At 46.7% G+C, this 144,179-nt stretch overlaps 1 protein-coding gene across 1 annotated transcript; it reads right to left on the bottom strand.

The window, feature by feature from the left end:
• Positions 1-54,615: 54,615 nt before the first annotated feature.
• LOC138489427 (zinc finger protein 436-like) lies at positions 54,616-115,491 on the bottom strand. Its single transcript, XM_069617144.1, has 2 exons — positions 115,355-115,491; positions 54,616-60,911 (listed from the first exon to the last, which is right to left on the bottom strand). The coding sequence occupies exon 2, from the start codon at positions 60,879-60,881 to the stop codon at positions 59,841-59,843; it is 1,041 nt and encodes a 346-aa protein (XP_069473245.1). The 5' UTR covers positions 60,882-60,911; positions 115,355-115,491; the 3' UTR covers positions 54,616-59,840.
• Positions 115,492-144,179: the final 28,688 nt, after the last annotated feature.

Genomic DNA, 144,179 nt, shown 5'->3' on the forward strand with positions numbered 1-144,179 from the left:
AAAGTAATATCCAAAAGGTAACCAAGGATTCCCAGCTTGATGCTGGGGAATATTCACAGCATGTGAATCTATGAAAGATCCAATACTGGAGAACCTGATTTACCTCCAGCCAAGAGAAGTGTCAGGAAAACAGGGCCCAACTCCTCTAAACTAACTATTCTCCCGAGGACAGCGGGTCGTTTCTCTACTTTCCAATGTCATCAGACCTCTCGCTAGACTATTGGGAGAGGTACTGTACAGAAGCTCTCCTGCTATACACCGAAACGCTTGTGGTCTCTGCGGGAGCTTTGGTTGTTGCCATGGAAGCAGTGGCGTCCGATGTTTCGTTCACGCTTCTTTTGCTTGCGACTGCGTTGCCTACGCTATGGCAGGTCAGCTGACTGGAATAAAGTCTCTCCTCATCTCGCGAGTGGCGCTTCTGAATCTAGTATTCAGCCACGTACTTTGTTTCTATGTGCCTTGAACACTTGCCTTTTGACCCTACCTTGTTCCATGACCCTGCTCCCTGTCCTTCCCTTTGAACCTTGATGCCGACCCGGATTGCTCAAATGGATTGATTTCTGCCTCTAGTTCTGTCTTTTGTAAGCCATCAGGAACAATTACCGACCTGGATTGCTCAAACGGATTGATTCTGCCTCACGTTCTGTCTTCGGTAGCCACCAGGAACAATTACCAACCCGGATTGCCCAACTGATTGTTTTGCCTTGCGTTCTCTCTTCAGTCGCCATCAGGAACAATTCCAACCTGGAACTCTCACGAAACTCTTGCCACCAAGTACTTTGTTTTTTTGGACCTTTTTGAATACCACTGCTTACGGACTTCACCCAGTGTGCCTTGGACTAGAGACTTCCTTTCAGCACACTAGGTGCCTAGACGTCCCTGTGCCGTCAGTGTTAGGTTTGCTTGGAACCTGACTCCATTGCAGGCGTCCTCGTGCCGGCGGGATAGGGGTTTACATTTCTACACAACGTATCACCTCTACACGGCCCCAGGACTCCTTTAATGGTAAGAGACTCTTCCTCTCTGTTTGTTTCCGTGCAAAAACCCTTGCTTACATTAAGATTCACAGTACTTTTATTTGCCCACAGGCTCACACCCCTATTGCTATAAGAACGGGATTTCCTTGTCTTGATATAACAAGTGAGCTTTGTTCAGTTTACTGTTTATTGGTAATGCCTTGCTTATTATTGCCTTTTTTGTCTCTTTATTAGCTCTTGACCTGCTATTTTCTTGCATACAGCCTCCTGTGACGATCCTGTTCCGTGGTGTGGATTCCATCTTCCGGCTAATAAAACTCTCATACCGTCCGTTAGTACGACTGAGAGTTATATCGGCAGTAAGATATCGTTTTCTACACGAGTCAACTGCCCTCTGTTGTCTAGGCAGGCAATGGCTGTATAACAAGAAGGAGGTAACTCATTCCCCCACTCCCACAAAACAGCTGGTATTTTTGCTACTGGTACTGCCGGTGCTGAAAATACAGGCAAATCCCCCCATGCAGTCCTATGGGACAACATGGAATGGGGATTTACCGGTGGTTGCACCGCCAGTAATATCCTGGTATTACCAGGATATCAGGTGACGGAAACAGTAAGTACGTTTGCTAATATCCTGGCAGATTTTCTGCCAGGATATCAGCAAAGTTGGATGAGGCCCAGTGTCCCCTTACATGGTTGGCGAAAAGATCAAGGCCCCACTCTTCTCACTACTCTCTCCGCCAATGACTTTGCCTCCTACTTCTCCCCTAAAATCACTAAAATAGGGGACATCTTGTACACTGTCAGAGATGCCTTCAAAAACCTGTTGACCCCAATATAGAGGTTAGGTGTTTTCTTTGTCAATTATAAATTGTGGCAGGCTGGACTATTGTGGAAGGCCAGACGAAAGGGAGCCCTTGGGCGCATCCAAGTGTTGCCAAGTGTGCTGTTTGGCGTTTGGAAGGGACTCTGTCTAGGCGCGGCTACTCTTCATCGGCTTGGACTTTCATCTGCTTCTTTCTTGAATAGGCTGTATGCACAAGAGGAAGCCCCATTTGCATTCCTGAGGCGAAACGCTGCTACTTGGACTCGCGCTCAAGGACTACCATTCCAAGAGTAAATATACTCACAAATGATTACCTCGTGCTGATACGTGTCTGTGGGCTGGGCTGATTACTAGTGTGCACGTAGCGAGGATGGGCTGGGCTGGTGACTCCTTCCTAGTTTTAAAATCGCACCCCCCCATTTCATTTGTGTCCCAGCACCTGCTCTCTGACACAACCTTTTCTTTATTTTTCTTAGATGCATTGCGTGTCATAAACACGCCCACCACCTCTACCTGCTCCCAGAAGCGCTATAAAACTTGCATGCACGCGCATCCAGCGCACGCATCCAAGTGTTGCCAAGTGTGCTGTTTGGCTGTTTGGCTGTTTGGCTGTTTGGCTGTTTGGCTGTTTGGCTGGGCGGGTGAGGCGTGGCGAGTGTGCTATCTATTCTTGACAAAGACAGGCATTGATGGTCTATTCTTGAATTGCCGTACACGCACAGTTATTTTCATTCTGTGTAGTACGTAACAATTTAAAGTGTCTGTTTCTTTTTTTTTCTTTTTTTCCAGACTTATTGATACTGGTTCTGATATTGTAGTGTGTTAGTTACACTAAGTGGGTGAGCGCCCATATATATTTAGTTCACTACTTTTAATTGCTACATGCAATTTTGATTGACGAAAGGCTAGAAGACAGTTTCATCTTTCTGCCTTGTCGTGTAAAATTGGTGTTTTGTTTAATCATGGTTAAAAACCTGAAAAGTGGCAAATGCCGTCAGAATGGTTTTCCGAGTAATCAAACTGAGGCCGCTATTGTTGATGAAGTGACGAATCAGATTCAATTTGGTGCAGAGGACCTAAAGGGGGTGGTGGATGTCACTGACAAGTGCTGTTAGCCGCCACCTGGGGTGAACATAGACAAGTTGAATCCTGTCTTGAATGGCCCGATTACTGACAATTCTTTATTGGGTTTGGTTGGTGACATATCAGGCAACCCTCCCACTGACACCTCGTTAATGGCCCCAGCTGTCTTAGTAGAACTTCATGGTCGGGCACGCTATCTAACGGGCCATCCACCCCTGCTGCAAGCTCCAATGAGGTTAGAGAACAGGTGCACTTTCATGCAGCGGTTGCAGCCAATCTCAAGCAATCCATGGCAAAAAGAGGAGAGGCTTTGATAGACCTATCTGGTCATAACCAAATAAAGGCTAGCTCTCCTGCCCTTGATGTGAGTCTCAACCCTGGGGAGTCTATCTGCCCATAGTCTCCAGTGCAACTGCATAATGTGCCTTTCGATCAAAAGCGGATGCCTAATTCTTCCTTTCCACTTAACCGACTCAAGACTCACTGATTGACCTAAATCAACACGAACTCCAAAGCTTTCCTGTCCTTTCCCGAATCTTAAATCTTTTAGAGAAAGGACATGAATACACTCATACAGCCATCAATACCATGAGTTTGGCAACATCTGAAATTTCCTCTAAATTGAGCAGATTAGAGGGGTATTTGTTGGCACAGGAAAAATGCCATACTTTCTGGGCAACGCAGAATGTTAGGGGTTTAAGTAACTAAGTAAAACCCATAACCCCTCCTCTTATCATGCATGAACAGTGCACCAAACTCCATTCCTAAATAACGCTCAGGACTTCCCATTGAAAACATTTGCCCAAATCACACAACAACAAACTCAGACTGTTGACATGCGAAATCTATTTACCACGGCCGACTACATGGAGGTGGCAAAACTCCAGCACAAGCGTATTCTGGTGCTAGAAAACATTCTGTCCAAGGCTAACTTGGTTCCAATGGATGTAATGGTGGGTGAAGGTACTTTACCAGTTGTACCTCATGTTATGGTTACTCCTGACAGTCCGTCAGCACTAACCAACTTTATTGATTTTAACGCTGGCACGAATGCAGCTTCAATCCCGTGTGTAGTAGAACAATCCCTTCAAAATGATGATCAACATAACACAACATTTATATCACGTAGAGCAAAAGAAATTTATGCAAGAGCGCACAAAAGGCGTAAGCATGCGGGTGTGTCAGTTACTAAACAAGCTCAACCAACTACAATGCAAACTAAACCAAAGAATCTTCCTAACACCAAAATCAAAGGTCATAACTCCACAATCAATGTCTGATGATCTGGTCATCGATTTGAACCAACTAAATGCGGAAAGTCAATCTCTCCTTGACATAAATAAGGGGTTACAAAAAGAAGAAACTAGTCCGTCACCGCTTGCTCGGGTGGAAGTTACCCCACAAGAATTGAAAGTGGATGTCTTAGCTGTGGTAAATGATTTGCCGGCAGGAGGGTTCCCCTACACTTAAGTCATCAGGCTCCTTATTAATTCAGACTCAATGACAAATATTTCTTTGAAAAGATTGATAAAACAATAACCACAAATCTTTGAAATTGCATCAAAAATCTGGTGCATCCAGGAGGTGCTTCAAGCCTGTCTGAACAAACTAAAAATGTTGACCCAAAGATCACTAAAATGGAGATTACGAACATGGGATCTAACTGTCCCTTGGAGGTACCTGCTCAATCTGATCTAACAGCATCAGCCTATCAAGCTCCTCTAGCTTCTAATCCATCGAAACGTAAAATTCCATGCAACGACACACTCCCTGATCGCATTTCTCTGCCAGCGGCAACGGTCATGACAGTGCGGGATATTCCACCAGAGATGAAACTGGTGATGGGGCGGGAGGGTAAATGCTTTGTTAACTGTTAAACCAAATTTGAATAGAGCAGTGCTAATGAACATTTTTCATTTAATTCCTGTGCTGCAAAATCTGCTCTCAGATGATGTTGATTGGATCAGATTGCCTCATACTCCCAATCACTGTATGTTCTGCAAGGTCCAAACGCCAATTATAGCTTCATTAATATGGAATTTTCAAAGGGATCTGGGGATGTTATGTTATAATATGTTTGCTTTTCAGTCAATGGAGCAGGCAACAAACTTCATTGACTTTCAGCCTCCAGTCATAAGTGTAGTCTCCAACTCAGGGGGCATGGACCACCAGCTAGCGGTCCTCAATGAGAAAATAAGTGTACAGGCTGACTCTGTGGCACAAATCCTAAACGGTCTTGCATGGCTAGAGCCATTGATAAAATATATAGTCAATGTAAACAGCCAGAATGAAAAATCATAAACCAATACTTTAATTTTAAACTCATGGAATTGTTGTGGATTTAACAACTTTTTTACGTGGTTTGCATCATTGCCCCTAGATGATTTTCTGAACATCATTCTTCTACAAGAAACGATGGCAGTGAGAGATATGCTAATAGATGGTTACACTGCATTCTTTAAGTGTGCAGAAAAGGGTACGTTAGGGCGACCTCGGGGGGGGGGCTGGCAATTTTCATAAAAAACATCCAAATGAAGGCAGATCGGATTTGTACATTACCCGAGATGTTGGCAATTGTAGTCTCTTTCAATTTTCCACTAAATTGCACCCATGTCATTGTATCTCTATATTGGAATCCTAATTCAGTGGATTTGAAGGTCATAATCCAAAACTTAAACGCCTTGTTTTTGGAGTCATTTATTAAGTTTCCAAAGGTGCAATTTATAATTGGTGGGGATTTCAACTCTAACCTACTTGTCGGTAATGCACCTACTGGTACTGGTATTCAGAACCACCATCATTCTACCATCCCAGGAGAGAGGTTTGCTTTGGGACAAATTCTTAAAAGCATGGGATATTCAAATAATCGCATTTATGCCTAACATCTCACCAATTACTTGGTATCGAGGTGAACATTCTTCCTGCATAGATTACATTGGAATGTCAAGGGGACTGGGTGCGAAAGCTAGTGCTTGTAGTATTATCACACCTAAGCTTAGTGATCATTGCATATTGAAATGTACCATAAATATTATGATTTACAACTATGAACACTCAATACCCCTGGTCTTACCAGAAATCGATAGACCTATGACTTCAATAAGGTGGTGTCCATCATTGTGTAGGCCATTACATTTTTTAGAAAGCCGTGAAGTTATATATATATATCGATGTTACTGCTATGTTGGAACCAGAATGCCGGGCTATTCAGCTGTGGAATGAACAGATGATTTGCAAGCATGTGGCTCAGTTGGCCTTACTTAAGAGATTCTGCTGTCACAACTAATTTTACAAATTACAATGTAGTAATTGCAAAGATCAAACACCAAAAGAATGCCATAATCCGTAAGTTGAAGAAACAGTTCTACAATAATGTGAAAAGAAAGCAATTGTAGCAAAATATAAAAAGGATGTGCAAATGATTAAATTCGAATGTCATCTATAAAGAAACCAAAACATGGTTAATCTATTATCCAAGAAAAAAACGCGTTAAATTTGGGGATTGTTGAGAGATCCCTCAGCGGCCGCCACGGCCGTGTCACAATCTGCAGTTAGTGGTCAGACTTGTGTGGAGTATTTTAAAAAGAAATATGCGCTGCCGCAGAGATTCACCTCTACTGAATTCTATTCTTTACCTGCACTTGTGCCATTGCATTGTCCATGAAGTGTTGAGGACATAATTGCAGTAATTAAGAAGTTGAAATTCTCTAAGGCAGCAGCATATCTTCAAGCATAAACTCTTCCCTACTACGTGGTCAACCGCTATCATCATTCCCCTACACATAAAGGGACCTATTGACAATCTGGAAAATCTCCGCCCTATAGCTTTGCTGGATGTGGCAGCGAAGGTTTACGCATCTCTAGTGCTCCTTGAACTGAACCAAGTTATCTCTTCTAAACACATTTTCTCGCTGTACCAGACAGGATTTAGGAAGGCAATGGGTACGCAGTTGAATGCCACAATATTAGCACATCTCTTAACATCTGCCCAGCAAACAATAAATGGCCCTATTTATATGGCCCTACTTGATCTATCTTGCGCCTTTGATAGTGTCATAAGGGGAATATTGTGGAAAAAAATGCAGGATTTTCAGATTCCTGCACATATCATTTCTTTAATTGCTTCGCTCCATAATGGCATGAATTACAGAGTAAAAATTGACAACTCAGGGCTACTAACTGAGCCCATATCTACACATATAGGTGTCAAACAAGGGTGTAATTTTGCAGCAATACTGTTTAACCTAGATCTTGCAGACATGGACTCCTTCTGGGTTAATGCTGACATGTTTGTGGTCAAACTAGGCGCATTACGTATTAGTTGGCTTGCCTTTGCCGATGATGTGATCCTGTTTGACCGCACACCGTTTGGGCTACAAAAAACATGGTACTATTTCTCGGAATTTTGTGTAAAACATAATCTTGCTCCAAATCCTGCCAAGTCAAATATCTTGGTCTTCACGAACAAGAGAAAGATTGTTTCATATAAATGGGGCTTAGACACCATCCCAATACAGTGTGCATTTGGTATGATATAGTTAGGTTACAGCCTGTCTAATACCAACTCGATTTCGAAATGGCAAAATGGTATCACCATCAAAATTCTCCCTTTGATTGCAAGTTAATCGCACAGAAATTATGGAGGTTTTCGCTTTTACCTCTGATTGACTTCTACAGGTTAAAGGTGGAAGCCACGATTCTTTATGGTCTCGATCTTTGTATTCTACCTATCGGGGCAGTCGTTAATGTGATTCAAGGCATGATTTGGAAGAAGGTATTGCATTTACCTGCTTGCCTCCCAAATGCAATCATTATTCACGAACTCGGCCTGTCATCACTAGCCTCTAGGCTAGTTTGGGGAAGGTTGATGAACCTAGCCAAAATGTTACAGCTCCCACGGAATTGCTTATATGAGGACTTGGCAGCAATGATGGCGAATGGGAATCCAACTTCTTTGACAGCCTTTTACAACCAGTTAAAATCGATTCTCAACGCATTTGCTATGCACCCTGGGGATTTGATAATATGGCCTCAGATTGTAAAAAAATGTGCGAAGTTTAGACAAAAGCAAAGACCTCAACTTTTCTATATCATTCAGGTCCCTTGTAACAAAGTGAGGCTATTGTTTATGCATTTTAGATTTAATCTTTTTGCAACTAAAGTGAGGATGAAAAACTGGAAAAACCAATTGGTGTACCAATAGACATTCTATGCAGATTTTGTAGATCAGAGATTGAATCGAAACTTTAAAGCATTTGACAATCCACTGTTCCTTTTTTGTACAACCTAGGCTCAAGTACTTGAGCCAGTATGACATAAAAGAATCGGGACAAACGTCTCACATGCTTTGGCGACAATGCATGGAAGGGTATAGTAAATCCTTGTTGATGGCCTTATTTCATTTTCGCAAAATTGTAGAGGCCCATCTTGGCTCATGTGAAAGCTGCCAAAATAGGGAAGCTGGTGATATAGACGAGGTAAATGTGACTTGACTACCAGTATCAAGGAAAGAAAACTAATAGTACCATACCATCAGACGAGGTTACCTATCTGCTTGGAGGTATACATATAGATGTCTTTCTCTGAAGATGTAAAAGAAAATTGAGTAGCATATTGTCTCATAAAATTGAGTGATGTATCGACATGGTTGAATCTAATTGTCAGCCCCTCTGAAAATAGGGTGATGAAATCACTGCAAAGCCACAAATGTTGACATGCAATTAATAAGCAGCACTTACTTTTTAATGAAATGCATGTTGATTCTTGGTTGTTTTGTTCTTAATGAAGTGATATAATTTTACTTAATTGATTTGTACGTTTTGTAAAGATGTTCTCATCAAAAACAACAACAACAAAAAAAAGGGGGGACCCTAGTCTCACCCTAGTCCTTCTAATTTGCTCCCTCCACCCTAGCCCAGGTGTCCCTACTCCCCAACAGGGTGTTGTATTGAAAAACCGAGACTAGAGACAGGTAACATCTTCTGTCTGGTTATAGCCTAGTATTGCGTGAGGGTCTTAGCGATTTTTATCTGACTCCCTCAGACTTTCTAGGATTTCCTTGTTCTGATGGCTCCCCAGTGTTGGTAACAAATATTTTCAAATGGTGTTTAAACAATCTCACACTCTCTCTCTTCACTCATTTACCCGATCCATCTCCTCTCCTCGCATACCCTATGTTTCTCCCCACAATCCCCTCTCTCGCCTCTCCTCCTCCTAGTGCTTTCTCCCACTTGCTCCACAACCACCCCTGTTACACCTACCTCCTCTCTCCTATTACCCTCCTCTCTCTCTCTCTCATGCTATTTTGCTTTCTCTCTTTCACTCCCTCTCCCTCCCACTCTATACTACATTGACCTTCTACTGCCTATCTTCCCTCTCACATTCTCCTCTAGCCCGCTCCCTCGTCTACACTGACACATTAACTAATTACTGCATTCTCATAACTGGTACAACTCTCCCTCTCACAAAACCTTACCTTACTCTCATCCAACACTTCCACAAACTTCCGGGGCACACTGCTCCACCACCCGTTCTCTGCCGCCTGGTCTCTCAGTCAACGGGTGGTGGAGCCTGGTCTGCTCCACCACCCGTTCTCTGCCGCCTGGTCTCTCAGTCAACCAACTCTCCATCCGACCTCACCCAAACAACTGTAAATAGAAACAGCAACCCAAAAATGTGTAATGTTTTATTAATATACTTGCAGCCAACAGGCTGTGTATATATGACACATAATACAAACAAATCACAAAACAAGTATAACATTTCCAATCCATGATACACATTGGTAGCAACTACACTAATACAGTAGTAAAATCACATCATTAAAACATCTATGGCTAGTTACATCAATGTTAGGCAGAATTATATGCAGTACCCTTTGGGAACACCACACACAATTAGGACTGCACGTGACAGTACAAATTCACCTTTGGTACATGCCTGTACTACACAGTAAAGTGGTGGCGATGGCTGAGCAGCCAGACTTATCTCAGGAGTAAGTGAGCAGTATCAATAGTTACACAAAGGACAGCAATTACTATGATGCAAACAAACACTGACTCAAGGTTTCTAAGTAAAAGAATATACATTTATTTACACATCAGTTGTAAAACATTTCACTAAAGTAAAGCAGTTGAAAAATCACACTCTTAATACACTATACCACACCCAATAGATTTGGGACAAGTTAGGCTAAAAAATGAAGTGTGAACAAAATGGCACTCCAGCAATTTAAAAGGGAGGGAAAGACAAAGTTAGACAAGAATTGAGCAGCACCAACAAGTAAGTAAGCAGGGCAATCTAGAAAAAGGAACTACAGTGAGGAAATCAAATTAAAGGGGCCTGGCCCAAAGTCAATGGACCAGCGTCTTTGCTCAAGATCACACAATTCAGGGTAGTTTGCGGTTAAGTCTTTGCCAAGGGTACAGGACGAAGTTGGTCGGCAGAAAAGTTCACTTGTCCAATGGAGAAGGACAAGCCCTCGGATTGTGAAAGGTTTCACACACTTTCACCGTGGTTGGACGAAACGAACAACCGGATTTGAACAGTACCTTAAATGGAGAAGAAGGCTGTAGCTGAGGCGGACGTTCCTGGCAGGTCCTGCAGGCTCACGGTTCCTGAAGCGACTGTCAGACTGACACGAAGTAGGAAGACTGGAGGGTCCTGCACTGCCCAGGGAAGAAACCAGCAGCAGAGCAAAGCAACAAATAAAAGGTGCGCTCCTTAAAACGCAAGCAGGGTCCGTTCATCCCGGCTATCCAATTAACTGTAGCTCTGTACAGCAAATTCGACCAGAGAAGGGAATCCTGGCGAGCAGTTTGGTAAACTGATTGTTCCCTCCAGCTCAAGGGGAGAAGATTTCTTGCAGGTCTTCTCTGTCATTGGAGTCTGAAGTTTCGGACCTGCAGCAGGGCTTCACCAGGAGGTTCAGTCGTGGTGGGGGTCCTCTTCTGTCCGCTCCTCTTTGGTTCTCTCATTCCAGTGGCTACTCTGCATTTCCAGCCCCAGAGACCTGCTTTTTATGCAGTTTTCCCCCAATCACACAGCCTGCCTGTCAATCACACAGCAGGGTGGCTGTCCCGCCGGGACAGTCACCACAACCAATCAGATCAGAGTGTGACATGGGTCTCCAAGGAGACCCTGTGCTGGAAGTCCTAAACCCCTCCCTCACATCCTGTCCCCCCACCCCAGACATACAGGCGCCTAAGGAGGGCTTCTGTGCAGAAGCCCGCGAAAGGACGGCGAACAAAGGAACCAAACCTGGTTTGGCGCCCAGAGTAAAACACGAGAAAGACTTTTACAAAAAGAAATGGCGACTAAACCCAGCCGGAACCGTATAAAAACGTATATGGTCTAGCGGGTTTAAGTTCGAGGCTACCAAGATAACCTAGAACAATACCAGGGCTATTTAAGATAACCGTGGTAGGAAAAATAGGGTAGTTACCACTGCCACCAGCCAAGTCTTAATGAAAAAGGAGCGAAACAATGCTCCAAGAGAAACAGACAAAAAGGGATAAGTATCAACCCTTTCCAGAACTCTATTTAATATAGTTTGTACTGGGTTTGTGAGTTTTAAAAGAGACTAATAAAGTCAATGGCAACTTTACACGTTCTGGGAGACAGTAGTCAGTCCCAGAAAATGGAGTCTGAGTTGGGAAGTCTAAAAGACAACCCTGTGTCACTGCACTGAAGGTGCTGTGTAACACACAGTAAAAAGATGATGCCTGTGGAGTAGGTGAGGCTCCACAGTCTATGAACACAAGAAAATGTTAAACACACACAGCAAAACACATGTAAGAGTGGGGAAAAAAGGCTCACACTCTTACCAGGTGAAAAAAATTAATCCCAGAAATCCAGCAAACCTGCTGAGGGACTCAGTAGGTAAGCGAAATTAGCCAGTCTGGGGAATTCTCCCTAACAATCAATTTTAGTTACATTTGAATGGAACCCAAAAACTGAACAGTAAAAATAATCCAAAGGCTAAATAAAACCCTGCACCTCTTTGCAAGGGACAACAAGGTTTATTACATGCAAAGAAGTCTCAGATGTTGCCATAGAACCAAATTAAAACATAGCTCATCACACCTCCAGAAATTACAGGTTATATAGCGGAAAACTGTAGAATTTAAATATGTAGGTTACAATGTTATCCCACCACCTTCATTGGCTACCACCTATAGAACATGCTCATACCCCCCATAGGGCCTCATTACAAGATTTGCGGAATCGGTTAACGGGCTCCGCTAATGGAGGCGGACCCATTCAACCCATTCCGCAAAATTACGAGATCCTCTCTCGGAACCCGGTAGGGGACCCGGGTGCTAACAACGGGCCGGTCGTAATCGGCCCATTGTTAGCTCCCTGCACCCATTCCCATTGAGCCCTATGGGGGCTCAAATGTAAATGGGGAAGGTCCGGGCCCGGGTTCCCTGTAGGGGGAATTACCGGGCCCTCCAAACTCGGACTGGCCCGGTAATTCCCCATTCAGGGAACCCGGACCCGGTTTTGGTGGCAGCCATGCCGCCAATAGCGGCATGGCTACCACCAAAGCCGTAATGAGGCCCATAGTCTCTTGACCAATTGGCCACATCTAATCTAAACCTAGACACTTGACCCGCTACAGCGTCACTAGCAAATCCAGGTACGGGATTGGTCCTTTACACTTGACGCACCAAAAAAATCGAAGCCATCACGTGATGTGATACCCCTCTGATCCAGATGCGTTCAAATTAAACTGGTGAGGCCTATTCTGCTTTGATAAGACAATAGGCCTTCTCATAATACCAGACGCTGTGCCGCACACAAGTTTTCTCCCCAACCGTGTACTAAATCTAGTGGCATCACCTCTGCGCCTCCTTTGCCAAATAATGGAACATTCCATACATGGCTCCCCCCTTAAATCCTTCAAACCCCAGGTGCCCGGTAATGACGTGACCAGGGCACCACTCTTGAGTATAAATTACAGCAATTTATTTGCTCTGGTATTGTGCCTGCGTGAGGTTCAAAGGAAATGACCGCTCTTGAGTGAGGGCAGTAACGCTCAAAATCTTTGCCTGGCCCATTTACATCACAAAACCTCATGCCCTATTCTCAGGAATTAGTCTATCAAATGGCACATCCCTTCCTGCTCATCTTTCAAGTAACATTCTGTTCCCACCTCATTCAGACCCCGCAGTTGGATACAATTAGTGCTTATCAGTGCACCACAGGTGCCTCTGACCTCGGCTTCTCTGCTGGGTAGCGGAAGAAGGGGATTTGTCTTTGAGCCTGAGCTAAACAGATCCGCAGCTCCACATCGAGGCCTGTGTTCTATTCTGTTCATTCACCTTAACTTCCAATATGGCGACACTCCTGCCATATGACACGCTGACCTCGCTCCTACCACAGTATCGTTCTGACTCATCTTCCACCTATTTCTGTTCTCGTCTGCCATCTGACTGAAAACATAACTTTGTGTGTTACTTTTAAACACAGGGCATATATTACACTGCCCGTTCTATAACCGCTGCACCGGCAACATTAATACATGTGTTACTCCGTCTGTGTTAGATATCTAATATGTGTCCAACCTAATCACAACCTAATCAGAATACATGCGCCTTCCGCCACACCAAACTCGCTCTGCTTGCACAAAGATGTATGCTGATAGGTTTTTCTCAGCCTAAACCTTTTAGGCTGGCTGGGATGCTGTACGTGCATTCCAAAACAACTCTCATTCATGGGTCTGAGTATGTTTTTTTTTTTTTTATAACCCTGCCATTCCTGTCTTTCACCTCCTTCCTCTTCCAATTCGCTCTTAGAGTCACTGCTCCTCTTTGACCAATATTCCCCTGGAGGTTGGGTTTCAGTAGAAAAAGTTTCAAAATCTCTTTAGGCCCTGCTCCCTTTTTGTTCACCAGTGTCTGCTTTGTTTGCTTGGTTGGTTCAGCATCAGTTTATTCCGCCGGGTTGGCCGTCTTTCCCAATAGCAGTGAAGCATGGATCTTCCGATGTTGTGGTCATTGACAGTGGAGTAGAACTCACAGTCCGTATTATGCATATTCCACTTGGCCCATTCTGGAGTTGGCATAGAGGTTACTAAGTGCTGTAGTCCAGTAGAGACTCAAAAAGAACTCGGGCCAGAAATGAAACTGGCAGGCATGGTGGGACAGACACTGGTAACAACATTCTATATGGTACAAGAACGATGGTCTGGGGGGTTGCCCAGAGCAATGCCAGAGTTTAAGATTCATTCTAAACCTTCCAGCCATCACCTCTTTTGTCTAACATACCTGGCAGACCACCTACCCGATGCTTTGAGGGGTCCCTGCTCCCTGCTGACAGGGTCAAGGCCCTGACCCTGTCACAACACTCTTCTATGATATGATAGGTTATTTATAACGTGCATAATATGATATGATATGGCATTTATAACGCGCCTATACACATGTGTTTCAAGGCGCAACAAGGCAAGGGAGGGGGAACAGAGAGAAGACAGACAGCAATCCTACTAGGCCAGGTGTCATTCAGATCGTGCAAGTGCATGGGAAGGTGGAAGGGGGAAAGTGCGAGGGAGAGGGGCGGGGGGTGCAGTACATGGGATCAAGAATAAAAACAATAAGTAAAGTACGGGCAGCTGGTGGCAAGTGCAAGGGTAGGTGCAGACATCCAGTGTCAAGTGCTGGTAGTGGGACTGTAGGGATACAGAGACAGTCACGAGTGTGGGGGGTTGCCAGGAAGGCAGTGCAGGTGTCCAACTGGTAGTGGAAGGGTCCTGGGCCTGAGAACAGAGGGTGGCCAGGTAACCAGGGGAGGTTCAGCCAGGGATTCAGCAAGGGAGAGGAGGAGAGAAAGCTGAAGCAAAGAGAAAGGTTTTGAGGTACTTCCGGAAACCGGAAATGGTTCTAATCAAGTTTCAGTGAGGCAGGGAGGCTGTTCCAGAGGGAGGCCCCAACCGAAGCAAGAGATCTACCACCAACTCGTTGCTTGGAGTAGCGAATGACCCAGAGGGAGTTGGTGGCGAATGAGCGAAGAGCTTGAGAAGGAAGAAATTTAGGAAGAGAGAGTTGAAGGTATTGAGGCCCCAGGCCCAGAAGGCCTTTTGGAGAAAGGAGAAGGTTTTGGACTTAATCCTCGCAGCCACTGGGAGCCAGTGCAAAGATTTCAGTCCTCGAGAGATACGATCCCTGGGCTTGAGGCCAAGGACAAGTCTTGCAGTCCTGTTCTGCATAAATTGCAGAGGGCGGAGAGTAGAGGCAGAAAGATTTAGAAAGAGGCTGTTGCAATAGTCCAGCCTAGAGAGAACCAGAGCTCTGGAGACTGTGAGCTTCTGGAGGAAAGAGAGGAAAGGAATAATACCTCTGAGGAGGTGCAGCTGGTAGTGTGACTTCTTAGAGATGTCAGAGATGTGAGGAGAGAAGGAGATTGTGGAGTTGAAGATGACCCGAGGTTTTTAGCCTCACAGGTGGGAGCAGGAAGAGGGCCAAGAGAGGCTGGCTAGAGAGTGACAGGAAAGGAGGGAGTGGGTCTGCTGATGAGGAGAATCTCAACCTTACTGGTATTAAGGCAGATATCATTGACAGCACACCACTCCTGGATGGCAGACAGACAGAGATAAGAGAGGGAGAAGAGGTGGCTGAGGGTAGCCTGAAAATGAGCTGAGTGTCATCCGCATAGCACTGGAAGTTGGGGCAGAGCGCAGCAATGCGGTGGGCAAGAAGTGTCAGGTATTGGAGATAGTTTAGACCCATGGGGAACACCACAGGTAGAGATAGAAGGACCACAGTTGAACCTGGGAGGGTCAGTCAGAGAGGAAAGAAGTCAGACATGCCAGGGCCTGTCCAGTGATCCCCAGGTTATCACGGAGACGGTTGAGCAGGATGGCATGTTTGACCGTATCAAAGGCAGAGGAGAGATCAAGTAAGATGGAGATCAAGAAAGATGAGGACACAGGGGGTGTTGGAGTCAAGGTTGGAGAGCAGGTCTTCACGGATGTTCAGTAGAGCAGTTTCCGTGCTTCTGGCAGCTCTGAAGCCAGACTGATGGTCATGGAGGCAACCAACAGATTCAGTGTGGAGATTAAGCTGGGGGATGGCCAGCTTTTCCAGGAGTTTGCCGAGGAAAGGAGTGATGGAGATTGGGCGATAGTTGGCCGGGCAAGACCGGTCGGCAGAGGGTTTCCTAAGAAGAGGGTGCACAAGGGAGTGCTTCAGGGGTGAAGTGAAGACTCCAGTGGTGAAGGAATGGTTGCAGAAGTCGACCAGGGCAGGAGCCAGGGAAGCAATGTGGTCCTTGATGGTTTTGGAGGAGCAGGTGTGAACCTGTTTTGACAAGACTTTTATAGATCGGACTTGTCTGGAAACCTCATCAGGGAGAACGGGGGAAAGGCAGAGAATGAGGGAGGAGAGGGGGCCAAAGAAGGGCCACAGGAAGAGCAGGGCGCGGAGGGAGGAAGGGGAGAAGAGGAGAGAGAAGACAGGATGTCCTGAGTTTTAGAGATGAAGTGAGAGGCCAAAGCCGTGCAGAGGGCTTGGCAAGGGAGAGAGGGGAGTTAGAGACTGTAGCAGGATTGGCCAGTTCCTTGCAGCTTTTAAAGAGTTCAGCCGAGTTGTTGGATGCTGCAGAGACATGGGCATGGATGTGAGCTCGCTTCTTGGTGTGGACAGAGAGCCGGTATTGCCTTTGGAGCAGGCGGCAGGCCAGTTTGTCAGAGGATGTACCAGGAGAATGCCATTTCCTCTCAGCCACCCTGCACTTACGTTTAAGGGTGATGAGGTCTGAGTCGTACCAAGAGTTGCACTTGGGTTTGGGCTTCAGGCGGATCCTCATGACAGTGGCAAGAACATCGAGAGTATCAGATATAGCAGAGTGGAGCATGGAAAGGGCTTGTTTTGGTGTGAGTCGCCAAAGGGGAGGGGGAGGTGAGAAAGTGGCAGCAAAAGCCTCAACTGACACGCACTTTATGGGTCGGATGACCGAGAAGGTGGGTGGCAGTGCTGGAGTTGGCTTGGCCTGGGGGGTAAAGAGGGTGAGATGGGAGGAGAGGAGAAAGTGATCACTCCAGGAGAGAGGAGTGGTGAGAGGGATGGAAAGGGGAAGGTCCGAGGAGATTAGAACATCCAGAGTGTGCCCTGCAGAGTGAATCGGGTCAGAAGAGGGGACAATAGAGAGTGAGAGGGAGTCGCAAAGGTCGCGAAAGAGTCCAGAGGAAGGACAGGAAGCATCGAGGTGGATGTTGAAGTCTCAAAGAAGGAGGAGTTGAGTGGTCGAGACCAGGAGGGAAGAGGAGAGGTCCGCCAACTAGGAGAGAGATAGAGTCTGCAGAACACACGCTGTGAAACAGAGATGCTTAACTAAGTAACAGGGCATTGGCACTAATTGTATGCTTACCTTTACAGCTTTCTACTCACATTGACAAGCAGTAAACAAAAGTCCGTAAGGTAAAAAACGTTCCCTCCATTTCATCACTGCGAACGTTGAACGCACCAAGAATTACAATGAACATAGACATATACACATGTTCTCTTTTCTTCTTTTCTTTTTTCCTTTTGGCCAAATAACAGTGACAAGGCTCAGAGATTATGCCCTGAGGTGCAGAATCACTCCGAAATGCATAGGCTCTCTAGCCATGTTTAGACTTGGGAACTGCTTTCCTAAAAAATATTAAACGACTTCAACAGATCACCCATGTTGAATAAAATTGGTTATTTTACGACTATGAAATCATATGAATGTTGGAACTTTGCCCACAATATGTAAATGCAGTGAGATATTGACATTCGGGGTGCAATGGAATGGAGCAGAATACATTTTTCAAATGACAGTGAAGTGTGTGGCCTCAGTGGGTATATTGCAAAGGATCGTGGCAGGATTTATTACTACTGAGAACGCAGCTTCTATAATATTATTCAAAGAGCGTAAGTCCTGCATCACCCTCCAACTTGACCCTTTTGCTTTTTTGACAGGATATATTGCTGTGTTGCATGAGGATTCTGAGGGTACCATAATGCCGTGCTGGCATAACCCCACAACTGTCTCATGTATTGCCTCATCTGCTTCTCTCGACGATGGAAACTGTCGCATTCTGGGTAACACTGCTCCCGACTTCAACTTGATATATCCTGCCCCTTTGCTCTTCAAGAGCCCTACTCATGGTGGTTGTCAGTTCATAAAGTGCTGAAGACACTTATCAAGTCCTCCTGTAGAAATGCGGCCATACATTTGGCAATTAGTGTAAGACAAGGTACATTCTTATGCTGGATCATTATTTGGCACAGGATACAAACCTCCAGGATCATCTCACTATCAATGCGAGCATCTTCAAACAGCTGCCCATCTGACACCCCGCTCAGTCAATGATACCCCACTCATCTCCCGCCTCATTAGTCCCTTTTAACACTACCTTTTAGTCACCTATCAGCACCCCCTCCAAGTCTAGCGTCATAATGGTACCTGCAGTATGGTCTTGGTGAACCGCTAGCCTAAACAAAACATCAGACAGCACTTTCCATAGTTGTTTCTGATGACCCGCACCCAACACAACACAGTCATTCCATTCATAAACATATCCAGGTGCAAACGTATTCCTCTAGTAGCGTTGCCACTGTACAAAGCTCGTGTTATTACCAGGACCCTAGCATAACATATTCCTGGTGTGGAACTCACTAGCACTTCTTCCGTGAATGAAATCGTCATATTTAACTTGCTTAAGAGGTGCCTGCCTCACAAGTTCACTGGTGTTGCAGATGAGAACAGTAGCAGAGCCAACACCTCTTCAGTAGGTACCTTGATGGGTAAGTCTTCTGTAAATGGAACCAATTTTATTTCCCCAGAGCACCCATGTATGTCCATTACCTTTCCTGATAACGGGAAGCACCCTTCCTTAATGCATGATTTTGTTGTACCTGTGTCATCCATAAAAACAAATGACTTAATGCCCGTCTCCACACCTACCAGGAGTGCCTCTTCTGGGTCGGAAGTGATTGACAGCGCTGGGCACATTAGAGCTCTCTTTGGGCTGTCCTAATCTAAATATGTGTTCGACCTTGGGAATAGGAAGGGGTAACCCCCCACCACACTCGCCCCTGTAAACTGTATCACTGCACTGTGCAGCAAAGCATTTTTGTCCCACAATTCTGGTGTTGGCTGTTGTCTGTCGCTGCCATACCCAATTCGTCACAAACTGGAAGCAAGTCTGGCAATTTTACTAACAAAGGAACACATAAACGTTGCTTTGACCGTTAGACCAAAGAGGGAATTTACGAGAGGGCTATGGATAGTGGCATGTGAGAACACTGACAAGGGGGCTGTGCCGGCGCATTGCTCTCTACTGAAATCAGTCGACTGGCAATGGCTTCATGGATATAGGGCCTCACAGAACTATGAGCGCTGGGAAAAATGTATTTAAATATGTAAAACCAATGATGCCTGTGCCTTTTGGCCATTGGGAAATGGTACAGAATAGAAGGTGAATTGGGTGGAAGGCGCCTATTAGGAAAAGGTCTCAGATTATCTCACCAATTGTTTCGGGCAGAGACAAATGGTCCTTGGGACACAGTACTAATGACATTGTAACCTTCATAAAGCAATAGTCAGAATTTGTGAGCACCGGACCCTGATGGCATATGCAATGTGCTATTAAAAAGCCTGTGATTTGGGGCAGGATATTGCATACCCTCTTTCTATGGGAGAACTACCTAAGACCTGGCTGGAAAGCATAGTTGTCCCAGTTTATAAAAGAGGTCCACAGCATGAACCTATAAGCAATCGCATTCTTCCTATGCTTGATGCACCAAACAAGATATCCACGAGGGTGCTGCTGGCAGATTTGAATGAGTGGGCTACACATAACAAAATCTTGCCTTTCAATCAATCAGGCTTCCGTAAAGCGCACTCCACTCTTGATAATATTATGGCCTTGCTGACGATAGTAGAAAGCACATAGAGAGCCACGATCAAGCCTCATGTGTGACTTATGCTGATTTTAGATTGGCCTTTATTACCATCAATAAGAATTTACTTTGCCAAAAACTAGCTGTGTGGGACATTCTAGTTGTCTCTTAAAGATGCTTGTTACCTGAGGGCGCTAGTGAGCCCAGCCAAGATGGCCGTGAGCCTGTGAGCTCCTGTGCACCTCAGTAGATCTGGCTAATATCTGGAGGTTCGCCCGAATGAGGTTAAGCTCAGAAGCTGTGCCGTGCTGAAAGACATCCGCACCTCCAACGTAGCAAATTTTAAAATTAATCAGAGCCGGGAAGTGGAGATTCAGATGAGACATGGAGGCCCGGGGGTATGTGTTACGCTCACCTGGTCTCTGCGGAGGCGTTGGGGCACGGTTGAAGCCCTCCCTGAACTTGAATCACCCCCTTCAGGCCTCTCCCTCAGTAGAAAAGCTGTGAGCAGTGGTACGTGGTGATACTGCCCCTGTGTGGAGATAACAGTGTGTGAGTGCACCAATCTGTGATTGTTGTACCTCTCGAACCCTTCACCCCAAAGTACGGTTTCTGTGAGCATACGCCGGCCCATAAAGCTCACCTGTGAATTATGGAAGATAAGCTCTTTGTCCTGCTACTTCTGGCAGGGGCGAGTCGAATGGGATCTAGTTCCTTCACTGATCCCTGATCAGGATTAGTCCAGTCCAGCTGCAACTATGCTTCTCCTTATGATTGGTAAGACTTTCTTTAGCTCTTGTGATGCTGTTCGTTCTGTTTAATGTCTTTATATGTTGCACCTATTTATGCCCGCAATAATGTCTCTTTTCTGTTTTATTAACTTAGATGGAAATGCAGCCTCAATGCAGCTGTGAGATGCGAGACGTGGCCGGATGGAAGATGGATGCTATCGCAATGTTCGACAGCAGGTAAGTGATGGTTTAAGGAAAAGCACGAAGTATGGCAAAGCGCAACCTTAAACTGACTGTTTTGTCGATGTCTAACTTTGTCTTCTGCTCTTCCTTGCAGGCGCTGCTGTCGACAATGGAGTGTGCTGTGCTGCGGTGCCAACATGAAGATTTCGGCATTCCGGAAAGTGTAAAGATGAATACTTGGTTCGCCGAAGAGATGTACAGGTAAGAACAGATTCCCCCAGTTGGTAAGTATGCTGGCAGGAAGCAGGATGTCCAGGAAGCAGGATCTTCAAAGGTAAGTCTGACCGCAGACGACGGTGAGCGTTACGCTGCTTGCAAGTGCAGAATAACGTGAAGCGTCTGTCTTGAGGATCGAGGCAGCTTATATAGCTGAGATCGTGGACACGCCCATTAGGGCCGGCTTACCAGCCACACCCTTCCACTCCTAGAGAGTGAGCACGTGCAAAGGCAATCCATTAGCAGCCACAACCAAGAATACACTTGGGGCTGCTTAATGGATGGAATGTTCAAGGTTAATGCATCCTGCTTAATGGATCGAATGTTCAAGGTTAATGCATCTGAAGTACTAAGTCCATAATAAAAGCTTTTTGGTGTTAAATGGATGTTCTTGTTTACTTTTGTTCATGAGCCTGGTGCCAAAGGCGCCAGGACAGTGTCCACCCAGGTCTCCTGTGCATGCGACCCCTGCATGCCTGTGCCCCTGACTTCATGACCATGACAGCACTCACCCTCAAGGCCCCTCTCAAGGGTGATTCTCCTCCCGGTCCTGGTTTGGTGGGATTATTGCAATGGAACTGTCTGATTAAACACATAGCATGGACGTGTTTACTGGGTTCCCAAGTTCGGTCTTGAGGTCCGTAACCTTTCCAGTCAATTAGGTAATACAATTTTGAACGAACCACCTTGGAGTCCAGGATGGATTTGACTTCATATTCTGGTTCTCCATCTATTACTTCGGGCTCTGGCGGGGAACTAAGTTGTGTATTGGACTTCATTGGTTTGAGGAGAGAGACATGAAATACGGGGTGAATTTTTATGTGAGATGGTAACTCCAATTTCATTGCGACAGGATTGATTATGGACTTTATAGTATGGGGGCCCAGGTATCTTGGGCGGAAAGCTCTTGGCCCCTTCAGGGGAATACATTTTGATGCAAACCACACCTTTTCTCCAATCTGGTAGGCGGGAGCTTCCTTCTGATGTCGATCAGCAAACAGTTTTTGTCTTTCCTTAGCCTTGGTCAGATGCTCTGTCACCTCCTTAAGAACCTGAGTGATGGTTTTAATCAAGTTTTTTATGGCTGGCATTTCCAGGGTATCGGGTGGATCAAATACTGATGTACTCGGATGTCTTCCGTGGATGCACGCCATCACGAAGAGCAGGGTCGTAACGTGGAGAATGGAGTTGCCCAGTGCTTGTGTGAACTGAGTTGTTGTATGCATACTCAGCTATCCAGAGTATATTTTTCCAAGAATCCTTGGACTGTTGCAACATACACCTGAGATATTGCTCTAAAGATTGGTTGGTCCGTTCAGTTTGCCCATCAGTTTGAGGGTGATGGCTTGTGGACAACCAGAGATCGATGTTGGCAATCATACAAGACTTTTTCCAACACGCAGAAACAAATTGCGGTCCGCCATCAGATTCTAATATTGATGGAAATCCCTGCAATCGAACAATTTGCTCTAGGAGCACAGAAGCGAGAGTTGACGCAGTTGGGAGTCCCTTAAGAGGGATTAAATGAGCCATTTTGGAGAATAAATCCACAATGACTAATATGGTGTTGTATCCATTGCAGGGTAGAAGATCTGTGATGAAGTCCATCGACAGGAATGCCAAGGTGCTGGTGGTACTGTTCGGGGATTTAGTAAGCCAGCAGGGTTTTGTTTCTGAGACTTGTGTTGTGCACAGACACCGCAGGTTTTCAATAAATTGGGCGATGTCTTTTCGCCAGTTTGGCCACCAGTAGTTTTGTTTTACATTAGCCTGAGTTTTGGCTATTCCTGGGTGTCCTTTCACTAATGAATCGTGGTAATTTGTGATGATTTGCTTTTGCAGTTCTTGGTCTTGGACATATAATCGTCCTTGGAAATATGGTAGATTGTCTTTGATGGTGTACTGGTCACCTTTTAACAGCCATTCCTGTTGTGTTGATTGATGCATCGGGGATTGCAAACTGGTTCTTTGGTCATCCACACACGTGGTGGCAGCTATTCTGGTTTGAATTGTTTCCTCAGGAATTATGGCCACGGGGTCGGATGCTGTAAAAGTCTCTTTGTGTTCACTCATGCATGATAGAGCGTCTGCTTTCCCATTGATTACTCCAGGTCTATAAGTGATAAAAAAATCGTATTCCATGAAAAAGAGAGCCCAACAAAGTTGACGCAAGGATTGTGCTTTCGCAGTTTTCATGTATTGCAAGTTACGGTGGTCTGTGATGACAGTGACCGTATGTCTCGCCCCGAGAAGGTAATGTCTCCAGGCCTGGAAAAAAATTTTTCCAACTTGGCATACAATTGGTGTTGTCAAAGCTTCTCTAAGACTGCCCGGACATGGCCTACATGTTCTTCCATGGAATTTGAGTAGATAAGAATGTTGTCAATGTAAACAAGAGCGCAAACGTCCAGTAGTTCACGGAGTACATCATTCATAAAGAATAGGAACGCTGCGGGGCATTGCATAGCCCGAAGGGCATGACCTTGTATTCAAAGAGGATGTACTTCGTGCAGAAGGCCGTTTTCCACTCGTCTCCCTCTTTTACTCTTACAAGATGGTATGCTCCTCTTAAATCCAGTTTGTGTAGATTTAAGCATGTTTCACTTGATCCAGGAGCTCCGGTATAAGTGGTAAAGGATATCGATTTTTTTTTACTGTGATCTGATTGATGGCTCTATAGTCGAGGCAAGTTCTTAAGTCTCCCTCCTTCTTAGGCATGAAGAATAAGGGCGAGGAGGCAGGTGACTTGGACGGGCGAATGAAACCGTTCGCCAGGTACTGATCCAGGTAAGTTCTTAGATGCTGATTTCCTGCTCTGTCAGAGTGTAAATTCGGCTGCAAGGGACCTGGGCTCTGAGTACAAGATCTATTTGACAATCGTAGGGTCTGTGTGGGGGCAGAACGTTGGCTTGCTATTTTTTGAAGACATCCTGGTAATCTCGGTATTCAAGGGGTAAGGAGCTGATGAGGCCAACACGATTCCTTTCCTCGGTTTCAGATTGGTGTCATCTTTTTTGTAACATGTGTTGGCACAATCATGAGGAAATGTCAGAACTCGTTTTCGCCAGTTGATCCTAGGATTGTGGGTCTCCAGCCAGGGCATTCCCAATATCATCTGGAGCAGAGGAGCACCGATGAGATCGAAAGTAATGTCCTCTTGATGTCCGCCCTGACACAGAAGCTTGACTTTCTCGGTGTATTGTGTCACCGGGCCGGATGATAGCTGAGAACCATACACAGCAATGACATTTTCTGATTTCTGCTTCTGTCGGAGAGTAAGGCCTATTCGGAGAGCCAAATCTTGGTCAATGTAGTTACCCACAGCTCCACAATCAATATATGCCTCCAAGGCATGTATTTTTGATGGTTGCTTGTGATTCACCAAAAGCACTGGTAGGACTAGATATGAGGTCTGTACCGATTCCTTTTTCATGCTCGACAAGTGGACCCCTACACTTGCCAGGCATTGGCGTTTCCCAAGTTCTGTTCTTCTTCTTCGTTAGTTTTGTCTGTTGCCCCAACTGTTTTCTTGGGTGGTTTTACCGGGCAGTCACAGAGGAAGTGACCCGCTTGTCCACAATATAAGCAAAGCTGTTGTTGTCGTCTGTTTTCCCTTCTGCTTTGGTAAGGGGACTTTGTAATCCACCAATTTGCATTGGCTCAGACTGTTCATGTGGTTTAGTCTGATTCTCACGAGGTCGTACGTAAACTGACCATCCCTCTGATCTAGCTCGATCCATTTTCCGATACTGCAACATATGATCGAGTTGCACCGTCAGGTCTATGTAGTCTGCACACCTCTCAGGGGGATTCACCACTTGCGCCAACACATCCTTAAGTTCTCCACGTAACCCTCGGTAAAAGAGTGTAGTCCTCTTCTCTTCTGGCCAGTTGGTCTGGGCTATGAGACGATTGAAGCTTGCAATATAGGTTAATAGATCTTGACTCCCTTGTCTGAGTGACAACAACTCGTTGTCCAGAGCTTGTCCTTGAGTATGACGGGCAAATAATTTCTCCATGTCATGTTGGAAATTCCCAAAGTTCCGGAGTAAAGGGTCATCTTGATTTACCAAAGGTATAGACCAGTCCGCAGCACTACCTCCTAAATACGAGAGTACAAACACCACTTTGGCTTGGTCATTAGGAAAGGCTCCTGGTCTGCACAAGAAATGAAGGCGACATTGATTCATAAATACAGTGAACTTGTTTGGATCGCTGATGAAGCGTTCGGTTGGGGCTAGAGACACTGGTCCTGGAAGAATCACCGAACCGGTGTTGATTGTTGTGGTGTGGAAGAATGAGAAGAATGGGTCACTCCAGGCAGTGGAACCTGCCCTGTTTCTGCTTGTAGCATTTGTCTTGCCAATTTGTCCGTTATTTCTCGAGTTACAATAAGATCCCTCCGTAATGCATTGGTTTCCTGTCTTGAAGCATGTACTCAGCCCGTAATTCCCCTAGTAAGAGGGCTAACTGATCTGTTTCTGAAGTTTCCATAATGCCCAGGCAGAGAGTATAAGAGGCTTCGCGTTCTATTATGCTCACCTGGTCTCTGCGGAGGCATTGGGGCACGGTTGCAGCCCTCCCTGAACTTGAATCACCCCCTTCAGGCCTCTCCCTCAGTAGAAAAGCTGTGAGCGGTGGTATGTGGTGATACTGCTCCTGCGTGGAGATAACAGTGTGTGAGTGCGCCAATCTGTGATTGTTGTACCTCTCAAACCCTTCACCCCAAAGTACGGTTTCTGTGAGCATACGCCGGCCCATAAAGCTCACCTGGAAGATAAGCTCTCCGTCCTGCTACTTCTGGCAGGGGCGCTTCGAATGGGATCTAGTTCCTTCACTGATTCCTGATAAGGATTAGTGCAGTCCAGCTGCGACTATGCTTCTCCTTATGATTGGTAAGACTTTCTTTAGCTCTTGTGATGCTGTTCGTTCTGTTTAATGTCTTTATGTGTTGCACCTATTTATGCCCGCAATAATGTCTCTCTTCTGTTTTATTCCCTTAGATGGAAATGCAGCCTCAATGCAGCTGTGAGATGCGAGACGCGGCCGGATGGAAGATAGATGCTACCGCAATGTTCAACAGCAGGTAAGTGATGGTTTAAGGAAAAGCACAAAGTATGGCGAAACGCAACCGTAAACTGTTTTTTCGATGTATAACCTTGTCTTCTATTTTTCCTTGCAGGCGCTGTTGTCGACGATGGAGCGTGTCGTGCTGCGGTGCCAAGATGAAGATTTCAGCATTCCGGAAAGTGTAAAGATGAATACTTGGTTCGCCAAAGAGATGTACAGATAAGAGAAGCTTCCTCCAGTTGGTAAGCATGCCGGCAGGAAGCAGGATATCCAGGAAGCAGGATCGTCAAAGGTAAGTCTGACCTCAGGCGACGGTGAGCGTTGCGCTGCTTGCAAGTGCAAAATAACGCAAAGCATCTGTCTTGAGGATTGGGGCAGCTTATATAGCTGAGATCATGGGCACGCCCACTAGGGCCGGCTTACCAGCCACACCCTGCCACTCCTAGAGAGTGAGCACGTGCAAAGGCACTCCATTAGCAGCCACACCCAAGAATACACTTGGGGCTGCTTAATGGATGGAATGTTCAAGGTTAATGCATCCTGCTTAATGGATGGAATTTTCAAGGTTAATGTATCTGAAGTGTTATGTCCATAATAAAAGATTTTTGGTGTTAAATGGATGTTCTTGTTTACTTTTGTTCATGAGCCTGGTGCCAAAGGCGCCAGGACAGTGTCCACCCAGGTCTCCTGTGCATGCGACCCCTGCATGCCTGTGCCCCTGACTTCATGACCATGACAGTACAATAACCCAGAGGAGAGGGAGGAGGAGCCGCCTTTGGGCACAGAGAATGGGTGAGCCCTCGGCTTGGAGAAGGGAGGTGCTGTTGCATGGAGCTGGGGACTTGAGCGCTACCTGGAGACAAGGAGCAATCCCATCCAGCACTGGCGAGTCCGTGTGAGGTGATCACCTGGCAGGACCCCGGGTGCTGACACGGGCCCGCCATGAGGCCTGGTGGAGTCTCGTTCGGTGGCGGGAGCCGCACACCGGGGAGACCGGACCGGCAACTTGAGACACTTGCTGTGCTGGGGTTCTGGCCTTGCGGCGCTACTGAAGTCACAGTATTACAGAGCACCGGCGCCCAGGCCCGTGGAGCAAAGGGACAGCGTGGCTTGTTCTCCGGCGTGGCGGCTGGAACAGGCCTCCCAGATGAGGAGACAACCTCGGAAAGTACATCCTGGGATCGTCTGACGTGTTAGGAGGCCAGGACGGTGCAGAGTGCCCCAGGTGTATAGCTAGAGAGGAGGTGAGAACTCGCCTATCCCCGGCCTCTGGCAGTGTGGTCTGTGGCGTCAGCTCGGAGCCAGATCACAGCAGCGACAGAGGGGCTCTACTACGGGAGGAGCAGGAGCCTTCCACCTTGGAGCCTTCCCCATGGGCAGACTGAAGCTCGCACATACTCGGGCAAGAGGAGTAATGAATGAAGGACTCACCTGCATATAAATTTGCCGATGTATTGCATCAGACTACACTGGAACAAGTAAGCTAGCAGGGGGAGGTAGGAGCACACGCCACAGTGCCACACCGCCAGCACCGGTCATAATACTGGGAATAGCACACAAAAGGGCACCAAGCAATGGAAGATACACGTGTCTGGGACCAACCAAGACCGCTGTAGTGTAACGGAAAGCAGACATAAGGGAACAATGAAACTACTTTGATTCAGGCCCTGCTTCCAAATTGCCCACAGGTGGACCTTGCATACCTCGCAACTCCTACATAAAAGATACCTTGCTGCCCCACCGAGGGAGAACCAGGCACTTACCCCCACCAGCAGAGCTGCGGCCCCGCATTACCAGGGATGAGGACAATACTATGCAGAGCGACTGGGACAGGGACCACAAACATAACCTGGCAGACAAGGATGAGACCTCGCAAACTGAAGGGGAAAAAGGGGAGCATAATCAGACCGCTCCTTGCAACCAAGACAGATAGTAGTGTCAGAATTTAGGATCACTCAATAGAAGGGACATCCGAATGAATGAAGGGAAGGACCAAATCCCAATTTGATCTGGGACAGGATAGGTGAGGAGAAGGTTGGGGTGAAATAAACTGCCAGAACAGGTGGGGATGGTAGGCACATTATTGGCCTGTTGTCAAGGAGCCCCTTCGCTCACAAGGAGCTTTGCCCTCATGACACGACATGAGACACTGCAGACTGAAGGGAAATGAGGAGAGCAGAACCTGAAGGCTCTTGGCGGCCATTATGGAGCATAGGATCGACGCTCAGGGACATACAATAATATCAGACATTTGAATAAACAAGAGGCAGCATCAGATCCTGACCTGCCCCAGGACGGGGTCTGCACAGAGGTCTAGGTGAAAACATACTGCCAGAGAGGTGGGAACAGAGCATATAACACCAATCTTGTAACGCAGAACTCTACTACCCATGGGACGTCTCCGCTTCCGTTATACAAATCCAGACAGTGAACCTCGGTCCTGCTCTGTGGGAGGCCGCAGGGGATGTAACAAGAGAACACTCAACGGCTACAATAAGGGGCATTCCCCAGGTCAGACAGTCAAAGGCAGCACAGTGGGCCCACAGAATATAGGCACTAGGAGTAGTGGAGATGTCCAAGTCAGGCAAAGGGGGTGTGAGGAAAAAGGGACTGTCTGGGTCGAAAGGCAGTGTAAGGAACGGTTCCTGTGTGAAAACAGGCCAAGGACTACAATCCCATAATCCTTTGGGCTGGCAGTTGGTCTAGAGAGAGGCAGGTGTTTCAGCTGAGCTATTTAAGATATCCTCCGGCCTGTGCTGCCTGTTGGTGATTGTTGGCATGCAGGCATGGGCTGGAGGGAGCAGGTGTGCAGACAATGTTTTGGAGTTACGCAGGACCCGGGTTAGACGGTGAGAAATACTAAGGACCCGGGCCAGGCGGTGAAATGCTGCGTTCCAGCAGCCCTCCTGTCCCTGCTGGGGATGGAATGAGAGCACAGCAGGAGTCCGTTCAATGTGGGAGAAATCTTGCCTTGGGAGGTGCCAGCGAGCCCCCCCAGGCCTCAGTTAAGTGGTCTTGAATGAATGTAATGCTACGGAGCATATTCTTATTCGTTGGGCGAGTTTTGCACCGTGTGTGAAATTACCGAACTATCCCTTGCAACAGCCAAGGGTTTTCTTACGTGCCATACAGACCGCAAGTGTGTGTTGTTTCCTCAACAAACCTCACCAATTTATATTAGGTATACCGCTATACGCGGAATATGAACGCTCGGAGTGATGGGGTGGAAAACCTGTTTAAAGGCGCTGGGAAATGCTATGTTTCTTGGTGGCTGCTTCCTATTGTACATTTCATGTTTGTATCAAGTCATGATGTACAGAACAGAATTATGATCTCGATCAGGATGACACAGAAAGAGGGTTTGTGTCACGCCTTTTGGAACTACTGTTTTTTGTGTTCCTTGTCCACATTTGTTTGTCGCTACAGTTATCCATGGCCATCAATAACGCTTCCTGTGCTTATGTTTGTTGCCTACTCTTGAAAGTATATGAATGCATGAGAAAGAGTCACTATCCTAATCAAGAATGGTACTGGCTACTTAGGAAATCTTCAGGGATGTGCTTTGGTTTGAACAAGTGTATGGTGACAGGTCAGGTTACGTTTTCCCCTATGTTCCCCAGTCCTATCCAATTTAAGATTCCTAAACCTCTTTCCGGTGACCCTTAACACCCTCTACCTATCCACAACCTCTCCTTAACCCTCTTCCGCCCATTGGCTGCCTCGAGGAGCCTGTGTATACTAAATCAGAGAGCCCGTGCCAACCAAGGTGGGAGGGGTCAACTGCATTTGGCTTCTGTGGCTAGGAAGGAGTTGTGTGATACTCCAGGGGTGTGACAGGGGGCAAGCAACAGTCTAAGCTACACTTTGACAGGCCTTCTCAAACGAGAAACAACAAAGCAATGGAAGGCTCCCCTGAAACACAGATCAAACCAACACTCCAAAGATCCGACGAGGACGTTTCAGGATATTAAGGAAATACTACAAACGAGCATACAGTCTCTAGATGGGAAAATGGATACTCTTACATGCAAGGTCGATCCCATGCAGGTCCATTTGGACAAACACAGGGATAGGCTCAATGAGGTAGAAGGAAGAGTGTCCAGTGTGGAAGATGAATAGATGAATCTGCATCAGTGGCCAGAGATATGCCACTCGTGAAGCATGCACTGAATGAGCTCACCGACAAACAAGATAACTTGGAATCAAGATCCAGAAGGAACAACCTAAGAATAGTCGGGATTCCAGAGTCAGTAGAGCAGAAGAATATGGAACCCCTAGTGGAGGAGATACTGCGGGAGGCACTTGGGCCAAAGGAGTTCTCAGCTGTGCATATAGTGGAAAGAGTGCACTGGACACCCAGTGGGAGGAGGCTGGTCCCTGGGGCACCACCTCGCCTGATCAATACCTGCATGTTAAACTACCGGGACAGAGGCACCGCCCTCTGTAAAGCTTGTGAACAAGGGATAGAGACTTAGAAAGAAGACACAATTAAACTCTTTCCGGACTTCACAGACAAAGTACAGGCTACCAGGAGGACATACACGGAAGACAAGAAACAACTAAGGGATAGGGGTATTCATTACGTCATGCTGTTCCTGGCCAACCTGCGAATTGAACATGAGGGGTAAGCGATCGTCTTTCATACTCCGGAGGAGGCTAATGCCTTCTTGGAAATGCAATCGAGAAACCCTCAGCAACGCGGGAACAATGGATGAAAGTACGCCCGATGACACATATCCTTTAATAATGCACGCCACATGAGACCTAAATGAGATTTGATCCGAACTAGTCTGGTCGTAACCGAGAGATTATGGAGGTGTGGTGGATGGCTGGGTTCCAAGCAATCCCTCATGCGAAAGTTCAAGTTTTGTGCACGGGTAGGGAAAGGGAGACAGCTAATGTGTTGGGGTGATCACAGCGGGGTGGTGGTCCAGGTAACTGACAAGTTGGGGTGGTCAGTGGGGGAGGGGGAGGGCTCACAGAATACTGGCAAACTGCGGTTGTCGGTTGGGGTGGGGGATGGGGAAAATTGGGTATGAGTACTACACTGCATGCAGAGGGTGCGGTATTCACACAGTATAACCAAGGGTGCATTGTAACAATAGACCACTTGAAGGTCCAATCCCCTGGAAAGAGAGGGGGTTAAACTGCCTGTCAAAGAGCCGGAAGGTCTTATAATATATGCCGTGCCATCAGGTGGGGATTACCTTTTTACAAGAGACCCATTTAACATCGGAAGTGGAGTCTAAATTTGGGAGGAGTTGTGGTTGCCATAAATACTTCTCGTCGAACTCATCATATGCAAGGGGGGTGTGCACTCTCATACACAGTTCCGTGGGGTTTCGTCAGACCACTGTCATTAAAGACCAAGAGGGGAGGGCCCTTGTGGTGCAGCATACTATTCAGGGGAGTCTAGACACCCTTATGAACTATTATGGTCCGAACCAGGACACAGTATAAAAGTTGGATTGGATTGAGTTGCAACTGGGGAAGTTACCATCAGGGGATATAATCTGGGCTGGTGACTTCAACGCAGTTAAGAACCCAGCACAAGACCGAACAGGGAATGACCATCACCCAGGGATTAAGGAAACAAGTAAGATATGGGGCATGGGCCTCACATGGGAGATTTAAGATGTGTGGAGTATCAGGAATCAGGGCATAAGGCAATACATGCACCACTCCGCACCCCATAGCTCTGCTTCAAGGCTAGACTTCTTTTTGACAGCTCAGTCACTGTTGGAACGGGTCACACAGGTGGTCATCCTCACCCACACATTGTCAGACCGTGCCCCTCTGCTACTGAGTGTTGAACGTGTGGGCCACGCAAGGGAGAAACTTCCCTGGAGATTTAAAAGTGAGAGTCTGACGGGCACAGTGTTTCGGGAGGGCTTAACAGAGGCCATAAACACATTTTTCGAAATCAATGTGGGCTCAGTGGGGTCTGCAGGGACACTGTGGGAAAGTTTCAAATGCGTGGTCAGAGGGGAGTGTATATCAGGGAATCTGGGATCCTAAAGCAAATCCGACGGGAATTGGCCACGAAGGAAAGTAAAATATGAGCAATGCAAACGGCCGCACCCACTTCATAATATCAAGAACAAGCGGAGATTCTGCAAAATGTGCAGGATTTTCAGGAGCTAGCACAAAGGGAAGCCAAATACATATGGGGGAGAGTAGCAATACGCCAGTATGGGGAGGGACAGACCCCTGGCAGGACATTGATGAGGGTACCTAAATTGGATAACCATAGGGGCAGAATCCCAGCGATAGCAGATGACCAAGGGGTGGATACATTTGAGGACAAAGAGATCGTCCAGAAATTCCTCAGGTTCTATGACTGATTATATTCTTTCCGGACCCAGGCTTCCCGCCGGAGATAGATACATACCTAGATCAGATAGCTCTGCATTGGTGCACAGAGGAACAGAGGGAATGGTTGGGCCGCAAACTGGCATTCGAGGAGGTGCTGAGTGCTATTAAATTCCTACTATCTGGGAACTCTGCGGGGCCTGATGGGTTCAAGTGGGAATTTTATAAACATTATGCTGATAGGCTCACCCCCTACCTGCTGCAGATGTATCAGCAAAGCCTGGGAGATGGACACCTGCCTGACTCCCTGAGGGAAGCAATGGTAGTGGTACAAGCCCTTCAACGACTGCTCCTCCTACCGCCCAATATCACTTCTTCATCTTGACAACAAAATATTAGTGAAAAAACCTGGCCTCCCGATTGTCACCCCTGATGCAAACAATCGTGAGAGCGGCCCTCGGGTTTTATACCAGGGCGCTCCACCTCATATGAGCTAAGGAGGATGTTTTTGTTGATCATGGCTGTGCAGCAGGAGGACTCGGGGGTGGCAGCACTACTGGACGCCACCAAAGCGTTCGATTCTGTGGAATGGCCATTCCTGTTCTCCATGCTGCGTCGTATGTGATAGGGGTAGCAGTTTATAGCACTGGTGTCATTATTATACACGAACCCGGTAGCCAAGATAAAGGTGAATGGTCAATTATCGCTGAGTATAGCGCTGGGGAGGGGGACGCAGTGTGCCCCCTCTCCCATTTGCTGTTTGCCCTGGCAATAGAACAGCTAGCCGAAAGGATAAGAGCAATGCATCTACATTGCAGAATCCAACTGTATACTCACAGAGTTGTGATATCATTGTACGCAGACAAAATGGTGCAGTTTATTAGGGATCCCAACACCAACCTAGACCCAGTCATGCGTGATGTTCAGCAATTTGGGGACCTCTCAGGGCTAAAAGTAAATGCTGCTAAGTCAGTCTTTTTCCATTGACAGATAAGGTGGTACAGTATCAAGACGGGTGGGGGTTTCAGTGGCACATGACCCTGAGCCGATATCTAGGGATTGATATAGCTGGGAACACTAAGGTTGTAAATAGCAGCAACTATCTGAGATTCCTGGAACAGGCAAAGGCGGCCATGTCTAGATGGGCGAACCTCCCTCTCAACTTGTACAGTCGAATATCTGTGATTATAATCACATTACTCCCAGATTCCTTTGTTTTTCTATATGCTCCAATAGTGGTACCCGGGGATTACTTTCGGAAGCTGAAGTCAGCAATACTGCAGTTCATATGGGCGGGTAAACAGGCCACAATTTACTGGGACGAATTAGCGGCGCCTATACATGAAGGGAGTCTGGCGATGCCAGATTTTGAAACATACTATAATGTGGCACAGGCCGAGTTTTTCCTTTGCTGGTATGGGGAGGGGGGAGACAGAAGACATGTAGTGGTTGAGGGGGCGATTGCGGCACCAACACTCCTGCAGTCCGTAATCTTCACAGCGCCGAGTAGGACACACCGCCTGCGCAATATGGTAGATATAACCTGCAGGGCTTGGACCCGCATAGAATGTAAGACCGGGGGGAGGTTCTCTATTCGCCAAGACTCCCTGTGATCCATATCCCTGACATCCCTATCGCTGGCGAGGCTGGAAACACTGCCCTGATGAAGAGATTGCGGATGACACACTTCTGGAAGATTTTCCCTGACGGGACGTTTATAACATTGGAAACACTGAAGGAGAAAGGCGAATTATCCGCGCTGGATATATTTGTATATTATAGATTGAGGGTGGCCATGCGTCAGCGGTTTCCAACCTTTCCAGGGCAGCCACAGATCGCTTGCACATTGGATAAACTGCTTCAGGGTGGGTTTGGTTATACGCCATGAGTCTCAGGCCTGGGGAAGAAACGAAAGCCTCCCCTCAGGGGAGATGGGAACAGACCCTGGGGCCGGAGATCCTGAAGCAGACCAGGGGCCAGATTAGCAAAGGGTTTCACGCACCGCAAAGAAGCACGCGCTGTAGGAGCTGTGCTGTGCCATCGCAATTGGTGTCATTTGTGTCGTATTATCGACAAATGTAGCATTTAGCCCGAGGCGCAAGGACACTGCCCTGCTACGGACACTAACACAGTGCGCATGCGGTAATACGCAGGAGAAGCTGACAATGAAGAGTAAATGGCCACTTTGTGCTTCAAGCTGTGAACGGAAGGAAACCGTGTTGCTCTGTAAACGGTGCTCAGCTGTTATCAATTAGTGCAGGAAAAGTATTTGGCAATGAATGGTAAAGCAAGTGTTGATTGAAAAACCCAACTGCAAGGAACGTGTGGGGAGCAACTGGCATGGTGAGGCACAGTGCTGGTGATGGGGAAAGTGCTGTAATGCTGTTTGTAGCATATGGGGAAAGTGTGCATGCGGGTGGTATGGCAAAAGAAGCACAGAAGACGGATATGTGTTTGTGTAACATAGAAGAGGCATTTTTCTTTTGCAGTATGGGTAGTTGTGGCATTAGTGGACGGGAACGTGTATATGTAGGATGTGGGATGGTGTCCAGTCAACTCGTTGAAAAAAAACTGGTCGACTGCAATTTGGTCAACGCAATTTGGTCGAAAACCAAATGGTCGATTTTTTTTTTATTTATATATTTATTTTTCGGGTTTTCGTTTAGTTAAAAAAGGGGTTTTTAGAGAAAAAAAGGGGGTTGGGGGGGGACCCCCCCAAAAAAAAAAAAAAGGGTTAAATTAAAAAAAAAAAAAAATTCGACCATTTGGTTTTCGACCAAATGGGTTCGACCATTTGTCTGGTCGACCAATTTTTTTCGACGAAATGTCTGGCAACCATGTGGGATGGTGGACTGCAAGCTCCATAATGCAATGCCGGAGGGAAGAAGGGTTATTAGAAAAGGCGAATAGTGTTTCTGTGTTTTACAGTGCGTTTTGAGGAGAGAGTACAGTGCTGTTTTTGGTGCGCAGAAATCACTGTCCGTCATGAACAATGATGTTAGAAGATATTTTGTATTGTAAGTGCTTCCACGCCGTCAGCTTGGGAGTTGGCCCGTGGGGGTTGAGCACGGGTGGCAAGGCAGGGCTATTAGCACATACGTGGCCACTAGGTCGCAGGTGGCTGAGCAGGCTTGGTAATTAGCAGCGAGGTACATGGCGCTGCGGGCCACAGCTTGCAAGTCCCAGGGAAGGTAAGGTGGGAGTCCCCTAAACAATGGAACACTAACACTGAGAGCAGGCTGCCACCCCTGCCACGTGATGACTGCAGCAAACTTCACTGTCCCTCCACTAAGCCCTGCATCCACATATCGAAACGGCTGCCCCTCACTTTCAAAAGCAGTACCCTCCAAAAAACCCATTGCTACACACCATTACAAAACACAACTTTTCCAACTGCTACAAGCAAAAACACTGGCCTCATCATGAGTTGGGCGGTAACGCTGGCGCTAATAGCACTGGCGCTATCTGCCCTACTGCCAAACCCGTGATCCGGCGCTATTAGCGCCGGATCACGGGTTTGGCGAATTTGGAAGTCCCCATTCCCCATTGAGCCCATTCTGGAATGCCCCATTCCACATTGGGCTCAATGGGGAAATTTCGCGCTCATACCGCTGGCGGATTTCCCGCCGGCGGTATGAGGGCGAATTTTCGGCGGATTTCCCCCCAGCTCAGAGCTGGGGAGAAATCCGCCAAAGCCCTGATTTGGTGGACCTTTAAATCCAGCGGTACCGCCGGATTTAAGGGTTACCGCCAAACTCGTGATGATTGTCTACTTCTTGCTGCCGTAAAGCACAACTGCCATTTTTTTGTGTGCGTGTCCATGGCAAACGGGGTCCCTAATTGCAAATGCCTCCAGCGCTCCATTTCCTGTATTAGCATGCGCGCATACATCCTCTGCACACGCTAATACTATTACTGCGCATGCGCCCCAATTAACCCTGGCCCTCCAGCACATCTCTAGTGCACAACACAGCGCAAATGGGTTGTGCGCCCCCGCTGCCTTTGCTAATCTGGCCCCTGGAGACACTGCTATGAAATGACAAGAAAGGGGGCCATCAATGTGAGATTTAAATTGGTACATTTCAAATATCTTCACCAATTCTACTATACATCGGCACAAATGAAAGGGTATTTCCCAGAAACCTCGGGTGGGTGCACCAGATGCGACAGCGCATTGGCTGACTTTCTCCATCTGGCCTGAGGCTGCCCTAAGATACGGCAATTCTGGGAGCAGGTATTCAAAACGATCAGTGGTGTCACAGGGTAGGTTGTAGAACCAAACCCACTGACAGCTCTGTTGGGCTACACAAAACTGATCCCCCAACACACACGAAAACTGGTTGGATTGCTCTTGATACTGGCCAAACGACGGGTGGCAACGCTGTGGGGAGGGCAACAGATCGCCGAGATAGCTCAATGGAGGGCCGATATATTGTACTGTAATGACATTGAGAGTGGCTGTGGCTCCCTGACCCGTGGCCAGTGCAGCGACAGGCGCTTGTGGGACCACTAGACACAATTCCTGAACAAACAAACCAACCAACGGGGGAGTGGTGGGAATCACTGCCCCATAGCTTAAACTGCAAAAACCTGAAGTGACAATAATGCTGTGTTATACAAAGAGAATTTTAAAGACACTTAATTAATCCGGAACGCAGAGAAAGTAAAATCAACGAGGTGCTATGTGATATAAGCACAGTCCTTGAAGTAGTAATATATTGTACCATGTAAAATGAGGGGTGGGGAACAGGGAAATGGGACTGTCGGCATATCGGTGCCAGTTCTTAGTTCTTTTTTGAAATGCCCAAAAAAATGTAAAACAAAAATAAAAGATGCTTGTTACCTTACACCATAACACCACGGTTAAAGTAAGGTTAGACTTGAAGGGAACGTTAACTGATACCCTCCCCACATATTGAGGCTTGAAACAAGGCTTCATTTTTGCCCAGTTATTATTTAAATCATATATGGCTGAGCTTACTGCACACCTTACCAATACAGGCTCCTTTCCTCCAAAACTAGGCCCTCCTAAAATCCCACGGCTTGGCTACACTGATGATTTGATATTATTAGATCTAACTGTGATATATCCAGTGGAGTCATCACTGATTCCACTGCAGTGACCTACTCCATGTGTCTGGAGGACGGCAGCCGCTGCCTGATCCTGACCCTGGGGGCAGCTGTGTGAGGGAGGATCACATGGGAGGAGACAACTGCCGGGGGAGGTGGTGACTCAATCAGTTGAGACGAGGTGTTCAACCCTTTTGCCTGAGGAGGACCCTACACTATCCAAGTTCTTGATGGCTTGTTGCCTCCCAACAGTACCCCATTATAATAAAGGTCAGAAAAACCCTTCCTCTATGTCACTGTAGTCAAGCCCCCATCTATGACTCCAACGCTCACAACTCATATGCAACATCTTCCGTTTGTGATGTATTTTTATGTGAGACTTTAGAGCAACTCCATTCAAGACATCCAATAACATCTATGAAATACGGACACCCACGACTCTGGACCCCTTATGGACACTATCCAACCCAGAGTGCACAACCACAACCCACCCCAGCAGTGCACAACAAACTAACTCCAGCACAAACACTAGCACACACCCGAGGCACTGAATCTTACCCATATGGTTACAATGCACAGCGCCTCCCGCGCAACTCCCACATGCAAAACACTACCCACAGACGCCAGTTCCTCCTGGAGCTGAACCTATCCTCTCATCCTATCCTCACTAACCTCCCCAGCCCGCTTTCTTGTAGAGACACACGAAGGCCTGGAGACTGCTGCTGGGTGGTAGCGGTGCGCGTAACAACTCAACATAACATAACATCTATGGACTTCCATAAACCCTCAAGTACTGAGACGAGGAAGTGGAGGCAAGAGTATATGGAAACCAAGAGAAGGCCAAAGCCTAACATGCCGTCTAGTTGTTTTGCTGGACCTGAAGTGCGCGGGACATTTAAACATGGCGTTTGCACCAAAGGAACTGTTGGCGGTGCGGGAGAGAACTGTGCAGGAAAAAGCTGTGCGAAAAAAGACATGCAAGTCCAGGCGGCAGCTCGCGAGACACTGAAAGCGGTTTGGTAAGAAATGAAGACAGGTGTAGTAGGCACATCCGAAGCACCATGGAAGCTTTGGGAGCCACAGAGGAGTTTCTGGGGGTACGGTCATGCAGAGAGGCAGCATTCTCTGGTCCAGGCCGTGCAGAAAAGCCTGCGAGTGGTCACAAGGACAGCTTTTAAGTTACTGACTACTTGACACAGACAGATCCTTAGTTCTAGTTTTCTAGGTAGGGAAAATCCTCTTTAGAAAAGGGCTTGAGAGGCATTTGTCCAACCCATTTTAATATAATGTCTGACTTTGAGAATACCATACCTGTGTGTCCATCTCTCCTTTCTGACCGCTCACACAACCCTGAGGGGTCTCCAAGCCTCATTAAATCAATTGAGTATGCCAAAGCATTGGATTTAGTTATTGATATCTCAAAAACCAATGTAACGTCCTTTCTGTCGAGCAGGAGAAAACAGCCACAGCCCTGTGGTTGGAGTTGTTGGAGCATTTGGCCATGCTTTATAACACCAAGAAAGTTATGGTGGGTTTAACAAGGTTTGAAAAAAAAACTTTCACCTGAAATGTGAACGTAGGAAAGTTCATGTGAGCCAAGTCACACATTCCACAGTGCCACCTAGCAGCCATCGCTGGAAGTTCACCTCCAATTCTGAGCCACAACAACAGGGCATTGTGGGTATGCAAATTAGCTCAAATATAAATATTTTCCTCCATGAAATTGTGTTTATCTAAGAGGTAACCCAAGACAGATATTTACAAGGCTGCCAGGACAACTACATACCTGGTTTCACCCGTATTAGGGATCATCAGTGCAGTATATTCCTGACAGCCTTGTGGCTGGAGCATTTTGGCCATGTTTTCACAATACCATGAAAGTTATGGTGGGTTTAGAATACCCAAAATAATGTTTGGAGTTGAAGCATGGTGTGGTACGAGAGACAATCCTCATTACAAGATCTGCGGTAACCCGCCGGTGCTACCGGCGGGTTGCCGCCGACCTCGTAACACTGTTCTGCTGCCTGTGATCCCGGTGGCACCAGGACATTTCAAGTCCCTGGTGGCCTGAGATGTCATGCAGTAGAAAGCGTAAGTACCCATTCCCATGGAGTTCCACAAAGGACTCCACAGGAATGGGGACACAGAAGCACCGGCACCGCTGCTAACGGTGCCGGTGCTTCAGTGAAAACCATGCCTGTAGGGGCCGATGCTTCCGGCAAGTCAGACCTGCGGGGAACCCCGGCCCCTACAGGCATTCTCGTAGTCTGGCAGTCCGGAAAAGGTGCTGGTACGTTGCTACTGTCAGCCTTATTTCCGGACCGGCAGACATGGAATGAGGCCACATGAGTTAAAACAAAAACTGGAGAGCTACTGCTTGAGAGCTAGCTTCAATCTTCTTTCCAGTCTCTCTGTGAAATGTATTTGCTCAGTAACATCAATTTCTTACTTATTATGGGAAATTGGTCAATGCTGACAGTTGTACCTGATCCACTTCTATCAGGGAAGAAGCTGAAAAAATGAAAAAACGCTTTAAAATAAATCTATATGCATAGATATGTTAGGACACGTACCTGGAAGGCTGCGGGTCGCCACTTCCCTTGGCAGCTCTATACCAGGTATCGGATTGTCGGGAGGGGGCTGCTGCCTGGTTCCGTCTACGGACGCACCCGTGTGCCGCGGACCAAGGCGACCGAATGGCTTGTGTTCCAAGCCTCGTTCTCACCCCGGCAGGACCGCGGCGCATGCGTGGAACCGTCTGCGCTCCAAGCCTCGGCTCCATGCCGCGGTTGTAAATAGCGGTTGGGTGTGGGAACGAATAGCATCTTAACGCGGTTCGTTCCTGACCCACCGTTGTTTCGCCACCCCTTTTTTTTGGCTCCAGTTGGTTCCTGTTCCCGCTCTCGCCTCCTAGTTGCTGCTGGGTCTGGGTTTCCTGTTTTCCCCCGCCTGATCCTAGTCATTAGTGGGGAGCTTTCCTGCCTGGTCTCCTTGCTTCCCTGCCTGGTCTCCTTGCTTCCCTGCCTGGCCTCCCTGCTTACCGTCCTGGATCCCCCTCCTCCTCCTGGGGTTCCTGTGGGTCCTTGGGTTCTCCTTCTGGAATCCCTGTCTAGCTGCCTTGCTGGGGTACCAGTCCGCTTGCTTGCCTCTACGGAGCCTCAGCTTCACTTGGGCTCGCCTTGGCCTGGATTCTCCCGTTTCCTTGGCAATCCTGCATACTTCAGCCAGCATTTTGACTGTCCTTTGGAATCCTTTTGAACTGTGTGTGTGTCAAGACTTTCACTGCGATACTCTGAGCACTCTTCCTGGGTACACAACCAGAGCTTCGCATCTCTTTGGACTTCTAGACCATTTTTGAGCCAGTCCAGCTTGTGTTTGCTTCTTCCGGACATCGATCAACCACAGGGAGAAGGTCTGTGGCATCGGGGGGTGGTCCCCGTCCATTCCTGTGCCCTCAGGACTGGATTGAGGCAACTTCCTTGTGTCATCATCTCTACTGGTCTCCCTGAACTGCAGTCTGGCTTTCCCAACACGGATGTCATCCGGAATCAGAGGTACGTCCAAGTTACGAGACGCACAATTTAACAGATTAATACGCCTTACTACCAGTTCTGATTCTGAGATGGATGAAACCGAAGACTTAAGAAACGAAATCAGGGCCTTACATTCCGAGATGTCAGCCTTACGACAAGAGAATCTTACCTTGCAACAAGCTGTGGCTCATGGGGCCAGCTCTGTTATCTCTGCTGAGACTGTTATGGCTCAAACCAGTCCGGTTAAGTTTGATGGTGATCCTCGCCGAGTGGCTGAATTTTGTAACCATTGCAGGATCCATTTCGTGTGTCGCCCAACGCATTTCAACCAAGACAAGGCCAAGATAGGATACATCTTGGGCAATTTAGTTGGAAATGCATTGGCCTGGGCTACGCCTCTGGTGGTAGCCAAAAGCCCTATTCTCGAGGACTTTGTTGCTTTTGGAAAAGCATTTTTGGAAGTATTTCAATCCCCTAAGCTTGCGGCCACAGCTCAAAATCAACTCATGGATTTAAAACAGGGGTCAACTGACATTATTTCCTACATCATTCATTTCCGGCAATTAGCCACTGATTCTCAATCGCCAGAGGTTACCCTGAAGACACTGTTTTGAAGGGGTTTAAGAGAGGAATACAAGGACAAGCTATTGCATATTCTTGAACCTGATACCTTACAGTCTCTGCAAGAACAGGTCCTATGAATTGACCACAGGTTGGCCGAGAGGCGGAGTGAGAGACGTCGTTCAGAGAAAACACTTCCACGATTCCTGAATTTTCCACCCAAGGCGTCGGGTCCCACTGAATCGGCGCCCGAACCGATGCAACTGGGAGCCGTCAGAGGCCCCTTAATGGATGCAGAGAAGAAGAGAAGAGATCTCAGGTTGTGCCTGTGTTGTGGGGCCTCAGGACATTACCTTAGTACCTGTCCACTACTACCACTCCGGAAATCAGAAAACTAAATGGCCTGTCGTATGTAGGGAAGGCAACCACAGGCCCCTCCACTTTTCCAGTCCTTCCGGATCAAAGACAGGAGAAACAGCCCATGCAGCCTGTGGTCCTCATGGCTCTGCCTATTAAAGTCTCCTGGCTTGGTAACAAACCTGTTGAGGTGTTGGGCTTGTTGGATTGCGCAGGCTCTGGCAATTATATTGATGTCGATTTTGTGGCCAGAAATGGAATCACCTTGCTTGAAAAGAAGATTGTGCTTCAGTGGTGGAGGTTATTGATGGGACTTCACTGTCTTCAGGCCCAGTTCACCAACATACAGGAACCCTGCAACTACAGATCGGAGGGCATCAAGAGCAGATCTCCCTGGACGTGATTAAAACACCCATGTACCCCATTATTTTGGGGTTACCTTGGTTGTTGCATCACAATCCAAACATCAATTGGGAGACTCGAACATTGGTATTCTGTTCAGATCGTTGCACCAAGGAATGTTGTGGTAGTGGTCCCTCACTAACAACTGTGTCTACTTCAGCACAGACCGATGGGGAGAACAGATCCTGCCTTTATTCAGTCATCACAATTCCACCTGAGTACACCGAATATCAAGAAGGTTTTTCTGAGCCAAAGGATATTCCATTACCTCCGCACAGATCTTTTGACTGCACCATAGACCTGTTACCAGATTCAGTGATACCACATGGTAAAGTGTATTCCTTGACGTCCCAAGAGAAGGAGGTACTACGAGAATATCTACAGGAATGTCTTCAGAAAGGTTATATCGCACCCTCAAATTCTCCAGCTGGGTTCCCATTATTTTTTGTCAAGAAGAAGGAGGGTACCCTACGGCCATGTGTCGACTACAGTCAACTGAACGACATCACCAGAAAGGACAGATACCCGCTTCCTTTGATTCAAACTATTATGGAATCCCTACACAAAGCCTGAGTGTTTACTAAGCTCGACCTACGAGGCGCTTACCATTTGGTGCACATAAAGCCTGGAGATGAATGGAAAACCGCATTTAAGACACCATTGGGACATTATGAATAACGGGTAATGTCTTTTGGCCTGTGCATTGCCCCTTCCGTCTTTCCGCGCCTAATGGATCATGTATTTGCTGATCTAATCGGAATCTCTGTCTGGGTGTACTTGGACGATATCCTGGTATTCTCCGAAGACCTGAAAGAACACACTACTCAGGTGAAGGAGGTCCTTAAGAGACTACAACAGAATCATCTATACGCTAAACCGGAGAAGTGCCTGTTTCATCAGGATCATATCGAATTCCTTGGATATGTGATCAGTGCCTCCAGAATACATATGGACCCTGCAAAGGTCCTTGCCATCATGGAATGGAATACCCCCCAACAATCGACGGTCTCTTCAACACTTCCTTGGTTTCGTCAATTTCTATCGCCGTTTTATACCGGATTTTTCCAAGGTGACTGCCCCTCTGTCCAGCTTGACCAGCATCAAGAAGACTTTTGAGTGGGGACCGGAAGCCGCGGCCTCTTTTCAACAGTTGAAGGAGGCTTTCAGCACCTCTCCGATACGTTGTCATCCTCGGGAGGATAGGCCATTCATAGTGGAGGCCGATGCTTCTGACTTTGTGATTGGGGCTGTTCTGTTACAATATCACCCCAAATTAGAGATGGAATTTCCACTGGCATATTATTCCAGGAAAATCACGGCCAGTGAATGAAATTATCTGGTTATAGAGAATTAACTTCTGGCCATTAAGACCGCATTTGAAGAGTGGCGTCACCATCTCCTGGGGGGCCGGTTTCCGGTGGAGGTACGCACAGACCATCGCAATCTACAGTTTTTACGATCTCTTCAATGTAGGACTTCTCGGCAGGCTCGGTGGGCATTCTTCTTTTCACATTTTGATTTCAACATCACCTATGTACCGAACCCCCGGAATGTGAAAGCAGATGCACTGTCTTGATCCCTTGAGGATGACATCAAACATGAAGGCAGAGATCAACCGTTGCTGGCCCCGAAACATTTCCTTCTGGCCTTGGTACCATACTTACAGAAAGTTGCCCAGGAGACATCAGTGGATCCTAGACGGTCTGCCTTACTGACACATCTGCAAGTGTGTGAAAAGGATGGCTTGCTGCTCTTTCAAAATAGGTTATACTTACCCACCGAAGCCCTACGTAAGGCCATACTGCAAGGTTTACATGATTCCAAGATTGGGGGACATTGAGGAATCCGATCTACACAGGAAGTGATAGCGCGCCAATTCTGGTGGCCTGGTTGGGCTACTCAGGTCAAGCATTATGTGCAATCCTGTCCTATTTGTGCCCAAGTCAAGATTCCTCACAGGAAACCTTTGGGTTTATTGCATCCTACTGAAAGACCACCTTATCCGTGGCATACACTTGCCACAGATTTTATTGTGGATCTACCAAGTTCCGAAGGCAACACCTGTATCATGGTGGTGGTAGACTGTTTCACCAAGATGGCTCACTTCATTCCCTTTGAGAAGATACCAACAGCAACTCAGATGGCTCAATCCTTTCTACAAAACATCTTTCGTCTGCATGGGTTACCAGAGAAAATAATATCAGATCGAGGCTCTCAGTTTATCTCCGCTTTTGGAGTCAACTGTGTCAACATCTGGGAATTCATCGAGCCCTTAGTTCTGGTTACCATCCTCAAACTAATGGGCAGACTGAGAAGACAAATCAGACTTTGGAACACTACTTACGATGTTTCACGAACGCATCTCAGTCTAATTGGATGTCACATCTTGCTTTGGCCGAAGTGGTCTATAACAATTCAGTTCATTCTGCAACCGGATTCAGTCCTTTCTACTGTTCGTCTGGGATTCATCCCAAACTGCTGCCTCTTTCTCCTGTTCAACCCAGCCCAGTCGCCTCTGCGGATCAGTTGGTTACCGAGATCCAGACCATTCACCTTCGGGCAGCTGGTACCCTGGCTCAGGTACAAGCATGTATGAAGAAGACTGCCGATAAACATCGGAGTCCTGATCCTTTGTTTCAAGTGGGAGATCGGGTGTGGCTCTCTTCTAAGAATTTGCCAGCCGATAATCTACTGCTGAAATTGGCTCCCAGATTTCTTGGTCCCTTCCGTATAACTAGACAGGTTTCCCCGGTGGCCTTTAGGTTAGCTCTACCTGCATCCTGGCGTGTTCATCCAGTGTTTCACGTTTCCTCATTGAAAGCCTATCGCCCCGACCCTTATGGTCGTTCCCCTTCTCGTCCAGCAGCCAATGTGATTGAGGGTACACCCGAATGCGAGGTCCAGGAGATATGTGATTCCTGTTACCATAGGGGGAGTTTCCAATTCTTGGTTGACTGGAAGGGTTACCCTGTCTGTGATCGCACTTGGGAGCCTGTGGGTAATGTCCACGCACCCCGTTTGGTGAGGGAGTTTTATTGCCTTCATCCCTGGAAACCTGGAGCTCCTGGCCTTTCTGGAGGGGGTCATGGTGTTAGGACACGTACCTGGAAGGCTGCGGGTCGCCACTTCCCTTGGCAGCTCTATCCCAGGTGTCGGATCGTCGGGAGGGGGCTGCTGCCTGGTTCCGTCTACGGACGAATGCGTGTGCCGCGGACTAAGGCGACCGATGGCTTGTGTTCCAAGCCTCGTTCTTGCCCCGGCAGGACCGTGGTACATGCGTGGAACCGTCCGTGCTCCAAGCCTCGGCTTCATGCCGCGGCTGTAAATAGCGGTCGGGTGTGGGAACGAATCGCGTCTTAACGCGGTTCGTTCCTGACCCACCGTTGTTTCGCCACCCATTTTTTTTGGCTCCAGTTGGTTCCTGTTCCCGCTCTATCTTGCCTCCTAGTAGCTGCTGGGTCTGGGTTTCCTGTTTTCCCCCCGTCTGATCCTAGTCATTAGTGGGGAGCTTCCCTGCCTGGTCTCCTTGCTTCCCTACCTGGTCTCCCTGCTTATGCTTACCTTCCTGGATCCCCCTCCTCCTCCTGGGGTTCCTGTCGGTCCTTGGGTTCTCCTTCTGGAATCCCTGTCTAGCTGCCTTGCTGGGGTACCAGTCCGCTTGCTTGCCTCTACGGAGCCTCAGCTTCACTTGGACTCGCCTTGGCCTGGACTCTCCTGTTTCCTTGGCAATCCTGCATTCTTCAGCCAGCATTTTGACTGTCCTTTGGAATCCTTTTGAACTGTGTGTGTGTCAAGACTTTCACTGCGATACTCTGAGCACTCTTCCTGGGTACACAACCAGAGCTTCGCATCTCTTTGGACTTCTAGACCATTTTTGAGCCAGTCCAGCTTGTGTTTGCTTCTTCCGGACATCGATCAACCACAGGGAGAAGGTCCGTGGCAGCGAGGGTGGTCCCTCTCCATTCCTGTGCCCTCAGGACTGGATTGAGGCAACTTCCTTGTGTCATCATCTCTACTGGTTTCCCTGAACTGCAGTTTGGCTTTCCCAACACGGACGTCGTCCTGAATCAGAGATACGTCCAAGTTACGAGACGCACAACTTAACAAGATATACTGAAGGAAGGAGATGCAACATACTTGGCCTAAATCCCAAGGCTAATATTGGGAGTGATTTCAAGAACCAAAGAAAGACGTTCTTTTTCTAGATGGAACAGAATTGGGTTAACCTAGCCACTAAATCAAGCAGTCATGACTTTGGGCCTCATTATGAGTTAGTTGGTAAATCCTCCCAAAAATATCCCTGAGGAATTACCGTTAGTGCCACTTGATCAGGCAGAATTTCTGCCTGATTTCAAGTGGTGGTGGCAGTGTAATTCCCTATCTGTTTTGGGTCCATTGGACCCAACAGGTTTTATTTGGCGGAATTACCGATGTGGGCATCATTGATGCACAGATTCAGAATTAACACAGGGCATCAGGATATGGACATCATCAATGTGCACGTTCAGAATTAACACAGGGTATCAGGATGTGGACATCATCAATGCGCGCATCCAGAATTAACACAGGGCAACAGGATGTGGACATCAACAATGCGCGCATTCAGAATTACCACAGGGCATCGGGATGTGGACATCAACAATGGGCGCATTTAGAATTAACACAGGGCATCAGGATGTGGCATCATCAATGTGTTCATTCAGAATTAACATAGGGCATCAGGATGTAGACATCATCGATAGGCACATTCAGAATTAACACAGGCATCAGGATGTGGACATTATCGATGCGTGCATACATAATTAACACAGGGCATCAGGATGTGGGCATCATCGATGCGCGCATTCAGAACGAACACAGGGCATCAGGATGTGGACATGAATGCACGCATTCAGAATTAACACAGGGCACCAGGATGTGGACATCATCAATGCGCACATTCATAATTAACACAGGGCATCAGGATATGGACATCATCAATGCGCACATTCAGAATTAACACAGGGCATCGGGATGTGGGTTCTATGTGATTTCGCCGAAATATATTTCATCGTGGGACTTTTCATCGACACCCTTTCATCGACAAAAACTCTTTATTTATTTTTTATTTATGGGGGGGCTTTGTGGGGGGGTTCCCCCCCTCCAGACCCCTCCCTTAATTAAATAATCATACCCCAACCCCAAAAAAATACCTACCAAAAAATATTTTTTTGAAAAAAGAGTTTTGGTCGATGAAAAGGTTGTCGATGAAAAGTCCCACATTGAAAAATACTTCGGCAAAATGACACGATACCGGGATGGGGACCTCATCAATGCGCGCATTCGGAATTAACATAGGGCATCAGGATGTGGACCTCATCAATGCGCACACTCAGAATTAACACGGGGCATCAGGTTGTGGACATCAATGCAAGCATTCAGAATTAACACAGGGCATCAGGATGTGGACATCATCAATGCACGGATTCAGAATTAACACAGGGTATCAGGATATGGACATCATCAATGCGCGCATTCAGATTTAACACAGGGCATCGGAATGTGAAAATCATTGATGCGCACATTCAAAATTAACACAGGGCATCAGGATGTGGGCATGATCGATGCACGCTTTCAGAATTAACAGAGGGCATGAGGATACAGACATCATCAAGCCACACATTCAGAATTAACACAGGCATCAGGATGTGGACATCATCGATGCATGCATACAGAATTAACAAAGGGAATCAGGATGTAGGCATCATCGATTTGCACATTCAGAATTAACAAAGGGCATCAAGATGTGGGCACCATCAATGCAGTCATTCCAAATTAACAGAGGGCATGAGGATGCAGACATCATCAATGCACGCATTCAGAATTAACACAGGCATCAGGATGTGGACCTCATCGATGCATGCATACAGAATTAAAACCGGGCATCAGGATGTGGGCATCATCGATGCACGCATTCAGAATTAACACAGGGCATCAAGATGTTGGCATCATTGATGTGCACATTCAGAATTAACACAGGGCATCAGGATGTGGGCATCATCCATGCACACATTAAGAATTAACACAGGGCATCAGGATGTGGACATCATCAATACACGCATTCAGAATTAACAAAGGGCATCTGGATGTGGACATCATCAATGCGTACATTTAGAATTAACACAGGGCTTCAGGATATGGACGACATCAATGAGTGCATTCAGAATTAACACAGGACATCAGGATGTGGACATCATAAATGCACGCATTCAGAATTAACACAGGGTATCAGGATATGGACATCATCAATGCGTGCATTCAGAATTAACACAGGGCATCAAGATGGGGGCACCATCAATGCAGGCATTCCAAATTAACAGATGGCATGAGGATGCAGACATCATCAATACACACATTCAGAATTAACACAGGCATCAGGATGTGGACCTCATTGATGCATGCATACAGAATTAACACAGGGCATCAGGATGTGGGGATCATCGATGCACGCATTCAGAATTAACACAGGGCATCAAGATGTGGGCGTCATTGATGTGCACATTCAGAATTAACACAGGGCATCATGATGTGGGCATCATCCATGCACACATTAAGAATTAACACAGGGCATCAGGATGTGGACATCATCAATGCGCGCATTCAGAATTAACAAAGGGCATCTGGATGTGGACATCATCAATGCGTACATTTAGAATTAACACAGGGCATCAGGATGTGGGCATCATCGATGCACGCATTCAGAATTAACACAGGGCATCAAGATGTGGGCATCATTGATGCGCACATTCAGAATTAACACAGGGCATCAGGATGTGGACATCAATGAGCGCATTCAGAATTAACACAGGACATCAGGATGTGGACATCATAAATGCACGCATTCAGAATTAACACAGGGTATCAGGATATGGACATCATCAATGTGCACATTCAGAATTAACACAGGGCATCAGGATGTGGACATCAATGAGCGCATTCAGAATTAACACAGGACATCAGGATGTGGACATCATAAATGCACGCATTCAGAATTAACACAGGGTATCAGGATATGGACATCATCAATGCGCGCATTCAGAATTAACACAGGGCATCATGATGTGGACATCATTGATACACATATTCAGATTTAACACAGGGCATCAGGATGTGGACATCAACAATGCACGCATTCAGAATTAACACAGGGCATCAGGATGTGGACATCAATGAGCGCATTCAGAATTAGCACAGGGCATCAGGATGTGGACATCATCAATGCGCACATTCAGAATTAACACAGGGCATCAGGATATGGACATCATCAATGCGCACATTTAGAATTAACACAGGGCATCAGGATGTGTACTTCATCAATGCACGCACTCAGAATTAACACAGGGCATCAGGATGTGGACATCATCAATGTGCACATTCAGAATTAACACAGGGCATCAGGATATGGACATCATCAATGCGCACATTTAGAATTAACACAGGGCATCAGGATGTGTACTTCATCAATGCACGCACTCAGAATTAACACAGGGCATCAGGATGTTGACATAAATTAGCGCATTCAGAATTAACACGGGGCATCAGGATGTGGACATCATCAATGCACACATTCAGAATTAACACAGGGAATCAGGATGTGGGCATCATCAATGTGTTTATTCGGAATTAACATAGGGAATCAGGATGTGGACATCATCAATACGCACATTCAGAATTAACACAGGGCATCAGGATGTAGACATCATCAATGCACGCATTCAGATTTAACACCGGGCATCAGGATGTGGACATCAACAATGCACGCATTCAGAATTAACACAGGGAATCAGGATGTGGGCATCATCAATGTGTTTATTCAGAATTAACTTAGGGAATCAGGATGTGGACATCATCAATACGCACATTCAGAATTAACACAGGGCATCAGGATGTAGACATCATCAATGCACGCATTCAGAATTAATACAGGGCATCAGGATGTGGACATCATCAAAGCGCGCATTCAGAATTAACACAGGGCATCAGGATGTGGACATCATCAATGCGCACATTCAGAATTAACACAGGGTATCAATATATGGACATCATCAATGCACGCACTCAGAATTAACACAGGGCATCAGGATGTGGACATCATTGATACACATATTCAGATTTAACACAGGGCATCAGGATGTGGACATCAACAATGCACGCATTCAGAATTAACACAGGGAATCGGGATGTGGGCATCATCAATGTATTTAGTCAGAATTAACATAGGGCATCAGGATGTGGACATCATCGATAGGCACATTCAGAATTAACAGAGGGCATCAGGATGCAGACATCAATGCACACATTCAGAATTAACACAGGCATCAGGATGTGGACATCATTGATGCATGCATACAGAATTAACACAGGGCATCAGGATGTGGGCATCATCGATGGGCGCATTCAGAATTAACACAGGGTATCAGGATGTGGACATCATCAAGGTGAGTATTCAGAATTAACACAGGTCATCAGGATGTGGGCATCATGAAAGCGCACATTCAGAATTAACACAGGGCATCAGTGTGTGGGCATCATTGATGTGCGCATTAAGAATTAACCCAGGGCATCAAGATGTGGGCATCATCAAAGCACACATTCAGAATTAATACAGTGCATCAGTGTGTGGGCATCACTGATGTGCGCATTAAGAATTAACACAGTGCATCAGGGTGTGAGCATCACTGATGTGTGTATTAAGTATTAACACAAGGCATCAGGATGTGGGCATCATCAAAGCGCACATTCAGATTTAACACAGGGCATGGGCATCATCAATGAGCGCATTCACAATTAACACAGGCCATCAGGATGTGGACATCATCAATGCGCGCATTCAGAATTAACACAGGGCATCAGGATGAGGGCATCATGAATGCACACATTCAGAATTAACACATGGCATCAGGATGTGGACATCACTGATGCACTCATTCAGAATTAACACAGCATCACGGTGTGGACATCATCAATGCACACATTCAGAATTAACACAGGCCATCAGGATGCAGACATCATCAACGCACACATCAGAATTAACACAGAGCATCAGGATGAGGACATCATCAATGCACGCATTCAGAATTAACACAAGGCATCAGGATGTCGACATCATTAATGCACGCATGCAGAATTAACAAAGGGCATGAGGATGTGGACATCGTCAATGTGCGCATTCAGATTCTCCACATCTACCCCTTTGCGAATGCGAATCGAGTGTTGAGAAAGGCTATTTCTAGACATTTCAGCATGTACCTTAAATTCATAAATGTAATCTGCGTTCAAATACAGAAAAAGATGAAGTGCTCATCTGCCCCTATCTGGATCAGAGGAAGGGGAAGGGGAAATTGCAATTGGCTAAAGGGACATTACAGAACGTTCTGTGTGTTTTCTCCCACGTTCTGCCCCCCCCCCCAAGCAAGCTAAGCAGTCTGAACATACTTTACAACATGCACACCTTTGTGCTTATTTGGGGTCCTTGACCCTACAAAATACCTCTTTGGGAAGTGTAATTACTGATTAATTTGGACTTTTATAGCAAAATTGTTAGTGGGGGTGTTGGTCTCCCGTACCGCCTTCAAGGTTCTGTTATGAATATATTCTGCATCCAGAGCTATCTATTTACTGACTGTGAAAGGGTAAAGGGCTGGACCCTCTCATGGGGAACAGGGGTTCCTCCCGACTTGGAGTAGGAGGCCGCCCATAGAATCTTAGAGTTATTCCTGCCCCAACGGTGGGGAAAGGGAGATGGGAAGGCCCCAGTCCCCTGTACCCACTAAATGTGCCTTGAATGTTGACAGTGGTATCACTGTCAATCACCTAATGCCTTGAAAACTCAACAAACATGTGTTCCATGCAAAGAGCGCTATCACATAAGTTACAAACAAAAATAGATTACACAAATAAACAGGTGTTTATTCACAAAAACAAATCTGTTAAGATTGGTACAGTCTCTGCCAATCTATGTCAATGCCGTCTTTGCCAACGCACTCTCTAAAGGTAGAGAAAACTACTTGAAGTGCGTGCACACATGCTGGTCATATTAAAATATTTAGCAAGTGTAACAAGAATAATAAATTGTGATGAATTATTGCACCAAAGGTGAGAACCTAAAAACTAAGTGATGTGGATCATGGTATTATGTTACAATACGGAGCTAGGATGTTTCTGCATGGGAGACCATGACCACTATGCCCTCACAGCTGGTCACTCTCCTGACATAAGGTAAAGGAAAAATAATATAATGAGTCCATAAAAAGTATCAACTATTACCTGATGTCCGTCCAATTATGAGTGTACTTGGTACGGCAACAGAAGGCCTTTCACTTTATATAGATACTGCAATCAGAGACTTGGTCCCATTACTGCCTGCGCATCTCAAGGACTCTACCCAGACTTTGGCAATTCTCAATTCAATTGAGTGGTGACCAAATTATCAACTAGGCAGTTTTGATGTTAAGGCATTGTATACATCCATCCAACATAGCCTTGCACTGGATATTTCGTGAACACTCTTCATCATTTTCTAAACATATTGATATGATCAGAGCATTCTTAGCCTTTACTTTAAATCACAAACAATGTTTGTTTAATCAGCAATATTTCCTGCAAACAAAAGGCGTGGCCATGGGCGTCAAATATGCGCCAGCTTTGGCAAATCTGTTCATGGGTTTTTTTGAACACACAAATGTTTTCACCAAAAGCATTTGAGGCAGAAATTATAGTTTGGAAGTGCTATATAGATGATGTTTAGTGGTATGGAATGGAACATTTGAGCAATTTACTCAGTTCACTCAATATCTCTATCAAAATAATTTTGGGATTTAATTCTCTGGTTGTATTAGTAGCCAATGTCTTGAATTCTTAGATTTACGGATCGATTTAATTAATGAAACGTTACAAACCAAGACCTTTAGGAAAGCAACAGCAGTTAATGCAACGTTACACGCCAATAGTTGCCACCAGAGGTCTGTTAACAATATTCCGGTGGACGAATTTCATCGAGCAAAGAGAAATTGTATTACGCAGGCAGCATATGAGAAAGAATGTGAATTGTTGGTGCAAAGGTTCAAGCAATGAGGGTACACACCGCACTGCATACATAAGGCTTTGCGCAAAACCAATCTGCTCGCAAGGAATTCGATTATGTACCATACTGATGTGCGGCAAACACAGCCAATGAAGGAAGTTAATTTAATCACTAAGTACGTTCAAGATAACGATTGCCTGTACCGGCTGTTAAATAAACATTGGCATCTGCTTAAACTAGATCCAGACCTAACTCAATATATTACTAGGAGGCCCAAGCTGATTTTCACCAAAAACAGAACTTTGAAAACTAAACTCAGTCTCTCTTTCCTTGAACCTAAGCCAACTCGTCCAACAAACATCAGTTGGCTTACAAGTAGTCCCTCTGGTTTCCACAAGTGTGGTACATGCAATTTTTGTAGATATGCTTTGTCACCAACAACCAAGTTGACACGCCATCACGGTTTGAAATGTATTTTCACGACTTCATTAACTGTAAACCAAAATACATTGTTTATGCCATCGTTTGTATGCAACAAGGTATATGTCGGGAGCACGATACCTGAACTGTGTATTACAATACGTGAACACCTTTCACACTTGAACAGTCAAGATCCTAAGCTACCATTTGGCGTGCATTGGCAGACCCAACACCAACTGGACAACAAATATGACATTCCATTTGTAGGCTTATTACAATAACATGCTCTTCCCAGAGGAGGCGATCGTCAGCTACTTCTACGCCAACCTGAAGCAAACTAAGATGCACAACACTCGGTTTCAACCTTAGTGTTTTCCTATGAGGATGTAACATATCAGTTCTTTTAAACAACCCTGTGATGGGTGCTGTTTCCTGGTGTAATCATCGTTTACACCAGTACTGTGGCACAAATCAACAACAATGCATTGTGATATGACTGAATGTGACTCATTGTATTATTTTTCCGTTACCTTATGTCATGACAGTGACCAGCTGTGAGGGGATAGTAGTCATGGTCTCCCATGCAGAAACACCCTAGCTCAGGATTGTAACATAATAGTTTTCAGGTTCTCATCTTTGGCACAAGAATTCATCTCAATGTATTATTCTTATTACTCTCGCTAAATATTTTAATATGACCAGCATGTGTGCACGCACTTCAAGTACTTTTCTCTACCTTTAGAGAATGGGCTGGCAAAGGCGGCATTGGCAAAGATGGCATTGACATAGATTGGCAGAGACTGTACCAATCTTAACAGATTTTTCTTTTTGTGATTAAACACGTGACTGTTTATTTGTGTAACCTGTTTTTTTTTGTTACTTATGTGACAGCGTTGTTTCCATGGAACACATGTTTGTTGTTGCATTTTCAGATTAGGTTGGGGTTACCTATTGTTCCATTGAAGTGCAGCAGTCTTTTGCTGTATATCTGTTCAAACTCTGACTGTTGCCCAAGCGCGCACTTACCAGGTGCCCCATATTACTGTTTCTGCCTTGAAAACTAATTTCTGGCCATGGTTCTCTTTGTAAGGTAGCAGGACTGCGAGAACATGCAACAACAGGGATGCAAAGAGGACCGCTGAAAGAAGCCACCAGCTCTGTAACTGACTCAGAGATGTCAGCACCAGCCAAAGCCAATGTATCGGGAAAGGATACAACTTACCACATTTCTGTTCTAGGCCCTCTTCTTTTCTCCTGTTCTACTATTCCTTTCTCTGCTCTTATGTCCTCATGTAATCTTTCCTGTCATTTCTACACTGATGATTCACAAATCATTTTTCTCCTTTTCTACATTTTCGTCTTCCTAACACAGTTTCTTCCTGTTTACTGACTGTCAAATCTTGGATGGCATCTCGTTTTCTTCATCCTAATTCCTCCAAAACCGAGTTATTTTCTTTCCGTCTTCCTCTGCCTCTCCTATCCCTCCTCCCTCTGTTCTTCTTTTCCCTGCATCTTTTCTTTCATTTTCTTCTTCTGCTCGAAACCTTGGCATTGTCTTTGACTCATCTATTTGTTTTTCTCTGCATATTTCTAACACTGCTCGCTCTGCTCATTTTCATCTTTATAATCTTTGACATGTTCGCCTTTTGCTTTCGCTTCAGGCTACTGAACTTCTGATCTTTTCGCTTGTTTTCTCTTGTCTTAAATATTGCTCAGTTCTTTTATTAGGTCGTACCCCTCTACGTTCTGTTTTTAATTCTGCTATTTGTCTTCTCTTTCAACTGCCATTTTGCTCTTCTGTTACTCCTTCACTTTGGTCTTACCCCCTCTATGTTCTGTTTTTAATTCTGCTATTTGTCTTCTCTTTCAGCTGCCCTTTTGCTCTTCTGTTACTCCTTCACTTGGTTCTGCTTCTCTACTTTATTTTGCTCTTCATCTTCTCTTTCGCTTCCTCTGCTTTGTCTATAAAGCTCTTTATGGTCTTGACCCATCCTACCTTGGTTCTCTTGTCTCTTTTTACTCTCCTCCTCCTCCTCTTTGCTGTCAATCTCTTTTCCTTCTTTCCGTTCCTAAGCCACCTTGTTCTTCCTCTCGATTCCTTTTTTCTCACTTCTTGCAACCTAAGCATTTGAAAGCTCTTCCGTTATCTATCCCTGCCTCTTCTACTTTCCATATTTTTCGTTCTCAATTAAAAACTCACCTTCTTTTTGCTCATTCCTCTGCTTAGCTCCCAATTGTAATTTTACCATCGTCATTTTTTATTTTACCAATGTAATTATTATTTTTTTAAAAGCACTTTCGCGAAAGCGCTCAATAAATACAAATAAATACAAAGACCCCGCTTAGAAATAATGGGACGCCATAGGAACACCTAATTGAGAAAGCCGCAGAGACTGTGCGTGAAAAGGGATGGGGCTAAAAGAGTTGTATAAAGATGTACCATGTTACGACTGCTCACCCTGCAAAATGTTTTCTGGCCCAACAATCTATGAAGTACCTACGATTTCAAATCGGGTGATGGTCTAGTACTGCCTCACAACAATAAAGCTGAAGTGGATGAGAGGGCTCCCTGCCCAAGGACCAAAAAGGACATATCAGCTTTTCTCGGGATGGGGGGTGCTATCGATACTTCATTCTAAATGTGCCCTCTCCTGCGGCACCATTAATAAACAAACCCGGGAAGTCACAACCTCATCTCTTGAAACGATGCAGCCAACAGTGCCTCCTTCAAAAGACTCAAATCCGGGCTATGTCATAGCCCAGTATTGACTATGTCAGAGTTCTCCAAAGAATTCACTTTGCAAACCAATGCTTCCTGCGGTGGTCTAGGGGCGGATCTCTTGTAAGTCAATGAGGGGGAAGAAAAGTCAAACCCCTACATCTATAGGGCATTGTTTGCTCGAGAGAGGAACTACCCAAATGTGGAATTAATATGTCTGGAGGCGACATGGACAGGTCACACTCTACACCCTATGATATTATTTGACAGGCAGAAAGTTCAGACTGGTTACCCACCATGCACCTCTGGTGGGGATGGCCCGCAATAAAGATACAAACCTAAAATCCTGAGAGGGATCCTAGCTTTAGAGCCATATGTTTTTCCAACAGATAATAGGGCTGGAAAGCATCAGGCTAATGTGGGTTATCTAACCTGATACCTGCGGGCAGTCAGCAATCCAGAAGAGGATGTGGGCATAGAAGAAAGGGTGGCGGTATGCGACAGAGTCAGAAGCTGGACCCTTTTCATGGGGGAACATTACCCAACATGGGGTAGGAGTCCTTCCAGGGCATATGCCAGAGCCAATTCTGCCCCATAGGTGGGGTGAGGGAATTGGCATGGCCCCGATTCCTGACCCCCCTAAATGTACCTTGACTATTGACATCAGTACTACTTTTGATCACCCAAAGCCTTGCAATCTCAATTCTGGCCAGAGTTCTCTTGGTTTCATTTCAGGACCACACGATCCACAATACCACGCGACAACAAGGAAACACAGTGGGCTGCTGAAGGAAACAACTGGCCCACCACCGACTCTGAGATGCAAGTAACCATCAAACCCCAACCTATCCAAAAAGAATGCAACACATGCAATATTCAAATTTGCAATCACCAAGATAGAGGCTGATAACATACAAAGTTTATTCAACAATAAATGCACTACACAGCCCCCTCCTCTCTCAGCCTTCTTTCAACTCCCCTTGGAACCTTGTGATGTCACACCATTCCTACTAATTCTAGATACCCCTTTACAGGCTGCAGTTTAGTTCATCAAGAATATGACTTGCACCTAACATGCATATAGAACAACTTACCACAGCTTTGAAAGAACGGGACACGAGCAAACACCAAATGGATGCAGCCACAGACTGTACAGAATGCTGCACATGGAAATGGGGAGGGTCTGACGGGGGGGTGACCCGACCCTGGGGAAAAGGACAGACGTATATTGGCCCACTGAGTCAGGTGAGATATTGAACCAAAGGAGGGGATATGGAAGAACAGAAATAGGAAATCACTTGTATAAAAGACCCGTAGGAGCAAAACAGAGTGAAAGGCGTTTGGGTGAGGTCAGGACAAGTGGTGGTGGACCGAGAGACCAGGTGGAAGGTGGAGTGAAATCAAAGGAGTCGTTGGATCCAGGTTCAGGTGAGGTATTGTGTGTGAGAGAGAGCAGTACCAAGGGGGAAGAGTGAAGCTGTCATTGTGAGAGTGCATGTGAGAGTGAGTGTTAGTGGAGAAGGGTGCAGGAGGTAGCATATGGGGTGAGAGTGTAGAGGGTGAGGCCAAGAGTAGAAGGTGAGAGTGGTACAAAGTGAAAGAGGAAGAGAGAGAAAGAGAGATAGAAAGGGAAAAGGAGAGAGAGAGAGAGAGAGAGAGAGAGAGAGAGAGAGAGAGAGAGAGAGAGAGAGAGAGGGAAAGAGAGAACGAGAAAGAGAGAGAGAGACAGAGAGAGAGAGAGAGAGAGAGAGAGAGAGAGAGATATGAAGGAGTTGTAGTTGGAGACAGGAGGGGGAATTGGTGAGGGGTGTAATGGAGAGAGAGAGAGGCATGTGAGAAGACCAGAGGGACAGAGAAGGTGAGAGGAGAGGAGAGAAGACAAGACATGAGGAGACCGGAGGGAGAAGGAGGAAAGGCAAGAGGGGGCATAGGCAGAGGACAACGACAGTAAGGAGGGGGAAGTTCAGGGGAGGAGTGAGCGTAAGTGAAAGGGAGACTGCCTGCGAAAATACAAGCACTATCATGAACATTGTTGATCTCATCCTTGTAGAAAGTAGCATAGGGAACCTGTAGAAAGTCCTGGAGGGAGTAAAGGAGACAAGGCGTTGGCCTTTAAGCACTCCTATTGTAGATAGGTTAGTTTAGATGGTAGTGGTCACCAATCTCTAGTCTTCCACACTACCTTGAATGATCGGGAATCCTGGGTTAGGGTGGAGGTAGCCGACAGGACGTTGAGGCACCATGCAGGAATACCCAAAAGTTGGCTTCATCTGCAATGTCCATATCAATTTTGAAAATCATGTTATTAAAACCCTCGTACAATCTATCTTGACATGACATGAGAATGGCAGAATTTGCAATGTCTTGTTTAGTATAAAATGTAGTCTGATGTTCACCATCCTTTGCTGTCCTCGTTGATCGCATCTTTAGGTTCCGGTTTCCACTTTCGATGCCATTCCTGTGCTAGTTCCTTATCATCGTCTCCTTCTTTGTTAGTCATGTGCATCATTCACTGCACTTGACCCCCCTCATCTCTTTAGGTTAATTTTCTTACATAGGTTTTTGGGGTTTATCCCCCTATGTTGTTTTACTTTACTTTATTCTGCTTGTCATCATTAGATTTCTTTCCCCCGCAGTTCGTATCTTGTATTTCTTGGCATGTTTGTATACATTTGATGTTCAGAAAGAACTTACATCAGGGTGAGGAAGGATAATGTTCTGCTCAGTGCCTGTCCCTGCTGCTTTTATAGCATGTGCTTTCCTTCTAGCTGCTGTTGTAAGACATCAAACACTATTCACAAAGGAATAACACTGGTCCAGAAGCATTGCTGGTTTAAGAAGGTTCAACAACGTTCAAGCCGCTTTGGTCAAAACACTAAGTTTGTGATCTCCAATCTTGTCACAGGATTCATAATGGATTGAAGTGCTGCCCACACGTTGTGCACCCGTGTGGCTTCTCCACTGTATGATCCTCACATGGATGTAAAGTTCTAGCTGTAAATGGAGCTTTTCTCACACTCTTTATACTTGTAAGTCTTTACACCATTTCTGATGATGCCACACTTGCAGCCTAATTATAGTGCCCCGAGATGGCGTCTCCCTATGGTAGATTCTTCAATTGCAGCTAAGGCACAACCAAAGGATTTCTCACACTCTTTGCATTGATGGAGCTTCTCTCCTGTATGAATCCTCTGATGATTGTACAAACTAGAGCTACAACTGAACCTTGTCCTCACATGACATGAACTGCCAGGGTCACTCCCCATTGTGGATTTTCAGATGCCTAATCAGAGATGAGTTTCGCGTGAACCTTTCCACACACTGGTATGGTCATTCCCTAGTAAGGCTCTTCTGATGCTGGTACAGAGTTGAGCTCTGACTGAAGCTTTTCTAACACTCTGTGGACTTGTGTGGTCGCCCCCCAGTATGGATCTTCTGATGCTGGTACAGATGTGAGCTCTGAATGAAGCTTTTCTCACACTCTGTACACTGGTATAGTCTCTCCCCAGTATGGATCCTCTGATGCTGCTGCAGATGTGAGCTGTAAGTGAAGCTTTTCACACACTCCGTACACTGGTATGGTCGTTCACCAGTATGGCTCTTCTGATGCTGATACATATTTGACCTCTGCCTGAAGCTTTTCCCACACTCCGTGCACTGGTATGGTCGCTCCCCTGTATGAATCCTCTGATGTCGGTACAGATGTGATGTAAAAGGGAAACTTTTCTGACACTCTGTACACTGGTATGGTCGTTCCCCAGTATGGCTCTTCTGATGCTGATACAGACTTGGTCTCTGAGTGAAGCTTTTCTCACACTCGGTACATTGGTATGGTCGCTCCCCGGTATGGATCATCAGATGGTCGAACAGGTTTGAGCTCTGAGTGAAGCTTTTCTCACACTCTGTACACTGGTATGGTCGCGCTCCAGTATGGATCATCTGATGCTGATGCAGATTTGAGCTCTGACTGAAGCTTTTCTCACACTCTGTACATTGGTGTGGCCGCTCCCCAGTATGGGTATTCTGATGCTGGTACAGGGTTGAGCTCCGAGTAAAGCTTTTTCCACATTCTGTACACTGGTATGGTCTCTCTCCAGTGTGGCTTTTCTGATGCCGGTGCAGATTTGCGCTCTGAGTGAAGCTTTTCTCACACTCTGTACACTGGTATGGCCGCTCCCCAGTATGGGTATTCTGATGCTGGTACAGATTTGAGCTCCGATTGAAGCTTTTTCCACATTCTGTACACTGGTATGGTCGTTCTCCAGTGTGGCTTTTCTGATACCGGTGCAGATTTGCGCTCTGAGTGAAGCTTTTCTCACACTCCAAGTACTTGAATGGTTTTTCCCCTGTGTGAGATCTCTGGTGCCTTCTCAGGTCTGACGCTGAATTGAAGTGCTTTTCACAATCCAAGCATTCATAGGATTTCTCCATAGCATGCGTCCTCTTACAGCTATCAATTCTCTGTTGAAAGAAGCAGCGGTAACATGTATTATTTTATGTCATTGTACAGCCTAAACATCAATGAAAATAGCAGAGAGCTGTTCATTCTCTGTTTACACAGTTAAATCCTGAATAAATATGACAAAATAAACCTTTCTGAGTCTTAACCAATTAGGAAATAGACATTAACAAATAAACTTTCTCAGAGAAAATAACATTGACATAGATGCCCAACATTGCATTCGCACCTGGGAAAGACAGATTGACCAATCCCAATCTGCCTTTCCTGGGCGCGATTGTGCTTTCACTGCCTGCACCTGCCACCATTAAAATAGAAAGGGACTACGCCCCTTTTTGAATGACGGCGGCCTTTGTGGAGCATGTTTTTTTATGGCTGCTGTCATCAGAAAAGGGACCTAGTCCCTTTACCATTTTAATGGCGGCAGCCATTTTCTTTTTCTTCCATAGGAGATCGGTTTGCACAGAACTGATCTCCAGTAAGGCAAAAAAAAGAAAACTATCCACACCCCGCTATAGTCCAAGGTGCAAATAGCTTTCACGCCCCGTTGGGGAGGCGGAGGGGTCAGCAATGGGCTTTAATGGCTCGCAGTCGGAGCAGAAGCCCTTGCGGGCCGTTAAAGCCCATGTCCGCCCAGAGGTTCTTATCACAAGGTCACACCCAACACAGGAGTGATTTCTTTTTAAACGTATCTTTTATATTTCCAAAAATGTCTTCATTCAATAATTAATGGCAGTACCGCCCCACTAGCCGTTCGATCAAATTAATATACATGTGAACAGATCCCTTTCACTGAATCATGCACTGCTTGGAAACTTGGTTCACTATTCGGGCCGGATCTTTCCCTCATAAACATTCCTTTCCAGTGCCTTTGTGTTTACAGGAACTTATTCCAACATTTGTCCCTGTATGGGGGCGCTGCTTCTTTCCAATGCTCAACCAATATTAATCCAGCTTGTGAATAGTGAATACAATAAAGTACACTTGGGCGGATTCATCATTCTCAAGGCCAAATATTAGCGTATTCAGTGTAGGTACTGTTACTTCTCCTATTTATTCGGAGGCATTTTCGAATCTTTACGGAGCGGGCATTCTCTGCTTATCTCATAATATGCACACACTTGCGAGCGGTTCTTCATCTTGGAATCTGAATGAGTTGAGGGCTTCTAATAAACTTGTTTTAAAATTACTGCCGAACTTTAATGATGTCAGACAGTATTGATTCCATGTGTCTCTACTAAACACAGCAGGTATTCGATGCTCATGTCATTTTGTCATAGTCTGCGGTTTGCTATTCCTGCTATATCTTATAATAGCCACGAAGTTCACCAACAGCCTTAACTACAGCACCATCTCAAATAGGTTTTATTCTTTTCCATTCAGTTTCACCCTTTTGTAGCCGATGCAGAGTCCCTTTAATTCCTACAGTGTCAGGACCTTCTAGCCCATGGGCTTCTAGATAGAACCGCAGCTGGGAGAATGCTTAAGTGCCACAGTTGTGAATACACATGCCTTGCAAGACACTTGTTCCCATAGCAACTCCCAGCTGCCTCATGTTGTCTGCCTCTGCCTATCCTGACCTTCCTCTGAACTCTGGCAGACAAGGATACAGGATTGGACCTGGCGGGCAAGCCCACCGCACAGCTCCAGACTCCTCCTAGGCCACAAGTCCCACCATGCCAGGTTATACCATGGGCCTCATTAGGACTCTGGCGCTAAACCATGGTGCCATTAGCACCATGGTCCATGCCGGAGTCCGCCATGGTGTAATGGGGAATTACCACCCCATTCCGAGGTTGGCGGGGCGTAATTCCCCATGCTGCCATGGCCCTTCCCCATTCCCATTTTTGCCCCATAGGGCTCAATGGGAATGGGGACGGTGGCAATTACGGTACCGCAAATTGCGGTACCGTAATTGCCATCAAGGTCCCTTTGCGGGTCCCTACTTTAACGGCTGGTCTAGACCAGCCGTTAAGGTCGGGTCCCGCAAAGGGACCTCGTAATTAGGCGCTAATGGGTTAACGGCACCGCAGCCTTTTACGGCTCCGTTAAACACTTAGCGCCTGGGTGGTAATGAGGCCCCATATCTTTTCTTATACCATGGTCAGGAGTCCATGTCGATATTGGTTTATATTCCTTTGAAAGGAGAAAGTCACACACATAGAACAGTATATAACAAAGCCCCAGAACTATACGTTTTTGGTCACATTTAAGTCTCATTTCCTGGGTGCACAATTCTCTTGCAGGTAGAGGCGGGCAACCAAGTGAGGAGATCCCTTAACTCAATTGCAGACACATTTACCAACAAAAACAGGCAAAGCCCCCACAACCCGGGAACAATTCTGCTTTCTGCTAAAACTGCTGGACAAAGACAACAACCTCAGGGTCATGGGAATGACAGGCGTCTTTCGACCCCCTTGGAAGTGCTTCCTGCACCTGCATAGGGGGACACTGGCAGAAATCAGAGATTCACAATATTTGAAAAGTGCATCATTCATCAAGCAAATATTATAGTAAGCAGAGGAGGTAAGAAGATAGTGAACGCTTTGGGCGCCCATAAAAAAGCTTGTGAGGGCTTAATACAATCTTTCTGTTGGCCGTACTGCTGAGCAGTACCAGTGGCATGGCTTGGTACCTCATGAGGCCAGTCTACACACCGAGTGTCGACAGCTTATTTTATATCACGCCATTTTGTCGCTCTACTGCTCCTGCTCATTATGTGGGCAATGAAGATTGCGCTGTATGTTTGCCAGGCTATTATGCAAGTCTATGCAAAAAGGACGAGCATACTCGTCCTTGGCACTTACGGGGTTAATGAAGAACAGTGCTCCTTAATTAGCTGATTTAATAAGTAACTATTGTTCTCATTTTGCTTGATCTCTCTTCTGCCTTTGATACTGTCAACCATACCATCCTGCTCAACCGTCTCCGTGATAACCTGGGTATCACTGATCAGGCTCTGATGTGGCTGACCTCTTTCCTCTCTGATCGACCCTCCCAGGTCCAACTGGGGTCCTTCCTCTCTGACATCTTTTTCTCTACCTGTGGTGTCCCCCAGGGATCTAACCTCTCTCCCTGGCTGTTCAACCAGTATCTGGCACTTCTTACCCACCACATTGCCGCTCTCTGCCCCACCTTTCAGTGCTATGTGGATGATACCCAGCTCATTTTCAGGCTACCCTCGGCCTCCTCCTCTCCTTCCCTCATCTCCGACTGTCTGTCTGCTATCCAGGAATGGTGTGCCGCAAATGACCGCTGCCTTAATGCCAGTAAGACTGTGATTCTACTCATCAGCACACCCACTCCCTCCTTCCATGCAGCTCTCTGACCGGCCTCTCTTGACCCTCTTCCTGCTCCTACCTGCAAGGCAAAAAACCTCGGGGTCATCTTCGACTCCACACTCTCCTTCTCTCCTCACATTTCTGACGTCTCTAAGAAGTCACACTACCAGCTACACCTCCTCAGAGGTATCCTTCCTTTCCTCTCCTTCCCCCAGAAGCTCACTGTCTCTAGAGCCCTTGTTCTTTTGAAGCTGGATTACTGTAACAGCCTCTATCTAAATCTGCCTGCCTCTAATCTCTGCCCTTTGCAACTCATCCAGAACAGGACTGCAAGACTTGTCCTTGGCCTCAAGCCCAGGGACCGTATCACTCCAGGACTGCAATCACTACACTGGCTCCCAGTGGCTGCGAGGATTAAGTTCAAAATCCTCTGCATTGTCCACAAGGCCTTCTGGGGCCTTGGGCCGAAATACCTTCAACTCTCTCTTCCTAAATATCTTCCTTCTCGAGCTCTTCGCTCATCTGCCTCCAACTTCCTCAGGGTCAGCCGCTTCTCCAAGCAACAAGTTGGGGGTAGATCTCTCTCCGCAGTAGGGGCCTCCCTCTGGAACAGCCTTCCTGCCTCCCTGAAACTTGAGGAGAACCATCTCCAGTTCCGGAAGCACCTCAAAACCCTCCTCTTTGCCTCCGCTTTCTCTCCCTCTCTCCCCTGCTAAAATTACTGAATCTGCACTGAATCTGCAACTGGGCCACTCACCAATTTCGGTCCTTGGCCCAGCCACTCATCCCCTGCACTGCCTCCCTGGCAACCCCTGCACTGCGGGACTGTCTCTGTATCCCTGCAGCCCCCCATTCCCAGCACTTGTCTGCACTTACCTTGCACTTGCCACCAGCTGGCCCTTAGTATTTACTTGTTATTCTACTAACCCTGTACTGCACTTTTCCCCTCTCCCTTCCCCCTTTCACTTTTCCCTTCCCCTCTACCCTTGCACTTGCGTGATCTGACTGACACCTGTCCTAGTAGGATCATTGTCTGTCTCCCCTTCGTCCCCCCCGCCTCGTCGCGCCTTGAAACACTTGTGTATAGGAGCGTTACAAATGCCATATCATATCATATCATATCATACAATGGTGTATGCTCGGTTACATCGGTAGGTGTCTCCCCAACAAGAAAAGATGTCAAGAAGAACAAGTACGAATTGCAGGTTATTACATCTTCACAGTTGAATACAATCCACCTGGAGGTAGTATGCAGGGGGACCAGATGGTGGTGGATGCACTCTATTTGTAGTGTGACTGTCTTTCTGTTGTAATGTTGTTAACATTTAACACACTGTCTGTAGTTCGTCTGAGCCGTGGCGGTAAAGGTGGATGTGATCCAGTCCCAATTCAGAGTGGGGATTGTACCCCTTTTTCCTATGTTTTCCAGTTCATGGTATACTCTAGTGAGGTGAGATAAAAGTATTTTTGGCACAACATGGCAGCCATGTGCATCCTACCAAAGTTAGTGCTTATGTGATTGGCAACCATTTCTGGCACAAAATAATTTTTCCTATAGCAGAAGCACTTCCTGGGTATGGGCTAGTGCTTCAAGTGTTCGGAAGGGTGGCGGCTATGATGTCCATTTCAATCTTAATACAAACTGAGCCTGAGAGTCAGAAACAGACGTCAGCTTTGCAAAATCATGCCCGGAGGCAACCTCCCTTTCCAAAGGTGAATGTGCCGTGCATTTAATGATAGCCATTTGCTTAGGGAGCATGATGGCCTCTAACACGTGACTTGCATAGGCATGATTCTGAACAGGAAAGCCAGACGACATCAAGAAACTGTGAGCAACCCCAAATGCATAATGGGATTCTGTATGTATATTGACGTTTCTTGTTCTGGTAATTTGGGAGTATGTGACAGTGCAACCAACTCTGCAAATTTGGCTGAGGTGACATTAGGCAATTTCCCACTTGCCACAACATCTCCCAATGTACATACGGCATACCCTGCTACCGACTGGCCATCTCTGCCCCTATAACAAGAACCATCCACAACATGCATTACATCAGTCTAGTGTATTGGTGTATTTGACATCTTTCTCCTATGAGTCATAAGGAAATAGTAATAGTTGTCCATTCATATCGATTGATATCATGTGGCTCCCCATCACCTGTGGTCGGAAGTAAGGATGCTGAATTTAACACAGGACATCAGTTTAGGGTAATGCTGGAGAATACTTCATATTTGTTTGATCTGGACACAAGACATGTTGTGTTTTACTTTTTAATAATAATACAATCTCGGAATGAGGACCTGCAAATTCTGAGAAGAGGTGTGGGGGCGTTCTCATGGTCCCTGCATCCAATTCTACTGTAATATGCAATGGGCATCTGATGATGGCCATGCCTTTGTGTTAATACTGCAGATTAGGAACTATTCCTTTCATGACAAAACAGAGGGCATTTCTTTTTTTAATATGATAGACCTAAAGCTGTGGGTTTGGTGGTGTTTGATCATCTGAGAATTGATCGCAGCAAACTGTTTGAAAAAAACAACCTGCATGCGATCAATTATCAGAGGATCAAACGCGCTCACACCAACCCACACCCGCCACCCCACATGCCCCTTCCACACTTACCTGTTTGCCGGCTGCATGGTCCACTTCAGCCCTGCGGCGTCAGATCCGTCCCTCTAACGTGGGTTGGGATCCAACGCCGCAGGATCCCTTTTTCTTTTTTTTTGTCAGTCCCCCGCCTCCAATATTAAGGAAGCGGGGGACACCCCTGCAACACCCCAAGGGTAATACATACCAATCATGGGGAGCGGGGAACACCCCGCTCACCATGTTCGGTATGTATTAGCCAAATTGTTTTTATTCGATCGAATGGTACTGACCAAATTCGGTCAAATGTATCATTCGATCAAATAAAAAATGAACACATATGCTAATACCAAAGCTGTGGCTTCAGCTAATGCCCTTTTGACTGTGTGAAAAGCTTCTTCTGCCTCTGGTGTCCATTAGAGGTGCTCTGTTGTGGTCACCGTAGTATACTCAAAACCTTAAAACCACTACCTACAAAAACCTAGCATGCCCAAAAATGCTCTCATTGGACTGGGAATTGTGTACACAGCTTCTTTCATGGAGGGGGCCATGAACCTTTGCCCTAATATAATACAATGGCCCAAATAATATACCTTTTATCTGCTATTTGCAATTTTGTTTGGATGCCTTGTGTCCCTTATTTGACAATACAATTGACAGCACCTGAGCATCCTGTTTGCATGTATTATGTGATGGGGAGACAAATAGCAAGTCATCTACCAGCACTAATTTTCTAGGCACCTTTATGTCAGCAAGGTCCTTCTTAAGCTTTTGAGAAAATAGTGTAGTCTCGTCTACATGTACTGGATTATGTAAGGAAGGCATGGTATCAACAGTAAGACAGACACAAGTGACCACAGTTCAAAGGTGTGAAGGCTACTACCTCGAACACGCACTAACCATGGACCAAGTAATAGACACATCCAATAGGGAATGAGACTAAGAGATGGACTGCAAGTATATATAAGCAATCTGTGCACGCAGAGAACTCTGCTGCCCGGAGAGCACTCTGCTACCAATTACAAGGGCAGCATGTTATAAGACAAAAACGCATCACTGTGACATGTGCTATAGATACCGCATCTCTATAATACAATTGGAAGAACAAACTGATACAGTATGGATGCTCGCAGAGTGATGGTGCCGGATAGGCCACTGTGTGGATGTCAGTCCTGTAGCACGTGGGTCAGCTGGGCTCATTTCCGCGGTGAAGGTCAGTTCATCAATGCACTACATAGCCTAACCCTTTAATATACTTCAATTAGAACTTATGACACAAGACAAATGTTTACCACAAAAAGACTTGACATTATTGGGGGGCTTCAAAGCCCCAAAGCAAAGAGATAGACATGCTAACCCTTGTATCTAGGTGTCCATAAATATAGTGTGCCCCGGACCCTGTGCCCGCACTGTAGGGTTTTGATCTGCCTGTTGCCTCAAGACACTGGTGGGCATGTGTTTAGGTTGGACAAGAATATATGGGCCCCTAGGATTAGGGCTCTGGTGGGTGTCCCATCTGGTCACTACAAAAGGGGTCAGATTTGTGTCTACATGAAAGAATAGGGGGACATGGGCTCGGTGGACGGTGGTCTAAAGGGGAGGTTGAGGATGCACAGACAGCTTAGTGGAGACAGATGGGAAAATGAGTTGGGGCCTGTTCCTTTCACATCCAGGGCAGTGAGCTGATCTGGAGGGAAAGGATACTGCATATTTGCAACAATTTATGGTTGGCCTTCCGTGAGAACAGAGCTTGGGCAGAGCAGGCATGGATGTGGAGGGGGCCAGGGCTGTTTATGCGAGGTGCTGCGAATGGGAGAAGCAGCATTTAGAGATCATTTTTGGGGCCTAGCAAAAGATGGCTTTCAGTGTTACACAAAATGGAGTCTCCCTGTTTTGCCAAAGGGTTGGTTTAGCACTGAACTGCACAGTGGGGGCATCTCCCTCCTTTGGCACACACGGGATGCATTTTGTGCGGGATAGACCACCTCTCCCCTAACATTCCCCCCTTTCATTACTCTTAAAGTAACAAATACACCTTTCTACAGTTGTCCCATCCCACAACCCTTCGCTCTGCTTCTTCCCAGGCAGGGGTTCCTTTTATAGGCATCTACGTTCGACACACATTTCTTAGACTCTCCCCTGGTCTGGCATATTCCTCGGGTCTACAAGACATGTAAATACAATCCTCATCCCCATCCAGATCCACCCACACCTCTCGGTAGTTCTCGAGATCTTGAGGTTGCTTGATAGTGGTGTGGTACAGCTTGACGACCTCATCCCCTGTGTTGTATATTGCCACCATGCAGTATTTGTGTCCATTACTCTCACCAGTTTGCATCTGTGCGTCTTAAATACTAGGGAGCACTTTCATATTATCTCCATGTTTAGTAGTAACAGTGACCATCATTTTCGCACCATGGGGAACAGAGTCAGTGCAGCATCGCAGCCCTAACTGGCACACACAGAAAATCAGTAAAAAGAAAACAATGATTGGGATCAGCATTTTCATTGCAGTTGCAAGCCATGATGGCACCCAGTCGAATGCCATGGTGAACCAGTCTGATGGCTGTACACCACCTTCCTTCTGCATGCACACTCCAAGTTCATGCACTGCTGCAATCACATGTGAAAGTGTTCCGTTATCAGCATCTGAAGAAGGTGCGAAAGTGCAACATGCACTTCCGATTTTTCGGCAAACGCCGCCCTCCATTGTAGTGAAGAGGTTCAGTACGTAGCGGCTCTGCATCATCATCAGCTGCAGGGCTCTTAGCTCTACTGTGATGATGTTGAACCTGTCTTCAGTGTCATTTGCCAGCTGGATCAGCTCACACCTAATGATCTGGAACCACTTGGCGTTGTTCTTATCTGGATTCTAAGTATTTGTGATGCAAAAAATGTCTCTGCAGAGTTGAAAAGCTTGTATTCGTCAAGTATCTGTGCGAAAAGGTCAGATGATTCTTGTGAGATGTAGTTGGAGCGCCTCCTGCGGAACAGACAGTCATGTAGTTCTTTTTCTGGCAGGATGCGAAACAAGGGGGGTTCTTTAATGAATGTTGCTGTTGGTTTTGCTGGCTGCCCTTGTTGCACTGTGAATTGTTCGTCGTGCAGCAGTGACCCCCTTTTAGGTGTTCCTCCGTATTATCAGCAATGCTGAATGCAGTGTCACAAGCGCACAGAAGCCCCTCCATGATGACGGGAGGGGCACGTATGCCTGTTTACCACACACCCAATAGTGTCCGTGAGAGCTGCTGTTCCTTTTTGGAGATTACGAAGAATGATTGTCCTGTTGCAGCGTGTGATTGACCCCACTGCTGTTCGGCACTCACTATAGAAACAAAGTCCATACATTTCTTCCTGTACTTTGATTAGCTTTTCAAGAGCTGAGATCATTGTTAGCTTGGTGACATGCTCACTCCATGTTTGGGCATAGTGTTTTTCTGAAAAGTTCAGTTTTTCATCCAATAGGCCTCTCAGCACCTCAGTCTTGCACATGACGGTAGAGTCTTGCCATTTCCTGTCTGAAAAACCAGTGCTTTTGATCGTCAGGAACGGTTTATTAAAACATCTTGGGCCTATAGTTCCTTTCTTGCAAAGTTTCTCGTCTGGTGGCAAGAGTGTTAATTTTACTGTGTGTGCCTGAAAGGTGCTCCTTATCCTACATTGTGCGAGATGGACAAGACGCTGGGAGCCTCATTACGAGGCTGCCACCGGTATCCATTTTTTTCCAGCACCCGCGAATGGGCAATTACCAGGTTGTGCCGAGTTTGGCGGACCCAGTAATTGCCCATTTGCGGGTGTCAGTAATGCGGGACACCCCATCCCCATTCTGCCCCATAGAGCTGAATGGGAATGGGACATTGGATGCACCAGCAACATTCAGAGTGGTGGCGATGCATACGATGTGCTGAGCTTGCGCTGCCGCTCTGCCCGCCAGCTCAGACCTGGCGGGCTGACAGGCGCCCGTGAACACAGCTCGTAGTATCGCAGTCAGGGAACTACGGTACCGGCATGCTTACCAGTATCGTAGTTCCAGGACCGCCATGCTTGTAATGAGACCCTGGGTTTCTAATATTGGGACTTCTTGGGGTACAAACACTTTGGGCGTCCCTGAGGCATGGGGTATCAAGGAACAGACATAACAACTCCCATTGGTGGCTTGTCTTCCCGTGGTGCTCATGTAAGAATACCAACTGTTAGATTGACCTGGATGATTGGTGTCCTCTACCTTATCAAGTCCCAACCCATGGTACGCATCATACTTATGTGGGTGTATGTCCCTTTTCCCTCTTTTACTACGTGGGAGGGGTGGATTTGTTGCTGACATGAGTTTTCACTATCGCTTCCTATCGCACAACATGGTATACAGGTTGTCTGGTAACAAATAGAGGAACCGGCTTTTGCAAATGCTTGCGGTAGTGGTGTTACATACAACATTAGTGTAATTTGCCCTTAAATAATGTACATTAAGTTCAAGGGGCGTGGTTGGCTGCATGGGCAATGGCGTAGGCTCATGAACTGATTGATATAATGGAGTAGAGGTAGGAAAGACATTTATCACATTAGTACCCAGAGTACATTTTGAGGTAAGTAAGTCAGTAAACATTGCACGCTGTTGTAAGGTAGGTGCTAGTGTTGGTTGTACAGTTAATAGATGACGTGACTTTTAGCTGCCAGGGGATGACACTGATGGCGCTATATAAACTGGCAGCGAGCATCTTGTGCGGCAGAGACATTCACAGTTTGTTCAATTAACATAAACACATTTCCTGAGGGTTTTAACACATACCTTCGGGTCTCGTGCGCAATACAAATGAATAAACTAAACTAAACTAAATTTAATTGTGGTTAAATTCTTATGCAGGGTGGATAGGTTACAAGATGCATTGTTGTTCTTCATCCATATAACCCCCCCATCTTTTATATGGGTTAGCCAGATAAATACTTCTCCCCAATATATTGCAAGAATCAACATCAAAGTAGTAAATACTATTGCTACACAATTTAACCCACAGTCGTAGCTATACGACCTTGTGGCACTTATTACATTCCTACTGCTGATTCATTTCTAAACGTGGCGAGCAGCACTCTCTCTACCATCGTGGCACCTACAGAGAGGGACATAATGGAGTTATAGAAAGTGTGAGTTTTAATAAGATGCGGGAGAAGCAAAAAGAGTATAGGAAAGCATAGGGGGTCATTCCAAGGTGGGCGGTAAGGGGTTACCAGCACCGGTAAGGATGCCTGTGCCGGTAACCCCTTACCGCCCTATTCCGAGGTTCCCTAGCGTCAGACCAGACGTCCTTAGCGGGTCCCATTAGAGGACCAGGGAGCAAACAACGTGCCCGCTATTTGCAGGCCTGTTATTAGCACCTTCCACATTCCCATTCAGCCCTATGGGAAATGGTATTCGGCATGGGGACTTACCGGGTCCACATAGCGCGGAATGGCCCGGGTCCGCATATGTCGGAATGTCTCTGTAAATCCCAATTCTGCCAACCCGGACCCGAGTTTGGAGGCAGCCATGGTGTTAATAGCACCATGGCTGCCTCCAAACTCTTAATGACCCCCATAGTGCATAAAAAATATTGCTTAACATTTTTCTCATAACATATACATATATCAGTGAAATAACTTTGTTAAAGGGACGTTATGCTTAAGTTGTGCTACTAAAACCCTATGAAATTCAGTGAAAAATTATTGTTAAAGGGACGTTATGGTTACAAGTAAAACCGGAAATCCCCAGAATTTCACTAGTTATGGTAAACTAAGCAACCATAACTCACGCCACCACTGTGCACTGCAAGGACTAATACCCATGACATCAAAGATGACATCACAAATGTCATTGGTGACATCACTGATGCCATCACATGGCTGGCTTCCTCTTTTTTTGTTCACTGACATATCTAGGCCAGGTGGTTTTCTTCACTAAGAGTTGGGACCTAAAAATTGAAAAAGGTACTATATTTGTAGACCTAACCCTTCTCGTATGCTCTTGCACTACTTTCCTTAGGGATCAGGTACGTCATATGATACATATACATATGGGAAGTAGCAAGCCTGAAGCACAGCAATAATGTCTGTGCATGAAGATAATGAGTAAGGTTATGAACACTTTCTGGTAATACTGCTGCTTTTGTGCTTACTTTACTTTCCCTTTACATGCTTATATTTGTATGCATTGTGGTGTATTTATGTTTTATGTGTAGTACTAAAATTATGTAGTACGTAGGGCATTGTTAACTACTTTTACATGTTTTAGAGTACGCAAAACTCTAAAACGAAAGAATTCATAATTTTACTATCCAACATGGGAAGATTTTAAATATGGGAAGATATTTAAATATTGCACCTCAATGGTGCATGCTGCAGACAATGCCTACGTTTCTACATGAGTTCGTTAATGTACTGGAAAACTCTGCAATGCAGTGGTTTTTATAGCAATGGATTGCTTAATGAACTATACATCTCATGATAGTTCTCCCAATGATCTCTGATAGTTTTCTGCCAACATTATAATGACAACACATGGAGCGGATCGAATGAATAGGAAGGATGGAACGGATAGAACACATTGGGCCTTATTACGACCCTGGCGTAACGGGTTGAACAGCGCCGTAAAAGGCTGCGGCGCCGTTCAACCCGTTCCGCCACATTACGAGTTCCCCTCGCGGGACATGTTAAGCACGCCTGGGAAAACCAGGCGTGCATACCGGGTCCCGCGAGGGGAAGAGGGAGCAAACAACGGGCCATTACGCCCGTTGTTTACTCCCTCTCCCATTCCCATTCAGCCCTAAGGGGGCTGAAATGGGAATGGGGATGAACCGTGTCCTCGAGTGAGGAATTACCGGGCCATCCAAACTCGGAATGGTCCAGTAAGTCCTCATTCCGAGGACACGGATGCGGTTTTGCCGGCAGCCATGCCGCAAATTGCGGCATTGGCTACCGGCATAACTTGTAATGAGGGCCATTGAACGGATGGGAAGGATGAAATGTGTTTACGGAACAGATGGACTAGATCATGTGGATGAGGGTCGAGTAGATGGAAAGGATAGGACTATTAGATTAACAGACAAAATGGATGCACAGACGAAGAGGAATGAACAGACGGAGTAAACAAAACGGATAGAATAGATGGTACAGATGCAGTACTCGATCTCTAGCACTTTACTGATAACCATCATATCACACTACCACACTTACTCTCTCCTATACACCACCACACAACTAGAACACAGTGATACTATGACACATTCAGTATAGCTGTTCTCATACTAACACCTGCCACATACTCCTCATCATCCTAATTAAACACAGCTAGCTGAGCACACACCGCTAGCTTAAGCGTCTCCTCAGGCCTAACGCAGCCAGAAATCAGTCTGGGTGTCCACCCTTCGGAATTGAACACATACAACTGACCGCTCCACCACCACACCTACCGCTAAGAAGCAGCTATCATGCAACTGCCTCACCGGCTGCACACATATCCAGTGCACCCAGGCACCTTATGACTCTCTCTCTCTCTCTCTCTACTGACTCGAACTACGGTTCCCGAGGGCGTTCAACCTACCAGCGCTTTGAGATCATACCAATGATAAATAAGGCGCTATATAAATGCCAAATAACATAACATAACAATCCCTTGTGGAGGCTTTTCATGAAAACTAAATGCACATGTGATGTAATCAGTGATGTCATACATGACATTTTTTATTTTATCTTTGATGTCCTGGGTGTTAGTCTTAGCAGTGCATGGTGGTGGCGCAAATTATGGTTGCTTAGGTTACCATAACTGGCGAATTTCTGTTTTTTTTTCGGTTTTACTTACAACCACAACGTCCCTTTAACAGGTGTACCGCCCCAGTCAAACTCCCACCTGCCACTGTCCCCGGATTGACGTCCCTTTAACAACGTTTTTTCACTGAATTTCATAGATTTTTGGTAGCACAACTTAACCATAATGTCCCTTTAACAAAGTTTTGTCACTAAATTTGATAGGTTTTTAATAGCGCAACTTAACCATAATGTCCCCTTAACAACTTTTTTCACTGAATTTTATAGATTTTTACCAGGATACCCTTAGTTTGTTTAGATATACCACCCAACATACTGAACCTGCTGGCTCCCTGCTGATGGGCACAGTGGCTGCGTACTATGTGTCTATTCGCGGACATCGGTAGCATCCAAACTGCCCAAAAGGTCAGAGGTTCTCTTACATAGTTGTACCATTCAGCAAAGACACTGAACATATACAAACAGCACAATGTGAATTGCAATGACAAATACAGTACTTCTACAAACTCTGTACTTATGAAACGAGCAGAACAAATGCATAGAGTTAGCACCATAATGGAATGCACAAACAAGAGATATAACGTCTGCTTCCAATAATATTACCTCAGTGCTACTTTACATAGAAACAAAGAAGGAACTGTTAGAGAAAGGATTGCAAAGTTCGAAGAGCAAAACATCACAACTAGGTGGTAAGTACACTATGTTTTTTCCTATAATTGCATAGTTTGTTCAGTGTACAATATTAGAAAAACATTTCCTTTTTTACTCAGCAATGGCAAGCACCCTAGAATGACTGGAAAATAATTTCCCTAATGAAGACATGAGTGAAGATAGCAACCCCATTGGTACACAACATAGTCTGAAAAGTAAGACAGTGAATACACATTGGGCCTCATTCCGAGGTTAGAGGTAGTCATGGCGCTAATAGCGCCATGACTACCTCCAATACCGGTACCGAGTCCGCCCTCGTTCAATGGGGTCTTACCGGTCTATTCTGACCTTTGCGGGACTGGTAAGTCCCCATTGAAAAAGCCATTCCCCATTCCCATTTCAGTCCCCATAGGGCTGAATGGGAAGGGGGAAGGCGCTAATAACGGTACCGCAAATTGCAGTACCATTATTAGCTCTGAAGTCTCTTAACGGGCCCCGTTCATAACGCCTGGTAAAACCAGGCGTTAAGGAAGGAACCCGCTAAGGGACCTCGGAATAGGGTGCAATGGGATTACCGGCACCAATGTCCTTAACGGTGCCCGGTATTCCTTTGCGCCCACCTCATAATGAGGCCCATTGCTTCACATACAACTAACAGATATTTTTTATTTAACAGTACATAGTCGAAATGAAGAAAATGCACCACAAGCAGAAACTCTTCCACAACTGCATACGAGCCAAGAAAATGAAACAAACTCTATGAATGAAAAACTAGACCACCTGGACGCAAAAATGGAGCAATTGCTAAACTATTTTGCCACCTTAGAAAATGTTGTACAAGAACATATCATGGAACAAATAAAATACTACTGCCCCATCTACACCTTTAGCCCTTCCCCTTTCCCAGCCAACCCTCCACACAAATTCTCTATGAAGAGAGACGTTACAATGAGACCTCAATCCCTTCCTCCCCTCATGCCCAACTTGTAGAAAACCCCAATTCCCCGGTACATGTGTCAATTTCTGCTACCTCTTCCTTTTCCTAATTGCATCTATGTATGTATGTAAATAAATGTTTATATGTAAACTGTTCCTGGTTGTGTGTGTATGTTTTCCTTTTTTTTTTAAATCACGTTATGACTCAGTGGAGCGCGGTAGTGTCCGAGATAGCCGCAATTAAGCAAAATAGAGGTGTCCTACGGCCCCTCACCTGATCAGCCTTCCGCAATTAAAATGGAGGTGTCCGTAGGACGCCACGTCTGTCTGCATGGCCACATCTTGTGACGCACCTTTAATTAGTTATTGTAGCCCACGACTGTTTGTCGCACATCCTCTGTGTCCTGGTAACACCACCCCTGACCAGCATGCTTTGATTAGTTCAAGGCGTCCACCCATGTCCGACGGACACCTGCGCACTTCCACCCCCTGCATCCTACAAACACTCAGCCTGTTGCTGTACGTGTGTCGCACTTTTGATTAGTCCAGGGAGCCCAACCCTGTCCGTAGGACACCTATGCACATGCGCACAATGTATACCACGCAATATGCATCCTGCAGACAGCCATCCCATTTGAGAACATTTGCGACGTCATCATGTGACTGCACCCACGCTGAGCGTCGGCCCTTATTTTGGATACGGTCCGTGCCCCCGGACATCGAAAAAGTGCTGTTTTCATCAATCCAGGGTATTTTACTGTGAAACTGCACCCTTACAGAGGTCCCACACTATACCCCTGGAAATCTAACGACTTTTTGGAACTTTTTAGTACTGCTTTCGGGTTCCAAGCGCTCCCCACCACCCCTATAAAAGACCACACCCCAGAACTGCTGCTCATTCTCTTTTTGGCTATCCAGAACACAGCACAGGTCCAGATTGCTCCTTCCTGCTGCAATTGCTTTCTGCCGAAATCTGCTCTGCTCCTTTTGTTTCTGTGCCAGACCAGTATTATAGATTGCTCCATGCTAGAATTGCTTTCTACTCAATTCTGCTGTGCTGTACTAACTTTTGAGCTAATGGCAACCATGGATGCTGCTACTACCTCTACCTCAGCAGCACCCACACCCTCACCCTCGCCTTCATCACCATCTTCCCAAGGGCCTGGACAGGGGAACAAGTATGTTGATGTAGATAGGGATCAAGAAGAGCACAAGGATGAGGTAGAGGAATTCCCCATTGCCTGCAGCCACCGCGAGTCCTGGGTGTGGAAGCTATTTACCACCGTAGGAGACGTGTCCAAATCTCATGCTAACCAGGTGAAATGCACTTAGTACTCAGTCGCGGAAAACCAGGCTTGTACAGCTACGGCGCCCCCTCCATGCGGCAACACCCGAAATCGAACTACATGGTAGCAGTTTGGAAGGTCGTACCATTCAAACAAGACAGTAGGTTGAGTTCCTATGCAGCATCTTCTGCATCTGCTCCTGCCACAAGGGACACTCCTGTGGGGCAGCAGATCCCTGAACCAGCCTTGCAGGCCATACGCACTGCAGCAGACCCTTACCTTTGAAAGGTAACTGTATTGTGCACGTACTGCCGAAGCAGTACTCTGCAGGGGGGAGCAACTTCAAAGTGCTTTGGAGGCTTCAGTCTGGGAGCATGAGAAGGAGTGCCCTCTACCTAAGTGAGGCCCACCTAACATCTTCCTCTCTCCACTTGCCCTTTCTCATCCCAGTGGTTGGTGCCCCTTCCCTACCCTCCCTTCCTTTCCTCCCTTTGTTTCCTTCTGTGTCTTCTGTAAAAATAACAAGAAAATGCAAAACAAACAAATGCAAAAAAGGCTCTTTTCAGAGCCACCTTTCACAGTTAAAAAATAGAATTGCCAATGAAATGAGGCAGGCCGCCGCACAACCTGCAAAGTCAGCGGACATCTAAAATAATGCGAGGGGTAGTTCCGTAAAAATCATTGCACTCGTTTCCAGGAGAAAGTGGTGGCTCTGAAAAGAGCCTTTTTGCGGTGTTTGTTTTTGGAAGGGTTGAAATGGCCAACACATATTGGAAAAATGCTTGCTATACTTGCAAAAAATGCTGCAATGCATTTTGGATATTTCGAAGAAAAAGGTGATTGCCAGCATCAGTTAGATGGACTCCATCTCTGCGAAAAATGTTTGTACTACGAAACTTAATATTTTCATTGTGGAAGGAGGACATGCCAACATCTCTCAAAAAGGCGCATACAGCCTTGTTGAAATTGTGCCTTGCTTTTCCATTTGCGGACCAAATGAAAAAGCACTCAGCCACATTTGTCTCTGGGCCATGCAAGAAAAAATGACTCAGAGTTTGGAAACATGTCCATGACTTGCCCAAGTGCCTCTTTCATCGCAAACTGCAGAGAAATTCTGGTAACTTGTACTAAACGGTCCCTTCACAATGAATAATAATAATAATGTCTGGATGATCAAGCATCACCAAAGTGGCACAAAGAGGAACCACATTCAGCCAATTAATTCCACGTACTCCATACCTGTGGACATCCACATTATAGAATCCAAGCTATGCAGCCGCTCCACAGTGTTCGGCATGCCCTTGCAACCAATGTATCCAGGAGTCCCCTAAAATCCATATACTCTGCCTTCTGAATAACACAGCCATAGCCATCTACTCTCCTCTCTAAAAAACAGCCCTTCTGTCACAGTCTCTCCTTACACTCCACACTCAGGAAACCTTATTGATCAATCCACTAGACTCCACAGTCTCATTTCCATGCCTCCCATCCTCAAAAGCCCTGGATGTGGCACGTCCGATCCTCAAACTACTGTGGTGTCCGCGGACATATAATGCTTTCTAAAGGGGTGGGGGAACACATTTCAACCAGGGTAGGGGATTTTCTCTTTACTGGTGGCTCTAAAGAGAGCCTTTTGTTAAAAGGTGCTCGTAAACAAACACCTTTTGTTTTGTATTTTTTGCAGATTTTTCTCTTCTTTCCATCCTTACATTCTTACACAAACCTCTTCAAAACATCCCTTAGATTGTAGAACAAAATAGCATTTCCAATAGTGGACAAAGAAATGCCATCTGCACTGAAAAAGTTCACCTTAAAAGCATTAATGTTCTCATAGCAACAGAAGAACATCCCAGCACTGAACAAAAATGTACACATGCCTCTGTTTATAAAACACCTTCCGACCTCTTGCTGGGAACAAAGTACATCGGGATTGTTCCATACTCTTCTAGATGATATGCATGAGAAAAACACCTTTGCAGTGGGAAAAAGACGCATCACTGTAACCAAACTTCAGAGGGCCACAATGCACTACTAGGACATCAGCACTACTCCAAGTGGCCACATCTCTGCAAACTGCAAGCACAGCTTGCACACTGCGCCACAAAACATCCACTCCTTCAAAACCAAAATTGTCATCAATACCTCTTCCCTGGGCATACCTCTGCAGATCACCCACAAAGGAATCGCCCATGATCAACACTCTGACTCTCTTCACCTCTGCTATCTTCACTACTCACAGCAGTTCAAAAAAAGTATTACCGCCCCTTCCTGTTAAGCACACCCTCAACACCTGATTGCATAATCTCCACAGTCCCATTTCCATGCCAGGCATGCTGGGAAGGGCAGGATGTGGCACGTGCGATCCTCCAACTACTGCAGTGTCCGCGGACCCTGTAAGGCAAGTGTAGCCCTTCTTCCCTTTCCACTACTCTATTTGCAGCACTCCCTCATTGGATACTGTTAAGCAGTCACACACGCATCCACCAATCACATCCAAGTCCTCTGCATCTAACTCTATCAACTCTGTTCAACACTCCATATTTACCATTACACACTTAGAGTACAGGTCTCCTGTGATTGAAAAGCACCTACAACAAAAAGTACTGTAACCCCATCCAAGATGTCTGCTTCCACATTCAGCCCAATTTAGGTGGGAGACTCCTGACTTTTCAGTGAAAAATATAGCTATTTTTCACGTTATCCCACCTATAATCATTCTAGCCCCAACGTATTTGTATAGCAAAATTTACATATCCCGATTTCCCTGATGAAATTTCTTTCCCAGATGCATCAGAATGTTGGCATGTATGCATAACCAACTCAAAAAGCATACGGTCATGTGTCCCATAACCTGTCATTAAGTGGCACTTACAATGCTATATGCTATGGTACTATTCATTTACACATATCACCCATTGTAATCTCTTCTTTCCCTCTGTTATTTTTGCAACCCTTTCCCCCACTAACACACCTCCTATAAAATTCCTAAAATGCTCACAGAAAAGGAAAACTGAATGTATCTTACCAAAGCAAACCAATATATCTTCAGAAAAGTTAATGGAATTGCACACATGAAAACATTCTCCTTTCCAATCTGTACATTTTTCTGAACCTTTTACTCACCCTTCTACAACTAGCACTAATCGGTTTTCATACTAAATAGTCCTACAGCAACACACACACTTGCCAAAGTGCACCTCATACGGCACACTTATAAATAAACCACTACCCCCTTACCAAAAATGCTCATGCTTCCAAGTCCCCATTCATATACAAAGCTATCCAATTCCACACACACACTAACTCTTCCTGCCAAAACATCCTCCTACAATTTTAAATGATGTATTCTCCAAATACAATCACTATGCCATTAACATACATATGTTCTTACTTTCTTCTTTCACAGTTGCAGTAAACACCTCTCTCCTAAAAACCAGTGGCATGTCAACTTCAAAATACAACCTAGAAGAAACCTACTCTCAACATCCAACAAAGTAAGTGCAACACTATCGTAGTGTTCTGCCTCTTACTCAGACAGTGCAGTGTTCTTGTATTGTAGGCTACACAATTCTATCAACCCAACAGTATTTGCTTCATTCTTACTCATTAAACCTCAATGATGCCCACTTTCTATTGTCATCTGACCACCATTATAGTAACACCTAGATACCAATACAACCTTCCCAACCTAAAGTACCAGCCCATTACACAATCACACACCTCTATCTGTATCTCTACCCTCATATTCAACCACTCATGCACAGTGCAGACATATACATTGCAAAACCTGCACACCCATACGTTCCTTTTTTCTCCAACCGATACTACAGAATGGCAACCAAAAATCAACTCTGTAGTAAACAACGCAGAAATAGAGCGGATCAGCCTAAAAGCATACAAAATACCCATCCACCTCTAGCAGAATTTGTACAGAAAGCTCAAACACAACATCTAATACAATCACCAACGAAAATAAACGCACTCAACAGTAAACAAACTTTAACTCCTCTTTCAAAATCTAAAAAGAAAAAGAAATGTACTAAAAAGATTGCAACTACCACTACTGCTAACAGAGCACGTACAAATAGTAACGTAGCCACAATTAAGAATTCCCAAAAATGTATTTTACAAAAAATATTTCATCAAGGAGTACTTCAGAACCTAATAAATACAGGAGAGAAATCACGCACAACCGCAGAAAGGTGATCCTGGAAGCTTTTGTAGACAGTGCATTGCTCCTCTAAAGGAAATTCTTTATATTAATTTTAAACAGAATGAAACCACTAGCAAAATTAATTAGTAAACTACAACCAGCAACAAACGCAATATCAGCATAGATACCTTTGGCAACATTTGTAGAGGTGAGTGGAGTCACACCAGCAGCACAGAGCCATACTTCAATGAGGAATCATACAAACAAGAGCAAACAAACTAAATTGCCACACATAGCAGTGCGTGAGCGTATGAAAAGGTAGACAATACCATAATGGAAAAAGAAACACCGCTTTCACAAATATCCCCATAAAACTTTGATTCAACTCTCCATTCCACCGAACAAATACGCCCCATCTTCAAATGGCCTTGCACATCAATGTGTAACGTTCACCAAAACTCTATCAAATCTTTGCAGCAGTTCCTCAATCACTATGTGAAAGCCAACGACAAAAGAAAAATGAAAATACTACAAACTATGGACTCCTGTCCAGTGCACAAATACACAGGTCTACGAGGACAATCCTTAGCCTGCATTCTTGGACCTGCTTGCAAAAGCACCTTCCACCATATAGAAATGTTAGCAACACACCATTCTACGGTAAGAAATCTTGTTCACAAACTGTACTATGCAAAATGTCCTGCTTTAGCATTTAAATGTCATTCTCCTACATGGTACAGCCAAACGGCTAATCGAACAAATAGACCACATCCAAAGCAAATATTTTGGAACTGAAGAGCACTCACAAACTCCATTACCTTCAGAAAACAGTAGCGACAACCTTGCAGATGTCGACTTTCTATTACACACATACAAAAAAGAAATGCGCAACTTCGAAAGCACATCTGCTGAAATGCCAAAACAAGTATGTGTGTGTTGTTGGGGAACTTTTTATACAAAGAGCACGAAAACTATAGATTAACAGGGTAATTCATGGAACAAATATGCGCCGAAAATGGGGGCGCAAGTATGAAAAACGCGGCGCACGTGTGCAAAATGCACGCAAGCGCCCATTCTCCTATTCATGGAACACATTGCTCGTGGCTTACCCGCGACCTGCGCCGAAACCGTGCGGGTCCTACACGTCATTGCGACATCAGGAACGCTCTGCGCGAGATGCCCAGAGAATGCGCACACCGTCCAGCGCACACACCTAAAAGGGGTGTGGAACACGCGGAATGGGGAGAACAACATGCAAAAATGTGGGCTTAATGGGGGAAGTACTGCAGTAAAATCCTTGCAATGCCCACACGCACGCTAACAACACGTATTCATGAACAGAGCTAACCGGCGCGTGTCAAAAGACGCGCAAACCCGGAAACACATATGCCATGCAAAAGCTGGCGTAAGCGCCCCTGCGCAGCATAAAAGTGCATGCAAACAACAAACAAGCGTATACAGCTACGATGAATGTACCAGCTTTAACGTTTTTCAGTTACCGCACGCACAGAAGCTTTCGCATCCACTGTGACGACGGCAGGCAACTCATATCTTCAAGCTACACAAGGATTCAAGCAGCACAGAGGCGGATTTCAAGCCTGCACGTGTCCTGGCTTCTGGTGGCTGATGCGCTGTCCATCAGAGATGAAGAGTTTCTCAGCGAGGTAGCTGGGTGATTTGGGGGAGACTGCCATACAGATGATCCAGCAAGACTTGAAGGGCATAGTTGGAAGGTGCTGGTAGCGATATCCAGTGGAAGAGGCAAGCAGTTCTTGTGCACGTCATATTACAGCAACTGCTAGCGGATTTTTCACCAAGTACTTAACTGAATCAACAACACCATTACCAGCCTTCACTCTTGATTGGAAGGCGGGTCTATAAGAACAGGAACGGGCGCGCACCCGTGGAAGCCCAGTGAAGTCCCACTTTGCCCGGAGTCGCTTTTCTGCTGCCTATTCACTTGCAAGCTGATTCACTGCTATTTGGACTGCAACAACCAGGAGGGGAATTAACTCACCACATTGACTTTTCTTTTAAGATAATTTGAAAGTGCACTGTCACTTATATTTGTTTCATTTCTTTGTTTGTTAGCCTTCACTCTTGATTGGAAGGCGGGTCTATAAGAACAGGAACGCGCGCGCGCACCCGTGGAAGCCCCGTGAAGTCCCGCTTTGCCACTTCGCCGCAGCGTCGCGAGCTAGCAGTCAATCCTTATCAATATCACTCTCGCTTCCATCTGCAAAGAGAGCTTGTGAGAGCTCCTAAACCGTGAGTGTTAGATATTTATAGAGTCTAGTTTTTAGGGACGTTTTGATTACGGGCTCTTGCCTAACCTTTGCCCCAAATGAAACTAAATCTTTATACACTTCGCACTGGAATGCCTCCCTTACAAAGTGTATTGTTCAATTCCAGCGAAACACAAGCCAAGACTGTTCCATGTGTCTCGACACCGCGTTCAGACAGAGTAGAACCTCCAAAGCTTCCCATTGTAAAAAAGCGTACTGTTCTTCCTGTAACTAACTCACTGAAACAAACTGCAAGCACCCAAGATATATGTTTTTTTTTATCCGGACTGTGTAATTCAAAGTTCTACCTTGAAAAATTCTAAAGACACTTTCCAGCCTCCCCCAAATATAACTAGTCATAATCAGGCGGGGTGTATCAGCACCTTAAATGTCTCCTTGTCTGACAGCACAGTTTTAAGAGGGGAATCTATGGCTCAAATCTCCGATACTAAATCCAGTCCCACTTCAGTAAAATCCCAGGGGATGTAGCTGTGATTGACCTGCCTTCCCCTGGTTCTGATTTCACGGTACAAGAAACACTTGGTAATTTTTCCTTCTCACCTAAAATGTTTTCAAATGGAGGTTATATGAAATCTAATGTAACTTCCTCTTTTTTATTTCCCACTCCTCGCAAATGCCCTTCAACTGAAAAGCCCCAACCATTACAAAATGTGTCTAAAGTAGTTGAACTAACTTTGGGAGCAATGAACTTAACTTTACAAACTATCACCACATTGTTTAACACATTGAATACTAAATTGGATGTTCAGGGTGCTCAGTTGTTATCTGTCTTGGCTTGGCAGGCCAAGCAAGAAATACCTTGGGCGCATCAACGACCGATGACTAATGAGCCTATTGTGCTGCCAACAGTACCAGTTGATAATTGTGTAAATCCGCTCAAACTGGTGTCTGTTGCCACCATGACTTCTACCATGGCTCCTAATAGTCCTTTTGTAAAAGTACCACTGAATGCATTAGAAATATCCAATCTGCACTCCCAAACAGAAATGCAATTGTCTCTCATCACCATAGACAATTCAGGTATATTGTGCTCTCTCCCGTATATTGGCCAGGTCATCAGAGAGATTGCGCCTGTTCCTGAAAAAGGTGCAGGTGGGGAGACTATGGCCCTCATTACGACCCTGGCGGATTTCGCGGTGCTAAATGCACCGCGAAGCACGGCGGAAAGCCGTCGATAGCGCCATGGGGGTTGGCGGATTTACCACCCCATGCCGACCTTGGCGGAGCGGTAAATCCCCAATCCCCATTCTGCCCTTCCCCATTCCCATTCTTGCCCCATAGGGTATAATGGGAGTGGGGAAGGAGTTAATTACGCCACCGTAAAATACGGTGGCGTAATTAACAACGAGGTCCCGTAGCGCCATGGTTTTCTCCACCTGGTAAAACCAGGCGGAAAACGGCGCCATGGCGCTACGGGAACTCGTAGTGGGGCGGACGGGTCCGCCGCGAATACCGCTGGCGGAAACCCACTCCGCCAGGGTCCTAATGAGGCCCTATGAGTGCTCCAATTCCAGAACCATATACCATTTTTTCTAAAACTACGCCTCAATTACCATCTAAAGCTCTATCCTCTGGGAAAAATTTCCAACTAAAAAAGAAAAATTCAGAGGTGGTAAAAAGAAAATCCAAAAATGTAAAGAAAACTGAAGTTGGTGCACCAACAAGTTCAAAGCAATTTTTTAACATGCTTACTCTTCCTAACAAGCACAGTCAGCAAACTGTGCTATTACAAAAAAGTATACGCAACTAAGTCAAATGCGCAAACTAAAACTTGACTCCATAACAGAAAATTCTGTACCTCCAGTTTCTTATGCACCATTGGACAATTTGGTCCACGCAGTCCAAAATTATGAAAAACAACAAGTGAGTTTGGAAGTGCATCATACCTCACTGGCTGCTGAACCCAGCGACAAACAAACCCCAGTGCAAAGAACTGAGGTTTTAACCGCTGAGCGCTCCACATTAAAAGAACCAAGATCATCTCAAACTTGTACATCGACTGAACACGAACAAGAGGTGGTGGCGAATTGTCGTTCAGAAATTAGGAAGGAAGTTGATGCGTATATGAGCAGATTTGCCTCGTTACCGATACTAAAAGGGCCCTCACTTGCACCACTCAGCCTCGATACTCCATCCATTCAGCGACTTGGATCTAAACCTTTGGTCTCATTCAAGTGTGACAACACCAAGAAAGTGGCAGTCTCGTCCACTTCCTTGTCTATTCATGATGCTGAAATTGCCTCTTTGCTGAAATCTTTACGCCCTCTTGCAAGCAATCTACCTTGCTCTACAACAACAACTTCCTTCAGTAATCCACCTGTTAAATCAATTCTGAAGACAAAAGTGGGTAAGGAGAAAAACATTGCCTTAGTGCTCAGTTGTCGTCCAGCACCATATCCACAATATGTGCTAAACCGTCATAGTATCCTACAGGTTTTTTCCGATATTCCACTGTTGCAGGACATCGGAACTTCAGATATAGCACAGGTAGAGTTCTTTAATGATAATTCAGTAAGCACGGCGTGTCTTTGGCTGACGTCCAGAGTTGTCAGAAATCTTATATGGGAATCGAAGGATCAACTCCTAGCTTTGGGTTTCATACTTCTATTGGGTCCAACCAACTCCTCTGACGGATCCCTCAGGGCGGAAACATGGATCAACTCAGCCATAAGCGAACTCAACAAGGGTACAGACTCTACAGAAGGATACTCAAAAGATGATGTGACCTCTAAATGCTGCTGTAATTGTGACTCCAGAAGTTAACTTTCGTACAAGGTTAAGAATTAACGTACTATTTCCCTCGCTTCTTGGAACACCCGAGGTTTTAGTCATTTGCTAAACAACACACTAGACACTCTAAATAATTACGATGTGACTCTATTACAAGAAACGTGGCTTACAAGCGTTCCCTCTTGGGACAATCATGCCATACACTTTTTACCAGCACTACAAGGCGGAAAGGGGCGTCCAATGGCTGGTCTTTTGACGGCCTCGAAATTAAGTTCTAATGCTAGTATAATTTTCTCCTACTCCCCAAATTCTTTTGCCAAACTAACTGTTATCTCAATAGAGTCAACCTTGTACGCTTTAGTCAACATATACTGGAGTCCCAAGAGCATTGATAATCGGAGGTTTTTGGTTGATGTTTCCACGATGCTGGACTTGATTGTATTTATCCCTAAAATACAGTACACAATTGTTGCTGGTGATCTCAATCTACACTGTTTTTCTGCTAATTATGTTTTAGGAGATTCGAGACGCAGATTGTGAGAACAACTTATGCATTCCAGAGGCTTTTGTATGATGAATGGGAGTAAATTTGACATCAGTGATTCAGCTCATACGTGGAAACAAGGTGCTGCAAAAGCCACAATTGATTATATCTATGTGGATGACGAGTTGTATTCGAAAATCCATTCCTTTAACTTAGAAACCAATCCAAATAGTGAACATCGTTTGCTCACTATTAACTGGTTGACCAATGTGCCTTCTACCAAATGCAACACAGTGGCAAATTTGGGTCAAATAACTGTTTCTAATCAGTTAAATCGTATAATCTGGAATGAAAACAAACTAAATGATTTAAATAATTCCTTGCGTGCTGCCTTCTGTCACTCACGTGAAAAAACATTCTCCACTGTTGTCCCCTATTATGATCTTATACAACATTTTGCAGATAATAGGGTGCGTAAAAAGCAGACCTTTAGAGGCTCACATGTTTTTGATGTAGAAGCGAAAATAAAAAAAACTGAATTTCGATTTAAAAAAAGAGAGGCCTTGAAGCTCCCATTAAGCATCAGGTTCACAGTTCTCACTCAAGTTAAAACCTCAGACAGAAATTGGCGAAGACACCATCGCAGTAGACTATTCCAACGAGATGGAGAACTAATGCTGCAAAGCATCCGCTACCATAACACGGCTCAAATTTGGAAAGCTTTAACTAATGCCATATCCCCTGTGCAATCTATGTCGCAACTGCAGAGTGTGCCGGAAGCAAGTTGGATTAGCCACTTCTCTAAAGTTTACGCTGGTCCGCCCAATTCCAAATCAACTCTTAGCACCTTTCCCCATAAACGGTTTCATATCACCATCTCTAAATCTGACATATCGTACTTCATCAATAAAATAAGTCAGTCTAGAGCTCCCGGTCCTGACGGGCTGTCCAATAAAACTTTTAAACAACATCCAGTAATATGGTCATCAATTCTACACCAAATTTATGAACATATTAATGAAACTCAAGAGATTCCTGCATCTTGGAAACACTCGTTGATTGTTCCAATCCATAAAAAAGGTGATCGGAGTCTCCCAGAGAACTACAGACCCATTGCCTTACTAGATGCTCCTGGGAAACTTTATAGCCGTATCATTCTACAAGAATTGAACAAATGGACCATAAATGAGCTCAAAAGAGATCCGTTTCAAACCGGCTTTGTTGCTGGCTTAGGGAAATCAGTGAACTTGATCACCCTGAACATGCTAAAGTCTAAATATGCAGAAGTTAATCAACCATTGTATATGGCCTTTATAGATTTTCGTCTAGCATTTGATTCAGTCGACAGAACATTGCTCTTTCAGAAACTGCAGAAGTATGGTTGTCCTCCATCATTATTAACTATAATTAAAAAACTACATACAAAAACATCTATTCAAGTAAGACTATCTCTCGATGGATTACTATCGGCGCACATCGAGACTTTGAGAGGCTTGAAACAAGGGTGCATTCTGGCGTCCACTTTGTTTAATCTATTCATTCTAGATATAGGTGTCTCTTTTGAACAAGTAATATCCGATTCACCAAAACTAGGATCTCAAAAGATCATATGGCTCCTTTACGCCGATGATCTTGTCCTTATTTCTCAAACTCCTAAAGGACTACAAGAATTATTGAACAAACAAGACACTTATACCTGTATTAACAACCTGATCATTAATGTGGACAAGACACAGATAGTAGTATGTCAAAAAAAGAGACATACAAAATTGGTGAATTTCCAGTGGTATTTGCAGGAAGCCCCTTTAAAGATTGTACCCTTTTATAAATATCTAGGGTTACCATTTTCTGGCACTGTGAAAAATCAAATTTATAATGATACCCTGAACGCAAAATCCATGACTCTTATATCTCAAGCAAAAATAATCTTGCATAAGTATGGTAAATTTACCTCAGCTCATGTTGTCACTTTTTTCAATCAAAACGTTGTCCCTATTCTATCTTATGGAGCTGAAACACTGCTTCCACAATCAAGAATTTATTGGGACAGACATGAAGGGAATTTTTGGAAAGCAGTTTTTTGTCTACCTACGTGTACTCCTATGTGTATGTTAAGGTACGAACTGGGCCTCATCTCTTTGTCTGCACTAGTTCTTTGGAAGTTTTGTAACTTTTACCGTAAATGTCTGTTGGGAATTAACACCATGAATTTGTTGGGCCCAATTGCAATGTACATCTGCTCATCCAACGATGTGTTTCCCAAAAAATGGGTAAAAGACATTTTGAAAGTATTAGTAAATGCTGACATCTCCATTGACTTGCTACTTACTAACCCTGATCAAGCAAAAAAAAGAATATACTGGCATGACTGGATTGTAACACAAGAACTTTGTTCAAATTATGTGGATTTTGATTTAAATCTCTTTCCACATAAGAAGTTCAAACAAATGGCCAATTATCTTCTAAAGTCTCCATCGCATTATGTACGTGCAGAAATGTTAAGAATGCGCCTGAATCTTCACCCGACAAATCAAATTTTGGCAAGACGTGGTCTAATTTCAAAAAATGAAAGTTTCTGTCGCTTCTGTAAAGACTGTAAACAACTAGAGTCATTAGCTCATATAGTGGTTGATTGCCCGGCTTTGAATGGCTTACACGAACACTACTTTCGCAATTTGTTGCAATTAAACTGCGATCGCTCTTCAAATGAAATATGGAGCTTATTAATGACGAGTAATCGAACTGCCATTCATATCACTCTTACACAGTTCATAAAAACAGTCTTGCCTTGAAATCCTTTTCTTATGTTTAATTAACAATTTTATGAATTTTCTTAAGATATAGGTTGTTCTTTTTCTTTAATCTATGCTTCACTAATATTTGTTAAATCATTTTTTGTGAAAATCGAGAACAATTTAATTTTTATATTGGTTAAACTTGTTATGTCTATCCATATGTATATTTTTAATGAAAAAGATTATTAGTTGATATAAATTATGTAAAAAGTATTTAATCATGTATGTTGTAATGAATAATATTTTGAAAGGTTGAACTTCTTCAGCCAACCAAAATAAAAAAATAAATTAAAAAAAAAAGTACCATTTCTCGCAGCAGTGATCGTGGGATACTGCAAGAGGAGGAGGATAGCCAGGCCCTGCTATTTTGTACCCAGGACCAGCCTTTTTGGGATGCCTGATGACAAGGTCTATTGCAGGTATAGGTTTCCACCTCATATCATCCTAGACCTGGTCACTGAGTTGGAGGATGACCTCTTATCACCCACCTTGTGCTCCCAAGCACTCCGCCCCTTGGAAAAAGTGCTCAATGTCCTGCATTTTTTGGCCACTGGGTCATTTCAGCGGACAACTGCCATAGTAGGGGGCATCTCACAGCCCACGCAGTCATGCTGCCTACACCAGGTGTTGGCAATCATGACTGCACGCCCCTCAGTCCGCAGGCACATTTACATGCCCAGAACACCCGCAGAAAGGCAGGCCATGGTCCAGGACTTTTACAGGGTGGCACACTTCCCCCAAGTGCTTGGTGCCATTGATTGCACCCATGTGGCCCTACGTTCAGTGATCACATCTATCGCAACCGCAAGCACTGGCATTCCTTCAACGTGCAGGTTGTATGTGATGCCAAGGGAATCATCATCTCTGTCTATGAAAACTATTCAGGGTCCACCCATGACAGTTCCATATTCAGAATGTTAGCCCTAAACCAGTACCTGGAAGCTGGGAGGCATGGCAACACATGGCTCATTGGTGAGTACAAATGCCTGTGCACATGCGTGTATGTCACACACAGACAAATAGACAAACCCAACTAATGACAACCATTATCACCTCCCCAGGGGACAGTGCCTACCCTCTGAGCACCTACAAGATGACGCCAATACGGTACCCCACCACACCACCCCAGGTAAGATACAATGCAGCCCATATTGCAACCAGGGTCATAGTGGAGCGCACATTCAGAGTTCTCAAGTCACGTTTCCGCTCCTTTGACTGGTGGACAGCTACTATCTGCACCCCCAGTAGTGTGGAGGATCATTGTGGCAGCATGCGTCTTGCACAACGTTGCAACACGGAGGGGTATACTGGTGGACATGGTGGTGCCCCCACATCCCCAACCACATGCACGGCAGCTGCACATGGGAGGGGAGAGGGCACGTGGCGAGGCAGCCCGTACCCAGCTTGTGGCTACATTTTTCACCTAAAGTCCCACCCCTGCAGAGTGCACACAGGTCTGGCACATTCCAAGTGACAATCGATGATGACAAAGGGACAGTCAACTGTCACAACCTTACCACCCTGAGAATGTGTCCTTGGAAGTGCTACATTGTGTGCATCCCTAGCAACTTAAACAAAACCAATCCCGTGTGACCAAAAGGCACACATGCATGGTGCATAATCCACTGCCCCCATGCAAAACAGCACATCCAAATACTGGTATGTCACCTAAACCCTCTCAAACCCCATGTCACACGCCCGACACACTATGTCATGGCATGCAATGTGAGGACTCCAAAATAAATGCACAACACATGAAACAACTGTCACAAAGTGCACTGTGACAAATGGAAACAGGCCAGAGACAATTCCCTCTGACACATCAAAAGCAAACACAAGCCAGGAACATATATTTATCAGCATAACATATCATAAACACAGGACCCAACAGTGACAATGTCAGACAGTGAGCAATCACTATAGCACAAGTGTCTCAATCTGACATTGCCACCACACGGCCCCCTTCCATCTTGAGTGTGTCTCTGCCAGCTAACGAGGGCGGGGTACCGAATACAGAATGCAGCATGAAGTGCATCCTACAATGTAGACAAGCAATAAGCAATATGAAAATATACACATTTACCAATATACAAACCAAATGCAGGCCAACCATGCACTGGAGAAACCATCATGAATTCCCACTAGGGGTGTATACACAGGTTAGACTTCAGACTGGCCACAGAAATAATGGAAGCCCAATGCCATTGTGTAAGTTACTGTCACACTGTGCCATCCTTGCGAGCCCATGGAAAGGGGAAGCAGGAGTGGCATATGTGTCCGGACCCCAAGCCACAAACACCAACACGAGACAAGCCTGTATGGGCCCAGCCGGAACACTCAGTGGATGCCTTCGGATGCCAGATAAAGCAACACACTGTTACATGAATGCACAATAGACAATAAAAATGCGTGGATGTTGAGAATAAAAATTTTAAAAACTCCATGGGCTCATGGCCTGCACGGCTAGCCTAGAGTGGGAGTACTGTCATCGCTGTCATCACCCTCTGGTTGAATATCAGGAGATGTGCATGGTAAGGGTGCTTGACCACACATAGCCCTGGAATGCCCCTCCATGGCAGCAAACATGCAGGTCTGAAAGGTCTGGTTCTGCAGGATGATGGTACGGAGGTCCCCATGCAGCACCTCACGTGTAGCACGGAGTTCCACCTGCAAGGCCTCATGTGTAGCACAGAGTTCTGCCTGCAAGGCCTCACGTGACACCCGGACCTCCTCACAGCTTGCATGGAGTTCAGCAGAGATGTTGTGTGTCAGCTGCTCCATCCGCTGTTCCGCCCATCAAAAGTGTAGCCAGAGTAGTTCTGAGGGAGGTGTTCTCTTCCCTCAGGGTATTCCTGTGGGCCTCTGCCTCAGCAGCAATGGCTGTGCGCAGAGCCTCCAGTTCAGCCCGCTGGTCCCTGTTGGCGGCCAACGTGTCCAGTCTGTGTGAGCGGCGCGTGGACAGCATTTCCTGCAGCTGGAGCTCCACCTGCCTTCAAGGGGGGAGAATAGAATTGGCCACATGTTCCAAGCCCTGAGCCATCATCTCACATGATGCCCCCTGTTGCTGTGCAATGGCATACATGGAATTCACCCACACAGTGTTACCAGGTGGCGCACGGCCACCGCGTTGCGAGACAGTACACCTGTTGGGCCCCAGGAGACCTGGTCCTTGGTGTGCTGGTGCTGCCTGTGGCTGCAGGACTGCATCCCTCCTTTGATCTGTTGCCCCAGGAACAGGAGCAAATGGTGTGGAGCGTGACGCTGCATCCGTTACCACCACAGGCGGACACTCCAACACTGACTGGTCCCTTCAGAGGCCTAACCCCACTGCAGGTGTGTTGGACAGAACAGCATCCACTGCAGAATCACTCCCCTGCGACGGCACAGATGGATCAATATCTGATTCCGCATCAGAGGCATAGAGATCCTCAGAGGTGTACTCAGAGCTAGCCCTGGACAGGATGGTCTGGAGCACCAATGGATGCTCATTGGCTACCACACCACGCCCTCTACTGGTGCCTGGTTGGTGCCCTGAACACTCCACCCCCTCCGCCATCTCCTCCTCCTCCTTTGCTCCCAGTGCCTCATCACCTGCAAAAAACAAAAGAACACATGAGCACACATGTCAACAGCATATACCACACACATAGGCATCACAATGTTGACAGCCAACACATGAGGCAGCCATGTCACACATGTCCAAAAGAAAGGATGGATTTGTAACCCAGCCAAGTCCGGTGCTCTCACTGTGGCTCAACCTGAGCTTTTAGTTTCTCACATTGAATTTGCAATACATCTTCACTCTTTCCAATAAAAGTGTTACCAACTTCTAGTAAATTGTTACTTCACAATTTATTGGTGTTTGAATTTTTCTTATAAAGTTATTCGTATTCTGTTCAAACAGACATATGTGTTTAAAACCATCTATTGTGACTGAACAAGGTTGTGGTCCCAGTTTTTTTTTGCCTATGCATTTCGAAGTATAACTCCTTCTTCGGGGCCTAAACCACATCTGAATATGTGGAATGATGACAAAATATCAACAGTTATATACATTCCCAAGTGTTTTTTAAAATATATATGATAATCCATACATAAATATTATATATTCAAGGCACATACCATGTCAATCCATTTGTAAGTGGAAGAAGGGAAAAGGGGACAAAGAAACAAATATGGCATCATGTTGTTGATTCAACCTTTGCTAGGCATGTACTACATTTTTGTGGTTCATGTTCAACTGTATTTATACCTTACAATCCACAGTCACCTTCCTGTGTTCCCCAGCGTTTGAAATGGAAACAAAATGAGAGAAACAAAATCCTGTTCAATCAGTCAGAAAAAGTTGTAATGCGTCTAGACATGCTAAACGCCATTTACCTTGTGTTAGGTCATTCTAAAGGAATCTCTCGACTCTCTGGGCATGTACGCTAGCACTTAACAACTACTACGGTGTGTTGTTATTAGAGAATGCAACCTTCCGAGTTGGAAGTCTGCCGTAATGGTATCTATTTTGTTTACTCATTACTATAGTGATCCGCAGCGGTGACACAGAGCGTCAGCATACGTGCTGACGTTGCGGCGCCTCGCGCCCCGTATCCCCATGGATACAGGGGAACAGGAGAGGAGGATCACTATGTTTGTTACTGCAACATATAAGTTCCTTGCTGTAACGCATTGAACTGAGTTATATTCCTTAATGTGAAAACCCTTGTTAGGGAGAATTTTCCAGAATGGCCAATTTCCCTTACCTACTGAGTCGCTCAGCAGCTTTGCTGGATTTCTAGGATTTATTTTTTTCACCTAGTAAGAGTGTGAGCCTTTTTTCCCACTCTTACATGTGTTGTGCTGTGGGTGTTTAACATTTTTGTGTTCCTACACTGTGGAGCATCACCTACTCCACAGGCATCATCTTTTTACTGTGTGTTACACAGCACCTTCAGTACAGTGACACAGGGTTGTCTTTTAGACTTCCCAACTCAGACTCCATTTTCTGGGACTGACTACTGTCTCCCAGAACACATAAAGTTGCCAGTAACTTTATTAGCTTCTGTAAAACCACAGACCCAGTACAATCCATCTTACATGGGAGTACTAGAAAGGGTTAATACTTATCGCTTTTTGTCTGTTCCTCTTGGAGCATTGTTTCGCTCCCTTTTCATCAAGACTTGGCTGGTGGCAGTGGTAACTACTCTATTTTTCCTATCGCGGTTATCTTAAATAACCTTGGTATTGTTTTAGGCTATCTTGGTAGCCTCGAACTTAAACCTGCTAGACCACATATGTTTTATTATGGTTCCGGCTGGGTTTATTCGCCATCTCTTTTTGTAAAAGTCTTTCTCGTGTTTTCACCTCTGCGCGCCAAACCAGGTTTGATTCCTGTAATGCTCACCTGGTATCCACGGGGACATCACTCAACCTGTTCTGACCTCTTATGACCTCAAACCCTTCCCTGGAGGCTATTCGACTGGAGACTGGGCCTGAAACACAGGATTAGTAGAGTTTAACTCCCTATTGTCTCTGTGTGCTTGAACCCCTTCTTCCCTGGGGTCCAACCCTTCCCTTTGATCCACAGCTCACCTTTTTTCTTGGATAGTGTGCTCTCCGTCCTGCCTTCAGCGCAGGTGCGCATTGACTGATGCGGGCTCGTTGCTGCCTGGTTACTTGACTGGCAAGAGTCCGACAGGTAAGTATAATAAGTCTTTTGAACAGTTCTCTAACTTCGTTCCTTTCCTTCCTTAGATGATTGCCGGTGTCCGGGGATGGCGGCGTGCTGCTGAGATGAGTAGCGCTGAAGGTGAGTGAGAGCGCGAAGCACGATGTACCCCTTTCGTATTTGCATTGAACTGAGTTATTTTTCTGTGTCTTTTAGGTGCCGTGACGTTTTCAGCGTGGATGCCGGTTATGAAGAACAAATGCGGTGGGTAAGCACGGTATGCAGCGCCTCTAGATGTTTCCACACTAACCTGGAGTGTCTTTTCCCTCTTGCAGATGGATGAGAAGTTCTGGAGACAGAGTTCCCCCAGAGTGGCTGGGATTCGGGTAAGCGTTTGAAGCTCGTACAGTATTTAAAAATAAGCGAAGATTTGCAGAATGCTTACTAATGCCTTTTTTCTGTTCTTTTCCCTTTTCCTTAGAAAGCGGCATGCCGGGATGGGAATGACACCACCGAAGATGCCAGCAGAACACAAGGAGCGATGACTGATGGGCAGAAGCGCAGCAAGGTAAGGCTGTTCCTAACGGTGTTCTTGTTCTTGCAGGAGCTGAGCGCAGAAGAAAGATGCAGGCCTACTGGAGACCGATCCGAACACGGTGAGTGTCACGCTACAGGTGCAGAAATCGCAAAGCATGTTTCTCAGCCTGGGTGTGGCTTAAATAGTCTCTGGTTATCCCAGGTGCCTCTGGGCTGAACCACACCCAAAAGACTAGACCGCACATGCAGTTCTGGGAACCGAAATATGTGGGGGCATCCATCTTGTCCCCATCAATGCACTACAAGTCCAATCCCCAATGTTATCCTATGGGAGTGAGTGAGCCTAGTGCCACAAGCGGCAAATCTGACTCCAAGTGGGTCTTTGGAGGGATGGAGAGGCCCTTGAGGGCCATGTAGGTGATCGTGGCCTGGCTCCAGCCTGACATCTTGGAGGGCTGGTGACATGAGGGGCAGGAATATTGACAATTCCTTTGTTCACTGTCTTTTCGCTGGTTCAATGCAGAAGCCCTCTTTAGGCGCCTGTATGTCTGGAGGGGGCCCGATGTGAGGGAGGGGTTTAGGACTCCCTGCACAGGGTCTCCTTGGAGACCCAGGTCACACTCTGAAATGATTGGCTGTGGTGACTGTCCCGGCGGGACAGCCACCCTGCTGTGTGATTGACAGCCAGGCTGTGTGAATGGGGGAAAACTGCATAAAAAGCAGGTCTCTGGGACTGGAAAGGCAGAGTCGCCACTGGAACGAAAGAACCGATGAGGAGCCGATGGAAGAGGACCCCTACCACGACTGAACCGCCCGGTGAAGCCCTGCTGCAGGTCCGAATCCTCGAACTCCAACGACAGAGAAGATCCTCCAGGAATCTTCTTGCCCTGAGCTGGTCGGACCAACCAGTTCGCCCAAACTGCAAGCCAGGACACCCTCCTCTGGTCGAATTCGCTGTACAGAGCTACAGTGGGCCGGATAGCTAGGAAGGTCAGACCCTGCTTAGGTTTTAAGGAGCGCACCTTTTATTCATTGTTTTGCTCTGCTGCTGGGTTCTTCCCTGGGTAGTGCAGGACCCTCCAGTCTTCCTACTTCGTGTCAGTCCGACAGTCGCTTCAGGAACCGTGAGCTTGCAGGAACTACCAGGAACGTCCGCCTCTGCTACAGCTACTTCTCCATTGAAAGGTACTGTTCAAATCCGGTTGTTCGTTTCGCTCAGCCGCGGTGAAAGTGTGTGAAATCTTTCTCCAATCCGAGGGCTTGTCCTTCTCTACTCTTTAACCTAACTTTCCTGCCGACCACCTTCGTCCGGAACTCTTGGCAAAGACTTAACCGCAAACTACCCTGAACTGTGTGATCTTGAGCGAAAGACTTTTGTCCTATTGACTTTGGCCTTAAGCCTTTTTGATTTGATTCCATCACTGTAATTCGTCTTTCTAGATTGCCCTGCTTACTTACCTGTTGGTGCTGTTCAATTTCTACCTATCTTTGTCTTTCCCTCCCTTTTAAATTTCTGGAGTACCATTTTGCTCCCACTTCATTGTGTGAGCTTAACTTGTCTGGAACCTATGGGGAGTGGTGTGGTGTATTAAGAGTGTGATTTTTAAACTGCTTTACTTTAGTGAAATGTTATACAACTGATGTGTAAATAAATGTATATTCTTTTACTCAGAAACCTTGAGTTGTTTGAATCATAGTAATTGCTGTCCTTTGTGTAACTATTGATACTGCTCACTTGCTCTTGAGATAAGTCTGGCAGCTCAGCCTTAGTGACCACTTTGACTGTGTAGTATGGGCTTGTACCAAAGGTGAATTTGTACTGTCACTTGTAGTCTTAATTATGTGTGGTGTTCCCAAAGGGTACTGCATATAATACTGCCTAACACTAGTGGGCAGCGGTGGGATCAAGTATAGTAATTACACTTAGAGTGCTGCTATTACCTTGGATCAACTAACCACAAGGCTAACATCACCAAAAAGCAATATTAATCATGTCTGATATGGAAAGCTACAGTCAGTAGACCCGCCTTAGTTACACTGTGGATTATTTAAAAAATCTGTGTAGAGAAAGGAATCTCTCTGCCAAAGGCAAAAAGTATGAATTGATTGAAAAGTTGTTGAAGAACCAAAGTCTGGGGAGTGGGTCTAAAATACCTGACTCTCCAGCAAATGTGGAAAATAATGAGGATGATAATGTATATATTACTGGTGAGTTAGAGGAAGTAAATGTGTCTTCTAATGTAGGCCTCACTGCTCCCTTGTCTGCTCAGCAACCTCAATATTTGTCCACTGGGACCCTATCAGGTCCTACACTCAATCCTGAATTCATTGCTCTAGAAAAGATGAGGCTTGAATTGGAATTCAAACATTTAAATGCTCAAACTGAACAAAAACACCAAGAACTTAAACTCAGAGAAATGGAGAAGAAATGGAGAAGAATCATGAACTAGAAATGAAAAGGTTATCTCTTGAAAATGCTTCTCTCCCAGAGTCTTCTAGGTCTTCCAGTCCTAAGAGACTCTGTATGCCTAAGAAATTGTAGGTATGCATGAGGTTAAGCTTGATATTTTGGATTGGTTGGCAATGTTTGAATATAACCATGGGATTCAAGGTCTTACAGAGAATCAGTTGCTTCCCCGGCTCTTCTCTAGGCTACTCCCTGTTGCATCTGATGTTGTAATGGAGTTGGGGGAGGTGGATAGGATGGATTATGAGTGTGTAAAGCTAGCTTTAATTGCAAGATTTGGGAAGGCCCCTTCCCAGTACCTTCGGAGGTTTAGGACCCTCAAAATGCATGATGGTACCCCTTGGGCTACCTGGGTGTGTGACTGTTTGAAAACCTTAAATGGTTAGATTAAGGGTTACAGAGTAAACACTTTTGAAGGTATGAGGAATCTTGTTATGTTGGAGTCTATTTATGATGCCTGCTATCCTGAGCTCAGACAGCACGTGGCTGATTCTAAGGAGATAGATCCAAAGAAGCTAGCTAAGGCTGCTGACTTCTGGGTTGCCAACAGGGCTACTCACAAGGTTTCTGGGGCAACTCAGAAGAAGGATGAGGGGAAGCAGCCAAAGAAAGATAACAAGGAGAATGCTAATACCTCCAATCCAAAAGAGGGCCACAAACAGCAACATAAGGGTAAACCACAAGGGAATCCAAATCAGGCTAGTACACCATCTGGACCCAAACCAGATGGAGGTCAGAACAAACCCCCATTCATCAAGACAACTGGGAAATGTTATGTTTGTGGGTCAACTGACCATGTGAAAGGGGATCCCAGGTGTAAGGGTAAACCTTCAAGGATCCACACTGTCTCCTTAGCCTTCTCCCCAGAGGAAGAAGTACCTATGGCAAGTGGAAACGTTCACCTACTGGCTGATGAACCCATGAGAGTCTCAGCTAGTGTTTCTTTAGTGTCCCTGGGCTTGTGGGAAAAACAGAATTTAGATGTCTATAATTCCTTCCCAGATAATACTAAAGAGTATTATAAAGATAGTGTTCTTGTGAATGGCCAGGAGACTCCTGCCATCAGAGACACTGGAGCCAGCATAACTGTGGTGGATGAATCATTTTTCAAGGTGGAGGATGTTGCTAAGGCACCCAAATGCCTCACCAAGCTAGCTGGAGGCCCTGTGCAAATGCTTCCCCAGTTACCAGGTCACATCCAGTGTAATGATATGACTGTCAAAATACCTGTTAGTGTGCAGAGTGAAGTGCCTGGGAGGGTCCTGTTGGGTAATGACCTGAAAACTCTTGGAGTTGTGTCAAGCACTCCCAGGCCTCCCATTAAGAGGGGGCATGAGCTCACTAGGCCTGCATGGGAGAGGACCTTGAGAGGCTCTCGAGGGGAGCTGATAGAGGAAATTATCACTCCCACTCCACAGGAGCTGCTCACTGCTACTTCTAGGAAGAACGAGGCAAAGGGGAAACCCAAGACCTCAAGGAAAAAGTCAGACAGCACCTCTGTGCTACCAACAAGGACATCACCAAGATTGTTCAATATCACACCTGTGATCCCTCCACCTGTTGAGGCAGAGTGTGAGGTGCAACCTTGTGTGGTTGAGCCAGTTTCTGAAGAATCAGATCTGGAAGAAGACACTGTTTTAGTTGGAGATCTGGACCCTGTTGACCATCCTGAGCTGTAGTCTTTACTGCCAGAAGGTGGACCCAACAGGGAAGACTTCAGCAGAGGACAGAGAGAGTGTCCTACTCTTGAAGGCCTCCGACGACAGGCTGCTAACCAACTTGATGGGCAAGAAGTTGGAAAGCACATGTTAAGCTGGGAAGATGGCCTCTTCTACAGTGAACCGACTGAGTCTATCCCTTGGGGACTGCAAAAGAATTGTAGTGCCCCTTGCCAACAGACTCCAGTTCCTACAGTTGGCCCATGAGATACCTTTGGCTGGTCACTTGAGTTTCAAAAAGACCAAGGAAAGGCTCTCCCTATACTTCTACTGGCCTAAAATGGGTTCAGAAGTTGACAAGTTCTGTAGGAGCTGTCACACTTGCCAAACCTCTGGCAAGAGTGGAGCCAAGAATGTGGCACCCCTGGTGCCTCTCCCAGTGGTGGGAGTTCCTCTTGAGAGGGTGGGCATCGACATTGTTGGTCCCCTTGACCCTCCCACATCTTCAGGGAACAGGTTTATCCTGGTTGTAGTAGACCATGCTACAAGATACCCAGAAGCTATACCTATGAGAACTGTTACGCTCAGGCTGTGGCTAAGGCTCTACTTGGTATTTTTTTTTTACCAAAGTAGGGTTTCCTAAGCAAGTGATATCCGACAGGGGATCCAATTTTATGTCCCACTACATGCAAGCCATGTGGAAAAACTGTGGCGTCACTTACAAGTTCTGTACAGCCTACCATCCACAGACAAATGGACTGGTAGAGAGGTGTAATCGTACTATGAAGAGCATGATAGGTGCTTTAGAGGATCCCCTTAAAAGGAAGTGGAACCTTCTACTGCCATGCCTTCTGTTTGCTTATAGGGAAGTCCCTCAGGAGGGAGTTGGTTACAGTCCCTTTGAACTTCTCTATGGCCATCCAGTCAGAGGTCCATTGGCCCTGATTAAGAAGGGGTTCGAGAGTGCTCCTTCCCCCAAGCCAGTCAGAGTGACTGACTATGTGATAGGTCTCCGGAGGCGAATGTCACACATGATGGCAGAAGCTAGTGATAACTTGAGAGCAGGGATTGAGGGAGGGATATCCCTGTGGGCAGCGTGTATAGTACAGAGCCCAGAGTATGGAGGGACAGTATGTATGTAGTTAACAGACGGCAGAGTATCAAAAGGTGAGAGTGCCGTGGGCAAGAGTAGAGTAATAACAGGTAACACTCCCTGGGGACACTGGGTAAATGATAGACCACAGAGTATGGGCAGAGTGGGGTATTTTAGAGATTGTACGGTAGTGTTGTGTGAAAGTGCATGGGAACTGTGATTACTTTAACAACTGCTAATTACTGAGGCATGAAAGAGTCTGTGGGTACTATTAGACACTACAGATCCTTAGGAGATGGCAGTGCCTAAAGACAGGAGGCAGATCGCAGGCTACAACATGTAGAGGGGGGGGGTAGTTAATAGGATATAGATCGCAAAATACGCAGGGGTGTCAGCACCTAGTGAGAGTGGATAATGTACAGAATGTAGAGTAGTGATGCCTGGCAGTCTCAGTGGATGGTGGGTACTGTAAAGAGCTCAGAGTACAGAGAGACAGTAGCTAGTTCACAGACTGAAATTTATTGAGAGGAGGCAGAGCCTGGGGAAAGTGGGTCATTTTAAAGAGCGTAGAGTATGAAAAAGTGGCAGTGGCTGTGGATAGTGTGTTATTTTGGAGAATGTAGAGTATGAAAAGGTGGCGTTGGCTGTGGGCAGTGTGTCATTTTGGAGAGTGTAGAGTATGAAAAGGTGGCAGTGGCTGTGGACACTGCGTCATTTTGGAGACTGCAGAGTATGACAAGGTGGCAGCAGCTGTGGACAGTGTTTTTATTTTGGAGAGTGTAGAGTATGAAAAGGTGGCAGTGGCTGTGGACAGTGTGTCATTTTGGAGACTGCAGAGTATGATAAGGTGGCAGTGGACACTGTGTTATTTTGGAGAGTGTAGAGTATGAAAAGGTGGCAGTGGCTGTGGACAGTGTGTCATTTTGGAGACTGCAGAGTATCAAGCAGTGATAGTGCCTTGGGAGTGTAGATAGTGTAATGACCAATTTCACAACAGGGACTACACCATTTGAATTAAAGAGAGGGTGAAAGGCCTGCTGTCATGCCCACGTGTCCCCGCACTCACTCTCAGACATACTTTCAGCAAGAATCTAGCTCTCACTCGAGATCACACCCACGAAAATGCCTGGGCCCTGGGTCTGTTGTTCCCGATTCCCCCCTCCGCCCACATTGGGGGTTCGTTCCCTCAGTGGGGAAAAGATTGCTGAGTCACTGGAGAGGATGCCACGGGAGGAGCCACTGTATGTACCCGGGGTGGCGACTCCCGTGGCGTTTGCACACACAACGGAGAAAGGGTACCTCATATAGACAGCGTCTGAAGCGTACATCGCTCCCAGGAACATTGCCGTGCAGACCATCCAGGTATTAGCCACGCCTACTACTGCTGCAATGGATAAACGCACCCGTCATGCTGCATCGGCCGTAGAATCACGTGACGCATCACGTGGTCTACAGGCTCACATGATGGAAGTTGCGACATAAATCAAACGCTACCCAGCCATACAGCGCTTCATAGCTGTTTTGTTACTGCGTTTGGCATTCCGACCTGGATCAATGTTACTTCATGCTACCGACCTCTGGACTTCGCTCTAAGGACTCCTGTTTGCCTCATCCCTCTTGTTCCACGCCCTCGGATTGTTTCATCTGGTTATGACCTTGGATTGACTACAGACTGGTTACGGATTATCCCTTTTGTCCCACGCCTTCGGATTGTTCAACTGGTTCTGACCTTGGATTGATTACGGACTGTCTACGGATTACCCCTTTGTTTGGATCACCTGACTTGGACTTTGCCTCAATTTTGCTATTCCATCAGCCACAGGTTTTTCATCAAGCCTCAGGTGTCTCCAGTGTGGCGTGAAGGCACTTGCTCATGCCTCCCAGTGCCTTTGTTTGCTGTTTTGACCCACTGAGGGAACAAGTATTACCCTAGCCGTTTATTCTTCATCATTTCCTGGCTTCTGGTAGGTGTTCTTTCTGTTACATGCATAAGAGAACCTTGCTTGCATTCCTGCCATCACCTAATTTGCCCTTTCCCTTTCAGCAGCCATCCGGAAGCCTTGGGTATCCTGTTCCTACCACCTGTGGCCCTAATCTTTGAACAGCAAGTGTTTCTTTGTCTCGCTGTTGGCTGCTTAGGGACGGAGGTATTCTTGTTCCTCGCGACCTTCAAGTCTTGACAGACTGAGAAGCCTGATATCGCCCGGAACATGGATCCCTCCGCTGGGGACCCGGTGGCTGCTTTGGTCCAGGCCATCTCTGTTCTACGTTCCGATATGGCTGCTGCCTTCGCAGCAATCCACCAATGCCTTGATACTATCCAAAGCGAGCGTCATGCTTTACCGGCTGACCCGGAATTCGGGGACCCTGCCCCTTTGCTTAGCGCGCCCCAGGCCACCCCGCCCATCACTACCCAGGTAATCATACCCACTCCCTTTCCTTTGGCCACACCAGAATAATTCCAGGGGGACCCCAGAAGATTCCATACCTTCCTTAATCAGTGCAAGCTGCATTTTTCGTGTAAACCGCAGTCCTTCCCTGAATCAACAACAAAGGCGGCTTTCATGCTCTCTCATTTAGGTTGTATTGCAGCCACATGGGCCAATCCCTTATTAGAATGCGACAGCTCGGCCCTATACGACTTTGATCTCCTGGTAGCAGAAATTACCAAAGTGTTCGATATAAGACACAAAGCACAATCCAGGGATTTAGAACTGCTTAATTTAGCACAAGGCAAGTTCTCTCTCATTGACTACATTACCCGATATAATCAGTTGGCGGTAGAGACTGCTTGGCCTGAAGACAATAAGGCGGTTGTCTTCTATAAGGGGCTAAATGAGGTCATGAAAGATGCCTTTGCAGTAGTTCCATCCCTGCCGGTCCTCTATCATGAGCTTGTCAACCTGGCCCTCCAGGTAGATGCTAGACGGGCCGAGAGGAGATTGGAGGCCGGCTTTTCTTCTGCCCCTCCAACCCCGAAAGAGTTTCAAGGGGAACCCATGCAAATTGGGGGGTCCGCAGCCCAATATTGCCTACAGAAAGGGAACGCAGGAGGACAGCTAACGCCTGTTTTTACTGCAGGCTTAATGGACACTACGTCAAAGAATGCCCTAGACGTCCTCGCCTCAAAACCATGGGTTTTCAGAAGGCTCGTCCCTAAATATGGGAGCACGGACAAGTCGTGATCAGTCCTCCATACCACCTATACCAACACACGCAGGTTTGAAACCCATAGTGATACAGGCTAGTTTGTTTTTTGCTCCCGACACCACACACTCAGTCCAACTTGTCATTGATTCTGGTGTCACGGGAACTACATTGACAATTCATTAGCTCTTTCTCTCAACTTGCCTTTACAATCCAAGCCGCGGCCCGACCCAGTGCATGCAGTGGACAGCACGGCGCTCATCTCAGGTCCTATCAAACAACAGACTGCTCCCTTGTACCTGGTAATCCAGGATACCCATAAGGAGATGATTACCTTTGATCTGATCACTACCCCCCATTTTGGCCTAATCCATGGTATACCTTGGTTGCGTCTCCATAACCCTGTGGTTGATTGGGCTTCTGGCCGACTGTATTTTGAGTCACCTTTCTGTCAGACTGCGTCCCTTATTCAACCAGGAGTGATGGAGACACCCTCACAGCTATTAGGAGCAGTAGCCCGGCTTACGCTGGATGAGCCCCCCCCGATGGATACCGATCCACCCCAGCACATGGTGGGTACTATAGTTTCTGGGATTCCTACTGAGTATCATGAATACCTTGACGTGTTTGATAAAGGTTGCACAGAGGTTTTACCACCACATAGGCCTTATGATTGTCCTATTGATTTAATACCAGATGTGGACATACCCAAGGGAAGAGTGTATTCATTATCACCCGTGGAAGAGCAGGCACTCAAGGAGTACATACAAACAGCCATAAGCCTGGGTCACATATGGCAATCGGCTTTGCCTGCCGCCAGCCCTATATTTTTTGTACCGAAACGGGAAGGGGACCTGCGTCCCTGTATAGACTATCGATGTTTGAATGCCGTAACCATCAAGAACCGGTACCCCATTCCTCTCATTGGCCCCCTACTGGATTGTTTGACGCACGCCTCTATGTATACCAAGCTGGACCTCCGACGCCTACAATCTAGTTACGATACGCCAAGGTGATGAATGGAAGACGGCATTCTGTACGCGGTATGGGCTGTTGGAATACACCGTCATGCCATTTGGCCTATGTAATGCACCTGCAACGTTCCAGCGGTTCATGAACGACATCTTTAGTGACATCATTGATGCTTACATTATCGTTTATTTGGATGACATATTGGTGTTTTCATCCACTCCACAGGAACACGTGAGACATGCCTGTGAAGTTCTCTCCCGGTTACGATCACACTCCCTCTATGCCGAACCCGAGAAATGTTAATTCCATGTAGACAGCGTAGACTTCCTGGGCTTTCACATTTCACCTGGGTGTCTGTCTATGAACGAATCCAAGGGCCGTGCGGTATTGGACTGGCCTGTTCCCGACTCCCTCAAAGCCCTACAGTCATTTCTGGGCTTTGCCAACTTTTACAGGCGGTTCATATCCGGGTTTTCTGATATTACAGCCCCTCTTACTGCTCTCACCAGTCCCCAGGTACCTTTTCTGTGGTCCACAAAACAACAAGAAGCCTTCGACAAACTAAAAGCAGCCTTTACCTCGGCTCCAGTTCTCCAACACCCAAATCCCGTCTTCCTTTTGTAGTAGAAGCTGATGCTTCTTCATTTGCCATGGGGGCCGTCTTATCCCAAACATGCCCCAACACAGGTCGTTTACATCCCGTGGCTTAGCACTCTCGTAAATTCACCAGTACAGAGACACACTACACCGTCACAGAAAAAGTGCTACTGGCCATCAAAGAAGCATTTCAAGTCTGGAGACACTGGCCCTCATTACAAGTCAGGCGTTAAGGGTTTAACGGCGCCGTCGGCGCCGTTAACCCTTAACGCCTGATTCACACTTTAACGCCTGCTTTTTGCAGGCGTTAAAGTCCAAGGCGCTAAGCGACCTTGGTACTAATTACGGCACCGTAATTTACGGTGCCGTAATTAGTGCCTTACCCATCCCCATTATGCCCTATGGGGCAAAAATGGGAATGGGGAAGGGCAAATGGTGAATGGGGAATTACCGCCCCACTCACCTTGGAATGGGGCGGTAATTCCGCCATCCACCATGGCGGAATCCGGCATGGACCATGGTGCTAATAGCACCATGGTCCACCGTCTGACTTGTAATGAGGGCCACTATCTACTAGGGGCCACTCATCAAACCATAGTCTACACCGATCACAGAAACTTGCAGGATCTGGCCTCCTTGAAATGAGTCAAAAGCAGACCAGTCTGATGGCACCTGTTTTTTGCTGCCTACAATTTTGTCATCAAACACAGGCCTGGAACTACACATCGGAAAGCCGATGCTCTTTCCCGTTCCCCAGGGGGTGTTTCTCTCCCGGTTTTTCCTGATTCGATCTTGGACAAGAAACATATAGTGTGTTTATGCACCCTGCCCTTGAACCTTTTACACACTATTCATCAGTGGACTTAATCACATCCCGAACAAGTATCGGATTGGGGTTTGGTGTTACGTGACGGTCTTCCTTACTACCAAGACAGGCTTTGCTTACCAATCACGGAGTCATGCAACTTAGCCCTTGAATGGTCCCACGATGCTCCCATTAATGGTCACCCCGGGCAAAGGCGCACTCTTAGTTTACTGCAACGATGGCGTTGGTGGCCCTCGATGAGGGCAGATGTTAACGCTTATGTCAACACCTGATCTATATGTGTGCAGTGCAAAAACAGGAAGGGATGTCCTCTTGCGCTGCTCCAACCGCTACCCGTGCCCCCGAGACCAGGGCATACCCTCACTATGGACTTCGTTACAGACCTGCCCATGGTTAAGGGTTTTGACACTGTATGGGTGGTTTTCGACTCTTTTACAAAAATGGCTCGTTTTGTCCCATGTACGGGAATTCCCACAGCTCCCAGGTTGGCAGAGATGTTCTTTCGGGAGGTATTTTGTTTCTTAGGGTTACCCACGGTCCTTATTTCGGATCGCGGTACCCAGTTCACGTCAAAGTTTTGGAAGGCCCTCACCTGTTTGCTAGGGATTGATGCCTGTTATTCCTCTGCATACCATCCGGAGACAGGCGGGCAAACTGAGAGAGTGAACCAAGTAATGGAACAATACCTACGTTGTCTCTCCCTTCAGAACCAGCAGTCTTGGTATCGGCTTATACACCTGGCGGAATTTGCCTACAATAATGCACCACATTCCTCTCTGGGTACTTCCCCTTTCTATGCGTTATATGGGCACAATCCTCACACCCTGCCGATACCAGACTTGTCCGGCCCGACTGTGCCCGCTGCCACTGCTTGTGTCCGAGACATGTCCCTGGTCCATGCACAAACACTCACACACCTCCTTGAAGCGCAGGGAAGTATGAGGATTACGGCCAATAAGAAACGGACACCTGCGCCCTCCTATGCCCCAGGGGGCAGGGTGTGGCTTTCCACCAGACATCTGCAGCTGCCCGGCTCTCGCAATCTCATGCCCCGTTTTGTGGGTCTGTACAAGGTCTTACGCGTGGTGAATCCAGTGGCCTTTTCGACTATCTCTGCCTCCTACTTGGAGGATACATCCAGTCTTCCATTCCTCCTTGCTTAAACCTTGCCCAGTTGCTTCTAGGCTATCTGTTCCCCCTTCACCAGTAGTGCGTGACGGCTCCGAGGATTATGAGGTCACTGCTATCTTGGGTTCCCGTTTTTCCAGGGGTCTCTTATATTACTTGGTGGATTGGGTGGGTTATGGTCCCGATGAGAGGCCATGGGTACTGGCATCCGATGTCCATGCGCCCCTGTTGGTGTCCCAGTTCCATCGGGAACACCCGTCATGCCCACAGGGTCGTGGGCCCTTGGGGGGGGACTCTGTCACGCCCACGTGTCCCCGAACTCACTCTCATCCATACTCTCAGCAAGGATCTAGCTCACTCCAGATCGCACCCACGAAAACGCCTGGGCCCTGGGTCTGTTGTTCCCAATTCCCCCCTCCGCCCGCGTCGGGGTTTCGTTCCCTCAGTGGGGAAAAGATTGCTGAGTTACTGGAGAGGATGCCACAGGAGGAGCCACCATATGTACCCGGGGTGGCGACTCCCGTGGCCTTTGCACACACAACAGAGAAAGGGTACCTCATATAGACAGCGCCTGAAGCGTACATCGCTCCCAGGAACATTGCCGTGCAGACCATCCAGGTATTAGCCACGCCTACTACTGCTGAAATGGATGAACGCACCCGTCACGCTGCATCAGCTGTAGAATCACGTGACGCATCACGTGGTCTACAGGCTCACGTGACGGAAGTTGCGACATAAATCAAATGCTACCCAGCCATACAGCGCTTCTCAGCTGTTTTGTTACAGCATTTGGCGTTCCGACCTGGATCCATGCTACTTCATGCTACCGACCTCTGGACTTCGCTCTAAGGACTCCTGTTTGCCTCATCCCTCTTGTTCCACGCCCTCGGATTGTTTCATCTGGTTATGACCTTGGATTGACTACAGACTGGTTACTGATTATCCCTTTTGTCCCACGCCTTCGGATTGCTCAAATGGTTCTGACCTTGGATTGATTACGGACTGTCTATGGATTACCCCTTTGTTTGGATCAGCTGACCTGGACTTTGCCTCCATTTTGCTATTCCATCAGCCACAGGTTTTTCATCAAGCCTCAGGTGTCTCCAGTGTGGCGTGAAGGCACTCTCTCATTCCTCCCAGTGCCTTTGTTTGCTGTTTTGACCCACTGAGGGAACAGGTATTACCCTAGCCGTTTATTCTTCATTATCTCCTGGCTTCTGGTAGGTGTTCTTTCTGTTACATGCATAAGAGAACCTTGATTGCATTCCTGCCATCACCTAATTTGCCCTTTCCCTTTCAGCAGCCATCCGGAAGCCTTGGGTATCCTGTTCCTACCACCTGTGGCCCTAATCTTCGAACAGCAAGTGATTCTTTGTCTCGCTGTTGGCTGCTTAGGGACGGAGGTATTCTTGTTCCTTGCGACCTTCAAGTCTTGACACCTGCACACAATGAAACTCTTCATGTGCACAAAATCAGGAACATGTGATCTCAGAGAATCACTTTCCTGTTTCGAAAACCCAGAGAAGACAAATATTGACCATTGACAAGGTGAGAACGCATTTTAACATTGGAGATTTAAAGAGGTTACCACACAAAGACAGAGGCCCTTCCTCAAGTGCAGTGACCACAAAAATGCCATTGACACACATCATGACACTATAGTTACTGAAGGAGGCAAAGTGTGGAACATGTCCAGTGTGGCACTGCACCAAAGGAGACAGAATACATGCACTGAAGGAGATGAAGAAGAAATGTAATACAGGTCGGACAGTAGAGACCAACTCAGCATCCCACAACGCAAAAGTGGAGGCGATCGCACTGATGAAAAAGACAAAAGGCAAGATCACACAAAACAACCACCTTGCTGACCAGTAATGGCAAGGAGTGAAGTGTATCAATGGAAAGAATTTACTGGAGATCGAAAGTAGTGAGAAGCGCGATCAGTCAACCAGACCTTCTGACCCGATTCAGGAACAGAAGTGTTCCAGAAAGGTTCAGTCAGTAGGATCTGTATTTTCTGAGCAAGATGGGTTATCTACTATCCGCTCCTGCTCTTTTAAGAGAATAGCTTGCATGCTGTGCAAGGTCCCTGTGCCTGTGCATCTTTTCTGCATGCTCGCTGATGTGGTGTGGGGGAGCAGCAGATGAAGCATGAACAAGGCAGAGTAAGTGCGCAGCCGGTTCCTCCACGGTGGAGAGACAGACGGTGCATGAAAAAGGTGGAGTAAGTGCACGGCCAGTGACTCCATGGTGGAGTGGCAGATGGTATGTGAACAAGGGGGAGTATGTCCGTGGCAGATACCTACACGGTGGAGCGACAGACGGTGCGTGACCAAGGGTGAGTATGTGTGCAGCCGGGACCTCACAGTGGAGCAACAGACGGTGCATGAACAAGGGTGAGTACTTGTGTGGACGGGGTCTCCATGGTGGAGCGACAGACAGTGCATGAGCAAGGGGGAGTAAGTGCATGGCTGATGCCTCCATGGAGTGACAGACGGTGCATGAACAAGGTTAAGTACACGGCTGGTGCTTCCATGGTGGAGCAGCTGACGGTTTGTGAACAACGGGGAGTAAGTGCACTGCTGTTTCCTCCATGGGGTGGAGGGCTGTGTGTGTCCCCCACACCTCCCTGGTCGCGTCGGATGCTGTGTGTGTGCCTCCCACCCCCTGGTTGCCTGTGATGTTGCGTGTGCCCCCCACCAACCCCTGGTCGTCTGTGATGCTGTGTGTCCCCCCACTCTGGTCACCTGTGATGCTGTGTGTGCCACCCACCCTGCCCTTGGTCGCCTGTGATGCTGTGTGTGCCCCCTAACCCCCTGGTCACCTTTCATGCTGTGTGCTCCCCACCCCCGGTTGCCTATGATGCTGTCTGTGCCCCCACCTTGCACAGTGGTCAACTCTCACATCTGTGTGCTGCTGCCGCCCTGTAACATGGGGTAGGCACCTTGGATTTGCCCATTGATTGTCTTTTGCATTTGTGTGCTGCTGCTGCCCTGCAACATGGGGTAGGCACCATGTATTTGCCCATTGATTGTCTTTTGCATTTGTGTGCTGTTTCCGCCCCGCTACATGGGTTAGGCATCATGTATTTTCCCACTGTTGGACTTTTGCATCTGTGTTAAGTTGCAGCCCTGCAACAAGGGGTAGGCACCATCATGGGCGTAATCATAAGGGGGGACAGGGGTTTTTGTCCCCCCCAACTTCTGTGGCATGCCTTTTGTCCCCCCCAACTTTTGGAGGGAGGGTAGGGGGGCCGCAATGATCAATTATGTAATTGGACAGCGCAAGCCTGACTGGAGTGCTCAGCCAGGCTTGCGCTGTCTCATTACATAATGCAGAGATGCCTGGCAGCCGCGCTGCAACACATTCAGGGCTGGGTTGCCCTGCATAGCTCAGTCCCTCACCCTGGCTGGCCTGGGTCAGCAGCCAGGGTGTTGGACTGGGTGTTGCAGGGCCTGGCGCCTCTGCTGTCACGCAAGCAGCAGCACTTCCGGGGGCCAGCGTCACAGAGCATCGCTTTCAGGCTTTGTGTTCGTGCCACACACACACAGACAGGAACTAGGAAACTCATTCAGCTTTCTTGTTTCTGTCTAGAGGCACGTGAGTGCAAAGAGGTTAGGTCGGTGTAACATGAGACGTGGCCCGGGCGGCATTTGAACGCAGAGCAGAGGTACTTTAAAAATGTATTGTGTTTGTGTATGTTTGTTGGGGAGCCCTCTGAGGCAAAATACTTCCGAATTAGCATAAGAATTGCACCAACAGAAGTGACTTCACAGAAAAGGACATTGCAAGGCGCATCATCAGTCGTTGATACTTGGAGGCACCTTGTAAGTGACTAGAATAAGTTGCCATAAATAAGCCAAATGACAAATAACTTTGTGGTGCAAAATACCTAAATTGCACTATTGTTATATATGGAGCAACTCTATAGTCATTAGGCTCTTCCATTATAATAGCATGATACATTAACGTAAGCTTTGAAGTGAATCAATCACCTACAGAGCTGCAGATAAGGCACAATGGGGGTCATTACGACCCCGGCGCTAAGTGTTTAACGGCGCAGTAAAAGGCTACGGCACCGTTAAACACTTAGCGCCTGATTACGAGGCAGTGGCAGCGGGCACAGTCTGGCCGGACAAGTCTGGTATCGGCTGGTGTAGACCAGCTGTTAAAGTAGGGACCCGCAAAGGGACCTTGGTGCTAAGTACGGTGCCGCAATTTGCGGCACCGTACTTAGCGCCTTCCCCATTCCCATTGAGCCCTATGGGGCAAAAATGGGAATGGGGAAGGGCCCATGGTGAATTACCGCCCGCCAACCTTGGAATGGGGCGGTAATTCCACCATTCACCATGGCGGACCCCGGTGCTAATAGCACCATGGTTTAGCGCCGGGGTCGTAATGAGGCCCAAGGTGATTAAATGATTTGCTCAGGATCACACACTTGGTTAAATGGTGAAACTGGGATGTGGAAAATTTACGTGACCATGCACATCTTTCCAGGCTTAGTTGATATAGATATTTATTAAGGTTTTGCTTTACATTTCATGTGCTTATTAATTATATAATACATACAAAATATAATTATTTATAGCAATGCATTGGAAGCAAACCACATTATAGATTAATGTGAGCCTAACAAATCCCCCTTGGGTTTTAAAGCCATAGTCATTATTTCATAAAGCAGGCCACATTATGCACCATTCTCACTTCTGATCACTCCCTCCCATTCACATTTCTAAAGGGACAAAAGTCCCTGCTAATAGTACCCCCCTCCGTCCCGTCAGTGCCTAATGGCTCACATTGTAATACTCTGATACAGAGCAACGTGAGTACCCTCTGCTTCCCGGAGCTCCTTGGGACATTGTCCCGGCAGCGGGACACCTCTACTATTCGGAACGGGTAAGGTAACCTGCTGCCAGGACAATGTCATGCTGAGCAGGAATTGCTCAGCACACATTGTCCTGTCAGCAGGACACTTTTGAGGTGCCGAATGGGAGAGGTGTCCCAATGACAAATGTCCCATTCTGGCTCTTAAAAGAACTACGGGGGGTGCAGCTTGACCACCCCCTTGCGACTCTCCCACTGGGTATTCCACTGCTTGGAGCCATTTGAACACAGGAAATAATACCTTAATTTTAATCACGTAGACATATAAGGTGCTGCGCAGAACACATGTGTGGAGATAAATGGCATTTAAACATCTATACCAATTATACTTGGTCACCCACTGCACTGCATTAACCAATGGTTTCTGCCTTTGAATGAAAGGAAACATCAGGCAAATTACTGACATTGCAGTGAATCTGGTCCTTTCAGCCATGGCTTTATAGTTCAGCTAGGTCACGTCAACGTAGCCCAAAATTTCAGGTATCAGGGAGGGTGATAAAGTCTGGTCTGCTCAATGGACGTTGCACCACTGTTTCCATGTGTTATTGTAAATGTACATATAAATGTTTTGTGCACACAGTGTATGTCAGTGGAGGTGCTGCGTGCATTTGTGTGTGAGTGAGAGTGTGTGCAAGCATATGTGTGTTGACTTTTGTGTCTGAATGAACGATAAATAATGCATTGTTTGTATGTTCTAGTGGAATTAAGTTTGTGAATGTGATGCTGTGTCACTGGGTGCATAGCAGTCCACCTGAAGATGTGTGGGGTCCCAATTGAATTTTAAAGATAAGCCACCAGCCTTATGAAAGTTATAACAGAGCGTCAGCAATGGACTCTTGTGGTGTAGTAGTTTAGTGTTATCCCTCAGGGATTTAGGTTGTTTGACCGACGTACGAAATCACAGCAGAATTAATCGTAGTCATTTTTGCTGCGAATACGTTTTTACCTCGGTACAAAAAACCAAACCCATGTCCCCTCAAACCACCAGTACACCCACAAACCCCCCGCTTAACTTTTCTCCATCCGCTGCATCTCTTGTAACCTGCAGCGTCAGATCCATCTCTTTAACACGGGTCGGATCTGACGCTGCAGCGTCCGTTTTCTTCTTTGTTTGTTGGGTCCCCTGCCACCAATGCTGAGGAAGCGGGAGGCACACCTGCATCCGCCAAAGCCATAAATACCAAACATGGGCTCAGGGGGCCCCCCCTGCAACCACTGCTCTTCATGTTCGGTATCTTCAGCTTCAAACTAATGATGGTTGTAGGTCAAATCTACATTCGACCAATTTTTTTAACAATTTGGCCGAAACGATCCCTCAGAGCCACTTTCCGCCCTGCCTTCATCTCACCCCTTTACTTCAGTTGTCATGTCCCCCCCAACATTTCCAGCAAAGTTACTCCACTGGGCACCATGGATTTGCCTATTGCTGGACTTTTGCATTTGTGTGCAGCTGCCGCCTTGCAGCATGGAGTAGGCACCATGTGTTTGCCTATTGCTGGACTTTGAATTTGTGTGATGCTGCCGCACTGCAACATGGGTTCAACGCTGTTTATTTGCCTTCTGATTCGTTTTTGCATTTGTTTCTTGCTGCCGCCCTGCAACAGGAGGTAGGCACCAGGTATTTTCCCTGTTTCCACTTTGAATCTGTGCGCTGCTGCCGCTAGCACCATGGGTCAGGCCAAATGGATGCAATTACCATGTACTTCTCTCTTGCATTTGGTCTATGATGTATTCCTTTTGCATTTTGCACGTTCCACGATGTAATTCACCTCTTACGCTTCCATCTCTGTAACCGGAAGCACTTACTGTAACCGTATTCTGAAGTTAAAAGCGCCTAGATTCCTCTGGGTTTTGTGCGCTATATAAGTGTCAAATAAATAAATAAATAAACGGTGGAGCGACAGACGGTGCGTGAACAAGGAGAGTGAGAGCACGTTCCAAACCTCTGCCGCGCTCACATCTTTGACGACACACTGGGAGCCAGCGGTTGGATTTCTATGTGTAAAATGAAGACCAGTGAACTCCAACTATACACTTGTGTGGCTATCATTTTTCTGACCCCCCATAATACTGGCCATCTGTAATGCCCCATGCCTAGCTTCCCACTTGCATCCCCATCCATCTTTACTATCTACCATAGGATAACACCCTAGAAAGATATTGCACTGCTCGCCGTTCTTATTACTTATGCACGGTGACTCTGATCGAAGCACTGCGCTTCCTGTTGAATAAATAGAAAATACCAATGCAGGTGCTGCACAGATGCCGCCTGACCCCCTCTCATGAAGGTCACCTACAGCCAGTACTGTTTATCTGGATAACTCTGGGAATGTTAGCCCTTATAGGCCCATATTTAATCGGACATGTGCAACTACAACTCCCAGACTCCAAAGGATTGCTACCTTAAAGAGTAGAGCTGACTGAAGGTGAGCCCCGTGACATGGGTGCAGTCGGCAGCATTGACTGCTCACCTCATGTGGAGCCTGTCCGGGCAGTTCTCCTCAGGATCGTGTGCAACAATCTTCAAGAGAGGGCAGTGGCATAGACAGCACGCGCCGCTGCCCGGAGAGAGCTTTGGGGTCCCATCACTCTACTGCGGCTGCGCAGTAGACGAGACGCTATTCCCCGGAGCCTGGCACGAGGCGTCTCTGCCGACGTGACGCGTGTGCGTAAGAGCACGCCACGCCCCCGGCGGCCTCGCACGCCACGCCCCCTGCGGCCTCGCACGCCACGCCCCCTGAGGCCACGCCATACTGCTTGCGGCCTCGCACGCCACGCCCCTCTTCGGCCACACCCAGCCCCTGCGGCCACGCACGCGCCCCACACACTGTGAGAGGACAGGAGTGCAGTGTGGAGTTGAAGTTCTTTCACCACACGCCCGGGGCCGATCCTCACAACATGTGTATATTAAGCTCATGTGCATGGCCGTCAACAGAAACATGTACACTTTAAAAAAAAAAAGCGGGGCCTTCTCCCACCACCTAAGCACTGCTCTACGTTTTGAGTACTCATTTTCATAGCCTATGAGTCATGACATCCCAGGAATTGTGTCACATGACCTTTGACATCATTGTCACTGAAAGTGAACAAAAAGACCCCCAAATTACACTACAATTAATACAATAAAAAACAAATTAAATGCATAATATCAGGAAATGAATACACCTATCAATGTAAAATGGGAAAAATCATTGCAAACTTAAACAAGCCACCCCCAATGTGGTATGTTATGTTATTTGGCATTTATATAGCGCTCTATATATCATTGATATGATCAGATCTCAAAGCGCTTGTGGGTTGAACGCCCTTGGGGACCATAGTCCAGGTCAGTAGAGAGAATAGGGTGCTTGGGTGCACTCAAGATGTGGGCAGCTGATGCAATTGCCTGATGTTAGCTGCATCCTAACATTAGGTGTGGTTGTATTGAGAGATCAGTTGAATGTGTGCCATCTGGTGGTTGGACTCCCAGACTGCATTCTGGTGGCAGTGGGCCTGTTTAGGATGCTTATGCGTGCAGCTAGGCTGATTCTTTTGTGGAGTATAGTTGCGTTCTAGTAGGATGTTGAGGTGTTTGTAGAATCTAACTCGGATTCTATCGGAGTGCACACCCACACAGCCTCTTACATGCGCCAGCAGTAATAAGAGGCAGACTCAGGAGAATAAACGTGTTTATTCCTCAACTCCCAAACAGTAACTGCCCCTCCCGCCCCTCCCGTGACTCCATGTCCCCCTCCACGTGATGTGTGAGTCCTCTGGAGGTGACGACGTCACACCCCCGGTACTAAACACAATGATGTCTCTAGTTCATCTCCTCAATCAATCTCTGGGGTTGGTTTTGAGCTCTCTGGGGTCGGCCCGTTGGTCTCAGGGGCCTGTGGTCCTCAGTGTCCTCCAGACATGGCGGGCCCCTTCTTCACATGACTTCTTGCCATCACCTTCATTGCATGGATCCCACCCTGTAGTTGTGGCCTTGGAAGCAGGGACGTTGGGCGGGATGATGCCTGGCATCCATCTGAAATGTGAGGAGTTTCGGGTGATGCTTGTCCTTTCACCTTCTGCTGTAATGAGAGACCCCTTTACATGGGTCACCGTTAGGGGCTCCTCATCAAAAACAGCCTTAGTCTTTCTCCTTTTTGGCTGCCGCACTATGACAACGTCCCTGAGTTCCATGTCATTGGCTCTGGCTCTTCTGTCTTCATCAGCCAGCTTCTTCATATTCTCCTTGTTTCTGGAGTCTTGTTCCCGCATCTCAGTGTCTTTCTTGTATCTTTCTTCTGGGCTGGTTGTGTGAGGTAGCCTTGTTTGTATGTTTCTGGCAAACATTACTTCAGATTGTGTCTTCCCAGTCGTGCTATGAGTCTCGCAGCATTTGGTATAGTATTTTCTTTACCGGTTCCCCGGTTAGTCGAGCGATTTGCACATTCCTCTTTATGTTACTCATAAAATGTTCCACTGTGCCATTCGCTTGCAGCCACAATGGCGTGATTCTGCGATGTGCAAACCCATGTATTCCGAGAATTCTTTGAAGTCTTGTCCTGTGAAAGGGAGTCCATTGTTTGACTTGAAGATTTTTGGAATGCCATACGTGCTGAACATCCTGTCGAGGGGTGGTGTGGTATTCAGAGGTGGACGGCGCGAGCTGTAGATCCGGGAAGCGGGGGTATTCATCTACGGCTACTAAGATGTATTCACCTCCTTCCAGGGGTCCGAAGAAGTCTGCAGCAATTTCGTCCCAGGCCTTTTCTGGTAACTCTGTCATGTACAGGGGTTCTGGCCGCGAGTGTGGGTTGATGACCTTGCATGTGGGGCAGTGCTTGAGGAGGTTTTACACCTGGTAATCTTGGTGAGGAGACCATACCTTTTGTCTGAGCATTCTTTTTGTGGATACTATGCCTCTGTGGCCCTCATGCGCTAGTTCTAACACCTTGCGGCGTAGTATTCAGGGATCACTCTTTTTGTTCCTTTGAGCAGTAGTCCTTCATCTGTCTTAGCTAATTCGTCTTTGTTGGCTATCAGACAGTTAATGTCTTGTTTCGTTTCCTCGCAGGTGCTCTCCCCCACCTGTTTTGCCTGCTTCCAGTATCCTGTTTCCAAACATCGAAGAATGACTTGTAGTCCTTGGACATTTTCCGTTTCTTGTGCTATCTGATGCGGGTCTAGACCTTTCGGTGTGTTTTCATGTACAATATAATGAATGTATTGATCCGCGATGGAGTGCGAGGGCTGGGACTCCTTGCAGGGATGACGTGACAGGAAGTCTGCTGGGTTGTGCTCTTTACTAAGTCTGTGTACTATGTTGAAACTGTAGTCCTGTAACTTCAGTGCCCATCTGGCGATTCTCAGCTGCATCTTCGCCTGTGGATTCCCATAAATGAACAACAGTGCCTGATGGTCGGTGACCACTGTGAAAGGTTTACCGTACAGGAAAAGGTGGAAGTGTTCACAGGCACACACGACTGCTAATCCCTCTTTTTCTGCCTGTTGCGCCTTAGAGAGGCTCCTGCTAGCATAGGACACAATGTGCCTTGTGTTGCTGTCCTTTGCGTCAGGATGGTGCCTAGACCTACCGGGCAGGCATCTACGACTAACTCTGTTTCCCGTTTGGAGTTGAAATAGGCCATGTTCTTGGCGTACAATATTTTCTGTTTGATTGATTGGAATGCCTGTTGAAACTCCTCGGTCCATGTGAAATCCGTATTCTGTTTTGTTAGAGCTCTGAGGGGTTCGCTAACAGAGGCGAAGTCTTGTATGTAGTGGGTGCAATAATGTCAGGAATAAGGGCAAGCGTGTGTATACTGGGCTCAGAGGGCTAAAACACTGAAAAATCCAGCAAAACTACAATTCCCAGAAGTACTTGGGAGGCTGGGTAGTTTACTGCCGTGCGCGCGTGGGGGCCTGCTGATCTTGATTGCTAACGGTTTATGAGCGGCTCACGGCGCACGGCAGGTGTGGCTTATTTTGTTTGGAGGTCGAAGCTGCGTCGGTCGAAGCAGCATTGGAGAAGTCAGGAGCCGCCCGCTAGGGAATTGATATGAACGCGGAGGCGGCGGGCGTGAGCACTTTGCAGCGGGGAGAGAAGTGATCCCGACGGCTGCTACGGGCAACAGCATTCAACGTCCGGGAAGGCTCAGGAGCTTCCCGGACACAAGATAAGTGCGGAAAGGGCTAATCTTTTCTTTGACGAAAGGCACACGTGATTACGAGCATGCTAACAGAAGTACCCAGTGTTTGTTAGGTGTATGCTTTGCAAAAACTATGGGTAGTACGCAGAGGTGCCATTAGAATTGCATTGTCCCACATTGTTCCAACCCAGCAGGGGTTACTACGGGGTATTTATGGAGACAACTACATACTGAGAGACTGTGCATATCTTTCTGTTATGCTGCAAGGAAGCACTTGACAAATCTTTATGTTCCATACGTTTATGTGCTTGTTAGTAACTATAAGTGTTGCATATATCAGCCCAGGGGGCCATGTGTCATGTCTTCATCTTGGGAGTATTCCCATTGTATGTTTCATCTGCTAACCATGCTTGTTTTGTTTCATGTCAATGACACACAGTGTGTGAGATACATGTATTAAGGTGTTCTCAAGATATAGGTTATCAGGTAACAGGCAGCACTACCACATATGATATCAAGTAATCAAAGTATTGCCGGTTATGGTGTTACAAGAATTACTAAGTGTAGGAGTTTTCCCTGTACTTCCCCCAGTCCTATCCAAACTAGGTTTTCCTCTACCCTCTATCCGGTGTTCCTAAAACTCCTCACCCTGTCCACAACCTCTCCCTAACCCTCTTCCCCCCACTGGCTGCCACGTGGTGTCCTGTCTATATATATATCAGGTACCTGTGCCAACCACGGTGGGAGGGTCGACTTCATTCGGCTTCTGTGGTTCGGGGGAGAGTGTCGACCTCTCCTCCTATTATTGTGTATCTTGACATAATAAGCCACCCCCATATTGGGATACTCAAACCACCCAAGCCAAATGGAAGCGACTCCTCCGCCTTTGGCCGATGTGCTAAAGGCCCTCCAAGATATGCAGTTGGAATTAGCTCAGACAAGACAAGAAGCTGATAATTTGAAGACTCAAGTTCAAAGTTTAGTTGCTCAGAGAACTCCATTGGAAGGAGCAAGTGCAATGGGAGTTGCCTCTTCCAGTCAGAATTCCACGGTAATTGTCCACCCTCCCAGTAGTGTCCCTTTGGCAGCCCCCGAACGATTTTCGGGGGATCCCCGAAAGTACATGATGTTCCTTACACAATGTAGACTACATTTCCTGTGTAAACCTACAGCCTTCGAGACTATCCAGGCTAGAACGGCTTTTGTCATTTCTTATTTGACCGGGGATGCTGCAGCATGGGCGATGCCCTTGGTACAAAAAGATGATCCTCTATTATATAACTGGGATGAGGTTTTGACGGAATTTGGCAGACTATTTGATCGCAGAGAGGTGTCTCTAGCCCAGGATAAGGAATTGTTGGGATTAAAACAAGGAGTGCGGGATCTAGTAACGTATGTAACTCAGTTTAACAGGCTAGTCATAGAGACGGAGTGGCCAGCAGCCAAACAAACAGTATTATTTTATCAAGGATTACGGGAGGAACTAAAAGATGCCATTGCACAAGTGGAGCCTCAACCGCGCACATGTACTGCTATGATAGATTTAGCGCTGAGGTTGGATCATCGCATGAACGAAAGGAAAGGTGATAAAAGAGACCGGAAGTAACACCTTTTGTACGATTAGACAGAAGTAGAGGAGGAAGGGCAAGTGAAGTAGAACCAATGCAGATTGGAAGTGTCAGAGGGCCATTATCAGCGGCAGAAAAGGAACAACGTAGGTCCAATAAGTTGTGTTTGTATTGTGGGCAAGCAGGTCATTTCATACGGACATGTCCCAATACCCCTCAGAAGAGTGGTGAAAAGAGTTCGAAGGAGGCGGGAAAAGAATTGGGCCGGCCTTGAGGGGAACAGAGGTGTCAGGCCCATTAGAAGTAAGATTCCCCAGGTGGATTGCAAACACGGTGGGTGGTAAAACTTCCAATTTCTACATTCTTGTCACATTATGTTTTGCTTTGACGAAACAGGAGGTTAGGGCTATGGTGGACTCAGGGGCCACAGGTAACTTTGTAGACATCTCACTGGCTACTCAGTTAGGGTTACCTGTAGTTGACAAGCAGCAGGTAGAAGGAGTCCAGTCAGTAGATGGTTCAACATTAACATCAGGTCCCATACGACAACAGACTGAGAAATTGGAAATGATTTGTGAAGGAGGTCATCAAGAGATAATTACCTTTGATCTTATAGCAGCCCCGCAATTTGGGTTGATTCTGGGGATGCCATGGTTAAAATTACATAACCCGCAAATTGATTGGGTACTACGGACAGTAAGATTTGATGAACAACGGTGTCAGGAACACATTCTACTCGAAACAGGCCCCACAGCATTGTTAATTGAGAAGGTAGTAGGGCCCCAAGTGGTGGGCGCGGTGGAAAAGAGAATACCCTCACAGTACATGGAATTTGCAAAAGTGTTTGACAAAAGAGTGGCGGAGCAGTTGCCTCCTCATAGGACCTATGATTGTGTTATTGAACTAGAAGAAGGGGCGAAATTACCTTGTAGTAGAATATATGCCCTTACGGAGAAGGAAAATGAACACTTACGAGAGTATCTTGATGAAATGTTGTCTAAAGGATTTATTAGGCACTCTACTTCTCCAGTTTCCTCTCCATTATTTTTTGTCCCTAAAAAGGAAGGGACGTTACGCACTTGCATAGACTATTGTGCATTAAACAAGGTGACCGTCAAGAATCGATTCCCTTTACCTTTGATTTCGGTTCTATTGGACCGAGTAAAGAATGCAAAGATTTATACCAAATTGGATCTAAGGGGAGCCTATCATTTGATACGGGTAAAAGAGGGTGATGAGTGGAAGACGGCATTCAGAACAAAGTTTGGATTGTTTGAGTATCTTGTCATGCCGTTTGGTTTATGTAATGCCCCTGCCGCTTTTCAGTTTTTTATGCAAGAAGTATTGCATGAGTTTATTGATCTTTTTGTAATTGTGTATATTGATGATATTTTGATTTACTCAGATTCCCCAGAACAACATGTAAAACATGTAACAGCAGTGTTGAAAAGGTTACAAGAATATCAATTATGTGTGAAATCAGAGAAATGCGCATTTCATGTAAGCCAGGTGGAATTTCTGGGGTTTATATTGACAAACACCGGAATTGTGATGGGCCCAAGGAAGGTGCAAGCAGTGTTGAATTGGCCTTCTCCACAATGTATAAAAGACATACAATCCTTCTTGGGGTTTGCTAACTTCTACAGACGTTTCATTGGCAATTTCTCCAAAATCGTTAGTCCAATTACACAACTACTAAAAAAGGCAGTGAGATTTACATGGAGTGTGGAGGCAGAGCGAGCATTTCAACAACTAAAATCAGCATTCACTACCGCTCCTGTTATAAGACATCCTAAACTAGAGAGAGCCTTTCAGATGGAGACAGATGCTAGTAATGTGGCAGTAGGAGCTATTTTATCACAGAAGGATGAAGAGGGAATTTTGCATCCTGTGGCCTTTTTCTCTAAGAAATTGTCAGGGTGTGAACAAAACTATTCTATTACGGATAAAGAATTATTGGCCATTCGATTAGCATTTGTGGAATGGAGACATTATTTGATGGGTGCAAGACATCAGGTGGTGGTAGTAACCGACCATAAAAATTTGCAATACTTCACAACGGCACAATCACTAAGCCCTAGGCAGCTACGTTGGTCTCAATATTTTAATGAATTTGACTTTGTGGTTACATTCAGACCAGGTAGTAAGAATGGAAAAGCGGATGCTTTATCTAGACAACAAAATGTGGATAATTCAGTAGGGGAAATTAAAACTGTTATTTCACCTGAAAGAATTGTCGGGGCTATTACACAGAAAGTCATTGAACAGGTCAAGAAGGCATTACCAGTTAGACAACTGCAGGAATGGAGTAAAACTCATCCCGCACGTACCATACGGGACGGTTTGCCCTATCATCAGGGTAGACTGTATTTGCCTACCAAGGAATTACAGAAGCAAGCATTATACTGGTGCCATAATTCTCCATTGGCAGGGCATGCAGGTTTGAGAAAGATGCAAGAGATGCTAGGGAAATATTTCTGGTGGCCCACTGTAAAACAAGATTTTGAGAAGTACTTAAGGTTGTGTGAGAATTGTGCACGTAACAAGGCAGAGCATGGGAAGAAGAGAGGGCTGTTACAACCCTTACCAACCCCAGGTCAGCTATGGACTTCCATTTCGATGGATTTCATTAAAGATTTACCTCCTGATAATGGTTATGATACAATTTGGGTAGTAGTGGATTTCATGTCTAAGCAGGCTCACTTTGTTCCATGTGTAGGAATACCAGGAGCAGGAAAGTTGGCAGAGTTATTCTTGCAACATGTGGTCAGATTGCATGGGCTACCAAAGTGTATAATTTCGGATAGAGGATCACAATTCACCTCCAGGTTTTGGCGTGCATTTTGTCAGATGCTGGGAATCAACTGTGCGCTCTCTACTAGCTATCATCCTCAAACTGATGGGCAGACAGAGCGCGTGAATCAGACCCTAGAGCAATATTTAAGAGGGTACTTGGGAGATGGCAGAGATTCTTGGGTACAAGCTTTATGGTTGGCAGAATTCACATACAATAATACCTATCACACTTCCCTGGGAATGGCACCAAATGAATGTTTATATGGACAGGTGCAGAATATGATACCCGAACATTTGCCAGAAGTAGGACAAATCCCCGCGTTACAAGAGCGAAAGCAGTTGCTTCTGGAGATCAGGCAAAAGGCACGGGCAAATCTAGAACAAGCAAAAAAACAATATAAAATTCAAGCTGACAGACATAGACAAGCAGGTCCTAAATATGCAGTGGGAGATAAGGTGTGGTTATCCACACGAAATCTAGCCTTGATAGGCTCGCGGAAATTTCTGCCTCGTTTTATTGGGCCCTACTTGATAATTAAATGTGTGTCAGCCACTGCTATGAAATTGCATTTGCCAAAAAATGTACCTATCCATCCGGTATTCCATGTCTCTTTACTTAAACCCGCAGCTCCGGGGATGACTGCTAAGAGACCACCAGCCATCATGAAGGAAGGTCAGATGGAGTATGAAGTGAAAAGTATTCTGGATGCCAAAAAAAGGAATCAACGGTTATGGTACCTGATTAACTGGAAAGGTTATGGGCCGGAGGACTGTTCTTGGGAGCCGGCGGATTCAGTACATGCTCCAGGGTTGGTTAAACAATTTCATCGACAACATCCGGGTAAGCCAGGTCCTGGGAAGGGCCCTCAGAGAGGAGGTAATGTCAGGAATAAGGGCAAGCGTGTGTATACTGGGCTCAGAGGGCTAAAACACTGAAAAATCCAGCAAAACTACAATTCCCAGAAGTACTTGGGAGGCTGGGTAGTTTACTGCCGTGCGCGCGTGGGGGCCAGCTGATCTTGATTGCTAACGGTTTATGAGCGGCTCACGGCGCACGGCAGGTGTGGCTTATTTTGTTTGGAGGTCGAAGCTGCGTCGGTCGAAGCAGCATTGGAGAAGTCAGGAGCCGCCCGCTATGGAATTGGTATGAACGCGGAGGCGGCGGGCGTGAGCACTTTGCAGCGGGGAGAGAAGTGATCCCGACGGCTGCTACGGGCAACAGCATTCAACGTCCGGGAAGGCTCAGGAGCTTCCCGGACACAAGATAAGTGCGGAAAGGGCTAATCTTTTCTTTGACGAAAGGCACACGTGATTACGAGCATGCTAACAGAAGTACCCAGTGTTTGTTAGGTGTATGCTTTGCAAAAACTATGGGTAGTACGCAGAGGTGCCATTAGAATTGCATTGTCCCACATTGTTCCAACCCAGCAGGGGTTACTACGGGGTATTTATGGAGACAAATACATACTGAGAGACTGTGCATATCTTTCTGTTATGCTGCAAGGAAGCACTTGACAAATCTTTATGTTCCATACGTTTATGTGCTTGTTAGTAACTATAAGTGTTGCATATATCAGCCCAGGGGGCCATGTGTCATGTCTTCATCTTGGGAGTATTCCCATTGTATGTTTCATCTGCTAACCATGCTTGTTTTGTTTCATGTCAATGACACACAGTGTGTGAGATACATGTATTAAGGTGTTCTCAAGATATAGGTTATCAGGTAACAGGCAGCACTACCACATATGATATCAAGTAATCAAAGTATTGCCGGTTATGGTGTTACAAGAATTACTAAGTGTAGGAGTTTTCCCTGTACTTCCCCCAGTCCTATCCAAACTAGGTTTTCCTCTACCCTCTATCCGGTGTTCCTAAAAGTCCTCACCCTGTCCACAACCTCTCCCTAACCCTCTTCCCCCCACTGGCTGCCACGTGGTGTCCTGCCTATATATATATCAGGTACCTGTGCCAACCACAGTGGGAGGGTCGACTTCATTCGGCTTCTGTGGTTCGGGGGAGAGTGTCGACCTCTCCTCCTATTATTGTGTATCTTGACAAATAACTAGCAAGCCTGAGGAATGAGCGCAGGTCTGATATATTCTTGAGTGGTTCTGCATCAGTAAGCGCCGTAACTTTTTCAGGATCTAGGGTCACACCATTTGACAAGAATATGTAACCAAAGAAACTAAGGGCTTGCTTCCTGAATTCACATTTGTCTTTGTTCAATGTGAGTTGAGCCTCTTCTAGGGCCATGCAGTCTCGAACGAGTGTGTTATCGTGTTGTTCCTGGTCTTGTCTGAAAACTAAAATGCCATTGCTGTAATTTAAGCAATTTGGTATGTGCTTTATGACGTTGTGGATTTCGGATTGAAACATTTCAGCAGCTGAGGAGACCCCGAAACTGAGACGCTTATATCTATATAACCCCAGATGCGTGACAAACGTAGTGATGTATCTGAAATCTTTGTTCAATTCTAGCTGATGGTATCCCTGTTGAGATCTAGCTTGGAGAATATAGTGGCACCATTCAATAGATGTCATTTCGGTGAAGCAGGGAGCTTGGTGGCATTCCCGTAGTATGGCCTCATTCGGCCGACGCATGTCTAGGCATATGCATATGTCTGTTGATTTCTTCTTTGGCACAGGGATGATGGGCATACCCACGCGGTGGGCCCTTCTGCAGGTTCAATGATGTCTCCTTCGAGGAGCTTAAGAAGTTCTTCTTCGACTTGTCTCTGTATATTTATTGTGATTCCTCAATAGTGGTGAGCCACGGGAGGAACTCTCGGGTCTATGTGTAGTTCCATAGCTCTCAACCATTTGTGTAGCAAAGGTGGGTGAAAACACCCGATTTTGTTTTTGGCGGGTGAGGGGCCTTTGAAATGAATGGGCGTGCAGGAGGCTAGGCGGGTGAGTCAGCGCTTTATAAGGCGGGTGACACCCGCCAAAAGCGTGTGAGTTGAGAGCTATGTAGTTCCAACTAGCGTCCTTTTAGTTTTACAAGGCCCTTGAACAGAGCCAGGAATAACGGTTCAATTTGCGCTCTTTTGTCGAGGTATTTGTGAACCATTAGTCTGTACAATACTTGGATGAGGCCCATGTCGATGGCTGCCTTATAGCTCAGGATGCATCCATTCTCAGTGGCTGCCCTAAGTATGGGGATTCTCTTTGTCCTTTGTATGTGTATGACGCCATAAAGTACCCCTTGCATGGTAGTGGTATTTTTGATCCATATGGGTAAATATGAACTTTCGCTGGTTGAAGACGCAGAGTTTGCGGTATGCTTTCATATACTTCTTCGCTTATAACGTAGACGGTTGCTCCCGTATCCACTAAGAATTCGGCAGCCATCTTGTTTACTTGAATGGTTAGGGTTGGGCTGTGTTCCTTGGCCGTTGGGTTACCCAAGGCATATACACATCCCTTCCTTTTTGGCTCTTCTCAATGCTTCTCGCCCCTCCTGTTATCATCTTCAGATGACGCGCTCAACCTGCTGTCCGATTGTGAGTGTTCAACCAGGTAACAAATCTATCTCCTGGTTCTTCTCCTTGATGGGGTTGGTTTGTTGTCCCGCCAGTCACATGATGTTCTGTCATGTGGTTTTCTCTCTGACTTTTCTTCCCTGGGTCTGTGCTGAGGAGACTCGTATGTCTGGCTTGGTGCCCTTGGGAGGGCTATGCACCCGTTTTTCCTTGCCTTCCTTGCTGGGAATGCGCTATGCCCCAAGGGCGTTGATTTTAATAAACGCTGCTTCCAGCAGTTTGGATGTTGCAACAGTCCAGCGGGTTTTTTCCCCAGAAATGAGACGGTACCACCAGGTGTCTTCTTCTATTAATTGACGATCAACCCAGCAGGGTGAAAGGAAAGCAATTTGTTCTTTCGTTAAGGAAGGACAGTTCAAAAGGAGGTGGCGAACTGACTCAATAGAGTCTGGAGCCTTGCATAGTCTACAGCTTTTAATAGCAGTTTGGTGTCTTATTCCCAAGATTTCTCTTGTGTGAAGTATGTTCAAGCGTGCTCTTAAAAAAATAGATCTTAATTTCCTATCCGGAAATTTTGAACAATAGGCTAAAGGAGTGTTTAGCCTATTGAACGTAGGAGGGAGGTGGCTCAGCAGCTTGCAAGCAGGTGCTTGATCATTGGTCGTTATCCAATCCTGATTTTTCAGTTTTTTGCTGACTCTTACTGGATTGGAGATGAGGTCATCCGTGGTACACGCTAGCTTCTGCAGTCTGTTTTTTTGGCGTTCAGCCCAGTTGGCAAGAGCCTTAGACTCAGTTGAAGTCGTCTCTTGAGCAATGACATTGCAGATGGGGAGCCCATCTTTTATGAGAATCTTTCTGAATAGTGCTAGTGTAGAAGCATTCACCGTGGCCCTCAATGATAGTAGGCCCAGCTCTCTTCTCACGGCCACAATGGGAACAGAGTTCGGGAGGCCGAGAACAGATTTCCTGATGAAACCCTCCAGTTTCTGCCAGAAGGAGGTTGGTATGGTAAGTGTAGCATCCATACCGTAAGTCAGGGCCGGAACCATTTTGCCCTTGTAGAAATTGATAGCCGGTATCAAAGAAAATTTGCCGTACTTGCGATCCACCATTCTTAGTTGTGAAGTTAGATTTTTTGCTTTCGCCCATAGATGTTATTAATATTGTGTGCTCTGACGTCTTTTGTATGTATTGGTGTCTCATAAAACAAAATAAATGATTAAAAGAATATTGCTCAGCCGGTTGTGAAGTTAGATTTTTTGCTTTCGCCCATAGATGTTCTTGCATTTTAGCATCCTGAATACTTCCATCAAGAATTACTCCGAGGTATTTGAATTGGGAAACCACTTCAATTTTTGTTTGGTGGACAGTCCAGGGCCTAATATTTTTCATCGATGGCTGATTTTTGGAGAAGATCATGATTTTGGTTTTCAGCTTATTTATGGCCAAGTTGTTGGTGTCCATATATTGGGCTAAGTTGTTCAGCTGGCGTTGGAGGCCAATGGGCGTTTGATCAAGCAGGATCATATCGTCTGCATATAAGATTCGAGAAAGCTTGGAGCCACCAAAGTTCGGAGGAAAGGAGCGCACAGTGGATTCTGACTCTTTGAAATCACCCAGAAAGGCAGCAAAAAGCGCCGGGGCCAGCGGACAACCTTGCTTGACTCCTCTTTTGGCTGAAATTTCCTTTGACAGAGACCCTTGTTTATTGAGACGGACACTTAACGTGGTGTTGGAATGCAGTGCCATTATTGGATTCAGGATGGCATCTGGACATTTCCAATTTTTTAACTTGTTCCACAAAAGCATTCTGTCCACTTTATCGAAAGCCTGCGAGAGGTCGATGAAGGCCGCGTATACTGTCGGGGCCCCTTGTTGGATTTTCGCCTTCAAGATGTTGATTATCAAGATGTTTACTGACGTGCTTCCGTTCTTCTTGAAGCCAACCTGAAAGGGGTCTCTGCAGCGGGCCGAGAGCGCCCAGCGGCGGAAGCGGTCCAGCAGAAGAGAAGCAAATAGTTTTCCCAGGATATCCAGCAAAGCTATGGGCCGATAGTTACCTGGTTCATCTCGATAGTCTTTTTCTAAAATCTGCACATTCACAGCCAACTATGATTTATGACCGCAACGCTTCATCATTTGAGTAATTGTTCAAGTTGCAGTGTTTCATCTTCAATCTCATCCGCAAGACAAAAGCGTCCATAGATTCCCCTTTAATTTGTTTGGTTGTATGGAACACGTGCCGCTCGTAGTCCACGTTTGTGTGGGGGGTGAAGTAGTCTGTTAGGGTCGATTTGAGGCTTACAAATGTGTCTGTTGTGTCCGTGGGGAGCTCATCCACGATGTCTCTGACATTGGGGCAATAGACAGTGTGAGGAGGCTGTGTTTCTTTTCCTCATGCAAAGGCCCGATCGCCTAGACGCATGCTTCAAAGTCCCTTATCCATCTCTTCCAGCGAGGGCCTAGGCTGCTGGACTCTATTAGATCGAAATGCATAGGTAGCTGAGTGATATGGCTATCATATATTCTAGCAGGCAAAACTGGTGCTGGTGTGAGGGGAACAGTAAGTGTGTCATCCCCAGACATTGTGCTGGTTAGATTTTTTTTGTGAGCTCTCCCTTCCTTCTATGTTCATTTCACCAAATAGGTGCAAACCGTCTAGTACAGTGTTTTATGTGTCCTTCTGTGCCCTGTATTGACTGACCTTATTTTGGTGCTGTTCCATGTTGTTGTAGTGGAAGAACTTGCGAGATCACACACAAGTGGCGAGGATGGTGGTGCATGCTTTCTTGTGTGCTCTTTATCTTGATCAGTTGCCTCTGTACAGGCCACGTGGTCAGGTGTTTTCACGCCACGTGCGCCTGATGTCGCTGTGAATTGATTTTGGACCAGCCTGTTTCCTCACCCTCTGCAGGCCGCGTGGTCTGGTGTGTCCACACACACGTGCGCTTGTAATTATCCTGAATGTTTCTGGACCGGTCTAATTCCGATCAGCACCTGTCGCAGCGTGCACACTTTTCATGCCTTTTTTTAAATGTTTTTGCAGCTCAGCACTCTCCCGTTGGCAGAGACTGTGCTCACACGCCTGGGCACTAGATGGGGAGGGTGGGCAGGACTGGGCACCTGCTCAACTCACCTCCACCAGGCGGAGGCAGCTCTGTGCGGGCTTCCGCTGCCCCAGGCTCCTCACACGCCGTATTCAAGAGGTGGCTTTTCACACGCCGTACTCGAGGGGCGGCTCCTCACACGCCGTACTCGAGGGGCGGGTCTGCACCACCTCCATGAGCTGTCCTTCCTATACACTTGCGCTGCCGCAAGCACGAAGGCACTGGCACTGTGGGATATCGCCAACCTTCGTAGCCAGTGTAGAATCTACCTTGGATTGTATCAGAGTGCACACCCACACAGCCTCTTACATGCGCCAGCAGTAATAAGAGGCGGACTCGGGAGGATATAACTCAACGTCTTTATTCCTCAACTCCCAAACAGTAACTGCAATTCCAGCCTCCCACCCCTCCCCTTCCAGTGACTCCATGTTCCCCTCCATGTGATGTGGGAGTCCTCTGGAGGTGATGACGTCACAGTGTTTATGGAGTATTGTTCGTATCTGAGCAGCTAGGCCGAAATTGATCGAGGGGTATAGATGCGCTCTATTGTGTAGAGAGTGAGCATAGTGATAGGAAAGGTGAGTATCTGGAGAGGATGGTTTATTCTTGCGAGCGCACTGTTCCAGATTATATTCTCGTCTTTCATGGTAGCTGCAGTCAGGGATAGATTCACAGCTAGGAGCCGGGTAAGATATGTTTGCTCGGTCAGAGGGTCATTATTTTTAGGTTCAGCACTATGCATCTCTGGGGCCCTGTTTCCGGGTCATTGGTTGTGGTTCATGGTGGATCGCAGGATAAGATTAAGCAGGATAATTGGTTATAGGGCAGGAGCTATCACGCACCAATGTGGTCACATCAAGCTCATTTTCTGGGTCTTTGATTGATGTTAATGGTGTGTTGCATGATAGGTTTAGGCGGGAGACTTGGTTATAGGACAGGAGTTATTTCACATCAAGGTAGTGACATCGAGGCCGGATATTTGGTTATAGGACAGGAGTTATTTCGCACCAACATGGTAATATCGGGCGGTGGTGTTAGAAGATAGCCTGGATGGAGGCAGTGTAGTATCTGGGTATTCTTGCGCCAATTAGCGATCGCATCGTAGGCATGTAGTTGGGACAAGGTATAGAGCCAGAGGTATTGTTGGCTTGGTGGCGCGAGAGGCTGCTAAACCTGTGTACTAGCCTCAGGTAGCAGCTAGTCAACAATTACAAATCTTAGAGCCTGCAGGATGCTAAAGCTACCTTCTATGGTATCTATTTCATAAATCAGTGTCGGTGATTTCTTTTAAGCGCTTTATGCAATCTCTTTGCTGAGTACCTCGAACATTTGTCCGCAGGCAGTAATAAGTTTCCAATGTAATGTCATTGGAGTCGTGGTCCATGATGTTGCTGGGTTTCAGTGGCCTTAGATGGTCCTAATCAGGTTTACGGAAAGAGCCAGGTTTTTAGAGCTTTGCGGAAGGCCATGTAGTCTGGGATGTGTCGAATGTGAGGAGGGAGTGAGTTCCACAGAGTTGGAGCCAAGGATGAGAAGGCGGATCCTCCAATCCTGGCTGAATTGGAGGCAAGAATCAATAGTAGGAGGGCAGTGCTTGATCTTAGGGTGTGTGATGGGAGGTAGGGTTTAATCTTCTCTTGCAGGTATGATGGGCCGGTCCTATGCACTGCTCGGTGTATAATGCATAGGGTTTTGAAAGTGGCCCTTCGTCCCACAGGGAGCCATTGAAGAGTGCGGAGGGCCAGAGATATGTGATCCCTATGTCCCAGAGCAAGACTAAGTTTGGTGGCAGCATTTTTGGCTCTTTGGAGTTTGTTAAATTGGTATGCCGGTGTTCCCAGGTATAAGGAGTTGGCATAGTCCAATCTCAACATAACAATGGACATAATAGCGGCGAGTCTGTTGGGGTAGGTGAGGTAAGGGAAAATGTGTTTTAGGCGTTTGAGGTGGTAGTGACAGTATTTTGATACATTATTGATCTGACAGGAGAGGGACTGAGCCCATAGTGCACCGAAGGTTTTTGACTATTTTGGACAGAGTCGGGGGGTGCCAAGAGAGTGGGGCCATGGGAGTGGTTGAGGGAGAAGGCCAATATTGCCGCACACCATGATTTCAGTTTTATCTGGGTTCAGAAGGAGGTGGTTTCTTGTCATCCATCGCTCAATATCACTGAGGCAAGCGTCAAGGTCGGGATGTGGGTTGGAGCTTGTTTTGGGAATTCTTAGGATAATTTGGGTGTCGTCAGCATAGTTGTAGCAGGTAAGGTTGTGCGCACGGATGGTTCCTGGCAGAGTGGTCAAATAGAGTTTGAAAAGGAGAGCAGAGAGGCAGGTGCCATGGGGTACTCCAGTATTCACGGTGGGAGTGGTTAAGACAAAAGTTGGGAGGAAAGCAATTTTGTCCTGTTGTTGAGGAAGGAGGCATTCCATTTGAGTGCCGAGCCTCTGATTCCTAGGGAGTGGAGACGGTCAAGGAGGATGGAATGGTTGGCAGTGTCAAATGCTGCTGACAGATCAAGGAGAATCAGCGCTCCGCAACCCTCTGAGCCTGCAGCGGCCTTGAGATCATCCCAGATCGAGATCAGAGTGGTTTATATTCCATGGCATGGCCTGACGCCTGATTGAGCGGGGTCAAGAAGTTTGTTGGATTCAACAAAGCAGTTGAGCTGAGAGTACACAGCACGGTCAATGAGTTTCATGAGAAATTGGTATTGGAGATCGGCCTGTAATTCTTAGGGTCAAGTGGGTCGAGGGATGCCTTTTTTAGAAGTGATTTGACATGCGCCATTTTAAAGGCCTCTGTGAAGATGCCAGAGGTGAGGGAGTCGTTCAGTATGGACATTGATTGTTCGCCTGCACAGGTAGAGGAGAATATTTCTTTCGGAAGAGAGGCGGAACAGGGGCCAAGGGGGGATCCGGAGGGTCTGCGCCGGATAGTAGATCTAAGAACTCGTCTCTTGAGATGGGATGCAAAGAGTCGAAACCTGGCATTGCGGTCATCGGGGCAACGGAATCAGGAGGGGTAGGTGTGGGGTAGGGGTGAGGTTGGAGAGTTTGGTATTAAGGGTTGCGATCCAGTCAAGTGCTGTGCTGTAGAAATTCAGCGAGAGGGAGTTGCAGAGCGTTTGCGTGGGCGTGGTTTGAGCGGAGGTGTAGGTGGCTTTCACGAATTTGGAGATGATTTTGTGGGCAATTTAGAATGCGTTTATTGTAATAGGCCATTTTAACCTTTTGGATCTCGGATTTGTTATTACGGTGGTGGTGGGCGAACATAGATTTGCTGAGAACAGTTTTGGATGTTCGCCATTTGCGCTCAAGAGAGTTATTGTGGCTTTTGAAAGTCTTCCGGTGGGCCATGTATCATTTGGGGGACGTTCCATTGCGAGAGGGTGCGTGCAGTGTCTCATTGGCCCAACAGCCTTTCGGCCCGTGGCCGGGACAAATGCGTCCCTGGGGGGCGGGGGCTGGTTTCTGGTCATGGCTGGGCCGGTTTGGAAGAAAGAAAATAGAAAAAAAATATTTGTATTTTCTAATTTAGTTTTTTTTTAAAAAGCCTTTCATCCTTCTTAGGTCGATACATGAGTACCAACACAGGTTGGGTGATATTGTATGCATATTTGTTCTATAAAAAAAGAGCTTCAGCGTAAGTGCTATACAATAACATATTATCATTTGACCTTAGACATCTGCTTGCATTTACAGTAATTTAGTGTACTTAGGGACAATGTTGTTTGATGCCACTTCCTGTTTTGTCAAGGGGTGAAAGGTCGTGTTTCATCACTTCCCGGGATGTCACTTTGGGGTGGGGTCAAATGACATTGGGCCTCATTACGACCCTGGCGCTAAGGGGTCTGCGCCAGCGTTAGCTGCGCGGACCCCTTACCGCCAACTACGAGTTCCTGGAGCGCCATGGTCATTTTTCCGCCCGCTTTTTGCGGGCAGAAAAATCCATGGCGCTCTGGGACCTTGGTGTTAATTACGCCACCGTATTTTACGGTGGCGTAATTAACTCCTTCCCCACTCCCATTGAGCCCTATGGGGCCGAAATGGGAATGGGGAAGGGTAAATGGGTCAATGGGGACTTACCGCCCCGCCGACCTCGGAATGGGGCGGTAAGTCCGCCATCCGCCATGGCGTAAAGGGACTTTGCGCCATGGCCGGAAAGTCCGTCGATGGCGGAAAAAATCCGCCAGGGTCGTAATGAGGGCCATTGTGAGGCGAGGGGTGAGCCACTTTTTGAGGCGAGGGGTGGGCCACTTTTTTTTGGGTGACCGGGCCAATTTCTTGTCCCAGTCCGACCCTGGGTGCGTGGCGTGAGGGGGTGCTGGGAATTAGTGATTCTTTAAGCCAGGAGTCAAAGGATTTGATGGTTAACAGTCTATCAGAGGTCAGCGGCGCTGGGAGACAGAGTAGCAGGGCTGTGGCTAGGTTGTGGAGTACCTTGACTTTGTTCCAGCATGTGTGATCAAATGTGAGGGCAGGGAGAGCCATGGATGGAGGGGCTGGTGTGTGGTTAGAGAAATGGATGGCATAGTGGTCTGTCTAGAGAAGCGGTTTGGTGCTAGATATAGAGACAAGGTGTGACCACGAGAGTGGATCGGACCTGTGGTATGTCGGGAGAGGTTGAGTGCCTCAAGATGGTCGACCAGGGGTTGGTTCATGGGGTTGTTGGGCATATCGAACCAGATATTGAAATCTCCCAGCAGTGTAATTGTTGGGTGATTTACCTGAATGGTGGATATTGAGTCACACAGATTGTTGTATGATCAATAACGGTCCCAGCAGGAGACCAGTCGTGTCATGGCCATCTAAGGTAGACTTGATAAGGCAATAGCAAAGAGAAGACAGAGGTTTCAACATACTTAGATGCATTCAATGCATGGAAAATCATGACATGCAACATACTAAGGTACATTCTATGTACAGAACATCATGACATCTCCCATTTGTGTCATGTAACCAACAATCTCCTCTTAATGCTAGATTCCAGTATCCCCAGTTCACACTGTAGTGGTAGTTTCCATTACGTCAGGTGGCACCGCCGTGTCAAACAGGATAATCAAGTCTTGTTGTTTCTTTTCCTTTGTAGTTCTAGATTTTTAAATGGAAATGCTAAACGTTTGGCTCAATCTGTCTGACATTTGTCTAGTTGAGAGATCTGTTATTTTAGGCCCCATATGCACCATATTGGCAGATTCCATTATGCCAGGTCAAATACCATTGGTAGATTCCCTTATTCCAGTTAGGACTGTGGTGTCAAATTCCATTTAGCCAGTTAGAACTGCAATGCCAGAACCTTTTATGCCCATGTAGCACAATAAAAGACGCCTTCCTTACTTCTTGATAGTAAAGCAGTGACAGATTCCATTCTGGTTAATAAACAAAAGAATCCTGTCCATACAGCAGTATGTCCAATGACCACAGTTAGGCCTGGTATAATTATGCCCAGCCATCACAGTATAGGGGTTGGTATCATGAAGACTGGAACCATTATGCCAAGTTAGCACAGCGGGCCTTCCTGCATAGGCCCCACAAGCATGTGGGTGCATGGGTTATGAGGCATAACCTGGCCAGATAGCATCATTGCCAGTTACTACCGTATGACAAACTACAACACTTCAGAATGATTGCAGTACAGTGTGCTTCTATTAGACCCAGCAAGGTCAGAGGTCATTATAGCCAGTTAGGCCAGTGAAGCCTAATTCCGTTAGGCCCAGTAACGGCCATAAAATCAAATAAAATGATTCCCAGCGTGTATTAAAAGACCACCGTAAACTAATACATGGAGGCCTTGTTCTATTAGGCCCAGTAAGCACAGGAAGACTATAGTATTTCCAGTGAGCATATTGACACCAAGTTCCATTAGGCCCATTAAGAGCAATACAGTCAAACCAATAATTCCACTTAGCATTGAAGGCCTGATGCCCTTTTGCTCCCTAAAACCATTGTTCCAAGTTTGTAAAGTGAAACCTAGTCTATTAATCCCAGTAAATGTAGTTTAGGTCAGATAATGTTATGCCCAGTTATCACAGTTATCACAGGGACCTTTAGCCTCATTAGGCCCAGTAACCACAGGAAGGCCAGATATCACTATCCCCAGTTAAGACAGTGTGGGCTGGCTCCTTTGAGCCCAGTTAGCACAGTGAGCTCTAGCTTCTAGCTAACCACAGGAAGGCCAGATACCACTATCCCCAGATAAGACATTGATGCCTGGCTCCTTTATGCGCAGTTAGCACAGTGAGCTCTAGCTTCTACCTAACCACAGGAATGGCAGATGCCACTATCCCCAGTTAAGACAGTGAGGTCTGCTCCTTTATGCCCAGTTAGCACAGTGAACTCTAGTCTCATTGGGCCAGTAAACATGGGGAGGCCAGATACCACTATCGCCAGTTAAGACAGTGGGCCTCATTACAAGGTTGGCGGTCCGGTAATAACGATACCGTGCACCTCCATACCGGCATTTGCGTGGATACGCACCCTTCGTGGAAGCAATACTGGCATGCCGCAAACAGGAGGACATTACGAGTCACACGGACATGCACTTACCGGCATCCAGATGGTGGTAATAAGGGTTACCATGATGCCGGTATCACCAGCATCGCGGATCACCCGTTAATAGCAATCTGCTGTGTTCCCAACTGCCACAGGTGCACACAATCAACACAGGTGGAGGCAATGGAGTCTGGCCCAGCACAAAAGGAGCACACCCACACACCACACCCCTTCCTAGACCTGAATGATCCCACTTGCTGTTGCGATTTTGGAGCTGGAGGACATGCCTGCAGTGCTACTCCTTGAGCAGGCACTACATCAGGTACTACAGAGGAGACGCAGGAGGAGAAGTAGGGTGAGACTGGGCCAGCAAGTACCACCAGTGCAAGCAGTGGTACCACGCAGGGAGCCACCAATTCCTCGCATAAGGGCCACTCCATTCAACTTGACTCCTGCACAGATCCACACCCTGTACCGCCTGGACAGGGACACCATCACTGCCATTGTGTATCTAATACACGATGACATAGTCAGCCTGATTGAAATCTGTACCGCCATCCCCCCTCAACTGAAGGTAGTGTCTGTGTTACACTTTCTAGCCACAGGAACCTACCAGAACACAGTGGGGCAGCTGCATGGCATATCACAACAATGTTTCTCACGCATGCTGAACCAAGTGCTGAATGCCTTCCTGAAGCACACAGGGGACTACATATCCCTACCACGGACTGGCCAGGAGGTTAATGACACAAAAATTGGTTATCATGCACTGGCAGGCATGCCAAATTTTTCGGTGCCCTTGACTGTACCCACGTGGAGTCGGTGGTCCCCCATGCCATGGAGGTGGTGTACCGTAATTGCAAGCTATACCACTCCATCAATGTGCAGATGGGATGGTATATGACGCCAGCAAGATGATCACACATTGCTGTGCCAGATTCCCTGGGTCAAAGCACGATGCAATGGTGCTGCAGAACTCCTCGCTACCCCGCTACATGGAGCGACATGCTGCACGACGTGCCTGGATGCTGGGTAAGTCTACTCACAGGCCCATGGTAGTGTTTGGGTGGGGATGAGACATGCATATGCTACCTGGGTGTGTTTGGGGGGACGAGACATGCATATGCTACCTGTCCGTCCTCTGGCCCATTGGTGTGATTGTGGTGGTCACTGGACACTGTCCATGCTGGCAAACACTGCGCCCCCTAATCATCCCAACATGAACATGACACTGACAATGTATGCCGACATACTCTGGCCGCACACCAATGTCAACATGTCAGACTCTCAAGCAGCGCACAACCATCATCATGTCCACTGCACATCATTAGACCGTACCCACAGCAACACAATGCACCAACATGCAGTCACAAAGCGTAATATACAAGACCGCATCAAAGCACGTCACAGGTCATGCATCCCTGAGTGAGTAGAATCAAATCCCGCTCAGGGAATCCACTGTCACTGGCCCTCCACCACAGGAACAACACATACCACCATGGCAAAATGTGTAGATGAATGCCAACGCAATAATCTACTTGTGACAAGACTGCTAGAAATACAACCCATCAAGTAGTCAACATCACCTATATGAGTGCGATTGGAGTGCTAAACATCCACTGCACATAAGTACCAGCATGCAAGTGGACAGCCTGCATCATCAAAAGAATGCATCCCTACACTTGTGGACCATACCACCTAACACATTGAGGTATTATTACATGTGTGCAGACGTGTAGGGACATGTGCATGGCGTCATCAAATATCTACAAGCATGATACTCCAAACAACATGTGACATGGTGTATATCAGCCTATATAATCAAACATTGCCCTACATGAATTTGGTCACATTACCTGCAACACATCCTTCACATGTGAGTACATCATGGTCCCTCTCAATCCATCTGGGTGATTGGTGAGTCTGATGTCAAGTCCCCTCAGTCCTGTATGTCACACATTCCTACCACCATGGTTTGGCAAGCTGTGAACAGGCCAGATAGTTGCGCATATGTGTAGTCAATGGCTGCCATCGGAAATATCCTGCATATGAACATGAACAATGTACAGGCTGAGCACAGATAGAATTGAAGAATTGCCCTCACACATACCTTATTGTGCTCCCATGCAGGTGATGCAGCCTATCCCCTGAAGCTGTGGCTCTTCACCCTTGTCAGGAATCCATAGAACAGGCATGATGAGGACTACAATCGGGCTCATTCACGTACCCGTGTCGTGATCGAGCACACCTTCGGCCTGTTAAAGGCATGGTTTCGCTGCCTCAGAAGGTCGGGTGGGGCACTCCTGTACGGGCCTGAGAAGGTGGGCAAGATCAGCATGGCATGTGCCATGCTGCACAACATGTGCATCCGACGGAACGTACCTCTGGCGCCTGACATAGACCAGCAACCACCAGGTGAGGATGAGGATGATGAAGGAGAAGGTGTTGCACATCAGCCATGTGGCGATGCACATGAGGGACGTGCTGTGCGCCAGACTGTGATAGACCAATTTTTCGAATTCACATGGATGCAGAGGGTGCCATTGATGTGGGACTCTGGGCACTGGGTGTGGGGGTAGATGGACACTGTGCACTGTAATGCAATAAATCCACACACACCCAATAAGCAATGTCCAGTCATGTGTTTGTTTTTTTACACAACAGGTGTATTTAACAGGTGATGATTACAACGTGCATAGACCCTCCACCTCACACACACCCCTCCCCTTACCACCCAACACCCCCACACACACTGTCCCCCCTCCCCCCAACATCCTCACACATCCTCTCCCCTCCCCCTTTCCCCTTCCCCCGAACACCCCCACACATGAAGTGCACAAAATGTTTCATGGTGCACTTGCAGTCAACACATGCAGGGTGCCCCTGCTACTGCTGCCCCCTCTTTGGAGAAGGGGTTGCATTTCAGTGTGCCGCATGCTGTGCAGGGACCTGCGCAAAGGGCTGGTCTGCGTAGAGCTGGCTGGTGTGGCAGATGATGGGGTGGATGGTTTCAGGTCGGTTGGCGCTGGACGCCGCTGACCCATGTTGTCAGCTATTCTCGCCAGCATCTGGGCTACTGCTGCAAAACCATCTTGGACCCGCTTGCTGTTCCTGTTTACGGCCTTGATGATGGCCACGGTGTTGGCACGCATTTTACGCCTTGTTGCTTCCCCATCTGCAACATATATTTTGACGAGTTCATGCATCGCCTGTTGCCGGCCCTCCATCCGTGTCATGCGCCACTTAATGTCCCGGATCACGGTGGAGGTGGATGGTTCATTTGCTGACATGGCCAATACGGGGCTGTTCTCAGATGGAGGCTACTCTGCATGTGTGCCCTCGCCTCCAGACTCAGGCTGAGGGGTGCCCTGTGGGGTGACCTGGGGGCTTGCGGTTTGCATGGCATCCTCAGACAGGGTGCCTCCCTCGTGAGTGTGCTCCTCATCATGGCCCTCTTCCTCATAGCCACTATGGGGCACAGATGCAGCTGCCTCCCTGACAGAACTCGTGGCAGCCGACTGTGTTCCGTCATGCTCGAATTCAATGGATGTGGCCACGTCCTGTGTGACGATTGACTCCTGGGGTGTGGCGGCAGGTGTTTGTTTGTCCTGTGCTGGGGGCTCTGAAGATGATGGTGCACTGGTGTGTGCCTTTGTGGCACTTGGACCATCCAACTGCCCCTGGACGTCGATGACCTGGTGCCATCGTCCTTGGCCCTGGACTTTTTGGCAGGTGTCCTGGCCTGGGCACCTGCTTCATGGTCATCGCTGTCTGCATCCGAGCCTGTGGGGGACAGAGAGAAGCAGGGCATCAGTGATGGTAGTACTTGCATCATGCATACATTGGTGTCTGTGCAGTTTGTGCCATGTAGATCGTTGCATGCTTGTTGTGGCGGACAGGGTGCATGCAATATTTGGGGGGTGGAATTGGCATCCCTTAGATTTTGATATGTTTGCCGTGTTGTCTGCTGTGGGGCCTACAGGTGTGTTGTGGCTTGTGTGCAGTGTGACACATGCTGTTTATCTGTGTGTTGGGTGTGTTTTGGGTATGGGATACTCTCGACACTCTTGCCCGTGTCATGAGGATCAGTTTGAAGCCCAAAGCCAAGTGTAACTCTTGGTTTGACTCCGACCTAGCCAAACTTAAAGTAAGTGTAGGGTGGCTGAGAGGAAATGGAGAACTTCTTGCTCATCCTCTGACAAACTGGCATGTCGCCTGCTCCAAAGGCAATACTGACTCTTTGTTCGCACTAAGAAGAGAGCACACATTCAAGTCCGTGTCTCTGCGGCATCTAACAACTCGGCCAAACTCTTTAAAATCTGCAAGGAGCTGGCCAACCCTGCTGCAGTCTCCACCCCCCCCCCCTATTGCCTCCCAGGCTCCCTGCAATGCCCTTGCCTCTCACTTTATCTCAAAAACTCAAGACATCCTATCCACTCTCTCCTCCCTACCTCCTCTGACCCTCTCTACATCTGTATTTTCTGAACCTCCTTCAGACACCCCCCACCCACCTTCTTGTCCTTTCCTCTTTTCTCCCCTGATGAGGTTGCTAGACAAGTCCGATCTATGAAAGCCTCATCAAAACAGGTTCATCCCTGTTCCTCCAAAACCATCAAGGACCATATTGACACCCTCGCTCCGGCCCTTGCCGGCTTCTGCAACCTCTCCTTTGCCTCTGGATCCTTCCCCTCCTCGCTGAAGCACTCCCTTGTGCATCCTCTTCTTAAGAAACCCACAGCGGATCCTTCCGATCCCGCTAACTATCGCCCAATTTCCATCACTCCCTTTCTGGGCAAACTCCTCGAAAAGCTGGCCATCTCCCAGCTTAACCTTCACTTCGATTCTGTTGGGTGTCTCCACGACCACCAGGCTGGCTTCAGAGCAGCCAGAAGCATGGAAACTGCTCTCCTGAACATCCGTGAACATCTGCTCTCCAACCTTGACTCTAACATTTCCTCTGTCCTCATCCTCCTTGATCTCTCTTCTGCCTTCGACACAGTCAACCATACCATCTTGCTCAACCGTCTCCGTGATAACCTGGGTATCACTGACCAGGCTCTGGCTTGGCTGACCTCTTTCCTCTCTGACCGACCCTCCCAGGTCCAACTTGGGTCCTTCCTATCATCTATCTTCCTCTCTACCTCTGGTGTCCCTCAGGGATCTAAATTCTCAGCCTGGCTTTTCAACCAATATCTGGCAACTCTCGCCCACTGCTCGAATTTCCAGTGTTATGCTGACGACACTCAGCTAATTTTCAGGCTGCCCTCGGCCACCTCTTCTCCCTCTCTTATCTCTGAGTGCCTAACTGCCATTCAAGATTGGTGTGCCGCCAATGATCTTTGTCTGAATGCCAGCAAGACTGAGATCCTCCTCATGGGCACACCTTCACCATCTTTTCCCCTCACTCTCTGGCCTGCTTCCCTCGGCTCTCCACCAACCCCTACCTGTGTGGCTAAGAACCTCGGGGTCATCTTTCACTCCACCCTTTCCTTCTCCGCCCACATCTCTGAGGTCTCTAAAAAGTCAAACTTCATACTGCATCTCCTCAGAGGTACTCTACCTTTCCTCTCCTTCCCCCAGAAGCTCATGGTATCCCAAGCTCTGGTTCTCTCTAGGTTGGACTACGGTAACAGCCTCTTTCTAAATCTACCTTCCTCTACTCTCCGCCCTCTGAAACGAATTCAGAACAGGACTGCGAGACTTGTCCTTGGCCTTAAGCCCTGGGATCGTATCTCTCCAGCCTTGAAATCTCTTCATTGGCTCCCTGTGGATTCAAGGATTAAGTTTAAAACCCTCTGCATTATCCACAAGGCTTACTGAGGCCTTGGTCCTAAATACCTGCAGCTATCCCTCAGCAAATACCTCTCCTCCCGAGCTCTCCGCTCCTCTACCTCTAATTCCCTCAGGGTCAGTCGCTTTTCTAAGAAACGAGCTGGGTGCCGATCTCTTTCTTCGGCTGGGGCCTCCCTCTGGAACAGCCTCCCTACAGCCCTAAAACTTGAGGAGAACCACCTCCGGTTCCGGAAGCACCTTAAGACCATCCTCTTTGCTTCTGCTTTTGCCCCCCTCTCCTCTGTTTATTGTGGTCTCCCTTGTTACTGTGCCCTGGCCACCCTCTGTCCACTGGGCCCAGGCTCCTGCTTATCTTTTCCACCCTTCTGCACTGCCTCCCGGCCACCCTTTGCACTGGGGTCTGTATCTGTATCCACACAGTCCCCCTCTTCGTCCCTTGCACTTACCAGACCTACCCTGTCTGCTTCCCTCAATTTAGTACTTGCTTGATGCACTACTATTTCCTGTGGTTGCTGCTTTTATCATGTATTTATCAGTATTTATTGCTGCTCTCCTCCTGCTCTGCACTTTTCACTTCTCCCCTCTCCCTTGCACTTTTTCCCCAGCACCCTCTCCCAAGCACTTGCGCGTTCTCAATGTCACTGGGCCTAGTAAGATCGTTGTTTTGTCTACTCCCCTGTTCCCCCCTCCCTTGCCTGGTCGCGCTCTGAAACACCTGTGTATGAGTGCGATATAAATAAAATATCAATATCAATATCAATGGGTGCAGCATGCAGCATGCATTTTGATGTGACAGTGGTGGGGCCAGCATCTAGACAGGGATATGTGTATGTGTGAATGATGGGCCATGTATTGGCTTGCATCACTATCGCATTTGTTGGCCGACATTGTACTTTGGATGTCAGTTGTTTGTGGGGACACTCACCGTTATTCAGCCAATGATGGTACTCCGAACTCTGCTACACCAACTCCTTCGATACCCTCCATGCTTATTGTGGACCTGCGGGTCTCTTCCCACCTTCCAAGCTTTATGGGGGAGTGGGCGACACCGCCTGTTGCCTGCCCCTGGCTGCGATTTGCCGACAGGATGTTTCTTACTTGTAGGCGTAGATCGTCCCACCGCTTAGTACAGTCCTTCACAGTGCGTGCAGTGGTGCCAACCGCACTGGCCTTTCGCGCCACATCCTCCCAAATCTGCTTCTGTCGGAGCTTTGCCAACGCCTCAGGTCTGCGCAGAATACCACGTCCGCCTGCTCCACTAAAGTGTCAGCCAACATATTTAGTTTGTCGTCACTAAATCTTGCCTTGTGCTGACGGGGAGCGCCTTTCTGGGTGGCTTTAGACATAGGGACTCATTACACGGTAGGCGGTGAACCATGGCGCAATTAGCGCCATGGTTCATGCCGGTAAAAAACCGGCAACGCCTTGGTGGAAAGGGGAATTACCGCCCCATTCCAAGGTTGGAGGGGCGGTAATTCCCCCTTCCACCATGGCCCTTCCCCATTCCCATTTTTGCCCCATAGGGCATAATGGGAATGGGGAAGGCGCTAATTACGGCACCGCAAATTGCGGTACCGTAATTAGCTCCCTGGGTCCCTTTGCGGGTTGGTTTTTAACGCCTGCACAAAGCAGGCGTTAAAATCCCCAACCCGCAAAGGGACCTCGTAGTAAGGCGGTAAGGATTTACCGGTACTGGTAAAATATTGGTACCGGTAACCCCTTACCGCCTACCGTGTAATGAGGCTGATAGTCTTCAAGGTATGTATGGTATTTTGCCAGAACATGTCCTGTCTATCAAGGATTGCAATGGATTGTGTTTTTGAAGATGGCCACCGGAGCATTTCCCGTTCCTGCGCCATGACGTTACTTCCGGTTCCGGTAATTACAGACCCGGTAATAACGTTCATGTTATTAATGGTACTGTTATTTAGGGG

The sequence above is a fragment of the Ambystoma mexicanum genome, chromosome 9 (genome assembly GCF_040938575.1).
Source record: "Ambystoma mexicanum isolate Mex_15411 chromosome 9, UKY_AmexF1_1, whole genome shotgun sequence".
Taxonomy (NCBI): domain Eukaryota; kingdom Metazoa; phylum Chordata; class Amphibia; order Caudata; family Ambystomatidae; genus Ambystoma; species Ambystoma mexicanum.

Coding starts and splice junctions, on each gene's coding strand:
- LOC138489427 (XM_069617144.1), bottom strand. CDS start 60,881: ATGGAGAAATCCTATGAATGCTTGGATTGTGAAAAGCACTTCAATTCA.